The sequence below is a fragment of the Gigantopelta aegis genome, chromosome 8 (genome assembly GCF_016097555.1).
Source record: "Gigantopelta aegis isolate Gae_Host chromosome 8, Gae_host_genome, whole genome shotgun sequence".
NCBI lineage: Eukaryota > Metazoa > Mollusca > Gastropoda > Neomphalida > Peltospiridae > Gigantopelta > Gigantopelta aegis.
The window spans coordinates 48,856,212-49,000,390 of NC_054706.1; the positions used below are offsets into that span (position 1 = coordinate 48,856,212).

A 144,179-nucleotide genomic window follows, 5' to 3' on the forward strand; every position below is an offset into this window, starting at 1 on the left:
CGCGCCTCTCCATTGCTGATCTGCATGTTTTTATTACACTGAACTGACCAAACCTTAAGCTATGAAGTTTGTGCTAATCAACGTAGTACATGGCAATATTTAAAAACACAAAGTGTCATTTTGCCAGGTTTCGAAGCCACTGGACCGATTCGAATGTGATTTGACAGTTCAGTCTGCCAACGCGACTTATAGTTAAAGCTTATAGTTCAAAACTAGTGTGACAATTTTGTATACAGCAATTTTATAACTTGGAACAGCGCTAATGACGCACTCGAGGACTAATAGTCCACCAGCAGAAAGGTCGACCCACTAAATATAATATTTAGAAACATAAACAGGGTTTCTGCCAGGTTTGCGTCGTTGTTTGAATACACATCAACAATGGGCAACTGGCAATGGATTTCGATTCTCAGTCAAAGACTCGCTGTATGCATATTTGCCAGAAAAGAGGTCACCATTTAGATCCTCAGCTATTTCTGAACATAAATCCGATTCCAGTTGTGGAGGAGATCAAATTTCTGAGTGTTATTTTTGACACTAGGCTATCCTTTGTTCCCCATTTAAAATATGTTTAAAAGAAGGGCGTAAAGGTCCACAATAATTTAAAAGTTATTGGCAAGACAAAATGTGGAGCAGATCAAAAGGGAATGCTTCGTCTAGTTTGATCAAAACGTGACTATAGATGAATTGTGTACGGGTCAGCACACAAGTCGTATTTGCATATGCTACATCCTATACACAACCAGAGACTTAGCCTTTGTCTTGGTGCTTTCAGAACATCTCCTGTGGCGAGCTTGTACGTTGATGCACACGAACCTAGTTTGGGTGCTAGACGTGCAAAGCCTCCTCTGCAGTATATATTCTACTAAGGTTAAATAAATGCCAAAACATACACACATAATGCTGTATTAGATAACAAATATATGAAGTTATTTGATGTGAAGCTGAATGCCATCCAAACATTTGGTCTTCGCATTAAGACGTTTTTATCGGTTTTTGAAATGCCTTCATGTTTTGTTTAGCCACCTTGGTGTATGAAACCACCCAAAATTGTATTCGATGTTGTGCATCCGAAGAAAGATCTCACAGATGCAGTTACTGATAAACAACATTTTCATCAAACACAATGACCTCTATGAGATTGCCCAATTTAGCATCAATCTTTCCTGCAATCATTAAAGTCCTGGAACAAATTAAGGATTCACATGCATCCAAATACATTATTATTACTGACTTACTTTCGTATCTCCAAGTTTTACAGTGCATGGAATTGGAGCATCTCATAGTTGGGATGGAGATACGAACGTGTTTTTCCCCATCTATTACCAATAAAGACCTTATGTTTTGGTGGGTGCCCATTCATGTTGGCATCAGGAGCAATGAAAAGGCAAACACAGTTGCCAAGTCTGCTTTAGATATGCCCCACGTCAGAATTGGTGTGCCTTTCAACTTGGCAAGATGATTGAAACGGTGCGATTGAGAACACGCTTGAGTCTGTCAAACCAGTCATGGGATGACGACAGGCGGTGTAAGAAGGATGAAGTAATCTTATGCCGTGCCCGCATCGGTCATATATATTCATTTATTTTGAACAAGGATCCTCTGCCTCACAGTGAACATTGTCGGTGTACTCTGACAGTTTGTCACATTTGGTGGAGAACAAACATTTTAAGCAGACGAGGAAGGATATATTTGGTAAGAAAAAATTTATGAATTCATTTCGATTCCATCTTCAACTTGTGTTGATATTCTGCCGAGATGCTGATCTCTATTCTAAATTGTACCGATCTGTGATATTTGTATTTTCTGCACAGCTCTTTACACTGTTTTAATATATCAAGGAATTGTAGCAGGCGTGCGTGGGTGTGGGGTGGGGTGGGGTGGGTGGGTGTGGTGAGGTCTAGACCGTGGCGACCGAAGTGTTTATAAGGTGTCGAGCCATGCTCCTCTCGGCAGTTGGAAGAGGAGGATAAAGACAGAAAAGAGGACAGAACATCGAGAGCTTGCTGACCTTACCTCCCGTATATTACACAAATTGTAAAGGAGTCAGCCATAAGATGCCCTGCCACGATCTGAACAGATCAGGCCCTTTTAAGGGCCACTACTGGGAGACAAACAACAACAGCCATCAGTAGGATAGTTTCCAATAACGAGCTACTCTCGGCATACTAAGTTCAAAATTATACATAGCTCCCCTTTATTTTCCGGCGGACCGTTAACAAAAGCGTCCAGTTCCATCATGGAAACTGCGCAACCTTTCTTTTTGGCTTAATCCTAAGGGACTTTCAAAAATCCCATAGCACCAAAACTAATCCCCGCTCGCTACCGACCTCGGTTGGGCTGCTGGCGTCCTATTGAATTGTTATATTGATATTAACTATCATTTCATTTAGACATTTCCCATAATTTGACACCCAATAGTATGTTTTGTGCAGGAGAGTCGTTAAACATCCATTCATTATTATAACAATACTTACATGCTACACTTAAGATACAGTTTGCTATATCTATTCCCTTCTTGAAGCGAGCATCGCTGCTGCATCCTGCGTCTGATGTACACTTTACAAACGTCCTGTATTTGCTGTAAAAAAGAGAAAAAAACAAACAACAACAACAACAAAAAACCCAAACAAACAACACCCCCAGCCCCCCCCCCCCAAAAAAAATCCACCAAAACACAACCCCCCCCCTCCCCCCAACAAACAAAAACTCCTGGTATTAGAGCAAATACAAAACACATATAAGCACAAATGTGTACTCAAGCCCGCACGCAAACACTAACGTACGCAAACACTAACGCACGCTCAGAGAGAGAGAGAGAGAGAGAGAGAGAGAGAGAGAGAGAGAGAGAGAGAGAGAGAGAGAGAGAGAGAGAGAGAGAGAGAACGAGCGAGCGAGCTGGACAATAAATTACAGTACAGTCAACCTATCGTTTCAACAGTAACATTTTAACAGAAATCCGAGTTGCTTTTCACATACTGCTACTACTACTACTACTACTATTACTACTACTACTACTACTACTACTACTACTACTACTACTACTACTACTACTACTACTACTACTACTAATAATAATAGTGATTTGGATTAGCAGCAAGGGGTCCTTATGTGGCTAGTTTACTTGTTTTCCCAAAATTATCTAATATTGATTTATATTAAGAAGCCACATTTTGGTACTCCACTGGATGATGTCACGTGGCGTAATGATGCGATGTGATTAGTCGGTTCAGTTTGACGCTCAAACTTAAAACTGGGCGTCGCGTTGAGTTGTGATGCGCGCTCAGACTAACAAAAAAAAGAGTAAAGTTTGTTTTATTTAACGACGCCACTAGAGCACATTGATTTTTATCAAGGGATCTTTTATTTGCGCTTCCCACAGGCAGGATAGCACAAACCATGGCCTTTGTTGAACCAGTTATGGATCACTGGGCGGTGCAAGTGGTTTACACCTACCCATTGAGCCTTGCGGAGCACTCACTCAGGGTTTGGAGTCGGTATCTTGTTTAAAAATCCCATGCCTCGACTGGGATCCGAACTAAGTACCTACCAGCCTGTAGACCGATGGCCTAACTACGACGCCAACGAAGCCACGAATATCGGGCCAGATTCATCTTTTAAATCGGTTACGACGGCCGTCTTAGAAGTCGTATACGGCGACAGTTGAGCTGTAAGAGTGCTCAGACCAGCAACTGGACAGTCGTAGGAGTCGTGAGATCGGCGAGTTTGCCAACTCCGTCGTGACAGTTGGTAGTCTGAATCCTAGCATACGTTCAAAGACCATAACTGTGAAAAATGAGTAAATTGCCATACAAGTCAAACTTGATCTGTAACAGCACATGGTAAAGCTCTATATAAAATTTCAGCCCGATAATATCTTAAAGGGACATTCCTGAGTTTGCTGCACGTTTTAAAGAGACATTCCTGAGTTTGCTGCATTGTAAGATGTTTCCGACTAATAAAATAGTTCTACGATTAAACTTACATATTAAATATATTTTCTTGTTTAGAATATCAGTGTCTGTATATTCAATGTGTTTCTAGTCATCTTAATATTTGTAAGAAGCCCAAACTGGATTTTGTCTTCAATAATTTCGTACATACAAAAAAAAACTAATTTTAGGAAATAAAATGAAATTTAACCTAATACAAATATTAGAACGATCCGAAACACGTTTAATATACAGCCGCTAATATTCTATGCATAAAAATATATTTAGTATGTAATTACAATCGTTAAAAAGTATCTGTTAGTCGATAGAATCTAAAAAATTGCAGCAAACTAAAGAATGTCCCTTTAACGCATTGTGAAAAAAGTATGTGGGACAGACGGACGGACAGACCCACAGACAGACGGTTGAAGACGAAAGCTACTGTTCCCTCAGGTTAGATCGATAGGGGACTAATAATAGTGAAACAAGCGCGCGACCATGTTCCCCATTCAAATAAAACATACACAGCAAATCGCCGAGAGGCGTGAATTTGGGAGCAACGTGATATTACAGAAATATTCTATGACTGGCAGAGCATAAACATAAACATAACAACCAAATAAAATATACGTTTGTATACAACTTTAAACTGCAGTTTACACGTAAAACACACAAAACCTTTCATGCCTCATTTTTAGTATAACCGAGTGTTCTTAATTGTACAGGTACCCATGCATACATGATTGAAACACTAGGCTACTTGACACAGTGGTATTCGATAACGTAAAGTTAGGACTGGTAGCATTAACTGAAGTTGTGTGAGTTTTGACCCAGCCGAATGTTATTTGGTTTAGTGTTAACTAATGTTTGCACACAGATCAGTATAAGATACTAGTATATCATTTACTGAGTTATATGATTTAGTGTTAACTAATGTTTGCACACAGATCAGTATAAGATACTAGTATATCATTTACTGAGTTATATGATTTAGTGTTAACTAAATTTTGCACACAGAGCAGTATAATATATACAATTTACTGAGTTATTTGGTTTAGTGCTACCTAATATTTGCACACATAGCAGTATAATATATTCCATTTACTGAATTATTCGGTTTTGTGTTAAAGGGACATTCCTGAGTTTGCTGCAATTTTTAAGATGTTATCGACTAACAGAGACTTTCTAACGATTGTAATTAGATATCAAATATATTTTTCTGCATAAAATATTAGTGGCTGTATATTAAACGTGTTTCTGATCGTTCTAATATTTGTACTAGGTTTAAATTCATTTTATTTCCTAAATTAAAAATTTTTTGTACATACGAAATTATTTGAAGACAAAATCCAGTTTGGGCTTCTTCCAAATATTAAGACGACCAGAATCACATTGAATATACAGAAACTGCTATTCTAAACAAGAAAATATATTTAATATGTAACTTTAATCGTAGAAATATTTTATTAGTCCGAAACATCTTACAATACAGCAAACTCAGAAATGTCCCTTTAACTAATGTTTGCACACAGACTGTATAATATATACAATTTACTGACAGCATACTCACTGGCCATGCGTACTTACCGACAATGTTTTGATTTATCAAACTGAATGTCTCCCGAAGAAGTCACACGAACAGTTGACAAAAGCAAGCAAACCTAATGTACATTAAAAACAAATTCAACTTTATTCACTCAGTTAAAACTATATTTTGTTTAACGATACCACCAGAGCACAATAATTTATTAAACATCAGCTATCGGATGTCGCCCATTTGGTAATTTTGACATATCTAGTCTCAGAAAGGAAACCCGCTACATTTTTCCATCAGTATCAAGGGAAATATTTAGAAGCCAAGTCATAATCACAAACCCGGACATTTTTATTTTATCTACTTCCAAAAATCCACAAACCAGTCGATACATGGACCGATATTAACACACCACCCGGTCGTCCAATCATTTCAGGCTGTGGATCAGAATCGTACAATATTTCCGAAATTATAGACTTTCACTTAAAACCAATTGCAAATAGACATGAGATTTAAGAAAAAAACCCACTGAAGATCTTCTTTCAACATTATCAAAAACAAAAATCCCAAAATATTCATTTTTGGTTACCCTTGATATTGACTCCATGTACACCAATATAGGTATTGATGCGAGCTATTAGAATTAAGCCTATTAGGAAATGATTTTGAATTTGATAGAGAAATGTATCAGCAAGTGTGTGGTTGTCCTATGGGCAAATGTTTTAGTGCAAACTTTGCATCTATCTATGTCGCTGAAAGGGAAGAGGCTGCTTTAAAGAAATCGGGCTAAACACCTCTTTTGTACCTCGGATATCCCGACGATATACTTATCATTTGGCCACATTCCAAATAAGCATTTTGGGATTTTTTTAGCTATTAAATCAACAAAATGACAATATCAAACTTAAGGCCACAATATCAGATAAATCAGTTGACTTTTTGGATGCAACACTTTTTAAAGGTACACAGTTTGAAACATCAGGTTACCTAGACTATAAAGTGTTTTCCAAAATCAATGTGCTCTAGTGGCGTCGTTAAATAAAACAAACTTTACTTTTACAAAGTGTTTTCCAAACCCACAGACACACACACTAACTTCTCCACTTTTCACCCACGCCACACCTTTAAAGGCATTGCTATAAGTGGTATGTGCTATCCTGTCTTTGAATATAAAAGATCGCTTGCTACTAATGGAAACATTAAGCGGGTTTCCTCTTTAATACTATATGTCAAAATAATCAAAGGCTTAACTCCCAATAGCCGGTGATTAATAAATCAACGTGTTCTAGTGGTGTCGTTAAACAACAAACTTTAACTTTTGCATAGATACATAATGACCACACACACACACAGATATACACACACAAACACATAGACACAAACACACACACAAACACATACAGAGATAAACACACACACACACACACACACACACAAACACAAACACACACACACACACACACGCGCGCGCGCGCACACACAAACACATACATAGATAGACACACAAACACACACACACACATACACACACACATACAAACACATACACAGATACACACACATACAAACACACACACACAAACACACACACACGCACGCACACACACAAACACACACGCACACACAAACACATACGCACACACATATACACACACACATACACACACACACACAAACACACACACAAACACATACACACACACAAACACACACGCACACACACACGCATGCACACACAAACACAAATACACACGCACACACAAACACACACACAAACACACACACAAACACACACACGCACACAAACACACACACTCACTTGTACATGCACATGATACATATATTGTATACCGCGATCACAATTTAATGTTAGGTGCTGGGTTCCTATTCCAGCACCGACTCCCATCCATAGAGACTTTTAACAACTCATCTGTGAGGTGTGAGGTCATTAATGATGCTGCCAACTTCTAACTCACTGAACACACTAACTACTAATCGGAAGAAAAAGAAAAAAAGAAGAAAAAAAGAAGAAAAAAGAAGAAGAATGCTTCCCAAATTACTTACCAAGTAAGATAACTAACGCTAGCATTGCATTCCTCATATCTGGAGATATCTGAAAACTATGCAATTCGTGCAAAATAACCAGAAACAAACTAGAGCCACAAAGAGACCTAATGTAAAACAAAAACTTTTTATACTACCAAACTGGACTAGTCATAGTAACTGTGTACTATTAAAGGCGGAGCCTATCTGCATGGTAAATAAAATAGGTGATATAACCGCCCATTTTGTAACTGAATATATGATTTGGGAGAACATAACGGATGGTACGCCATTGCCTAACCCATTGGTCTAGCTTGCCATATATTATAAGCAACAGGGTAAACATCTTCAAAGTTGTGTGACAAATACCGTATACGGTGTGTTCAAACATCTTTACATATCTAACCACGATGCAGTGATATCATACGGAAAAGTGAGCTACTATCAATGACATAATGGATGCCATCTGATAATGCTGGTAATGTGGTATGACTTTTATGTGAGATGTATCAATCATAATTAGTCTTTGTCTGGTCGCCGTACATTTCAGAACAAATTGTCAAAATAGTTTTAAAAAATTATACTATTCACAGCAATTTAGGAAACACATATCCTTGAAAACACAACAGCACAGATATATTTTAATACTAATCAGGTTTGTATGTTATGCGTTTAAATGTGGCTCTTGTTTAGGTTAACTGTGATAACGAAAATGCTGCATCAGGTCAAGTCATGTCAGAGAGTTTAACGTGCACATTCAGAGCAAGCTGTTGTAGCGCACGCCGATCCAGGGCGTAGGTGTCGGCCTCAGCCGGTTCCTCCGTCCAGGACAGTGCTGCATCTCATTTGTTTTTGTTTAAATACATATGCAGTGATATGACATATGCCTTTAACACATTGACCTATACTAATTGAAAACACCCATATTTACATAAATACTGCGACATCTAGAAAACATAAACATTCAGTACCTTTAATTCTTTCAATTGTTGAACTGTGTAAATACAACTATTGTTTCAGGTTTGGGATAACACGCTAACTCGCATTAAATAACAAAGTGGACCATGTATTACAAGGAAACAAATATATAAACCAGTTTTGTTACGTTTCAATGTGGGTGATTATATATGAATAACATCACAATGCTGAACTGTCAACGAAAATATCAAACATGAACAATAGTAAAATACTTAACATTTCTTCTGGTACGGTAACAAATTAATGCAGTGGTAACAGCGGGTTTCCTCTCTCAATATCTGTGTGGTCCTTAACCATATGTTTGACGCCATATAACCGTCAATAAAATGTGCTGGAGTGCGTCGTAAAATGAAACATTTCCTTCCTTCCTTCACTATTTTTGACTTGTCTTTGATAAAAAATTTAACTCCAGTTTCATTTAGTGTACTCTTTTGTAACTTTGTTTTATATATGTAAGACTATACGTTAAAAATTAAACAATTTACAAAAAGTGTTTTTACTATTTATAATTCCAAATAAAACTGTGGTTCTATTCATCTGGATAAAATCACTTTTTTGTAATAAACCATTTTCTATAGTTCTGCAGAGTTCGACACCTTTAGGGCAATCATAAAATAGATGTTGAAGTGTTTCTGGCTTGTGTGAGCATAAATTACAAATATTAGAATCAATTAAGTTGATTTTGTGTAGAAAGGTATTTGTTTGTATAATGCTATGTAAAATTTGCTACTGGAACCACAACAGTGGTGGGTCTTTCAAAGAGCAAAATGGTAAACTGTAATACTTTACCAGTTCTGAAGAGGTAAAAACACATATTTATTCTGAATATTTAATCTGTGATGTACTTATACTTTATTTAGTAAATCTTATTTTGCAAACATTTATTCATCCAGTGACTGTTTAAAACACGGAGCAAACCCATCATATACCAACCTCGTCATATATATATATATATATATATATATATATATATATATATATATAAAAACCCATAGGAATAGCTACTAATATCGTGAATGTATCCCAGTTAGAAGCCGAGATAAATTGCATTTCCTATTTCGTGAAGTTCATGGTGACCATCTTGAATTTCTATGTAATATTTTAAAGAGCTAGGGTAAAAGTTATTTTCATCCAAGTAAAGAGAGATTTATGCATTTATAAATAACAATGTCACCTAGACAGCTAGAAACTGAAATAATAATTATTTGTAGAATTTCGTGACAGTTTCTTGGTTATATTGACATACATATTGAATTTATATTATATGTAACTAACTAAAACATTTCAAAGGTAACACATATCAATTCTTAGACATATACTGAGGAATAACTGTTAATATTATGAATACACCTCAGTTGGAAGTCTAGACATTACATTTAATGTTTAGGGACCGGCCTTGGTGGTGTCGTGGTTAGGCCATCGGTCAACAGGCTGGTAGATACTGGGTTCGGATCCCAGTCGAGGCATGGGATTTTTAAATCCAGATACCGACTCCAAACCCTGAGTGAATGCTCCGCAAGGCTCAATGGGTAAGTGTAAACCACTTGCACCGACCAGTGATCCATAACTGGTTCAACAAGGGCCATGGTTTGTGCTGTCCTGCCTATGGGAAGCGCAAATAAAAGATCCCTTGCTGCCTGTCGTAAACGAGTAGCTTATGTGGCGACAGCGGGTTTCCTCTAAAAACAGTGTCAGAATGACCATATGTTTGACGTCCAATAACCGTGCCACACACCTGTCATTCCCCATCAGCTTTTAGCTGTGGCCTTAGTCTGACCACTTCGGAGAGTGTTCAGTAGTTACTTCTGGCATTGTTAAGAGGCACTTAGTTAGTTAGTTAGTTAGTTTATTGTACAGCAGCTAATATTTTATGCAGCAAAATATATTTAATCTGTAATTAAATATCGATAACATCTTAAAAATTGCACCAAACTCACGAATGTCCCTTTAACAAACACAACACAACGCAGTGTGCTTAAAATGTACCGTGTTCTTGACTCTAGCTAGCACCTTTAACGAATACAGCATAATGCAGTGTGCTTAAAATGTACCGTGTTCTTGACTCTAGCTAGCACCTTTAACGAATATAACACAATGCAGTGTGCTTAAAATGTACCGTGTTCTTGACTCTAGCTAGCACTTTTAACGAACACAACACATTGCAGTGTGCTTAAAATGTACCGTGTTCTTGACTAGAATTATCACCGTTACCAAACACGACACAATGAATCAATGCAGTGTAATATGAATATAACCTTATTGCGTTCTTGACTAGAGCTAGCACATTTAACGAACACAATACATAATACAGTGTGACTAAAATTGTACCGTAGCTTGTACCTTTAACGAACACGGCAACACACAGTGTAGTGTGTCTAAAATTGTACCGTGTTCTTGACTAGAGACAGCACCTTTAGCAAACACAACACAAAATGCATTGTTTCTAAAACGACAGGCCTCGGTGGTGTCGTGGTTAAGCCATCGGACATAAGGTTGGTAGGTACAGGGTTCGTATCCCTGTACCGGCTCCCACCCAGAACGAGTTTCAACGACTCAATGGATAAGTGAAAGGCCACTAAACCCTCTTCTCTCTCACTAACCACTAACAGTTAAGAACTAACCCGCTGTCCTGGACAGACATCCCAGATAGCTGAGGTGTGTGTGTCCAGGACAGCGTGTTTGAACCTTAATTGGACATAAGCACGAAAATAAGTTGAAATAAATGTTTCTAAAATTGAATCGTGTTCTTGATTAGAGATAGCACCTTTAACAATGCAGTGTAATGACAATAAAATGTGTATCGTGAATAAAACTGTATTGTGTTCTCAACTATGGCTAGTTCCTTGATCAAACACAACAACACAATGCTATGTGACTAAAATTGCATTGTGTTCTTGACTAGACCTAGCACCTTTAACGTACAGACTCAATGCAGCGTGACTACCATTGTACAGTGTTCTTCATTAATGTTATATGGGCGGGACGTAGCCCAGTGGTAAAGCGCTCCAGGGTCGATCCCCATCGGTGGGCCCATTGTGCTATTTCTCGTTCAAGCTAGTGCACCACGACTGGTACATCGAAGGTCGTGGTATGTGCTATCCTGTTTATGCATGGGCGGGTCGTAGCCCAGTGGTAAAGCGCTCCAGGATCGATCCCCGTCGGTGGGCCCATTGGTCTATTTCTCGTTCCAGCCAGTGCACCACGACTGGTATATCAAAGGCCGAGGTATGTGCTGTCCTGTCTGTGGGATGGCGCATATAAAAAATCCATTGTTGCTAATCGAAAAGAGTAGCCCGTGAAATGCCGACAGCGGGTTTCCTCTCTCAATATCTGTGTGGTCCTTAACCATATGTCCGACGCCATATAATCGTAAATAAAATGTGTTGAGTGCGTCGTTAAATAAAACAATTGTATATGGGCGGGACGTAGCCCAGTGGTAAAGCGCTCCAGGATCGATCCCCGTCGGTGGGCCCATTGGTCTATTTCTCGTTCAAGCCAGTGCACCACGACTGGTATATCAAAGACCGTGGTATGTGCTGTCCTGTCTGTGGGATGGCACATATAAAAAAATACATTGTTGCTAATCGAAAAGAATAGCCCATGAAGTGTCGACAGCGGGTTTCCTCTCTCAATATCTGTGTGGTCCTTAACCGTATGTCCGACGCCATATAATCGTAAATAAAATGTTTTGAGTGCGTCGTTAAAATAAAAAAAATTCCTTCCTTCCTTGCATTAATTTTATCTACAAGAAAAGTGACACAGACAAATGCCAAGCAAACGAACTCTTGTCTAGGTCATACTAGGTGCGCTTTGCCATGGCTGTAACCACAGATAAGCATGTACCTATCTGATAAACTATTAATATAAATAAAAAAATCCAAAAGGAATCGATGCGACCGACAACATGATTCGTTTAGTAGTAAGGTAGAGTATGCATATACGTTTTAAGTAATAATCTTATAGCAATATACTTTACAAACTGATATTACTCAATGTGTGAGCTTGATTAAAAAGGAAAAAGAAAAGAAATACCTATGATAATATGAACAGTTTCTGCTTAGCATTTAATGTATTGGATCTAGAACAAAATATATAGTCGAACCAGTTAAATCGGTCATCTCTGTTTAGTACATGTTGTATTCTGGTCTTAAAAGCCTCCGTGTTGGTCGTTCGAGTTCTGTAATATAAAATAGTACAAATTGCATTGACCTGTACCAAGCAGTCACCTGACTTCAAGGGCCATTTATTGAGAATTCAGTGGGTGGCTGATTAACACAGGTTGTACTGTATTGCGTCAAATACGTTCACCATAACCCTGGACAATGCGGTCTTCGAGATTAAAGTATGTGTATGAGACGACATATGTTTCTGCAAAATATCAGTACATAGGAACAAACGGCCAATATGCAGTAGTGACATATCTTTCACCTTAAAACTGTATTTGAAGACCGTAATATTCACAACGACGGTTTTAGAGGTCAAAGGGGCACACTCAATGAAAAATAAATCGGTTTCAAAGTTTGCTTTTATTAACAACACATCTAGAGAACATTGATTTATTAATAATCGGCTATTGGATGTCAAATATTTTGTAATTTCGACATACAGTCTTAGAGAGGAAACCAACTAATATATATATATATATATATATATATATATATATATATATATATATATATATATATATATATATATATATATTTTTTTTTTTTTTTTTTTTTTTTTTTTTTTTTTTAAATGATTATTATTATTATTATTATTATTATTTTTTTTTTTTTGAAACCCACTATATTTTTTTTCCATTTGTAGCAAGGGATCTTTTATATGTACCATCCCACATATAGGATGGCACATGCAACGGTCTTTGATATACCACTCGTTGTACACTGGTATTGGTTTGGATTTCAATTGCATGAACATAATCCAAAGAACAGCTTGTGTTATTTTGGTGGATACCCGATAAAGATTTTCAATATAGTATATATTTGTTTATCAATATTCTTGAAACAAAAGACCCACTGTTTACACGGAGTGAAAACACATATACTAAAAAATCAATATATTGCACCCATCCATTACCTGGACATTCCATAGTTAAAATTAAAGTTTGTTTTGTTTAACGTTACCACTGGAGCACATTGATTTATTAATCATCTGGTATTGGATGTTAAACATTTGGTGATTTTCACATATAGGCATCACGTCGGTGGGCCCATTGAGCTATTTCTCGTTCCAGCCAGTGCACCACCTCTGGTATATCAAAGGCTGTGGTTTGTGATATCATGTCTATGGGTTGGCGCATATAACAGATCCCATGCTACTAATGGAAAAAATGAAGCGGGTTTTCTCTATAAGACTTTGTGTCAAAATTGCCAATTGTTTGACATCCAATAGTCGATGTGCTCTAGTGATGGCATTAAACAACACAAACTTCTACTTCTTTTGCAGCACATTATGCATATCAGCATGGCTGTGGTTTGGTGAAATCTACGTTGGAGAATCGTCTGTCGTCAACAGAGCGGGTAAGACAAATTGATAATAATCGCAATTCCTGTACCCAACAAGATAGCAATAACACACTCGTTTATTAGAACTGCACGTGTGTTCGAGGTTTGCATTAAATGATGTTTTAGTTTGTTTGTGAGCGATTGTAGCTTTAACGAATCCTTCCTTCTCTTTGAATTTTGTTTTTACTCTCTCTCTCTCTCTCTCTCTCTCTCTCTCTCTCTCTCTCTCTCTCTCTCTCTCTCTCTCTCTCTAATTGTGGGACGTACGTCAGTGATGGAGAGCTCGCTCTGTGTACGATTCGTACTGTACTAATGCCCCCTAACTAGTATATCAAATGCCGTGGTATGTGCTGTCATGTCTGTGGGAAAATGATTATAAACCATCCCTTGCTATGATTCAGTAGGAAGGAAGAACATATTTTATTTAACGACGCACTCAAATGGCGTCAAAGATATGTTTAAGGACCACACAGATATTGAGAGAGGAAACCCACTGCCACCACTTTATGGGTTACTCTTTTCGATTAGCAGCAAGGGGTCTTTTATATGCACCATCCCACAGAGAGGATAGTACATACCACGGCCTTTGTTACACTAGTTGTGGAGCGCTGGGTGGAACGAAAAATAGCCCAATGGGTCCACCCACGGGGTGATTCAGTAGGAGTAGCCTATGTGAATGAATGAATGAATGAATGAATCTTTAACGACACCCCAGCACGAAAAATACATCGGCTATTGGGTGTCAAACTATGGTAATGTAAACAAATAAAGTGATGATCAACATCAACATAAAAATTCAAGATTTAACTAAAAACAGTGTAAAGAACTGCGCAAAAATACAAATATCACAGATAGATACTGACTTTTACTCGAAATTTCAATTTGTGCTGTATTGGTCATTCTCAAAGAGAATTTTACATCCTTGCACCACGGTGAGGTTACAGCACGCGCAGGGGAGCCTATGTGAAAGCAGGACTTTCCCTTCGTACTGGTTAAAGCAAGTGTCGAAATAAACATCTATTAGACTGTATAGTCGTAGTGTGAAAGAGCTGAGCGAGCAGTCGAACAGTGTTTGAGACATTTTTTGTATAATGCATACAAAATCCCCCCCCCCCCCCCAAACCCCCAAAACTCACCACACAACAAAAACACAATAATAAAAAAGAAAGAAATGTTTTATTTAACGACGCACTCAACACATTTTATTTACGGAGATATGGCGTCAGACATATGGTTAAGGACCACACAGATTTTGAGAGGAAACCCGCTGTCGCCACTACATGGGCTACTCTTCCGATTAGCAGCAAGGGATCTTTTATTTGCGCTTCCCACAGGCAGGATAGCACAAACCATGACCTTTTTTGAACCAGTTATAGATCACTGGTCGGTGCAAGTGGTTTACACCTACCCATTGAGCCTTGCGGAGCACTCACTCAGGGTTTGGAGTCCGTATCTGGATTAAAAATCCCATGCCTCGACTGGGATCCGAACCCAGTACCTACCAGCCTGTATACCGATGGCCTGCCACGACGCCACCGAGGCCGGTCCACAATAATAAGAACTTAAACCCCCCCCCCCAAACCCCCCCCACAAAATAACAAAAAAGCCCCCATCCACCACCACCCCCTAAGCCCCTAAAAAAACAAAACGAAAACCCCCCACGAAAACCACAAGAACCCCACATATACACAAAAACAAAAGACAAAACACGAAACACACACACACACACACACACACACACACACACACACACACACACACACACACACACACACACACACACACACACACACACAACACAACAAACAAACAACAACAAACAAAAAGAAAGAAAAAAAGACTAAAAGGAACCCCCCCCCCCAAAAAAAAAAACCCACAAAAAACCCCCAAAACAACAACAAACAAACCCCAACAACAACAATAAAAAAAACTTCAAAACAACCCCGACATTGTATAAATTAAGTACCTTGGCTGCCGTGTCGGACTACGAGATGTCAAACATATATTAATATTCATTACCTTTACCTTTCTCATTTCCAGGATGGGTGTGTCAGGTACAAGACAAGATCTACCACGAGGGAGACAACTTCACCATTAGCAGGAGCGGACCGTGTCTCGTGTACCAGTGTCGCTTTGGACTGGCCAGGGTCGTCAACTATGGTGTGGTCGTATTCTTCGATATCAAATATGACCCTTTGGACTGGCAGGGCCTGATCCTGATAATTACCCTAGGGTGGTGGGGCACTACTTTTTATAAACAATGAATGACACACTAGGTAAAATTAACCCTGGGATGTGTGTGCTAATTTGAGATTCTCAAGGGGGCAACTGACCCCCCCCCCCCCGGAGGTTACGGCCTTGACTGAGAATGGGTGAGGTTGGGTGGGGAGCAGTGACGTAGGGAAAGGCGAGGACGGGGGCCCGTGCCCCTGAATCAAACGTTTTTGTCTTTCTTTTTTTGTTTTTAAAAATGTACTAAATTTTATAAAATCATTCATAAATACATATATACTTACATACATAGTGTGGGTTGCCCACCTCCAACACGCCCCCCAATCTAAAATCATGCCGGTGAGAGGTGGCGTGCGATACAATGTGTTTTTCCAATTCCAACAATTAAAATTAATTTATAACCCAAATTTCCCCAAAGGAAACAAAAATTCTAATTCAACAAGTTTGATATGGTAATATATAGAACCAACTATTCCATTGTGATAACTAACCATCATCGAGAGAGAGAGAGAGAGAGAGAGAGAGAGAGAGAGAGAGAGAGAGAGAGAGAGAGAGAGAGAGAGAGAGAGAGAGAGAGAGAGCGAGAGAGAGAGAGAGAGAGAGCGAGAGAGAGAGAGAGAGAGAGAATAAAAGAATAAGATATAGAGTTATTATCATGTGTGTTTTATGTTTCTTCTTATTATGATATGTTTTAAAGGTTGCCTTCACCAAAACAAATGCCTCAGTCTTGGAGACCAGATAGAAACCAACTGCGTGAAACAAGAATGTGTGCACGAGAATGGAGGGGTGGGATTCAAAGCTGTTAAATATGGTGTGTAAAAGTAATTTAGGCTATCATTGATATCACCTTTACAAATTAGTGTGGTTTAGAGCTCAGCCGAAATGAGAGAAATAGAAGGAAGGAAATGTTTTATTTAACGACGCACCGAACACATTTTGTTTACGGTTATATGGCGTCAGACATGATTAAGGACCACACAGATATTGAGAGAGGAAACCCGCTGTCGCTCTTTTCGATTAGCAGCAAGGGAGCTTTTATATGCACCATCCCACAGACAGGGCAGTACATACCACGGCCTTTGATATACCAGTCGAGGTGCACTTGCTGGGGCCCACCGATGGGGATCGATCCTAAACCGACCTCGCATCGAGCGAGCGCTTTACCACTGGGCTACGTCCCGCCTCTGAGAGAAAAGGATGCCATTTTTGGTTATCTTTCCCCATGCAGCCTGAAGTGACAAACCAACTGTATTTTGGACGTTTTGCTTACCAATTGTCCAGGCCTCTTTTATAATATATATAAAAGTGTAAAATAAAATGGCTGTTGGCAGCCATATTGGTTAATTGCGGCCATCTTGAAAATGAAAAAAAAAATTCATATCCAAATCGCTGCTAGTTTACATGAATGACATAGTATTAACAACAATTCCTGAAGGATATTTGTTATAGATGCCGAGAAAATCAAATGAAACTGTTAATTTTTGCACCTAAGCCACCCGCCTACCCCCGTTAGAAAACAGGCTGTCACCAAGTCCTATTACTGCTGCCACAATTCAACTCTACGTCAGGGCTAGGGATGTTCCAAAGGCATCCCCAAGCATCTTAAAGTGACAAACCAACTGTGTAGTGGGTGTTGTGTTCAACCATTGTTTTTCTTCTGGTCTTGGCTCCCAGACTAAAATAACGACCTTCAATTCTAACATCGTACCGTTTTAATTTAACAAAATAATCCAATATTTCAAGCCAGTTGAAAACATTTCTTTTGGACTACACAATGACAGATATTAATGGAAGAACCAGGATATGTAATTTTACATACTCTTAGACGCACTTCAGAACATTAATGACCTAATTCTTTCATTTGGGTATGGGGTGAATTAGAGGACAGCCCCCCATCATTCGAAGGTTTAAGAGTGTTTTGTCTTTGTCCAAGTATCTCTTGACATCGTTAGTAACTCCATGAACTGGGATTTAAAAGAAGGAAGGAAGGAAATGTTTTATATAACGGCACACTCAGCACATTTTATTTACGGTTATATGACGTCTGACATATGGTTAAGGACCACACAGATACTGAGAGAGGAAACTCGCTGTCGCCACTTCATGAGCTACTCTTTTTTGATTAACAGCAAGTGATCTTTTATATGCACCATCCCACAGACATGATAGTACATACCACGGTCTTTGTTACACCAGTTGTGGAGTACTGGCTGAAAAGAGAAATAGTCCAATAGGTCCACCGACGAGGAACTGGGATTTAAAAGAATGCACAACAATAGTAAAACTTTCAAAATGTATTTCATGTTTCTAAACTATTCTTTTTACAAACAAATCCCTAAAGTGTTTGTGTATAATATAGACGTGTTTTAGTGTGACACAATAATTTACTTTTAACAGGCTGCCCAGCTGGATCAGGGTGTATTGACGTGGGCCAGACTTACAAAGATGGCTGCTATGACTTCATCTGTGAGAAAGACGTGGTGGGCGGCAACGTGTACTACATACTGAATCGCACATCGTGGGGTAAGTCAAGGTCGCCTGCTCCAGTACCATGGCAATTGAGCAGGTGTTGGGTTCATATATCTGTCCCGATATGGGCTCAAGCCCACAACATATCTCACTACGCCAACTTTGCCCGTCCCCCATCTCTCTCCCTCTCCGTCCGTCCGTCCGTCCGTCCGTCTCTCTCTCTTTCTCTCCCTCTCTTTATGTCTGCCTCTCAGTCTGTCTATCTGTTTGTCTCTCTCCACCCTCTTAGTACTCTCTCTCTCTCTCTCTCTCTCTCTCTCTCTCTCTCTCTCTCTCTCTCTCCCCCCTACCTACTCTCTAAATCATCTGTGTCACTCCCTTCTCTCTACTTAACCCTTCCTCTTTCTCTTTCCCTCCATCTTTTCCAACATCCTCCTCCCTCCCCGTCTTGCACAACCAATGCCTAACATCTATACAGGAACTCCAAATGTAATTTGAGCTGTGTATTAGACCAGGACAGCGAGCTTGAACCTTACTTTTATGTAAACACATAGACATTGATATGATTTCTCGATATGCTAGTCAGAGCAAGGTGTTGCAAATGCATTAAGATAAATGCTACTATTGGATGACATGAACATGCCCGAATCTGAATAACATGGTTTATTCTTATTAACATTGCTACGACACAGCTATATAGGGTTGCAAACAAATCACTCTATTTACATGGATTACAGCTAATATTGTGGGTAGAATGATGAAAATGCTTGGTGAAAAGGTTTCAGGCCAGCTAATTTTGCCCGAATAGCACCATGATTTTTTTTTTTTTTTTTTTGTTTTTTTTTTTTTGATTTTTTAATGTGTGTTTTTTACCGAATTCGAGAATTTGCTCCAGGACTTGGGGGCGGGTAGCAGTCTCTACCTGCACCCTGTGTCATACGATTATTATTAATGAGCTCAGTACTATGGGCCGTTCATGATTATCACCATTTTCACATACAATACGTGTTGCTTTGTTTCCCTCCCAAAACTGTACTTTTTTTTTTACAAGATATTGTTTTATTGACCCATTTTTCGGTTTCAAAAACACCAACATAAGCTAGGATTACCTCGCATTCCTCACCCAATGGATGGTTTGGCTTATATGTTTCAACTAAAAAGTCTTATCAACTTATTTTCGTGCTTATACCCAACTGAGGTTCAAACACGCTGTGCTGGGCACACACCTCAGCTGTCTGGGCTCTCTGTCCAGGACATTGGATTAGCTGCTAGTTGTTTAGTGGCTAGTGAGAGAAAAAAGGGTGTAGTGGTCTTACACCTACCCACTGAGTCGTTAAAACTCACTCTGGATGGGAGCCGGTACAGAACTGCGAACCCAGTACCTACCAGCCACCATCGAAGCCGGTAATGCACTCTAATTTACGTTCCACTATATTGGGGAGGGACGTAGCCCAGTGGTAAAGAGTAGATGGGCCCATTGTGCTATTTCTCGTTCCAGCCAGTGCACCGCGATTGATATATCAAAGGACGTGGTATGTGCTATCCTGTCTGTGGGATGGGGCATTTATGAAAAAAAAAAAAACCTTTTTACTAATGGAAACATGTATGGGTTTCGTTTCCTCTCTAAAACTATATGTGAAAATTAGGGACGGTCCATAAATGTCAATGGTTTTCATAATCCTAACAATGTTAGGATTGGGTTTGACCCCATCCCCTAATCCTAACATATAAACATTGATATAATGTGTACGAAACATTGACCTTCGATGGACCGATGTTTTACCTGAAAAGCAATCCGAACATGGCTTTTACCCCCTCCCCCCCTTCCGAACATTGTTCGGATTGTGAAGCTCATCGATATTTATGGACCGTCCCTTACTAATAATGTTTAACATTCAATAGCCGATGATTAATAAATCAATGTGCTCTAATGGTGTTGTTAAACAAAATAAACTTTAACTTTTTTTTAACTATATTCCAGGCTGTTACTACAATAACAGGTGTTTCAAAGAAAACGAAATTGTTGTGCGTAACTGTGTGACAAAACGATGTGAAAAGAGGGGATTCATCGTCGGCATGTTTGATACCAATAAAGGTAAGCTTAATGCCATCAACTGTCACAACGGAGTTGGCCAACTGAACGGGTGCGTTGTAATTTATCCCAATCCAAAATTACGACAGGTGCACACAGATGAAAAAAGTAATCGATCTTAGGAGTTGTATACGACTAGAAGCGGTTGTAAGGGCACTCCGACTAGCAACTGGACAGTCGTAGAAGTCGAGAGAGCGTCGAGTTGCCCAACTCCGCCGTGACAGTTGGTAGTCTGATGCTATCATTACAACTAATCGGTCGTAGGAGTTGTATACGACGAGAAGCGGTTGTAAGAGCGCTCCGACTAGCAACTGGACAGTCGTAGAAGTCATGAGAGGGGCGAGCTGACCATCGTTGGAGTTGGCTAGGCTCAGACTTCCAACTGTTACGACGAAGTTGGCCAACTCGCCGGTTGAGTTGTAATTTACCCCACTCTCGACTTACTCAGATTAACAACTACAGCTGCATCCTAACCGGACGCGAGCGATGCGAGCGATGCGAGCGATTATTTTACAAATCATCGATTTCAATCGCTGTGTTCTAACCTACCGGCCTCGGTGACGTAGTGGTTAGGCCATCGGTCTACAGGCTGGTAGGTACTGGGTTCGGATCCCAGTCGAGGCATGGGATTTTTAATCCAGATACCGACTCCAAACCCTGAGTGAGTGCTCCGCAAGGCTCAATGGGTAGGTGTAAACCACTTGCACCGACCAGTGATCCATAACTGGTTCAACAAAGGCCATGGTTTATGCTATCCTGCCTGTGGGAAGTGCAAATAAAAGATCCCTTGCTGCTAATCGGAAAGAGTAGCCCATGTAGTGGCGACAGCGGGTTTCCTCTCAAAATCTGTGTGGTCCTTAACCATATGTCTGACGCCATATAACCGTAAATAAAAATGTGTTGAGTGCATCGTTAAATAAAACATTTCTTTCTTTTTCTGTATTCTAATCGCACGCGTACAGCGCGACAGATAAAAATGTCGCGTCGCACGCGTTCAGTTAGGATACGGCAATTGAAATTAATGATTTCTAAAATAATCGCTCGCGTCCGGTTAGGATACAGCTTAATGGTTTATACGACGAAAATCGAGTTGTAAGAGCGCTCAGACTAGCAATTGAACAGTCATAGAAGTCGTGAAAGTTGACTAATTTTGTACTGGCAGATGGTAGTCTGATCCTAGCTTGAAAAAAAAAAAGTACACAAGTTAGAAATTAGGGGTCAGCTACTTTAGTGACTTGTTTTTGTTTCACAGCCTGCAAGGCGGAAAATAAGTGTTATATGATCAACGAAACGTACACGAAAGACTGCACCATCTTCACGTGTCAGGAGCAGAGCATTAACGGAATCAAGTTCTATGGCGTATTTCCCACCGGCGTTTGTAAGTATATTGGTCCACATTTATATCTTTTAACACAGCGGGACCCGGGAAAAGCAAATGAAAACAGTTAAAAAGTTAAAGTATATCAAAGACCGTGGTATGTGCTATCTTGTCTTTGGAAAAGAGCACATAAAAGATCCCTTGCTGCTAATGGAAAAATGTAGCGGATTTCCTCTGATAACTACGAGTGAGAAGTACTAAATGTTTGACATCCAATAGCCAATGATTAATTAATCAGCGCGCCCTAGTGGTGTCGTTTAACAAAACAAACTTTAACTTTAACAGTATGACAGCTGGACGGGTAGCCAGAATGAACCATCTATATTGTGCATGTTGTTTATTCTATTGACAAACAGTTCCAGGGCCGTAGCTAGGATATTTTGTGGGGGAGGGGGACAGATAAATTCTTGGAACGAACGAGCATGGAAGGCGCAAGATACTTAGGGGGCTCCCCGGAAATGTTAAATCTAGAGGATCCGAAATACCATTTTTCTACCATTTCAGGGAGGTTACATACTTAAACCGTCAATATCGATAACCAGTAAGGGTTTTTTGTCCCCCCCCCTCCCCCGCACTAGTTACGGCCCTAAGTTAAGAATCAGCAAACCGAAAATAGCCGTTAGTATGTTATAAACTTCTATACACCCCTAGCTACGACATTACGAGCAACACTGGCCGTGTTTTATTTCGGTAGATGTCCGTGTAATAGCCATTCACACCTGGATGGATGTAGATATAACAGACGTTATTGCCGTGTCGTGTTTTATCTACACTCTCCTGACAGAGGTCTACAGGTACATTATAAAGACAGCTACTCGACGTTCATTCATGTACTACACAGAATGAATGAATGAATGAATGTTTAACGACACCCCAGCACGAAAAATACATCGGCTATTGGGTGCCAAACTATGGTAATGCAAATAAATAAAGTGATGATCAACATCAATATAAAAATTTAAGATTTAAACAAAAACAGTGTAAAGAACTGTGCAAAAATACAAATATCACAGATAGATACTGAATTTTACTAAAAACTTCAATTTTGTGCTGTATTGGCCATTCTCAAATGCAAAATGGCGTGGATTGTGCATCAGTTGCTACATACATACACACGCACGAGCGCGCTTACACACAGACATACACATACACAGACACACGCACACACACACACACACACACACACACACACGTGTACAAATCAGGGCTTTGGGTGACAGTTGTCACAGAGCTGTATTCGGGCTACAGTATTGAAGCTAGGTGTGTTTTCCCGAGATAAAATAATTATGCAACACATTTTGTCACGTACAGAGTAAAATCTAGGTAAATATTAATAATTCCAACATAAAAATGAAAAAAGTTAATTGTTTTACCAAAAACACACCAACTGTCGCCCAAAGCCTGTATGACAACGCGTCGCCCAAATGCTCTCACACACTCTGACTGTCACAACGGGTTTTGGACGACAGTTTCAGATCTAATAAAAACAAATAACGGGGAATGAGTTGAATTTTGTTGAATGCTTTTTGGGTGGTGGTGGTTGTGGTTTTTTTTGTTAAAATTAAAGTGTATAATAAAGTTTCCTACTTATCTTGAATGCAGAATTTTTGAACAGTAACAAACAAATATTGTTACGATTTGAACGTATTTTTTAATAAACATATTGCATGAAAAATTCACAGTCACACCAAATAAACTTTAATTTAATGAAAGAGTTATCTTTCCTTTAAATGATGGTCACGTTTAAAACGCGGATTTTGTAGGATACATGTGATAAAACGCGAATTTTAAAAGCGTGACAAAAATAGAGGTATTTGAGAGTAGCCTACAACGCAGCGAAAGCAGTGTACTGATAGAGATTATCAAAATGTAAAGAGAAAAACACTACGTTTCGGCTATTTTCATTATTCATTGTTCTACCCATTTAAAATTGCATGAAGAAAATACCCAGATAGGCCTAGCCAATTTTCAAAGAACACAATTTTCTATCGATTTGGTTTTTTTTTAAAACAAGAATATGTTTCAAATGATTATTACAATTAAATACATAAATGCCCTGTAACCCCACCACCTCTCTTTGCGCATCTGACTTTGGGGTCAATCCAAGTATTATTAATAACTCGAGTCCTTAAGGCGGATGATGGACAGAGCAGGAAATGGCGCTGGAAATTGAAGACAGGCACATGACTATTTTGTGCACGGTATTTTAATACGAGGGCTGGATTTTTTACCAGTTGTTAAATGTTAGTAGATTTAATACGTAGTTGGAAACTAATGAAGACAAGAAACATTAGTCTGAATTCCTAATAGGGGGCGGCCGTCGGTTAAAATTATTTAGGACATGGTATGGATTATTGGGGTAGTGGGAACGTATCGTAGGCTTAGCGTGGTCTGGACCCGAGGGAGTGTACTTAGCGGACGCCTATAAGAATAGCCTAATATTGCATTGAAACCAAAAATAATTATGTGGAACTAGTGTTGAGGTATAGCCCTTCCTCATTTTGTTAGCATACATTGACCCCTTTTAACAATCTCCTGGCAAAGTTTTGACAGCTTTCGAAGGAGTTATCAAACCACGGTTTTGGTTTCTTCAATAACATTGATTATTTTGAACTGAACGACAAAACCTGGATACGGTTATCATAATTATGTTGCACAAAATATATATGTTGTACATAGATCAGAAGAGCTATGCAGTGACCAATAGGCCTACAGTTAAAGATTGATTTCTAAAAGTAATGATTTTGTTGTCGGTATCTACGCGAACATATAAAATTGCTTGATAGCATTAAAAATACATTTAAAGTGACCTTTCAGACGTGAGAGGGTCATACCATCACTCCCTGTTCCACCCGGCCCTGTGTCGTGTTGTTCTTTTTGTTGTTTTGCTTCTTCTTTCTTTTTGTTTGTAAGGAATACAGATTAAGTGGACTCTCACATAAAATAAGATAATACTAGTTCATTTTAATGGTCTTTTATATATATATATTTTAAATTATGTGGTGTACACCAGTGCATTTTTCTCGCCAGTGAATATTGAAAAGTTGTTACTAGCTCTATCGATCTCGAGTATTGTATCTAAAATAACATTTTAAAAATATTGTTTCAAGCATGAGAGATACTCAACCGTTTTGGAAGTAAATAAACAACAGGTCAACTTACAGCGTCTAATATAACTACAATACTACTACTAAATAACGTCCTATTTAGAAACAAAATAGCATTATATTAATGATATATATTAATTTAACAATTAAGGTCGGCTTTTTTGTTGACACTCGAACTGACAGGTCGGTTATATTTGGCTCTAAAATAAAACGTAATAAAACACAAAACATTAATTCAAATCCATGTTTTGATCGCCTTTCAACTGTGTGTGTGTGTAGGGGGAACCTATATTCACAGAACTATGTATAGCACGCTATTGTTATTTTCCATAATTATGTTAATTGATGGGAAGAACTAGAATGTGTCTTTGTTGTCCTGTATATAAAAAATATAAACATAAAGAAAAAAAAAAAAGCCATAATTAAAGAATATTCTTTATTAAACAACGAACAGAAATAGCACTATTAATTGTAATAACAAAGTGTATATGAATATGTAAGTAAGCAGTAACAATGAGGTTTTTTTTTTTTTTAAAGTGATATGGTTACAGTACGCGAACAAACCATAATTGCGTCCAGACGGCGACTCCGACCAAGCTAGACGGCGTCTAGACTAGTCGGGGGAAAAAATCCTGTTAGACGGTTGATCGGCGGTCACTGCAAACGTGCACGAGCTACTTGATTTGCGCCTCTGACCTTTTTCTTGTTGTCAGTTACACTATGTTATGAATTAAGAAAAAAAAAATTATATATTTATTTCATGTGGAGTTTTTTTCAAAATCGCGATATACGTGTTTACAAGGCATTCGCATTACAAGGAAAATAATATGTAAATAATACATTTTTATTGACCATTAACCCTTGTAAATCGTTCAAAGGGAAACGATTACAATAAGCAAACAATAAAAAGGAGTGTATGGAGAAGGGAGAGTTCTTCGGTTTACTAACAAAATAAGTGAAATCGAGAGAAAAAGGGGGAAAAAAAAGAATACGCTTGGTTTTGCGTATGTGATATTTGGCACATCAGCGGAAAGTTCATTTCATTTGTGAGAGGAGGTCGAATCTGTTTTTACGTTTACTGTATTTCAAAAAGTAAAATAAATAATAATGAAAAAAGAAAGAGAAAACAAAATAAAAATGTTTTTAAAAGGGATGGGGGGGGGGGGGGGATACTGCGAGTTAGACGGGACATTAAAAAATATATAAATATTTAAAAATAATAATGTTTGTTTTTGCCTACGTGACGATTGTCACAGGCAGCTATGGATGTTGTCTAATTTGTCGGAGGGGAGCAGGTTCCAGGTCCGTAGGAACAATATCTGGGGGAGGGTGCATGACTTCTAGCGGGGCATTTCAGCGTCCATAGTGTGGAGATGGGACACAAGTCACATTTTTACCTTTATTCATTTTCGTCCTCGAGTACAAGCGGGGCTGGCTGTATTACCACCCGTCCACCTCCACCTCATTTCCCACGGGCCTGTGATGTCGAATCTGTTCGCTGGGTTATAATTGTTTTTTTAATTTTATTAATTTTTTTGTTTGGCCAATAAAATACGACATTACATATATGCTATTTGATCCACGCTAAGTCTATTAGTATGTTTTATGATACCTTTTCATGTGCTGCCACAAGTTTTGGGGCCAATAGTATATTGTAGTATTTACTTTATTTTTTGTGTCTTCGTTAAATTTGTCAAGTCTGCTTTGAACTTGCCCCGTGTCCATATTAGTGTCCCCTACAGTGATTTTTAAATTTCGTATTAATCAATATATTTTTCCGACTTGGCAAGATGATTGGGACGGTGTGGTTGCAAACAAACTTCATTCTGTCACAGTCCTGGGAGAGTGGCAGTCATCCTACAGGCGGTGCAGGAAGGATGAAGTAGTCTTGTGCCGTGCCCGCATCGGCGATACATATTTGACGCATTCATGTATTTTAAAGAAGGACAACCCCCCCCCCCCCCCCCTCAATGTGAACACTGTCAGTGTACACTGACTGTGCGCCACATTTTGGTGGAGTGTGATCATCTCAAGCCGACAAGAAATGATATATTTGGCAACAGAAATGTTTTAAAATAGTTTAAAACTCCATCCAGAATTCATTGTAAAGTTTTTAAAACACTTCTATACAAAGTTTAAAATATACTTACCTTGATTTATGTATTATATTGTACTTTTCCCCCCACAGCTCCTTACACAGTGGTTTTACGTAAATATATAAATGTTTTCAAATACTTACTGTTTGTGACACCCAATAGCCGATGTGTATTTTTGTGCTGGGGCGTCGTTAAACATTCATTCATTCATTCATTCATTCGTTAAATTTATCAATAATAATAATAATAATAAAATGTGCCTATTGTATGTTCATCGCCGAATCTACCAACGATCCCAACTATCGCTAATCGTTGGTCCTTTCGTCTGCGAGCTGCTTTGTTAAATAAATGTATTATAGTTAATAATACTATTAATGCCTTGCCTGTGACAAGTTCACAAACCCTTGTACATACAAATATGAATGTATATAGTGAGCCAATAGTTAATAATACTATTAATGCATTGCCTGAGACAAGTTCACAAACCCTTGTACATACAGATATGAATGTATATAGTGAGCCAATAGTTAATAATACTATTAATGCATTGCCTGAGACAAGTTCACAAAATGTTGTACATGCCGATGCATACCATAGTTTCCATCATGTTGCACAAACTATGACCCCTCATCAAGCCCAGATGACCACCCCGAATAATACAGTAACCAACAACATCGACAACCATAACAAACACACATCTAAAAACAAGTTAACTAAACAGTCCCCTGTTAACCTGAACAGTATTTTATCTGACCATATTTCACCAAACGGGCATCATGACAACCCAAACATATTTTTATCTAACCAGCCATATGTTAACAATCAAAGCAACATGATAGAAGCTAATTCTTCAGTTAATAATGAAATAGCATACACTGATATAAACAATGACTATACCAAGTTGCGAATACTTAGTTTGAATGTCTGTGGTTTAAAAAGTAAACTAGTTATACCTGATTTCTCATTATTAATATCAAAATATGACATACTGTGTTTTCAAGAAAGCAAAACTGATGAAACAGACTATAAGCCAGATCTTGTCCCAGGCTACACAACTTATTTCAACAACAGAAAAGGTATCAGACCCTCAAGCGGCATTGTCATTTGTGTTAAACATGAATTAGCTGATATTGTTAAAGTCAGTGAAAAAAATCAGTCCCAATATATCTCTTGGCTTAGTATCACAGGCACTCAAACCAAGAATGAAGATAATTGCTTAATGGTTGGCGTTGTATATATTCCACCTATTATCGAAAATTAAATATTTTAAAATGTAGAATCAGGAAAACCACTGCTCCTGCTAGGTGACTTTAATGCCAGAACTAAATGTTCTCCGGATTACACCATAGTTGATGTTTACACTGATGATGTTGATATGAATAATTTTATGAATGATATAACAAATCTTGACAACCTCAGTATTCCCAGAGATAGGGCAAGTCAGGACATAGGAAGGGTTAACCAGCATGGAGTGAAACATTTAGATCTATGCAAGTTACATAATATATATATTCTCAATGGTAGATGTGGGACTGATACATTTATTGGTAAAGTCACAAGTAAAGACTGCAGCCTGATTGATTATGCTATAGGTACTCACCATGTTTTTAAAAATGTAACTGATTTTCAAATCTGTGATTTTGACCCACTTCTTTCTGATATCCATTGTGCTCTAATACTTACATATTCGTGTAAATGTAATACTGACGCAAACAATCCTGTAACTCATAGTAACGGTGTACGAAGGGAAACAGCACGCAAATGGGTTCCTAGTAAACGTGAAGACTTTATAAATAATATCGACGACAACATAATCGAAAGCATTTCTCTAATTCTTGACGACGAGTCTACTAATACAAAAGCACGTGTCACAAAAGCTACCGATATGTTAAAAGATCTATTTTTAGACACGGCAGCCTCGACATTCGGTCACGTGCGTGTAAACAGTGACAGCAGTAACAAAAGGTCAGCGCACAACAAGCGACCCTGGTTCGGGATAAGACACACACATTTACGTACGAAGTATCTCGAGGCCAAAACAATATATGCTAGAAATAAAACTACAGATAATAAAATGAGATTAATTAACTACGAAGAAGAATCTGGTACATATTGGGCAAAATTCCATGTATTTCCATTTTTATCCAACGTTATATTACTATCAATGGAATAAATGTTAATATCCTAAAGGGTACCGACCTAATAGTCCTCATTCTCCCACTTTTCCAGTTACTCTGTTCAGAAGACCGGAAATGTGACATTTTAACACCTGAAATTCAAACTTTTCTCAGGGAAGCAGGTTCAGACCGTGAAATTCATTTATTTTCATCTCCCAGACCATTGAACCGACACCATGCCCCCACCCTCTCCACCCTTTCAAATACACTCCACGGTCATTGTTATAGGCTATATCCATCCCACCTCACCCCCCAAAAATCAAAATAAAATATCTCCACTTCAATTTTATATAAAATATAAAACTCCAGCAGTACACGATAAACCACTAATTGTTTGACGCGGTTACGGTTAAGGACCACACAGATATTGATATCTAAGAAACCCGCTGTCGCAACTTCAAAGGGCTACTCTTTTTTTATTAGCAGCAAGGGATCTTTTATATGCAACATTCCATAGACAGGATAGCACATACCACGGCCTTTGATGTACCAGTCGTAGTGCACTGGCTGGAGTGAGAAATAATTAAGGTTCAAACACGCTGTTCTGGATACACACATCAGGACAGTGGGTTAGTTGTTAGTTGGTTAGTTAGAAGTTAGTGATTGAGAAGATGATGTGGTGGCCTTACACCTACCCATTGAGACCTTAAGAACTCGCTCTGGGTTTGAGCCGATACCGGGCTGTGAACCCTGTACCTACCAGTCTGTAGTCCGATGGCTTAACCACTGCGCCACTGAGGCCAGTTGCTAACAACAATCAGTTTATCAATCTTAATTAATTGCAATGATCACAGACTTGGTATTGAGTTTGAATTTAAACAGAATCAAGAACCAGTCAAATAGTTCTTGAACGTTGGTGCTGTTCGTTGTCGCTGAACGCATCCCTATTTTACGTGGATGACAAGAACTGTATATTTTGTTGCTGTCTGTAATTTTGAGTAATAATAAGGCTCGCAGTATTAAACTTTATTGTTGATAGTTATATTGGTTTGCACATTTTAAATAACGAATAACCAATTAGTTCCTTCGTTTAGCACTTTAAAAATATTGTATGTAATTGTGTACTGTTATAATATTCCAAAGGTGTAAACGAATTAGCCAATATCACTTCAAAAACAAACCAATCAAGCCAAATATTATGTTTATTATAATTGACATAATATCTTTAAGTGAAGTTATACATTACATATTATTCACGCTTCATTGGTGTATACCTATTATACACAAACGCACTCACACACACTCACACACACACACACACAGACACACACGCACACACATTAAATGTAGTTTATTTTATCCAACTAAATATATTTAGTATACATCTTTGGAGTAAAAATAAAAATGTAACTGAATTTGATAAGAAATATTTACTGTTTCATTGAATCAATTTTTTATTTACACTAAATTGCGGTTGTATTGTTTTCTGTTTTGTTTTGTTTTGTTTTGTTTTGTGTTTGTTCAGTTTGTTTGTTTGTTTCTATTGTGTAGATTCCTATATGTCTCATGGTATGTTCTTTCGCAAAATAAACGAATGCAATAAATAGGAAGCGAAAACAACATATGTGAATTTTTGTATGTATTACATACCTTCTTTTGTGTTTTACAAAAACGGTTTTTATTTAACGTCATAACAACACTGTTAAATCTATGATCAAAACACCTTTCATGGATTCATTTATGGTTAAAAATCATACTCTGCGGCAGTCTTGTGTGATGTTTCAAATACGATATAATGTCATTTGTAAATCATATATGACGTCAGTAAATAAAAGGAGCTAACTGCAGTAAAAAGAAAAGGGAATTCCCCATTTAAAAGTTCCGGTCCAGATCGCATATATGTACGATACAACATAAATTTACCACACAGTTTCAAAATGCCTTTATCGCTATAGTAAGATTGAATAGGTATGTAATAAATATTTTTCTCACACACCCGTCGGTGATAACACCATTCGTTATTTTTCGATAACACATAATGCCAATACATATACGTGTGATAACAAGTTAATGAATGAATGAATGAATGACTTCCTGATCCTAAGTGATGACCAGGGCTCAGTTTAGTCTGACCGAGAAAAAACCCCAAAAAAAACAACAACGTCGGCTAAACTAGTTTATGCTAAACCAATTAAAATGGTCATGTCGAAAACCAGTCAAATAGTTCGCGAACGTTAGCGAAACATTTGCTGGCTGAACTTGGGGAAGGTCGCCACTACCATACCACCCAGTGAAAAAGGCGCAATGGAAATCGATTACACTGTGATGTGTTTAGGTTAATCTGAAATTGATTTCTTTATGACACACACGTTAACTAGAAGTACTAGGGCCGTAAATACGTTTTAGTTGGAAATGACGTTTAAAGTTACATTATTTTTACTCCCAATATGTGATATTGACGATACCGAAACACAGAAGGGTAATAATCTCTTTATTATATAATCTCAAAGTTAATACAACGTGGCCTTGTAAACTGCATACACAACTTTAATTCCAGTCAGCCATTACTCGATATTGGAGAAGAACTAATCCCCATTCCCTTTGCCCTACCAATTTGGTCGGGGTGATGTGAACAGGTACTAATAAAAGCCACCCACTGTTCACATTTCTCAGGTATACCCACTGTTGCAATAGCTAAGGCAAACTACGTCTGTGTCTGTAGCAGACAGCATGATCTATCTGCAGCTTAGCTGATATGCATCGAATATGGAGGGGCAAGTTGAAGCCCAAAATGTCCCAATTACCCAATTGGGACATCTTGGGCCTAGATATGCCATATTACTTTGTTACATTTGCTTAAATAATTCAAATTGTTTTTTGTTTAACGACACCTCTAGAGCATGTTAATTAATTAATAATCTGCTATTAGGTTTCAAACAACGGGTAATTATCACACGTAGTCTTGAGAGGAAACCTGTCACATTTTTCTATTAGCAGCAAAGGGTCTTTTATATGCTTTTTCACAGAAAGGACGGCACATAGAACACATTTTGATATACCAATCGTGCAATCTAATTAAAATTAGCTCCACTATTACATGTGGATCTAAAGACAGCCAGTTGGAGTTCATGTCCACCAATCAAAACCTTACTTGCAGAATCCTGCCAGTGATTTAAAAATAATTTGAAAACATTCCGAATTATCCTGAGGGTATACGACATGTTTCGTGTGAATTACGAATGCCTTAAAACATGTTTTATTTTATAAAATAAATAATTTGTAATGTAAAACTCTATACTAAACACTGTAATAACTATTGATTTACAATACAAAGAACACTGTCCTTGAGACGGATTCAAAGGCTGGTCTCCGATTCCCGGACCAACCTATTAGGACAAAGCGAAACTCTCGGTTATTATGCAAAAAAATGGGTATTACTTAAACGTTGTATGAATCAATGTGACAGCTTGGAATACCAACAACAAGGGAAGGGAAGGGAACTGTATTAATGTGCCCACATCCTTTCGGTTCAGGCACGCCCGCCATGGACTCTGGTTCTGACTTCGCCAGCCTACTATTCCATGGCGGGAGGGGGGGGGGGGGGTTGGTGGGTAATAGTATGATGGGGGACAATTTCAAAATTTAGACGGTAAGACCGGGTTCTAAATAGCCTAATACAGGGAGGCAATATTTAAAGTTAGTATATATAGCTAGATATATATACAAGTTTTAGGCGCACCGTAAAAAATGATTTATTCCAGGATATATATATTTATATATTATTTTATTTGGTGCAATCTAATTAAAATTAGCTCCACTATTACATGTGGATCTAAAGATAGCCAGTTGGAGCTCATGTCCACCAATCAAAACCTTACTTGCAGAATCCTGCCAGTGATTTAAAACTAACAACACTGCGTAGTCCCCAATGTCCAGGTAACATTTCGTCTGTAAATAATAATTTAAATATTGACCAATCACACTTCGCCTTTTATAACGTTATTTGGGAGCATACAAATTCTAAAAATATCGGGCGAGTCTATTTTAGTGGCCGCAGTACAGCGAACCATACCAATACGTACGGGGTGGGTTATCAGTCTTCAATTTTACATTCAAAATTATTTATTTATTTATAAAAAAAACCTAACTAAATCAGTCTTCAGTTTTACATTACAAATTATTTATTTTATAAAATAAAACATGTTTTAAGGCATTCGTAATTCACACGAAACATGTCGTATACCCTCATGATAATTCGGATATTATTATTTACAGGCGAAATGTTACCTGGACATTGGGGACTACGCAGTGTTGTTAGTTTTAAATCACTGGCAGGATTCTGCAAGTAAGGTTTTGATTGGTGGACATGAACTCCAACTGGCTGTCTTTAGATCCACATGTAATAGTTGAGCTAATTTTAATTAGATTGACCAATCGTGGGGCTCTGGTTACACTATTTAAAGGCACGTGAACATTTTGAAACTGTGCCTGCCGAAACGAGTGAGATTTTCGCCTTTCGTTTGAAACGGAAGGCAATGGTTTATTTAACGACGTACTCAACACATTTTATTTACGGTTATATGGCGTCGGACATATGGTTAAGGACCACACAGATATTGAGAGAGGACACCCGCTGTCGCCACTTCATGGGCTACTCTTTTCGATTAGCAGCAAGAGATCTTTTATATGCATCATCCCACAGACAGGATAGTACATACCACGGCCTATGTTACACCATTTGTGGAAGACTGGCTGGAACTCGAGAGAGAGAGAGAGAGAGAGAGAGAGAGAGAGAGAGAGAGAGAGAGAGAGAGAGAGAGAGAGAGAGAGAGAGAGAGAGAGAGAGAGGGGGAGAGAGATGAAGAAAGGCGATATCACACAAATAAACCAGTGGTCAAAATATATTTTTGCGAAAGAAGAAGTGGAGTATCTTTATGTTGGTTGTTAGATAAGTATGACATAAATATAAGAGAAAGTCAACATTATTTTATCGCCATAATTGGGACATAGCTAAATATGCACACGTAAACACGAGCCCGTCAATTGTATATATATATATATATATATATATATATATATATATATATATATATTTACTTTTTTTTCTTCTTTTTTTTTGTGCTGAGGCACTGTAGTGGGGTGAAAGATTGAAGTACCGGAAGGGGCCCGAAGTACCTATAAAAGCCATGTGGCCCGACCATGGGTTCGTGTAATTCATTACAATACCGTCCAGTTGGTATAATGGTGGGTAGCATAACGGTAAAAAATTATTGGGCGGAGTCTTTTTTTTTTTTTTTCGGGGTGAGGGTAGGAATAGAGCCTGTCAATTTGGTAAAAAAAAGAGTCCCCTCCGATTACGTGCCACATAAATGATGTGTAGACTTTCTTCTCTTTTTTTGTTAATTCAAGATGTCTGTGGGTGCATTCTGGGAGATTTAATTTCATTATTTATTATTGGGGTGGGGTTAAATTCTTTAACCATTAAATGCGTTTTTGGTTAATATATCTTGATAATTTTATTTTATTCTACATATACATAACATATATCAGACACTACTTTAACGGTCTTTCTTCTTTGTCTTCTTATTATTTGGCTTTGAACTTTATTAAACTGTATTAAGAGAAAGAAATCCAAAGACAGTCCAAATGTCATCAATTAAAAACAAAGTAAATTAAGTGTGGATGAAACCAATCATCGTCATCTCATTTATTTTTTACTTTATTGATTGACTGATTGATTTTTCTAGGAAGACAGGACAATTTGCTGCCGTCACTGCTGATAGATCGCAACAATAAATAACATCCATGCGCGGATATAAGTAGGTGTTTTTGTTTTTGTTTTTATTAAAGCGATAGGGGCAATCTAAATCCGTGCCTAGACTTTAAAAAAGCAGACTATACATCTAAAATTTCAGTTGCTATATTTAGTACAGTAGCGTCATCTTCCATGTATATATTTACCTTCGTTTGATACCGTGCGCACATGGTGTCGATTTTTATATTATTATTATTATTTCTTTTCTTTTTTTTACCAAAGATCCACAGGTTTTTTTTTTCTATCAAATTTAGATAACGTTATTCTTATCGAGTCTTACCGACCCCCCGCCACGGGCTTCGATTGCAAAATTTCCTGCGCACTCCCCTGGTGTTATTAGCTTTCACGTATTAGAATATATTGATAATTTGCACATAGATGGAATATAAAAATAAAACGAGGTTTTCAGAGTACTGGCGCTATTGGTGAACAAACAACGCCGTTATACAATTCACACACCTGTATCCCGAAGCCTGCTCTCTGACAGTTTATCGTTCACACACATTTCGGTAGAAGCCAATTTAAAGCTCGTTTCTAAAAATTATTGTTTATTTTTCGAGCAACGTTTTGTCATATTTTCAAATTATCAACGAATAACTATTAAAGAACATCAATTAATGTTAAATATATTAACAATTAACGACAATACAGTGGTAATGGCATTTGGGCGACGGCATTTACTGTCGCCCAAATGCTACTGGTTCCCAAAGCACGCTGTGTGACGGAATTTTCGTATAAACTGTAGCCCGAAGCCCGCTTTCGCACACACACACAGACAAACACACGCATACACACAGGCAAACACGCATACACACACGCACACTCACACATACATACACATATACACACACATACATACTAAAAAAAAGAGAAAGAAATGTTTTATTTAACGACGCACTCAACACATTTTATTTACGGTTATGTGGCGTCAGATATATGGTTAAGGACCACACAGATATGAGAGAGGAAACCCGCTGTCGCCACTTCATGGGCTACTCTTTTTGATTAGCAGCAAGGGATCTTTTATATGCACCATCCCACAGACAGGGTAGTACATACCACGGCCTTTGATAACCAGTTATGGTGCACTGGCTGGAACAAGAAATAGCCCAATTGGCCCACCGACGGGGATCGATCCCAAACCGACCGCGCATCAGGCGGGCGCTTAACACTGAGCTACGACCCGCCCCAACGCATACATACATACATGGACGTGATGTGGCACAAAGTGCTCGCTTGATGGGCGGTCGGTTCTAGGATCTATCAACGTCGGTGGGCCAAATGCCGTGGTATGTGCTATCCTGTCTGTTGGATGGTATATATAAAAGATCCCTTGCTACTAATGGATAAATATAGAGGGTTTCCTCTCTAAGACTATATTTCAAAATTACCAAGTGTTTCACATCCAATAGCCGATAATTAATAAACCAATATGCTCTAGTGGTGTCGTTATAACAAAACAAAGTTTAACATTTATACATATACATAGGCCTACACGCACACATACACACCTACAAATACACACACGCACGCACGCACACACACACTAAATATATGTGTGGTCCTTAACCATATGTCTGACGCCATATAACCGTAAATAAAATGTGTTGAGTGCGTCGTTAAATAAAACATTTCCTTCCTTCATGCATACAATGTTAAATGTATTCTAAAAACTGTTTTCATTTTCGCAGTGTGTCAAGATTCGGAAGGTAACTGTCACAAGAGCGGAGAGTTATTCTCTATTGGCATAAACAACCACATACGTCATAACTGCACTTGCCAGATCCATGGGCTCAAAATTAACTACGGTTGCGCTCTTCAATAAGGGAAACAAAATCATAAAATAAAAAATAAATTTTTTGAAAAAATAGCTCCATATCTTTGTGTCTTTTTTATCCTTCAACAGGCTGGTAGGTACTGGGTTCGGATCCCAGTCGAGGCATGGAATTTTTAATCCAGATACCGACTCCAAACCCTGAGTGAGTGCTCCGCAAGGCTCAATGGGTAGTGATCCATAACTGGTACAACAAAGGCCATGGTTTGTGCTATCCTGCCTGTGGGAAGCGCAAATAAAAGATCCCTTGCTGCCTGTCGTAAAAGAGTAGCCTATGTGACGACAGCAGGTTTCCTCTAAAAAAATATGTGTGGTTCTTAACCATATGTCAGACGCCATATAACCGTAAATAAAATGTGTTGAGTGCGTCGTTAAATAAAACACTTCTTTCTTTCTTTTCATCCTTCAAAATAACGTTAGTTAAGGAGAAATAGCTGTCTCGGTTGTGGCGTGGTTAAGCCATTAGACCTAAGGCTGGTAGGTAACGGGTTCGCAACTAGGTACCGGTTCCCACCCAGAGATAGTTTTAAAGACACAATGATATGTGTGTGTGTGTGTACGGCCAGTGGGGTAGTGTAGAATTCTCTCTCATTAACCACGAAAAACTCAGCACTGTGTAACAAAGCACCTACCCACTCCTGTAGACATCCAATCCAGATAACTAAGGTGTGTCGCCAGGAAAACGTGCTTGAACTGTATTTATATATAAACAGGGATCTAAAGTAAAAAAAAATTAAGGCAGAATAACATAATATATCTCAACTCTCGCTCCCTCCCTCTCCCTCTCTCTCCCTCTCTCTCTCTCTCTCTCTCTCTCTCTCTCTCTCTCTCTCTCTCTCTCTCTCTCTCTCTCTCTCTCTCTCTCTCTCTCTCTCTCATATGTATGTATGTATGTATGTATTATTATTATTTATATGTATGTACGTGTGTATTGATATATGAATATCTATATATTGTATGTATGTCGAGGTTGACTGTTACATAGATATTAACGCACTGGCACAGGGGATAATTAAATACTTTCTGGCCTCACAAATTGTCCCATGCCGTTGCTAGGACTCGAACCTGTGGCACCGAATCGCTCGCAAATTGCGAGACTAACCACAATGCGCTCTGAGCTATCGAGGCATCCATAAAAAGGATGCTCTTTAACTCAACCACATGCATGGGGCCTACAATCTACGCCGTCGATCGATGTATGTATGTATGTATGTATGTATGTATTATTATTATTATTATTTATTTATTTTACTGGTTTGACATCATCAAGTCAATTTTCATAATTTAACAAACAGACAGTAATGCTGATCGATTTCCTTTATTCAGAAGAAGGAAGAGATTAGTTGAACGGCTTACGATAAATATGTTACATATTGTAAAGGTTTATTCTTGTGACCAAACGTTTTATGCTAATTAGGCCTAACGCGAACGTCAAAGAATTACGTTTCTCTGTATCCGATGTAACAGTCGTTCCGATTGTATTGTTGAAATGGCCGACATTGATTGACACCAGTTTTCGTAGGACTTTAGACTTATGAGCGCTGACGTACGCCTAAGACCAGTTCCTTCAACATTAAACTGCTCTTATCGACTACATACTTCAATCGTGTACCTAACAACACGGCAAGAAAATACGTCCTGTCAGAGGGAATTCACTGGCAGTTAAGTACTTACCATTATGACCCGCCATCTGTAGCGATATTGTTGACTTAGTTGATGTATTTACGATATGGTGACGTGTTACTACGATAAACAAACAATATAGTTAGTTGTGTACCGCAAGTCCCTAGATTTAAATACAGTGATAAACCAATCTGGAGTTCACCCAGATTGACGTCTGCTAGACTGGTTTATTGCGCTTCACGTATGACCAGCTTCAGGAACCAGTCAAAATAGTTCGCAAACGCTAGCGAAAAACGGCTGAATGAACACAGCCCAGAGGCTTGTTTGTTAGGGCGAGAGATCCGATCGCAGGTCAGGTCAGGTCATAGGGCTTTACGTGCACATTCAGAGCAAGCTGTTGTAGCGCACGCCTATTCTGGGCACAAGAGCCGGCCAAGGCCTGCTCCTCTGTCCAGGACAGGAAAGGTGGGGATGGGAAGGAGGAGGGACTGCCTGCACTGACAGGTGCAAGGAAGCACCAGCGGCTCGACCGTGGTCAGATCCGATCACAATCTGTCGTTAGACTTTATTGAGTTTCAGATTCCTTGGCGGCCATCTTGAATATTTTAAATTGCTCAAGGGTGACAACTTTTCACCCACCTGGATATCACTACATACACCCAAAACATAAATAAACACCAATAATAATAATAATAATAATAATAATTAATTTGCCACCTATTATATATGCAAGCATCTAGTATTAGCATTACCAACCCAAGTTTAGTTTTCCCATTTTTCTTTTTTAGCACTTTCATTCACACTACAAATCTATTTTGCTTGATATTCTATATACATGTATTAACTTTGTTCTGATTATTTATTGTAGTCTTTCTTCAGGTTTCACTTTATCTGCACTGTTAAGTTGTCCTGCTTTATGTTTTGTGTATTTACTTTGTTTCAAATATTTGTAGTTATATTAGTCGCCTATTATGTTATAATATTTGTAATTAGGAGAAAGCCTCGTAAGTTGAATAACTTGTGCCCAATCCTTTTGTATATTACATGCAATAAATATGTTTCCAACCCGAGCAGCGATGATTTTTTTACTTCTTTTTTTCTTTAAATTATGTGTTGGTTTTTGTGGGGTTTTGTAATGAAAGCACATGTTGCACCGTATCCTGGTCATATGTGCGGTCAACTCCGCAACTGGATAATTATGGCAGTGAAAATTAAACATGTACACAAGTACACAAACCAAAAACACTAGTACACTTTCAAGACGAATCATTTCCATTTAGTGATGTGTTGAGCAAGTTTGCATTCTCATTTGACATTTCTTTATTATTATTATTAGTTTTTAAATCGGCATTTTGAAGAAAGAAAGGAAGGAAATTTTTTATTTAACGACGCACTCAACACGTTTTTATTTACGATTTTATGGCGTTGGACACATATATATATATAGTTAATGGCCACAGAGGAAACCCGCTGTCGCCACTTCATGGGCTACTATTTTCGATTAGCAACAAGGGATTTTTTTATATGCACCATCCCATAGACAGGGTAGTAGATACCACGGCCTTTGATATACCAGTCGTGGTGCACAGGCTGGAACGAGAAATAGCCCAATGGGCCCACCGACGGGGATCGATCCCAGACCGACCCCACATCGAGCGAGCGTTGTACCACTGGACTACGTCCCGCCCCCTATTACTGTACAGTTTCTCCGTATTTCTGACTTGTAAACCACAAATGGATGTAGAATGTTTTTGATCAAGTCAAAAATTATCAGATGATTACGGACACTACATATTTTATATGACAAACCTATAAGTTGCCTTAATTTTGTTAAGTTTTTGTAACATTAAAAAATAAATACTAATTGTTAGTGAGAAAAACCAGTGCAACATGATATAATTCACTTAATGCTTGAAGACTTAATGTCCATATAGCATGAGTATTTGAAAAATACCATAACGAACTAGTACATTTACATAAATTACAATAATGTTTGTACACGAAGATCATTTTAAAAACAAAATAACTCCTATTTTAAAGATAATTGAATTGTCTGCAAACTATTGACATTTTAACATAGCACTTGATTTTTGCAACAAAGGGATGAGTTCAGTGAAAAGTAAAATGGAAATCTATAACAACACAAAAATACCCTAATTGACTCACTAATTGACTCAAGGTGCAATTCTTGCAGAAATGGTGTGCGGGATGTAGCCGAGTCGTAAATTGTTCGTTTGGTGCGCGGTCGGTCTAGGAGTGATCCCCGTCAGTGGGCCCAATGGGCTATTTCTCGCTCCAGCCAATGCACCACGACTGGTATATCAAAGGCCGTGGTATGTGCTATCCTGTCTGTGGGATGGTGCATATAAAAGATCCCTTGCTGCTAATCGAAAAGAGTAGCCCATTAAGTGGCGACAGCGAGTTTCCTCTCTCTATGTGGTCCTTAACCATATGTCCGACGTCATATAACCATAAATAAAAATGTGTTGAGTGCGTCGTTAAATAAAGCATTTCTTTCTTTGTTGAAACGAGAGGCTTGAAATACTCTACACAGGTGTGACCTACATGCACCAACAGAAACCAAACAGGAATGTGTTGGGCGACAATATTTCATTGTAGGATAGCATACCGAATCATGATTTGGCCTGAAATGGTACATATGTTACACAAATGATATTACAAGGCGTTGTTATGGGTATATTCAATTGAGAACCAGTCTATCATGTAAGTAATTGTGGCGCTCTATTTTGTCGACTCACAAACTACGACTATCATGGGACGACCTGAGCAAAGAGAGCGAAGCAAAAAACGTGCAGCCAAGAGCTGCCAAACAATGGACGCTTTTCTTTAAAAAGAAGAGAAAAAAAGTATAATATAACTGGTCAATAAAATGAATACATTTACGAAATATCTTGATCAACTACGATCACCCGAAAAATAATAAAATGTTAGTTAAATATGACTATTGACTTTGTTGCGTTCGGCGAATTGCTTTGTATATTGCATGTTGTTTAGAGATGAATTTATTTATCAGCTGACAAAGTCAAATGCGTTCTCAAATCAAACCGTGTCTGGCATATGATTGGTACCGGTACCGTAAATATGTTTAACATGTCATACATTAGTAGTAGAGGGGCCTGTTTGGAGTCATGACCTACTGACCTACTTTCTCGTGACCTACTGACCTACTTTCTCGTGACCTACTGACCTACTTAGACAAGACCACCGAGCGTATAAAAAGTACTGTCCTTGTTCATCTACATAATATGAAGCTATTTACCTCCAAACAAGGAATTACCCTACCGTATCGTTTCGTTATGTAAATTAAATTAGAATTATTTCTACATACGTCTTGTGGTTTAATGGATAGAGCGTAGTGAAATTGTTTGTTTTTTTTGTTTTTTTTAAATAGGTTTTTCCTTCTTATATAAATCTATAGTTGTTTATTCTCTATTTGTTAGGTATACAAAACAAAATTTCATTAATATAGTAAGTAGGCCCGACTGAATGTGAATAAAAAATTGCGGTATTGAATTTCTAACAGTCACGCGTATTAAGGTGTGTGAGTGCGTGTGTGGTCCTTAACCATATGTCCGTATAACCGTAAAATAAAATATATTGAGTAAATAAAACATTTCCTTCCTCGTAAAATAAAGATTAATTGAACACAAATATTTTATTTTGTTTTAGTCATAGGAAAAGAAAAACATATTTGTCTCGAAGAAAGGAATGTTTGTTAAAAAGAAAGGCATGTGTTAAGGAGAAGAAAGGAATGTTTGTTAAAGGAAGAAAGGAATGTGTGTGTGTGTGTGTGTGTGTGTGTGTGTGTGTGTGTGTGTGAAACATCCCAGCCCATTGCTTTGAAGAAAGAACGCGTGACTGCAACTCAACGCTCCAACCTAACCTATGATCTTCTAACTGCATTTTAAACAAAAGTATTTTCCTAGAGTACAAGCCTTTATAGACAACCAGTGTATTATGTCTGGTATATCAAAGGTCGTGGTATGTTCTGTCTTGTACACACAGCTCTTGCTACTATAAAGTAGCGGTAGAAATATCCAATCACAAATCTAGTCATAGAGTACAAAACACAAAAAACAAACGCAATGGTTTGGTTTTTCATTTATTTCTAAATTACAAATCACTGACACATATATAAAATGGGCACACATTGGGTTACATCGAGAGGCCTTAGGGGCGACATGTGAATAATATTAGTGTTCATTTCTCTTCATCTTCGTCCTCATCATTAGTATCATCATCATCGGTATCGACGTCGTCTACTTCGTCCAAATATTCGCCGATCCAGGAACGATACTGATTTAATTTAGAACGAATATGTGGTCTCACATCTCTGTCTGGATTCACAGACTGTAGAATTTTTCTCGTGTTGGGGCCTTTGTCAAAGTAATGCATATAGGTCAGAAAGCGAGAGTACGTGTCTTTAAATAACTTCCATTGTAAAGTCTTCATGTTTCTTTCGATGGCATCTTGGGACATGTTTTTTTCTTCGTAGCGTTTTCTTTTGCTTTCGATATAGTCATGCTTGATGTCAATTCACGTTCCACCATGAGACGAATGCCTTTGTTTTCCAGGTCGGGCGACAGCTCTTCTTCTTTTTCATTTCCCTCCTCTCACGTTTTAAATCGCAAGTCGCTTCCGTCTTTAAAGACCAGACCACACGTATCGCAAGACTGCATCCTCTTGACTTTTTTCAGATAGGGTTCCACCTCATCTTCTTCTTCGTCGTCACTTTCGTAGGCGGGTATGCCTGGTAGTTTTCTTTTGAATGCGTTTCTTTGCATGTAGAGCTCTTTCTTCGTCGGTGGCTGCAACTCTTCTGAGACATTCGCCGTTACGTTCGTGCCATTTATACCATTCGGACGGCCCCGTCTCTAAACCATTAGGTCGAAGGCGCCAATGTTCGGGCGTGGTCGGTTTCAAGTCCAACAAGAGATATCCGTAGGGCCTGTGGGTAGCTTCCTCAAACCGCTGCATGAAATGACGAGTATTTCCAGGATACATCTGCTGTGCCAAGGTTAGGACTTGCTGCTTGTCGATGGGGTTGTTGAACAGTGCCAGGTAATGACAATTTCTTCTCTGTGTCGGGTCCTTGCTGTGATACAGGTTCTGGTTGATGGCAGTCACAGAGAGGTTTCTGTGGTGACTTCCTTCCGTGAACAGGTCGGTGATGCGAGGGTCTTTTCCAGCTGTAGACATCAGGTCGTCCAACACGATGAAATTTCTGACTCTCGAATCCAAATAACGATCCTTTTCCAAATTCTCGGGTATGCCTTGAACAAATTTCACTCGAGCAACCATTTTGATAGTATCGTAGAGGGGTTGCCATCGTTTGTAGAGCCAAATGATGCGCTGGGGAGGCGGCTGGATTTTACCATCCCTTAGCAGTTTGTACAACAAAAATGTCTTTCCACACGACGTGGGTCCCGACACGAACATGGTGAACAGATGTAACAATCTTAGGGGCTGCTGCTGCTGCTGTTGCTGCTGCTGCTGCTGATGTTAATGCTGATGCTGCTGCTGTTGTTGTTGTTGTTGTTGTTGTTGATGCTGCTGCTGCTGTTGCTGCTGCTGGGAAGACTTATTTTCAGATTCCAAGAGTCCATGTTTATTTCGTACGTGCCGAGTTAGGTCGTGGGTCCAAACATATCATTTTTCGCAAATGCGACACTGATTCATGTTGTTGACTGTTGAAGTGTTCGACGTGAACTGGCGATGTTGAAACTGCCATGCCCACTTTTATAGCCTTCTCAGAAATGCTTGTGCCGTTTTTGCCCAGTCTGCTCTGGTCGTTTCTGTTCCACGCCACTCTGTTCTCGTTTCCGTTTCAGATCGGCCATGGCTTGCTCTACCACCTGTTGCGTTGGGGAGACCATGACGATTTTGGGTGCCGGGGGCTTGTTCTGTTCCTCTTTTTCTTTTTTCCACGTGGGATCATAGAGTTCTAGACATCGATCCACACTGTACATGATCTGGCTTTTCCCACCACGTTGAATTTCGAAGTGAGGTTGAAGTTTACCTTGTGCCTGCAGTTTATAGAAACGGGTCCACTTATCCACGTCGGGTACATATAACTTGTACTGGTCTGACATGTTGCTCCTCTGAAGGTTCTACCTCAAATGACGAGTTTTGAAAACTATTTTACTAATATACCTACTTCCTGTGACTTTCTCGTGCTATTTTAACATTTGAATTTGTGTCTGTCTGTCACACAGAAGTATCAAACGTAAATGAACTTTCTCTCTCATCTGATTAATAAACTTTCCACCCAGGATCCCACTGTGCCAGCCGAGGAACACACTCAGGGACACATATTTACACTAGAGGGACACATTTTAGACTGGAGGGACACATGCAGGGACACACTTACACACTACCCTACTTTAGCTATGGATTTTGGGAAAAAAAATATACCAAGTAAAGTAAATCCATCGAGATACCGTTCCCCCCGAGACATAATTCTTAACTGGCCTACAGGTCATAAAGTCATGATATTTATAAATAACGAATTCATAAGATACAACACACAATTTTATTACTAAACAACAGATTCAAAAATGTAGAACATAAAATATATGACAAAACATACAGTTATGACAAAAACATTTGAGTGTCTCACGCGTGTTTGAAACATTTAATGTCTAAACACGTTATTCACATAGGGACATCTTGGAGAGAGTCTGTAATGTTCCATCACTGGGTCGTCCATTCTCTGCCATCGGTAGGCGCGTAGTCCACAACAGTAACAGACGACGGCATCGTGATCTCCCGTGTAGTAGAAACCGGCCTTGGCGAGCTCCCTCGGTTTCTGGCGTAACTGTATTGACCACCACCCAAATGTCTGCATCCGCGTGTAGACGTGGCGCATTTCGGGACGATGGCAGAACAAGTAAGGTCTCACTACACAGATCACTTCCGGGTGACAGTTCATTCATCACGGTCCACTATAGTTCCTAATTGTGACACATGTTATGGTTCACATATTCACTTCTAGGAAATGGTGAAGAATTAAAACAATATGTATGTTTAATGGTAAGCCTTCTGGCTGTATTTTGCCCATGTTATTTTGTAATATTGTGCATCGACCTTTTAGGACATGGGGTATATAGCGCAAGTGACAGCCGGAGTGAATCGGTTAATGAACCACCTGTTCGGACCGGTACTACAGCCAGATGCGGTCATATAGCAAAAAACTGAGACGGAAATGTTCTCAATTTTGGAGTGAAAATAAATGCTTATATAATGTATGTTCGCAATGGTGTATGTTGTTGGTGCCAACGAGAACCCGTTCTATGGGCAATCTTCGCTTGAAGTTGGGCAGTTTAACACGGGTTTCAATGGCAGATGACATCTGTGTAGTGAGACCTAACGTCTCGAACAGCAGTCTTCATCATCCCAGGCAGCGTCTGTTTTATATTCTCGAGCTGCATCTGTTTGATCCACGGTTTCTTTGATTTCACCATCTTCATTTTCATCCATATTGTCACAGGCAGCATCCGTTTGATCCGTGAAATGTTCTTCTGGTTTGGTAGCCACTCTTTTACATTTGATTGTATGTCTTTCTGAACATTTGCAGACCAAGACGTCGTCCTCGTCGCTACTGCTGCTGCTACTAACACTGCTCGAATATCCCGATGCCATCTTCTTCGTTCCAGATAGAGTGCAACAAGACACAAGAATGTTAGAATCATAAAACACGTCTGCTCCCTAGGACAGTCGTAAAAGAAATGACGTTTATATCACAAACCACTTTTTATAGCCAAACAATTTCTGTTACCACCAATGGCACTCGTTCGGGTTGCAGAAGTTACACTGTAGGAATCCCATCTGATTTTGATGGTCGTCTTGCATGGCGCAGGGCACGATCGAGTTCAGATCTTGTACAAAGTCACACATGACTGCGAAACAGTCATTGAGTTTCTCCCATTGGTCTAGGTGAAGAAAAATTCCTTTCTTCGATGGCTTGATCGCGTCATCGCACCACCACCACTGTCGAATGTCTACACCGACAATGTTGTTATCCACGCTCACGTACACGTTGGACCCAATATGACGAGACAACTTCTCCTCTTTCCTTTCCTTTAAGACTGCAATGGGGGCTCTTACTCGTACACAGGTTTACCCAGTGTTTAAGGGTTAGTGCAATACCTCGCTTCGTGGGTAAAGTGGCATTTTCGTCGTCAAATCTCCTGATGTGAATGGCAATGTCCCCTTTCCGCAGTTTGGCCACAACGTATACGTTACTTCCAAGTTCTATCTTGCATCTCGTATCGATATTGCTTCCACTTGTCGAACAGGCCATGTCAAATGAATACAGTTCTCGTTCGTACAGAGTGAATGTAGTTACTAACGAAATACCCGATGTTTATATAATCTCAGGTCTGGTCTAAGTAGGTCAGTAGGTCGGGTCAGTAGGTCAGTAGGTCAGTAGGTAGGTCTGGTCAGTAGGTCACGAGAAAGTAGGTCAGTAGGTCAGTAAGTCACGAGAAAGTAGGTCAGTAGGTCATGACTCCATACAGGCCCCTCTACTACTTACATTTCATTCCGTCTCGAATAAAGTCATTGGTAGAACTTCTATTGCAATACCCTTGTTGAATTAACAGTCAAGAGGGAGCAACTGACTTAAATATTATTCACAAAGGCGATTCCGATGCCATCAATACACCAAATAGAAAACAAAAGCTATGTCCAATACCAAAATAACGTTTATTCGCATTTGCATTAAGTACTACCAAACAGATATATAGGGTTGCAAACGAAACACTACGCATTTTACATGGATTACAATTAACGAGTATTAAAGTACAAAATAGAAATGTGTAACTAGTTCTGTTCACGTATATGCTGGTCTTAAAAAAAAGTATGCGTCTCGCCCCTTGGTTTTGCCAAATCTGTCAAGGATCGTATCCATATTTTGAGCGATGGTTATATTGGAGTACGATCGCTCTATGTTATGAGTGCGACACTGCTCAGTCGTACCTGTCCCATAGTCGAGCACAGATAGGTTTTCACAACGTGTCAAACATTTAATGTAGTTAAAGTTTTCTGCTGCTCTTGAAGTTTTATATTTAAAAAAATGTACGCACTACGACCTCAAAATACCTGAAATAAAATATTAAAACCCCATCACAAATAGCTCCAGAACGCACCTCTGAGCATCTACATTTAAACATTTTCTGGGAAACATACCCCCGAACCCCCTAGACCTCTCGAGCCCTTTGGTCGCTCGATATCAATTTCGTTCCACCCAATATCTCAACGCACTCGCCCCCCCAAAAAAAACCCCACCCAAATATGGCTGGATACGGTCATTTCTTGAAATTAATTGAAACATGTAGCGGGTTTCCTCGCTAAGACTTAGTTACTATATGTCAAAATTACCAAATGTTTGCTCTCTAAGACTATATGCCAAAATTACCAATATAATATAATAGAAAAATACATAGGCTATTGGCTGTCAAGGAAAGTATGTACTTGAGTAGCTGTCCGAATCACCTCGGTTCATTTTTTCCAAATGACGGGTTGTCTCGGGTCTCTGTTACCCTACATCCTGACCGGGGATTTTAGCCATTTTGGTTGTGGTGCATTAGTTAATCGAAAGGGGGGTGACTTGCCGTAGCATGGATCCGTAATCACCGCGTGGAAATTTTCCATTCACACTGGGACTGGGGTTTGGCTCGTTTTTTTTTAATAAAAGAGGACTTTATAAAAATGGTCAAAGTGCAGTAGTGGTGTGCGTGCATTAGGACAACTTTTAAAACATCCTAGTAGTCTAGGATCACACCTCTTTGCTATCTCTCTCTATCCTTCTCTAAGTTATCGTAAAAATCGTAACCAAAGTATTGATTTATCAATCTCCCTCACTGATCTAATTCACACATACCCCTACGTTCTCCCATCCCCCCTCCTTAGTGGAAATAAAACCAACTTGATAAACACGTCCCATCCACCTCTCCTCTCTCCTTCCTACTCCTACTTCCTCTCTCAATATATCTAGCTCTCGTCTAGCTCGACACCTCGCTCGCTCTCTTTCTCGCTCTCCTCTTCTCTCCACTCTCCCCCTCACTCTAGCCCTCATATCTCTCCACTCTCCACCCTCCATCTCTCTCTCTATCTCTCTCTCTCTCTCATATCTACTCTCTCTCTCTCTCCCTCACTTCTATCTCTCATCGCCAACGCTATCTCTTCTCACTCCCTATAGCCTCTCATCTCTTCTCCCTCACTATCCCCTATCTCCCTCACTCTCTCCGCCTCTCAACTTCTCTACCTCAAGCTCTGTCTCCTCAACTCTGCTCCTCTATCTCCCTCATCTCATATCAGTATCTAGCTCCAGCGTAACTCTCTATCTCATCTCTACGATCTCTCCTCCACTCTCGATCACTCACTCTCTCACCTCAATATCTCCTGAGTATTCTGAGCAAGACAATAGTATTAACTGCAATACGCTCACTCTATCACTCATTCATAACTCTCTAAAAAAAGATATATGCTCTATCCAGAACTCTCTCTCGCGATCTTTTATCACTATAAGCCACCTATCTCTATACACTCTCCTATCCCTCCCTATTATTCTACCCAATATATAACTCACTCTTCTGTCCTTCCTTGTTCCCTCAAATCTCTCATATCTCGATCTTACCTCGCGCCATCACTTTATCCCTTAAACGAAACATCTCTATCCCCACTCTCTCCTCAAATCTCGGGGGTCGCTCCCTACTCCTCTCTTCTGTCTCGGGGTAATTCTCTATCTATCGCTCTCTCTCTCTCTAGCTTCTCACTCTGTATCTCTCATCTCTCTCTCTCTCTCTCTTTCCTCTCCTAAGCTTTCTCTCCCTCCAACTCTCTCTCGAAGCCAAATAGTTCAATTTCTTTCATTTTCCTGAATATATTTATTTAGGATATTTACCACGGACGTGTTTTGCCAAACGTGGAGGACGTTGGAAGATTATAGATTTTCGATACGGGGTTGTTTTGTGTACGTGTGTGTACAAAGTGTCAAGTGGTACAAATAACTTAAAGGGGTCAGTCAGGAATGACAAGTTCATTAAATCTGAATGGCAACACTGTGTTAGTACTAATCATCTAAAATCATTAAACTGTCTCGCCGTACGTCTTGGTCCTCGTACCATGTCTAAAAGGTACGCCATATACACCACCAACTTTTCCATAAAACTCGGGCACTTAGGACGTACCATCCCGAAGACGTTACTGGCACGTGAGTACGTTTCGGTATTATTCTTGTGTTCATACTAGCACACGACAACAGTAAAATCATACAAAACTTATAAATAAACTATTACTTGTTTTTGTTTAACTAAAATTATCGTCTGTTTAAAAAATCGACAAATTTAACTAACATTTTATTAAAAATAACACGCATGATTGGTCCATGTTTCACAACTAAAATTATCGTCTGTAAAATTCCGACAAATTAAACAATTTATAAATAAAACTATGATTTGGATGTCCTAAAATTATCGTCTATAAAATTCGGCTATTTAAAAAACAATTTATAAATAACTATGATTGGATGTTTCAAAACGAAAATTATCCTCTAAGGCAAGGTAACAATTTATCAAAGAAAACCCCCATTTATGGTTTGTTTGTTTCAGTCTAAAAATCGTGGTCTTCAGTCTATATAAATTTTAATCAACTTTAGTATTCTTCAAATTATAAATTAGTACTACCTGCTTTCATGACTAACTAAAATTTACGTGTTTTTACATTAACTAACAATTATTTTTAGTAGTTCCAAATTAAATTTAATTTTTGTAGTTAATTTTTGCTAAATTTAAATTAAACTGATTGTTCAATTCAAAAATAAAATTTAGTAAACTAATCTGTATTATTAATAGTTTTCCTTGCATTGGCCAAAGAAAAATACCTCTATTTAAATACTAAAGACCTGATTGTTTTTCGTAAGTTAAAATCATAACGTCTTTTCCAATTACTACATGTACCCAAATTTTTTGCTTGGTCGTCAACAACCACACTCTATTGACGTTCTGTTTCCGTATATTGTTTTTAATTCTTAACTGGTTTAAAAAAGCCATTTTTTCTTTTGTTTGATATTAAAATGAAAGTTTGCATGTTTGTCAAAATATAATTTATTGGTATTATAAATTGACACGTGTATATGTTTGGCGCTCACTTGTTTCTGGGGCATGTATGAACCCACATCGGGATCTCTCCCCCCCGCTGGCTTACACGCTGTATACGGTCTCACTACGCAGATGCCCTTCTGCCACTGATAATTCATGTCAAATCGCCCAACTTCAAATGAAGATTGCCAGTAGAAACGGGTTCTTCTTTGGGGACGTATTCAAACTCAAACATTGCGAAACCATACATTTATATATAAGCATTTATTTTTCACTTCACATGAAATTGAAAAAAACATTTCAGTTATCACTTGTTCGATATATGAACCGTTTTCATCTCCCGGGTTGGTTAAAAGGAACTTCATTCCCATACCCACCCTGGCTTGAAAAGTTTCTGTTACTACAGACCATTATTTCTGTCCCCAGCAAGGTTCAATGCACACTACTTACAAAATATACATGGGGGCAAAAATTAGTATCAGCGATTTCAGAAAGGGCTACCATCTTTTGAAACCCCCCCAAAACTACAAAAAAAAACAACCCCCAACAACTCATATTATTAGAAATAAGTTATGCGAATCCAAACAACAATCGTTGGACACTAAGAACTATAGTGGGATCGTGATGAATGAACTCTAACCCGGAAGTCCCGAAACTGTGGTGTGACCACCTAAAGGGGAATATTTTAAATACATTTCAGGTATCATTTCACTCTTTTTTAATATACAACGGCTTTCTTTTTTAACCACAAAAATACTCTGGTGTCACAGTACACCAAATAAAGGAGCTAGACATTGTTCCTTTAAGAGACTCACCACTAATTAAAAATGTATTTATTTACGGTTATTTTTTTATATATTTCATTTCAGAGAAGTGATCCGACTCACAATGAAGAGGACGTCTGTTCATCATCGTTTGGCTTATACTCGCAAATGTTTGTGGTGAACAGTAGTTTGACACCCAATAGCCGATCGGTGCTAAAAGTTGCGTTTAGTAACCATTCTATGCGAAGGATGTCATTTTTACATTATGCATACCGCACGCCGGTTAAGCTCTGTGTAGAGATTAGCGAAAACATAGTTTGGACACCCTTAAGTAGAAAAGAATAAGAGAGCCCGATGGTTTTTTCGTGCTGGGGTGGCCGTGACTAAAGATTCTATTGGTTTCACAATAATTCATTCATCTCGCCCACCTATAACAGACAGCACCACTGTCATTAACAAGAAGTCCTGCCACGCATTCAGGCACGGGCGGTCCACTTCTCACAGCAAGAGCAGGTGGTGGATCGGTGGCACCTGTATGTAAGCGATCCCCCTTCCCCAAAATATCCTCCCCACTACTTGTCCCACATCGTTGTTCTTTTTTTTTTTTTTTTCACCTCTCTCACATTCTTTGGCCACTGCCACAAAGTTTACCTATTGAAGAGAGATCGGACTTAATGCTTCTGTGATCCGAGGAATGCCCCCCACCCCCAGGGCAGTAGAGAGTGGGGTTGCCCCGTCTCATATTTTTTAATTAGGAGAAAGAGAGGACAGAGAAGAGCGAGGAAGTCCGCTCGATTAGAGATAAGGATGAGAAGGCTTCCTTTTTGTGGAGATGAGAGAGGAGAGATTTTTTCCTTGGCAATGACCAGATTGTGGATAGGAGCTGGAGATACGAGGATGGGGTGGGAGTTGGGATGGGCTCGGTTTGAGATCAGCTTGTGAGAAGAGAGAGACGATATGGAGGAGAGTGAGAGAGGCGAGGGATGAGAAGACATGGAGGACCATGTTGAGAGACACTCCACTTGACCCGTCTAGCACCCCCGACGGCAAGATCGAGAGATGAGCGACCGGAGCGAAATGGAGAAGCGGAGAGGAGAGAGAAGCAGAGGAGCTCCGACCCGCCCTACCTGAGAGAAGAGTGGAGACCAGGAGAAGCTTCTGCTCCCGACCCAAGCGGAGAGAATCGAGAAGAGAACGAGGAGAGAGATGGAGAAGAGAGGGTGGAGGGAGAGGAGGAGAAGAGAGTAGAGAAGAGGGGAAAGAGAAAGAGAGAGAGAGAAAGAGACGAGCGGGTACGGAGAGGACCCAGCGAGATTATCAGAGACGAGCACGAGAGAGATGAGTAGAAAAGAGAGAGATTGAGAGAGAGATGAGAGAGAAGAGAGAGAGAGAGGAGAGAGACAGAGTACGAGGCTGAGAGAGAGAGAGATGAGAGAGAGAGAAGGGGGGAGAGACGAGAGAGAGAGGAGAGGGGAGAGAGAGGAGATCCTGAGAGAGAGGAGACAGACAGACAGACAGAGGAGGGAAAGAGACAGAGTAGTATCATAGTTAATACATGTATATATCTGCGCCCTCGATCTCAGTCAGGTGCCCCCTCCAATGTTTACTTGCTTCTGTCGTGCCTGCGATTAGAGCGGGGTCTGAGTGCGGTGCGAATTTTCTTTTTAAAATAAATGCCTGCCTTGAATAAACGTCTGCTTTACACAAAGACCTGGGTTTTTTTTCTTCTGTTGTTGCTTTGTCAGGTTAATGACCACTGGTCGGGATCTTTTTCAGTCAGTAGGGCGGTCGCCTGATGTGCCAATTACGCTGTAGAAAGGAAGGAAGGAAATGTTTTATTTAACGATGCACTCAACACATTTTATTTACGGTTATATAGCGTCAAACGGATGGTTAAGGACCACACAGATATTGAGAGAGGAAACCCGCTGTCGCCACTTCATGGGTTACTCTTTTCGATTAGCAGCAAGGGATCTTTTATATGCACCACCCCATAGACAGGATAGCACATACCAAGGCCTTTGATATACCAGTCGAGGTGAACTGGCTGGAGCGAGAAATAGCGCAATGGGCCCACTGACGGGGATCGATCCCAAACCGACCGAGCATCAAGCGAGCGCTGTACCACTTGGCTTACGCTGTAGAAAGAAAGAAATGTTTTATTTAACGACGCACTCATCACATTTTATTTACGGTTATATGGCGTCAAACGGATGGTTAAGGACCACACATATATTGAGAGAGGAAACCCGCTGTCGCCACTTCATGGGCTACTCTTTTCGATTAGCAGCAAGGGATCTTTTATATGCACCATCCTACAGACAGGGTAGTACATACCACGGCCTTTGATATACCAGTCGTGGCGCATCAGCTGGAACGAGAAATAACCCAAAGAGAGAGAGAGAGAGAGAGAGAGAGAGAGAGAGAGAGAGAGAGAGAGAGGAGAGAGAGAGAGAGAGAGAGAGAGAGAGAGAGAGAGACACACACACACACACACACACACAGACAGACAGACAGACAGAGCGAACCCGGACCGACCGCAAATCGAGCGAGCAGTGTACCACTGGGCTACGTCCCGCCCCCATTACGCTGTAGTCAACTCAGTGGACCCATTCTCTGATTGTTTGGTTTTTTCCCACGACTGGTATATCAAAGATCGTTGTATGTGCTGTCCTGTCTGTTGGAAAGTGCACATAAAAGATCCACTGTTACTAAGTTTATAATGTCAAAATTACCAAATGTTTGACATCCAATAGCTGACGACTAATAAATAAATGTGCTCTAGTGGTGGCATTAAACAAAAGAAACACCTTTTAAGGATTATCTGTTATTTCTTTTACGTTCATAGGGATATTAATAAAAAAAAATAAAAAATAAAAAATCATCCGCAAACTGATGTGAGAACGGTTTTTACCGATTCACACATTTTCTGTGAAGACTACGTTTCAAAAGTACGAGATGTTTGGCATCAAATAACTTAACTTTTAACTTAACTTTGTAGGAAAACGAGTTTAAGCTGCTACAAACTCCAACACACCCAAAAAGACCTGAGATTTACCACAATTAATAAGTTGACGTAAAGGGGTAAATAGTGTATACTTTTATAAATACCCCCCCCCCCCCCCCCCCCCCCCCCCCCCCATTACAAACCAGGCTATTTTACGCTGTCCTGATTTCTATGGCCAGTGCCTTTGATTTAAGCTTCAAAACTGCCCATCAATGAAGTCACTTAGCAATATCATTTACTCTAAATATAGACCTTTACCTGTGTATTAAATAGTTTTTGTTAATAGCAGTGTTTCTATATTAATTTTAACGCTAAATTATAAAAATAGTACCTAAAACGAAAACGAAACTACAACGGTAAGACCTTTGTTGGGCATAACCTTTTTTATCTGTTTTATTTTACAGAGAGAAGAGCAACCTGTCCCTCAGATCGTAAGTTGTATCTTAACACATTTCATACATTAAATGTGCACGTTCTCTTGTGCGCCCCCCCCCCCCCAGCAAAAAACTAAAATAAAATAAAAATCCAAGAAATCACAACAAAGAACCCCACCCATTCCCAAAACAATAATAGCTCACAATTATACCGAATAACAATATTATAATTAATGTATTTTGTCATGATAAATTTATTCGTTAAATAAACCGTCAAAAATGGACCAAAAATATTTACAAGACATTAATAAGTTTAGTACACACAAAACCTAATTGAATTAACTGATTAGTTTTACAAAACAACCCCCCAAAAACAACCCCATAAACGAAAACAAACAAACCCCAAAACATCCCGGACTTTAAGGGTTAATAACTTTGCAACGAACGACTATATAGCTATGCAACGTCAAAGTCAACAATATGATGTGTTTAGCATATCCTGAAATTTTCTAGTCCCTATGTCATATACTTTTTCTGCAGTCGGATAACTAAAAACAAAAGTCAAAAACCGCAATGTGTGAAATTTTATAACTATATAGAGGTTGTTTGCAAAGTTATTAACCCTTAAAGTTCGGGACGTTTTTTTTTTTTTTTTTTGGCCACCAGATATATAGTAAACCCTGAAACATTGTGTATTCCCACTCTGACCTATGTCCGACAACTGACTGACTTTAGTTTCATCGGTACAGCAATTACAAACTTTCAAACACAATCTGATTTTGCGAAATAACCGAAATGGCATCCTGTCATGTTCATGATGAAGATTTGTTGATAGACTTGAAGTAGTATCACAATGTTTACACGTTTTTGATTTCATGTCTTTTTCGTCTTTTTTTTCAGAATGTGAATATCCGCCATTCTGTCTAACGCAGGGCGTCCTTTACAGTATTGGTGGCAAATGCGTCAAATGCAATACTAATGGAAATGACCTGACTCTCAGTAAGACATAAACGCCCACGCACGCACGCACACACAGACACACACAACACGAACGCACGCACACAAATACACACACACATACATACACACATACACACACATACACACACACATATACATACACACACAAATACACACACACACACACACACACACTCTCTCTCTCTCTCTCTCTCTCTCTCACACACACAGATACACATACACAAATACACACACACACACACACACACATACACACACATAAACACACACACAAATACATACATACACATACACTCACACACAAATACACACACACACACACACACACACATATATACACACAAACACACACACACGCACATACACACACACGCACACACACTCACACACATAAATACACACACATAAAATACACACACGCACAAACACAAATAAATATATACATACATGAAGTTTTTATTATTATTATACATACATACGTACACACATTCATACACACACACGCACACACACACACACACACTGACACGCACACATACACACACTCACACACACACACACATCTCTCTCTCTCTCTCTCTCTCTCTCTCTCTCTCTCTCTCTCTCTCTCTCTCTCTCTCTGTGTCTCTCTCTCTCTCTCACACACACACATACCCAGAGACACTAAGACTAGATTCAATACGAGAAGTATGCATGTACCGGCCTCAATCATGTAGTCGTTAAGACATCGAACTTAATGTTGGTAGGTACTGGGTTCGCATCCCTATACCAGTCCCCAGAGCGAGTTTTAACTACTCAGTCGGTAGGTGTAAGACCACTACGCCGACTTGTATCTCATTAACCACTAACAACTTCCCACTAACCCGCTGTCCTGGACAGACAGCCCAGATATAGTTCGTATGTACCAAAAAGAAACCGATAAATTGCAATGTAACTGCAATTAATAAAGTTAAAATACGTATATAACAGCATATTATTAAGTTTTAAACTCATACCAACTGAAAAATGTTGTGTTTTGAAAAATATAAACTCTATGTTTCAAAGCAAATTGTTTTGGGGGGAACCTCCATTATTGCAAATTTGACATAACACCTTTAGACCGTGTATTGAAATTCAAATTATTTTCGTACTTATATCCAATTAAGGTTCAAGCACGCTGTCCTGGGCACACACACACACACACACACACACACACACACACACACACACACACACACACACACACCTCAGTTATATGGGCGGTATGTCCAGAACAGTGGGTTAGTTTTAGTGGTTAGTGGTTAGTAAGAGAGAAGTGGGTATACATGTAGTGGTCTTACACATACCCAATGAGTCGTCAAAAGTCGCTCTGGGTGGGAGCCGGTACCGGGCTGCGAACCAAGTACCTACCAGCGTTATGTCCGATGGTTTAGCCAAGACGCCACCGAGGCCGGTCAGTGTCAGGCCGTATAACCTTGTCACGAACAAACAAAACCGTTGTCTCGCCGCGACTGAACGTAGTCCGGTTTAAAATATGCAGATGTTGTTAATAACCTTATTTATATTTCAACTAAAGGTTGTTTGAAAGCCCCACATTGCTGGAAGCAAGGGACGTCTGTATACCAAGGAACATGCTATAAATGCAGCGCCGATCTGCAACTCACAGAAGGTAAGTGATATAAGACTCCGTCACATGTGGTTCTTGGGACAAGGCTTGCCGAATTTAAGATTTGTCAACGCGCAACGTGTGAGAGGCGCGTGTCTCACGGACGTATTGCGTATATGTACATGTGGTTAAAGGGACTGTCCTGAGTTTGCAGCCATTGTAAGATGTTTGCGATAACAGAACCTTGTTGGAGACTACTATTTCATACTAAATACATTTTCTTGTTTAGAATACCAGTGTCTGTATATCAAATGTGTTTGCAGTCGTATACTACTGTTTGTAGCACTCAGTTTCTACTTTAATTCGTGATATATATTTTTTCGTACGTACGAAATTATTTGGAGGTAAAATCCGGTTTGTGCTACTACAAGCATTAGGACAACAATAAACACCTTGTAAATACAGACACTGATATTTTAAATAAGAAAATGTATTTAATTTGTATGTTACGTCATCGAAAAGGCTCTATTGGTCGTAAACATTTTACGATGGTTGCAAACTCATGACTATCCCTTTAACAAAAAACAGTTTTAAGATTTTTTTTTACCTCACGTTGACGTGTGGTGTTGCAAACGCACACAAAACATTTGTAAGTACGGTATTCTTAAATATGTGTTCATTTCTTTTAATTTAACAGTGTTATTAGGAAAATATTGGACTATTTGATTCACGAAACACTCTATATCTGTTGTATAAAACCAAGGTAGATTTTGGACTTTACAATGGAAATGATTTTTTTTGGTTTCATGATGTTTTGTAACACATGAACTTAATGTATATTGCTTCGTTGTTAATTAAATGTATATGTAATACATGGAATTTGATGAAGGAATAAATGTATCAACAAACACATGCATCACCAATGACAGGACACATGGCATTAACTGCCCTATTAAAATTTGGGTGCACTGCGAATTTTGACCCAGCCGCATGTTATTTGGTTTAGTACTACCTGTAATCCGTGTGACTGTGCCTTTAAAATAAATGTTGAATGCATTATAATCCATGCGAGTGTGCCTTTAAAACAAGTGCTCAGTGCATTATACTAGTCGCACTGTGCCTTTAAAGTGATCAGTGCATTATAATCCCTGTTACTGTGCCTTTAAAAAGTGTTGAATGCATTATAATCATTGTGACTGTGCCTTTAAAACAAGTGTTCATTACATTATAATCTTTGTGACTGTGCCTTTAAAACAAGTGTTCATTACATTATAATCTTTGTGACTGTGCCTTTAAAACAAGTGTTCATTACATTATAATCTTTGTGAATGTACCTTTAAATAAGTGTTCAATGCATTATAATCTTTGTGAATGTACCTTTAAAAAAGTGTTCAATGCATTATAATCTTTTTGACTGTACCTTTAAAAAAGTGTTCAATGCATTATAATCCGTGAGACTGCGACTTTTAAACGAGTTCAATGCATTATTATCAGTGTTCAGTATTGTGTAATCCGCGTGACTGTGTTTTTCAAAATAAGTACTCAATGCATTATAATCTGTGCGACTGTGCCTTTGAAAAAAAAACGTGTTCGTATTGTTTTGTAGAATGTCACGTCTGCGGCACCGACACATGTCTGCCCAAGGACGGAAGCAATATGACGGTAGGCGACATGACATACATATGTGGATCGGGTGAGTACGAAGTCTTTATGGGCGGTATTTACAGGGGCGATCCCGGGGTTTTTCTAGGGAGTGGGTGCAATGTAAAAAAAAAATAAAAAAAAATATATATATATATATATATATATATATATATATACATAAAGAAAATCTACACACCGAAACACCCAGCCCAGCTAGATGTTACCCACACACAAGAAAAAAAATCCCCCTCAAGAAAAATAAACAAACAAATAACAATTAGATAATTTAATAGATAAATAAATAAATAAATAAATAAATAATACCTAGATATAATGATTTAACTTACACTTCCTTGATTGAGAACTCTTTTGGTTATTTATGATAACACACGGCAATATTGATTTACGTACATACGCTTGGCTACTCCTAGATGATAACCCGGTCGTCACAGCCATACTGTCCATTGAAATAAGCACAATCGGAAATTATTGCTCTGTGACGCATTAGTTAATCGCCAACGCAAACGCCGTAAATAGGTTTGAGTTGGACAACAGGTTTAGATGTAATACAAATTTGGATTTTATGGATGTGTGAGTAGTAAATTATTATATGCGTGTCCGTTAGATACCATTTATCTTACAACTTGATATTTAAAAACTTATCAAACTCGCTATCGCTCGTTAGATACGATTTGAAACAATCCATTTAGTTCTCTATATACGGATGCATGGATGGATTAATGGATGTAGACACACTCTCTGTCTCTGTCTGTCTGTCTGTATCTCTCTCTCTCTCTCTCTCTCTCTCTCTCTCTCTCTCTCTCTCTCTCTCTCTCTCTCTCTCTCTCTCTCTCTCTCTCTCTCTCTCTCTCTCACACACACACACACACTACATCACACATATACACACGTGCGTACGTATGTACGTATGTATGTATGTATGTATGTATGGATGGATGGATGAAAGTGTATGGATGGATGGATGGATGGATGTGAATGGATGAATGGTTGGATGGATGGATGGATGGATGGATGGATGGTTGGATGTATATTGATGGGTGGATGGATAGATGGATGGATGGATGTGTATGGATGAATGGGTGGATGGATATGTATGGATGGATGGATGTGTATGAATGGATGAATGTGTATGAATGTATGGATGAATGCATGGATGTGTATGAATGGATGGATGGATGAATGGATGGATGTGTATGAATGGATGGATAGATGAATGGATGGATGGATGTGTATGGATGGATGGTTGGATGGATGGATGGATGTGTATGGATGGATGGATGTGAATGGATGAATGGTTGGATGTATATTGATGGGTGGATGGATGGATGGATGGATGGTTGGATGTATAATGATGGGTGGATGGATGGATGGATGGATGGATGTGTATGGATGAATGGGTGGATGAATGTGTATGGATGGATGGGTGAATGGATGGATGGATGTGTATGGATGGATGAATGTGTATGGATGTATGGATGAATGGATGGATGTGTATGAATGGATGGATGGATGAATGGATGGATGTGTATGCATGGATGAATGTATATGGATGGATGGATGCGTATGGATGGATGGTTGGATGGATGGATGGATGTGTATGGATGGATGGATGAATGGATTTGTATGGATGGATGGATGGATGTGTATGGATGTGTGGATGGATGGATGTGTATAGATGGATGAATGTGTATCGATGGATGGATGAATGGATGGATGTGTATGAATGGATGAATGTGTATGGATGGATGGATGTGTATGGATGTATGGATGTGTATAAATGGATGAATGTGTATGGATGTATGGATAGATGGATGATGTGTATGGATGGATGAATGGATGGATGTGTATGGATGGATGGATGAATGTGTATAGATGGCTGGATGGCTGGATGGCTGGATGGATGTGTATGGATAGATGGATGGATGGATGTGTATGGATGGATGGATGTGTATGGATGGATGTGTATGGATGGATGTGTACAGATGGATGAAAGTGTATGGATGGATGGATGAATGTGTATGGATGGATGGATGAATGTGTATGGATGGATGGATGAATGTGTATGGATGTATGGATGGATGAATGGATTGATGAATGTGTATGGATGAATGGATGTGTATGGATGAATGGATGGATGGATGAATGTGTATGGATGGATGGATGGATGGATGGATGAATGTGTATGGATGTATGGATGGATGAATGGATGGTTGAATGTGTATGGATGGATGGATGTGTATGGATGGATGGATGGATGGATGAATGTGTATGGATGGATGGATGGATGGATGAATGTGTATGGATGTATGGATGGATGAATGGATGGTTGAATGTGTATGGATGGATGGATGTGTATGGATGGATGGATGAATGTGTATGGATGGATGGATGGATGGATGAATGTGTATGGATGTATGGATGGATGAATGGATGGTTGAATGTGTATGGATGGATGGATGTGTATGGATGGATGGATGGATGGATGAATGTGTATGGATGGATGAATGGATGGATGGATGAATGTGTATGGATGGATGGATGAATGGATTTGTATGGATGGATGGATGGATGTGTATGGATGTGTGGATGGATGGATGTGTATAGATGGATGAATGTGTATCGATGGATGGATGAATGGATGGATGTGTATGAATGGATGAATGTGTATGGATGGATGGATGTGTATGGATGTATGGATGTGTATAGATGGATGAATGTGTATGGATGTATGGATAGATGGATGATGTGTATGGATGGATGAATGGATGGATGTGTATGGATGGATGAATGAATGTGTATAGATGGCTGGATGGCTGGATGGCTGGATGGATGTGTATGGATAGATGGATGGATGGATGTGTATGGATGGATGGATGTGTATGGATGGATGTGTATGGATGGATGTGTACAGATGGATGAAAGTGTATGGATGGATGGATGAAAGTGTATGGATGGATGGATGAATGTGTATGGATGGATGGATGAATGTGTATGGATGTATGGATGGATGAATGGATTGATGAATGTGTATGGATGAATGGATGTGTATGGATGAATGGATGGATGGATGAATGTGTATGGATGGATGGATGGATGGATGAATGTGTATGGATGTATGGCTGGATGAATGGATGGTTGAATGTGTATGGATGGATGGATGTGTATGGATGGATGGATGGATGGATGAATGTGTATGGATGTATGGATGGATGAATGGATGGTTGAATGTGTATGGATGGATGGATGTGTATGGATGGATGGATGGATGGATGAATGTGTATGGATGGATGAATGGATGGATGGATGAATGTGTATGGATGGATGGATGGATGGATGAATGTGTATGGATGGATGGATGAATGGATGGATGGATGTGTATAGATGGATGGGTGGTTGGATGTGTACAAATGGATGGATGAATTGATGGATGTGTATGGATGTATGGATGAATGTGTATGGATGGATGGATGGATGTGTATGGATGGATGGATGGATGGATGAATGTGTATAGATGGATGAATTGATTGATGTATGTGTATGGATGTATGGATGGATCGATGGATTGATGAATGTGTATGGATGTATGGATGAATTCACGTATGTGTGTATACAGTGTACAGTATTCGTCAATTTATGCTGGTGATAGGTATTATTATAAAACGTACATGTATCGAAGTCATGTTGGAAGATGGAAGATGGTGAATAAAATGTTGTTTTCTTTCAATTAATTGTTTATTTAAACTTAAATAAAATTAAAAATATGAAATTAGAATCTAAATTAAATTTACACACAAGCAAGTAATATACCAACATTAAAACATATACCAACAACAAAATGTCTGTAATCAATATCGTACGAAACAGGGGAATGGGGATGGAGTGGGGGCAACTGCACACACCCCCCCCCCCCCCCCCCCCCCCCCCCCCCAGCTGGAGCAAAACCTGAATTCGAGCAAAAATTATACGGATATTCGGACAAAATGTGCTAACCTGAGACCTTTTTACCATGTATTTCCATCAGTCTACCCTCAAAATTAGTTGTAATTCATGTAAAAATGCGTAGTGATTCGTTTGCAACCCTATATAGCTGTTTGGTAGTAATGCTAATATGAACAATCGTTGTTGTGCAGATTAGGGGATTTTCGTTTAATTCCAGCAAAAGCCAACTGCCTACAACAATGGGAGCCCGAACGCGAACGCCTATGTCTGTCATACTACTACTACTACTTCTATTACAACAACAACAACAACAACAACAACAACAACAACAACAACTACTACTACAACTACAACAACAACAACAACAACAACAACTACTACTACTACTACTACTACTACTACTACTACTACTACTACTACTACTACTACTACTACTACTACTACTACAACTACAACAACAACAACAACAACAACTACTACTACTACTACTACTACTACTTCTATTACAACAACAACAACAACTACTACTACTACTACTACAACTACAACAACAACAACAACAACAACTACTACTTCTTACTACTACTACTACTACTACTACTACTACTACTTCTACTACTACTACTACTTCTTATAATAATACTAATAATTATTATTATCATTATATTTCAGCTGCGCAACCTGGAGCACCACCTACCACAGTCCCCATCCCCACTACACCCCTCCCCAGCTCTGGGTGCTGTAAGTATTATTACTTTTGGTCTTTATAAGTTATTATTTGGGTTATTCCAAATATGTTCATAGGGGTTGTTTGAAGTGAAATGCTTTACGTCGAGACAATTGTTGTACGAACTGTAAATTTAATCTGTTTCTATAATGTACATACAAGTAATGTCAAGTAGTCTGTTTAACTTTATATTAAAAAGCTGATTTTAAAACATGCCTTTAAAAATTGCACGCCTATCATAAGGTTCTAATATACCATATCAATTCCTATTGCCGATAATATTAACGCTTACTAATAGAACCGATAAAAGCAGCGTATCAACACACCCAGGAAAAGAAAGAAAGGAATGTTTTATTTAACGACGCACTCAACACATTTTATTTACGGTTATATGGCGTCAGACATATGGTTAAGGACCACACATATTTTGAGAGGAAACCCGCTGTCGCCACTACATGGGCTACTCTTCCGATTAGCAGCAAGGAATCTTTTATTTGCGCTTCCCATAGGCAGGATAGCACAAACCATGGCCTTTGTTGAACCAGTTATGGATCACTGGTCGGTGCAAGTGGTTTACACCTACCCATTGAGCCTTGCGGAGCACTCACTCAGGGTTTGGAGTCGGTATCTGGATTAAAAATCCCATGCTTCGACTGGGATCCGAACCCAGTACCTACCAACCTGTAGAATTATATTATATATTTTGTAGTCCTCATCATAATTATTATATTAATAATTATCTTATCATTTCATAATTGTTAAAATTTATAATTAACATTACATGAAAATTGCATCAACAAAAATTATATTCTGCCCAACCTGCCCTGTCCCCTCGACATTCAAAGTACACAGAAACACATCGGTACTAAATATAGATTATACTAATTCAGATTCCCGTTGTTCGTTTCTCTTATATGGCAACCCAAGCTGTTATAATAAACATAAGACGTATTGCAACTATGTGTTAGCTACAGAAAATAAATGACAATATGTAAGGCATGTCAAAAGTTAAAGGGACATTCCTGAGTTTGCTGCATTGTAAGATGTTTCCGACTAATAAAGTATTTCTACGATTAAACTCACATATTAAATATATTTTCTTGTTTAGAATATCAGCGTCTATATATTCAATATGTTTCTGGTCGTCTTAATATTTGTAAGAAGCCCAAACTGGATATTGTCTTCAAATAATTTCGTACGTACGAAAAAATATATTTTAGGAAATAAAATGAAAATGAACCTAGTACAAATATTAGAACGATCAGAAACACGTTTAATATACAGCCACTAATATTCTAAACAAGAAAATATATTTAATATGTAAGTTTAATCGTAGAAATATTTTATTAGTCGATAACATCTTAAAACATTGCAGCAAACTCGGGAATGTCCCTTTAATATGATAACTTTATTCTATGTAAACCAGTAATCACTAAGGCTTTGCTTCACCCCCAAAGACCCGGATGATCGGTAACTAGGCCGTGTGACGTCACGCCGGTTCCGAGAATAGTTAATGTAGCTGGAGTTACGTCAGTGTTAACTCTAGGTAATGCTTTGGAAATCGTTGACAACCAAATGGTCGCAAGCTACTGAGTCTGAAAACCCCCATTGTTTTTCCTAAATCTGATGATGATGATGATAACTAGTTTAACGTGCCCATATACCACTAGGGTTTCGAACACGCCCATCCCGAGTCCGACCTCCGATAAGATCGGTGGCCTGACTCGGGATGGAGGGATGGGGGGTTGAAAATGGGCAGAATTTTGAAAATAGCAATTAGTAAAAAAGTTAATAGAATAAATAAAATTTAAAAAAAGGTTACAAGCCAAAAATAAAAAGAATTGACTGCTCGGCCGAATATTTATATAATTTGGAGCATTTTAGGACAGTCCAAAATTAAATAAGAGAAAGAAGAGAGGATCGGACTATTTAATAATATTTAAAAAAAAGAAGTAATTTCGACATAAAATTTTGAACGCAGATCTAAAAGTTTAAAGTCCGATCGATATGTCTACGCGAGTGGCCTCGTTAAGGCCGTTTGGGTGCACAGCTTAAAGGGACGAGATGGGTTGCATCCCGTCAAGAAAACCCCTAGATTGACAGTCAATAGACGTTCGGACATGCAGAGACTAAACGCGAACAACCGTGGCGTTCTGCAGAATGGCCGTCATACAAGTCACGAAAAATACAAGTCGACAGTCAGACGGAGAAATGACGCGGAGGCAAGGAATCTCGCTAAAAAAGAATCCAACCTGGTGGTGCAGACTGTCGAAACAGAAGCGTTCCAACGTTCAGTCAGTTCCAATGGCCGCATACATCCCAGTAGAAAACTTCATTTCGCTGATAAAAACAACGAAATGAAGGACCCCCAAGTCGAGCACACGAAAGCACGTGGTGTGCACAAGCGAAATAAACACGTCTTAACGCGTGGAGCTCCAGACTGGGAATGCTAAATCTGATGCCATAGAGTTCTAGCCGACACCAACATTTGCCGTGTCGTTACTTGCTGTAGCAGCTTACTGTAGTCCGGTTTAGGAAATAGTTCCTCATAAAAAAAACACCTACAAACTACAAAAAAAAAAAAAAAACCCAACAAAATTCTGATATGCCATTGCTTTTTGAAATCTTTCACGTAGGTTGACCTCTGTAGTCTTTAAATAACCCATTGGTTTTGAAGTAACCTGTTATATTAGTACTAACTGATAACAACTGTGTAAGTGGCATTGTGCCATTAATTGAAACATTTCGTGATCGACCTATGTTGCTTTTTGTACACGGTGCATGCCAGTTGAGAGCACTCCCTAAAATTAATACTAGTAGTCACATGATCCTCTCGACAGTGTTGTATTTATTACAGAATATATTCTGACATAGAAATTGTATTGAACTGCACATGGAGTAATTAATGTGTAACCTTTAGTTTAATTATTCTCGAGTCCAGTCATAGCATTAAACTTACATGTTGTTGACCAGTACCAACGCTACACGAAGAAACACGACGCCTGCGTTGAACCTTCTTATGGTGATGTATCAATACCAATAAGGGGAAGTGACTCGACCTAAAGATGATGGTTCAGATTGGTTCCAATCAATTTGTTCACGATTGTTCGGATTCTTGGACACGCCACTGGTTTTGCCTAACCAATTTTTGAAGATTGAATAGTTAAAGTTTGTTTTGTTTAACGACATCACTAGAGCCTCATTGATTTATTAATCATCAGCTAATGAATATCAAACATTTGGTAATTTTGACATATAGTCTTGAAAAGGAAACCAGCTGCATTTTTCCCTTAGTAGCAAGGGAGCTTTTTTTATATAGTCGCGGTGCTTTGGCTCTATTCAACTGATTGTTTTTTTTCTCGTTCCAACCAGTGCACCACACCTGGTCAATTGTCGTGGTATGTGCTTTCCTGTCTGTGGGAAAGTGCATATAAAATATTCCTTACTGCATTAAGAAAACTGTGGCGAGTTTCCTCTGATGACTAAATGTTTGACACCCAATAGCCCTTCAGCCAGTGCACCACAACTGGTACCACAACTTGTATATACTATCCTGTATGTGGGATGGTGCATATAAAAGATCCCTTGCTGCTAACTGAAAAGTGTAGCCCATGAAGTGGCGACAGCGAGTTTCCTCCCTCAACATCTGTGTGGTCCTTAAAGGGACATTCCCGAGTTTGTTACATTGTAAGATGTTTCCGACTAATAAAATATTTCTACGATTAAACTTACATATTAAATATATTTTCTTGTTTAGAATATCAGTGTCTGTATATTCAATGTGTTTCTGGTCCTCTCAATATTTATAAGAAGCCCAAACTGGAGTCTGTCTTCAAATAATTTCGTACGTACGAAAAAATCTTTTTTAGGAAATCAAATGAAATTTAACCTAGTACAAATATTAAAACGATAGAAACACGTTTATTATACAGCCACTAATATTCTATGCAGAAAAATATATTTGATATGTAATTACAATCGTTAAAAAGTCTTTGTTAGTCAATAACAATTTAAAAATTGCAGCAAACTCAGGAATGTCCCTTTAACCATATGTCCGACGTCATATAACTGTAAATAAAATGTGTTAAGTGCGTCGTTAAATAAAACATTGCATTCCTGCCTACCCGATAGACGCTGATCATAATTAATCAATGTGCTCTTGTGATGTCGTTAAAGAAAACAAACTCCTTTTTTTCTGCGTATTTTGTTTACGATCACATACATCCATGTTTGCCTTTTAGCCTGCATCCTGACTATTAACAACGTGAACTACACCATCACGAACGGCGAGACCAAGAAGATAGAATGTGACACATGGAAGTGTGAACCTGACGCCTCCGGAACGTGCGCCCCGTCGGTAGATCACGCAGGTGAGACCCATACAAGATCAAGCTGAAGTTCTTCATTGCTTTACGTTTCTTTTTTTTCCTTTTCTTTTTTTTACAATTTATCAGCATAATACAATGTACAACCAAATAATAAATATATACAGGATATATACTGGATTATGGTGGAGAGTGATTTAGAAAACAAAACAAAAAAAACAACAAAAAAACAAAACAAAACAACAACAAAAAACCCCAACAATAACAAAAACCCAATAATATTAATATTAATAATAATAATAATAATAATAATAATAATAATAAAATAAATTAGGGTTCTATTGACTTATATTATTCAATGCATATAAGTCATTATTAAGTATACTGAGGGAGACATGTATTATTGCTTTTCTGTGCAATCTATACTTTGAAAAAAACAGAAGAAGAAAAAGCCGCAACGTCGCATCAGTTCTGAAATTTTGGTTTGACCAGAGACCGACTTTTATCTCGGCCTCAACGGCATTAAAGAGACATTCCCGAGTTTGCTGCATTGTAAGATGTTTCCGAAAAAATAAAATATTTCTACGATTAAACTTACATATTAAATATATTTTCTTGTTTAGAATACCAGTGTCTGTATATTCAATGTGTTTCTGGCCGTCTTAATATTTGTAAGAAGCCCAAACTGGATTTTGTCTTCAAATAATTTCGTACGTACCAAAAAATGTATTTTAGGAAATAAAATGAAACTTAACCTAGTACAAATATTAGAACGATCAGAAACACGTTTAATATACAGCCACTAATATTTTATGCAGAAAAATATATTTGATATGTAATTACAATCGTTAAAAAATCTCTGTTAGTCAATAGCTTTTTTTAAAGTGCTATTTCAAATTGTCCATTGCCCGCCATAAACAGTGCCCATCTCACTCTCATACCCCCTTAACTGACCATGTAAAATACAGCGTGGAGTTGCACGACATAGTTTTGCCGGAGCCATTTTGTTAATTACCAGAGTTGTACAGTTAACGAAGTTTGATTTGATTACTCATTGCAGGATGCAAGAGGGACAACGGAAGTTGTGCGGCCGTTGGAATCTATGATGCATGTAACAAGGAATGCCAAACGGGGAGTTATGGAATGGGGAAATGGGCATACACCAGTAAGTGTTCATTCAAACAAAATCACCCTCCCTTTGTTTTGAAAATTCACGGATAGATATGTATTTTGTTTTTAAATATTTAAAGGGCTTTTTCTTATAAATGGTTTTTTTTTTTTTTTTTTTTTTTTTTTTTTTAACAACAACACCAACACTAGAGCACATTGATTTATTAATCATCGGCTATTGGATGTCAAACATATAGTAATTTTTTGACATGTAGTCTTAAAGAGGATTCCTGCTACATTTTCTTAATACAGAATGGGGTCTTTTATATGCACTTTCCCCTCAGACAGGAAAGCACATACCACGGCCTTTGACCAGTTGTGGTGCACTGGTTGGAACGTGAAACAAACCCAATCAGTTTAATGGATCCACCGAGGTAGTTTTCCTTCCAAATAATTTGTGCACAATATTTCTGTAAAATAATTACAGTTCCTCGCTAGAGAACCCAATTATTTTTATGGGAGTCGCAGAGTGATTTTTGGTATCTAATGCTATGTTCAGACTACCAACTGTCACGACGGAGTTGGCCAACTCGACGTTTGCATTGTAATTTCTCCCACTCCCAACTTACGACGGTCGTAGAAGTTGCATTACGACGATAATCGAGTTGTAAGAGTGTTCAGACAAGCAACTCGGCAGTCGTAGAAGTCAAGCGATCAGCGATTTAGCCAACTTCGTCGTGGCAGTTGGTAGGCTGATCCTGGCATAACTGACACGCCCTATAATAATGGCAGTCCTATAGACGGAGTTGGAGCCATATACTTCATTAGTTTATTAATTTGAAGGATTATGTTTTTTTTGTTTTTGTTGTTTGTTTTTTAAAATGATTTTATTTGGTTTCCGTAGTGTGTGTTTGTTTCTTGCAATTGTAATTACTCTGATATGGGAATCTTGAGTAGAACACTCCGCTGAATAACAATCACATCTTTAGGTATAACCTCACCAACCTCACCAACACCAGAGGAATCGTCAACTTTGCATTGAATCATATTATTCAGGGGAAACAACTCTAAAATATCATCTTACAACTAATTGATCAGATTTACGTCTCTTGAAACATTAAGTAAATTGAGCTCTATATATCTACATTGATGTTATGAAAGAGTGTGTTTGAAAATGGAAGGTGGTTTTTTTTTTTTTTTTTATTATTTTTTTTGTTTGTTTAACAACACCACTAGAGCACATTGATTAATTAATCATCGGCTATTAGATGTCAAACATTTGGTAATTCTGACACATAGCCAGAGGAAAACCGCTACATTTTTCTTAATGCAGCACGCGATCCTTTACAGACACTTTTCCACAGACAGGAAAACACATACAACGGTCTTCGACCAATTGTGGTGCACTGGTTGGAAGGAACAAAAATTGTAAAATGGAGTATCTTGGTTAAAGTTATGTTATTTTAATACCTAAAAATTCCAAAGCTCGTTGTAAGGAATATTGTCGATTTGTTTTTAATTACATAATAATATATACATGTATGTATAATATTTAATATTCAAATAAAGAAGAAACGTCTCTGAAATACTATTGTAAAGAATTTGAACAAACTAATTTTTGATATTTTAGTAAAGGTGGCGATATCAGTAGTCACCTAATGGTCGTTTTGGGATCGATCCCATTTGGTGAGCCCATTGGGCTATTTCTCGTTCCAGCCACATCAAAGGCCGTGGTATATGCTACCCTGTCTGTGGGATGATGCATATAAAAGAACCCTTGCTGCTAACTGGAAAGATAAGCCCATTGCGTGGCGGTAGCGGGTTTCCCCTTTCATTGTCTGAGTTGTCCTTAACCATATGTCTGACGTCATATAGCCGTAATTAAAACGTGTTGAGTGCGTCGTTAAATAAAACATTCCTTCCTTCCTCTTGTAACGTTATTCAAATCTGTTACAGTTTTGTAACTTAACCAAATTTAGTGTCGCCTTTTGTCCGGATTGAAACTAGGACCTGCGCCTTTAATGTTCCATAGTGTCGAAGTTGTCGTTAAAAGCAATGCGCGGAGATGGTGTTATTGTTAAACAGACAGGGCCGAAATTTCGAAGCCTGATTTCTTTCGACGCAGGTGTTTATGCATTTTAAATGTGTGTAGTCACACGCTTGTAAGAAGGTTTTAGTTTTTTGTTCAACGACACCACTAGAACAAATTGATTATTAATCATCGGCTATTGGATGTCAAACATTTGGTAATTTTGACATATAGTCCAAGAGAGGAAACCTGCTACATTTTTTCATTAATAGCAAGGGATCATTTATATGCACCATCCCACAAACAGGATAGCACATGCCACGGCCTTTGATATACCAGTCGTGGTACACTGGCTGGAACGAGAAATAGCCTAATGGACCCACTGACGGGGATCGATCCCAAAGCGACTGTACATCAAGCGAGCGCTCTACCACTAGGCTACGTCCCGCCCACACGCGTGTAAAAGACATAAACAAGCTTTATAATTCGGCCCACATTATTGTGGTTTTTTTTCTTCTGCAGAGTGCAAATTTGCCGACGGGACGTGTGTTGACGTCGGTAGTTCTCTACACTGCTACACCTGCCAACCTGATCACAATCTTAAGAAAACTGGTACGTACAATGAAGGCCTGTAGGAACCGGTGTGCGTGCGTGCGTGCGTGCGTGTGTGTGTCTGTGTCGTGTATGTGTGTGTGTGTGTGTGTGTGTGCCGTCTGTCTGTCTGTCTGTCTGTCTGTCTGTCTCTCTCTCTCTCTCTCTCTCTCTCTGTGTGTGCGTGCGTGTGTGTGTGTCGTGTATGTGTGGCGTCTCTCTCTCTCTCTCTCTCTCTCTCTGTGCGTGCGTGCGTGTGTGTGTGTGTCGTGTATGTGTGTGTGGCGTCTCTCTCTCTCTCTCTCTCTCTCTCTCTCTCTCTCTCTCTCTCTCTCTCTCTCTCTCTGTGTGTGTATGTGTGCGTGCGTATTTGTGTGTCCTGTGTCCGCCATGTGTTCTACTCTACATAAATAAAAATAAAATATGAGTGGTATCCCCACCCTCTCTTCACACACACACGCACGCACGCACGCACGCACACACACACTCATACTGGAGGTTATAACTCCCATCACTAGAGATTGTGCCCCCCATCTCAGATATCGTTCCTATGGGTCTGCAATGTAGGCCTACACGTGTACGAACATTATGTTTTTCTGCTGGGCGTATTTCATACATGTTATCAAGTCTTAGCAACCGGGGGTAGGGGTTGGGGTTGGGGTGGGGATGGATGAACAGGCTCAGCACTTGAGGACGAAACATGTACGCTTTTGTTTCGTTTTTCTTTTCTATATAAATAAATATAAATATCTGGTTTTTGTCTCCCCCCTCCCTCTAAAGAGTGTGCCCCTCCAACTTAAGATAGCGTTCCAACGGGCCTGGTTATGAAGGCACAACAAGATGGCAAGTAAATAAGTATATAATATATACCAGGAATGGAAAATGGACATGCGACAAATAGAAACATGAGTACTATAAACTGATACACTATTAAAACACTCACTGCTTCACTTACTATGTCTTCTAGTTCGTTATTCTTTAACTGAGTATTCTATCCACTGATTCACCGACTCACTGAATACTTAATTTTACTCACTGACTCATGTACCTACTCGGTGACTCAATCATTCACTCAATGACTCAGTTACCGAGGCCCTTACTCATTGACTTTCTTAGGTGAATCATTAGGCAACTGACTTAGTGTGCCAACTAACTGCTGATGTTGATTCACTTACATACTGAGTCGCTCATTAACAGTTATTCTCTTAGACTTTTACTTCGTGATTCACGTACTGAACAATTTATACTCATGGACTCACTTAGTCGTGTTGTACGTACTATTTAGTCATTGACTCACTTGGTTCTTTTTACTCGTTGATTCACTTAATTAAATGTCTGAATCACAAATCATCCGAATCACTCACCCATTGCTTGCTTGCTCTCTCTCTCTCTCTCTCTCTCTCTCTCTCTCTCTCTCTCTCTCTCTCTCTCTCTCTCTGTGTGTCTGTCTCGCTCGCTCGCTCGCTCGCTCTCTCTCTCTCTCTCTCTCTCTCTCTCTCTCTCTCTCTCTCTCTCTCTCTCTCTCTCTCTCTCTCTCTCTGTGTCTGTCTCTCTCTCTCTCTCTCTCTCTCTCTCTCTCTCTCTCTCTCTCTCTCTCTCTCTCTCTCTCTCTCTCTCTCTCTCTCTCTCTATCTCTCTATCTCTCTCTGACTAACATAGTCACTGACGCATAAAGCTTCTACCATGGAGTGACAAGAAAGATGAGTTGTATTATTTCATTTCCTCAAAGGTTGTAAGTCGGCAAGCGGAGAGTGTTTCGACGTGAATGAACAAGATGGCTGTAACATCTGTAAAGCGGATTTTAGCTGGAATCTCCGTGAGTAAAACATGTGACGATTAATTTTGTTTACATAGAGAATATTGCAATTCATACATGCCATTGTATTGAACAGTAATCTGTGTACATAGAGAATATTGCATTTCACAAACGCCATTGTATTTAACAGAAGTCTGTTTACATAGAGAATATTGCATTTCATAAACGACATTGTATTGAACAATAATATCTTTACATAGAGAATACTGCATTTCATAAACGTCAGTCGTAGAGAACAGTAATCTGTCAACATAGAGAATACTGCATTTCATAAATGTCATTTGTAGAGAACATTAATCTGTCGACATAGAGAATACTGCATTTCATAAACGTCAATTGTAGAGAACATTAATCTGTCGACATAGAGAATACTGAATTTCTTGTGCAGTATCACACGTGTTGGTATGTCTATTTAAAGACATCTGATTGGCTGCTCCATGGTAATGACTCGGACGTCAAGGCCACACTGACCAATGAAATGAATTGATGAAACCGGTTACTCAGTGACGTCATAGTATTAACTCTACAAGCGCGAATGTAAAGTTATGGATGGAAAGCACTCTGAAGTTCCTTTTAAACCTGGTTTCTGAGGATATGTAAAACAATTTTTAGTATACTGTACTAAATGTCCATTAGATACCATTTATCGTTGTTTAAAAACGAACCCATTTGTGTCTACATGGTTGTTGCACTGAATTGACTAGCTCGGTTTTAACAAACTGCGACCACAATGGTAACTATCTGGACACATTTTATCTGCCTGCTTGCCTGCCTGTCTGCCTATCCTGCCTCCCTGCCTGCCTGTCCTACCTGCCTGCCTGTCTGTCTGTATCTCTGTCTGTCTGTCTGCCTGCCTGTCCTGCCCTGCCTGCCTGCCTGCCTTCCTGTCTGTCTGTCTGTTTGTTTCTCTGCCTGCCTGCCTGCCTGCCAGTCTGCCTGCCTGCCTGCCTGCCTGCCTGCCTGCCTGCCTGCCTGTCTGTTTGTCTATATATCTATGGCACCCATACTAACTAAAACACAAACATACATACCACATGCACGGATACATTTGTTTGTTCATGCACTGAATTGCCGAGTTCTGTTTTCACAGGCTGTGACCACGATGATAGCTGTCTGGACATTGGTGCGACTGCGACGACGAACTGTGTGACCTATGAATGTCAGTCCAACACCGTTGGTCAAACCACCTCATACGGCATGGTGGAAACCAGTCGAAGTAAGTAGTCATAGTTCTGTGTGTGGTTTTTTTTATATTTATTTTATTTTTTTATTATCATATACACCTTGCTTTGTTAAAATCGTCAAGACATACCAAATGGTTGCCATCCAATAGCCGAGGAACGGGACGTGGCCCAGTGGTAAAACACTCGCCCGATGCGCTGTCGGTCTGGGATCGATCCTCGTAGGTGGACCCATTTGGGTTATTTCTCGTTCCACGTGTACCACGACTGGTATATCAAAAGCCGTGGTATATGCTATCCTGTCTGTGGGATGGTGCATATAAAGTACATGTAGCTCTTGCTACTAATGAAAAAAAAAATGTTGCGGGTTTCTTCTCTAAAACAATATGTCAAACATACCAATTGGTTGGCATGCAATAGCCGATGATTATCCAATCAATGTGCCCTGGAGGTGTTTAAAAAATCCATCTGTCCAACTTCGTGCCTGTCTGCATGTCTGTCTGTCTCAATATATGTGTCTTTGTATGTTTCACTCCTTCTGTCTTGGCCTCTCTATATCTCCCAACCTGGCTATTTTCCTCCGTTCAAACTAGTGTTCCGCGACTGTTATATCAAAGGCCGTGGTACGTGCTGTCATGTCCGTGTGAAAGTGCATATAAAAGTCCCTTGCTACTAATGAAACAAATGAAGCGTGTTTCCTCAAAGATTATATATCAGAATTACTAAATGTTTGACATCCAATAGCCGATGATTAATAAATAAATAAATATGCACTTCTCTCACTTTTCTCTTTCGCACCCTCCCCATCGTTCTCTCTCTCTCTCTCTCTCTCTCTCTCTCTCTCTCTCTCTCTCTCTCTCTCTCTCTCGCTCTCTCTCTCTCTCTCTCTGTCTCTGTCTCTGTCTCTGTCTGTCTCTTTCTCTCTCTCTCTCTCTCTCTCCTCTCTCTCTCTCTCTCTCTCTCTCTCTCTCTCTCTCTCTCTCTCTCTCTCTCTCTCTCTCTCTCTCTCTCTCTCTCTCTCTCTCTCTCTCTGTCCTGCATGTCTGTCTCTGTCTGTATGTCTGTGTCTGTCTGTCTCTGTCTCTCTCTGTTTCTCTGTCTGTCTCTCTGTCTCTGTCTCTCTCTCTCCACGTGTGTGTTTGTGTGCATTGTTTCTGTTTGCACATTTGTCTTATGTTTGTTCTTAAAATACACCTTAACCATCCAGAATGTTCAGGGCACGGGTTGATGGTTAGAAGTCTCCGTAGAGGCCTTTCAAACATTCCCAATGAGTCGCTAAAACCCACTCGGGGTGACATCCGGTACTGGGACGCGAACCCAACACCCATCAACCATAGGATCGATTATGCTGCTGTTGGCTACTTATATATATATATATATATATATATATATATATATATATATATATATTATATATATATATATATATCTATATATATATATATATATATATATATATTGCTAATTAATTTCAGAATGCAGATCTTCAGCTGGAGCCTGTTTGAACACTGGGGATGTGGATGGGTGCAGCGTTTGCAAAGCTAACGGAACGTTTGACATCAGTACGTATTGATAGACTGTTTTGCCTTTTTGTTTGTTGTTGTTGTTGGGAGTTTTTGTTTGTTTGTTCTTTTTTGGTAGGGATGGGTGGTGTGGGGGTATTTTTGTTTCAATTATAAAATTCGAGCATAGGGTTGTTCTAGAATTGGTCATGTTAGGTTATTACCATATATACTGTAGGTTCGTATTTCGTATTATATAAACTGAGAGGTATAAATAACGCAAATGGGTATTTCACTGGTGTGTGTGTGTGTGTGTGTGTGTGTGTGTGTGTGTGTGTGTGTGTGTGTGTGTGTGTATATATATATATATATCAGTGAAATACCCATTTGCCTTATGTATACCTCCCAGTAGGGCTAGTGGATTTTTAATCTATAATTAACCTATTTAATTACTGATGCCATGGCTAGTGGATTTTTAATCTATAATTAACCTATTTAATTACTGATGCCATGGCTAGTGGATTTTAGCAATTATAAAAGCCCTGATATATATATACCACTATCTCTCTGTCTGTCTCTCTCTCTCCCCCCTCTCTTTCTTTGTCTCTCTGTCTCTGTCTCTGTCTCTGTCTCTCTCTCTGTCTGTCTCTCTCTCTTCCCCCTCCTCTCTCTTTTCTTTTCCCTCTCGCTCTCTCTCTCTCTTGTCTCTTTCTTTCTGTCTTCCCCCCTTGTTCTGTCTCGTTCTGCCCCCTCTCTTCTGTTGTGTCTCTCTGTCTCTGTTCTCTGTCTCTCTCTCTGTCCCCTGTCTCTCTCTCTCCCCCCTTTTCTTTTTTTGTCTCTCTGTCTCTGTCTCTGTCTCTCTCTGTCTATTCTCTTCTCTCTCTCCTCTCTCCCTCCCCTCTCTTTCTTTGTCTCCTTTCTGTGTCCTGTTCTCTGTCTCTCTCTCTGTCTGTCTCTCTCTCCCCCCTCTCTGTTCTTTCTCTTTCTTTCTCTCTGTCTCTGTCTCTTTCTGTCCCCTTGTCTCTCTCTGTCTGTCTGTCTCTCTCACTCCACTCTCTTTCTTGTCTCTCTGTCTCTGTCTCTGTCTCTGTCTTCTCTCTGTCTGTCTGTCTCTTTTCTCTCCCCCTCTCTTTCTTTGTCTCCCTGTCTCTGTGTCTCTCTCTCTGTCTGTCTCTCTCTCTCTCTCCTCTCGTTCCCCTCTCTTTCTTTGTCTCTCTGTCTCTGTCTCTGTCTCTGTCTGTCTCTCTCTCTCTCTCCCCCTCTCTTTCTTTGTCTCTCTGTCTCTGTCTCTGTCTCTCTCTCTCCTGTCTGTCTCTCTCTCCCCCTCTCTTTCTTTGTCTCTCTGTCTCTGTCTCTGTCTCTCTCTCTGTCTGTCTCTCTCTCTCCCCTCTCTTTCTTTGTCTCTCTGTCTCTGTCTCTGTCTCTGTCTCTCTCTCTGTCTGTCCCTCTCTCTCTTTTCCCCTCTCTTCTTTCTTGTCTCTCGTCTCTGTCTCTGTCTCTCCTTCTTGTCTCCCCTCTCTCTCTCTCCCCCCCTCTCTTTCTTTGTCTCTCTGTCTCTGTCTCTGTCTGTCTCTGTCTCTCTCTCTGTCTGTCTCTCTCTGTCTGTCTCTCTCTCTCCCCCTCTCTTTCTTTGTCTCTCTGTCTCTGTCTCTGTCTCTGTCTCTCTCTCTGTCTGTCTCTCTCTCTTCCCCCTCTCTTTCTTTGTCTCTCTGTCTCTGTCTCTGTCTCTGTCTCTCTCTCTGTCTGTCTCTCTCTCCCCCTCTCTTTCTTTGTCTCTCTCTCTCTGTCTCTGTCTCTCTCTGTCCCTTGTCTCTTTCTCTTCTCCCCTCCCCCCTCTCTTTTCTTTGTCTTCTGTCTCTGTCTCTGTCTCTCTCTCTGTCGGCTACCCCTTTTCTCTAAAATCCCCCTCTCTTTCTTTGTCTCTCTGTCTCTGTCTCTGTCTCTCTCTGTCTGTCTGTCTCTCTCCCCCCTCTCTTTCTTTGTCTCTCTGTCTCTGTCTCTGTCTCTCTCTCTGTCTGTCTCTCTCTCTCCCCCTCTCTTTCTTTGTCTCTCTGTCTCTGTCTCTGTCTCTCTCTCTCTGTCTGTCTCTCTCTCTCTCCCCGCTCTCTTTCTCTGTCTCTGTCTCTCTCTGTCTCTGTCTCTGTCTCTGTCTCTCTCTCCTCGTCTCTCTCTCTCTCTCTCTCTCTCTCTCTCTCTCTCTCTCTCTCTTTGTGTGTGTGTGTGTGTGTGTGTGTGTGTGTGTGTGTGTGTGTGTGTTTGTATATACACAAATGTATATATCAGGATTCTATAATTATTATAAAATCCACTAGCCATGGGATCGGTAATTAAAAAGGTTTACTAGCCACGATTAAAAATCCACTAGCCCTACTTTACTAATACAATTATACTAATAGTAATAATCGAATAGGTCACCTAAAGAGGGAATGGAGCTTTAAAACTCTAAGACTGGGCGTGGTGGTGGGAGTGGGGTCAGGATATTCATATGTACAATAGACGAAAATGTATGTGTGTGTGTGTGTGTGTGTGTGTGTGTGTGTGTGTGTGTGTGTGTACGTACGTGTATATCTAAGCCAAAGTATCGGCGATTTAACACATTTGCTTAGTAAGACTTTTTACAACAACCCATACATAAATTAGCATAACTATATACGAGTATGGCAACTGTATAGTATTCATGCCCATGTTATATATGGCTTCTCTCAACAAATCATTATCTGGATAAATATGCATTAAACGCAATTAATCGTCGCATAGCCACTGAATTAATGAACATGCTATACGTTTTCCCAATTTGGAGTTTTGATACAGTACATATACAGTGCTACTTTCCTTCTAATTTTTTTTCCCCCCAGAGTGTGAGGATTCATCGGGCGGCTGTTACAACGAAAACGAATCTAAAACAACGGACTGTATCACATACACTTGTACTGTATCCGGGAATTCGTACGCACTAAGCGTCACTAAGAAAGGTAATTCTACAGTCACATATCCACCGGGCCCCACACGAAGTATACTCGTACGATAATCTTGGAAATTGTACGGCATCCGTACGAATGTTCCGGGGGACGTACTGCGATGCTGTCTACGACGTGTCTACGGGCTTACGGCCAGTAAAAATTGGTACGACACATCGGGAACTTTTAACCCCGCGCTAAAAGCTTCCGATGCGCCCTACGGCGAGGAAAGGCCACGCCCTGAGATTTTATAAATTTTCCCCGAAATTTGGGCCCGTGTCGGTGGATATGTGACTCAGTCATATAACATGTCATGTTCAAGTTGTTTAACGAGCACATTTATAGCAAGCTGCTGTAGAATACGCCTGTCATGGGCGCACGTTCTGACTACTTCTAGCTTTTCCGTCCAGGGTCCCGGTTTACGAATCGATCTTAAAGGGATATTCCTGAGTTTGCTGCAATGTTTTAAGATGTTATTGACTAATAAAATATTTCTACGATTAAACTTACATATTAAATATATTTTCTTGTTTAGAATATTAGTGGCTGTATATTAAACGTGTTTCTGATCGTTCTAATATTTGTACTAGGTTAATTTTCATTATATTTCCTAAAAAAATATTTTTTCTTACGTACGAAATTATTTGAAAACAAAATCCAGTTTGGGTTTTTTACAAATATTAAGACGACCAGAAACACATTGAATATACAGACACTAATATTCTAAACAAGAAAATATATTTAATATGTATCTTTAATCGTAGAAATATTTTATTAGTCGAAAACATCTTACAATGCAGCAAACTCGGGAATGTCCCTTTAACGCTAAGATAACCTTACGTGTATTACAAGGTAGTTAGGTACTTAAGGTGATTTTCGTAACACTGGGCGCAGGAAAAGAAATGATGATAGTGTCAAATTCTTCTTTTTATCTTAGTTGGGACGGGAGCTAGGATATCAATGGTACGTACTGTCCTGTTAATGGGGGTGTAGGGGTTTAAGGCTGTTAGCATCCTGGTACCATCTCCAAACCAAAGTGAGTTCAATAATGCCTAGGTCACAAATGGCCTGCGGCGTGTTGGCGGCGGCCGTAAGTCCCCAAAATTGCCATAACCGTGCTGAAGGCCGCATGGTAGAATACGATAGCCGTGAGGCGATCTCAAGGTTTTTTGCTTGTCGCAGGGGCTTACGATTTTTTAAATTTGACATTAAACTTTTTTTCGGAAATCGCAAGGCCGTAGGCCACAACCACGCCGCATGTAGTATCGCAAGGTCACTGTACGGTGGCCGTGAGGTGACCTCAAGGTTTTACCCTGTCTGGTGTACCTAGAAAATCGTACGGCATCCCCAATAACCGTGAGGCCTCCGTGAGATGGCCGTACAATGTTCTAAATAACCGTGAGGGCACCTTGTGATTGCCTTGCGGTCGCCGTGAGGGCGCCTCGCGGTTTGTTAACTAGCGCCTTGCGGTCTCCTCGCGCATTTTGATTTCATGACTTTTACGATTGCCGTGCGGACCCCGTAACATTTGTGAACACTGCTTCCGCAGCCCACAAAGCCGTACGATTTGTAAAAATCCCATCTACAAACCACAGACCGCAAAACCGTGCGGCGGCAGCATCATATGTGACCTAGGCATAACTCGGCGAGTAGGTGAAAGGCTGGCTCGAGTCACATACAGCCCTTCCCTTATTGATATTGATAGGGGAAGGATAGAGGAAGAAACCCTATGTAATGCTTTAGCAATCGCTGACAACTTTTTAAAACCTTTTTTTTTTTTGCTTGGCCCCAATACTCTTCCGTAGAGGACGGTTTCGCCGATTCACACATTTCCTCGGAAAACTACGCGTCAGAAGTACCAGACGTTTGGAATCAAATAAACCAAACGTTTTCACTTTGAATAGTAAATTGAAATATAACAGCCCATCGAACGTTAAGCACCCCGACCCTTCCGCAATTGTTGGGATCTTCCAAACAACGGATACTATTGATAACCTTTGTGTTGTAGAGTGCCTGAATGGAGGTGAATGCTTTCCAGAAGGACACACCTTTGAGTTTGGGTGCAAGCAAAAGATCTGTTCAACAACAGGCACAAGTGTCGGCTTCATCGACGACCCGAACGGGCCAGTCAGTGAGTATCCTTTAAGTTGTTTACATTATTATTATTAATATTATTATTATTATTTGTTTGTTTTTTAAATTAAAAATACAAAAATTGTTATTTTTTTTTGTTATTTATTTATTTATTTATTTATTATTATTATTATTTTTAATTTCTTTCGTTTCTCTCCATTGACGTCCTTCTCATTGCTTCCCGACCTGGCAGCTCCTGCTATCTTTTAACTTCTTTCACTGTCCACCTCCACATCCCAATCCTTGTCTCTCCAACCGCGACAGGTGCTTGTTTCTTGTAGCTATCTATGCCACACGCGTTAAGGGGCGGGACGTAGCCCAGTGGTAAAGCGCTCGCTTGGTGCACAGTTGGTCTAGGATCGATCTCAGTCGGTGGACCCATTGGGCTATTTCTCGTTCCAGCCAGTGCTCCACAACTGGTGTAACAAAGGCCGTGGTATGTACTATCCTATGTACTAATCATGTTCGTGATAATTGAATAGTATTTCACGAGGGACATAAACATGATATAAAATGGTAGAGAGTTTAATATCCTATGTATTACCCATAATCGATCTTAATTTGTTTTATTACATACCTATTCATTCTTACTACAGTGATAAAGACATTTTGAAACCTTGTGATACATTTATTTTGTATCACATAATATTATGATATGTGATATTTGATCCGGAACTTTTTAAATGAAGAATTCCCTTTTTATTTTTACTGCAGTTAGAGCCTTTTATTTACTAACGTCATATTATGATTTACAAATTCCGTCACATCATATTTGAAACATTACACAAGGCTGTCACAGAGTAAGATTCTTAACGTTAAGTAAATCCATGAAAGGAGTTTTGATCATAGATTTAAAGGGACATTCCTGAGTTTGCTGCATTGTAAGATGTTTCTGACTAAAAAAATATTTCTACGATTCAACTTACATATTAAATATATTTTCTTGTTTAGAATATCAGTGTCTATATATTCAATGTGTTTCTGGTCGTCTTAATATTTGTAAGAAGCCGAAAGTGGAATTTATCTTCAAATAATATTTTAGAAAATAAAATGAAAGTTAACCTAGTAGAAATATTACAACGATTCTAAACTCATTTAATATACAGCCAATAATATTTGATGCAGAAAAATATATTTGATATGTAATTACAATCCTTAAAAAGTCTCTGTTAGTCGATAGCATCTTAAAAATTGCAGCAAACTCGGGAATGTGCCTTTAACACATTATTGTTATGGCATTAAATTAAAAACCGTTTTTGTAAAACATAAAAGGTATGTAATAAAATTCAGAACTTCACATACGTTGTTTTCGCTTCCTATTTATTGCACTCGTTTATTTTTGGAAAGAACATACTACTCGACCGCTACGCGGTCTCGTGGTATATATTCTTGCGCAAATTAAACTTGTGCAATTAATAGGAAGCAAAGACAAGTTATGTGAAGTTCTGTATTTATATCAGTCGGCTCGTTTAGTTGACGTTTCTGTAAGGTTGTAGTGCGCCAATCGATGACATCATCGTGTGACGTCGGAAGTGTTACGTCTCACTTGGAATGAATGAATGAATGCATGTTTAACGACACCCCAGCACGAAAAATACATCGGCTATTGGGTGTCAAACTATGGTAAATGCAACAACAATGTGATGATCAACATCAATATAAAAATTCAACAGTTAAAATCAAAACACAGTGTAAAGAACTATGCAAAAATACAAATATCACAGATAGATACTGACTTTTATTCAAAATTTCAATTCTGTGCTGTATTGGCCATTCTCAAAGACAATGTTACATCCCTGCACCACGGTGAGGTTACAGCACGCGCAGGGGCCCACTTGGTGTTCTAGTGGGACGTAACACTTTGATATGTTCATGATATTTTTTTAAAGGGACATTCCTGAGTTTGCTGCATTGTAAGATGTTTCGGACTATTAAAATATTTCTACGATTAAACTTACATATTAAATATATTTTCTTGTTTAGAATATCAGTGTCTGTATATTCAATGTGTTTCTGGTTGTCTTAATATTTGTAAGAAGCCCAAACTGGATTTTGTCTTCAAATAATTTCGTACGTACGAAAAAATATGTTTTCGGAAATAAAATGAAAATTAACCTAGTACAAATATTAGAACGATCAGAAACACGTTTGATATATAGCCACTAATATTCTAAACAAGAAAATATATTTAATATGTAAGTTTAATCGTAGAAATATTTTATTAGTCGATAACATCTTAAAACATTGCAGCAAACTCAGGAATGTCCCTTTACCCATATGGGTAATAATATTGTTATTTGTTTATTTTCCAGAATGTAACTTTGCGGGGACCTGCTTGACCCCAGGCCAGACTAAGGACTGTCATCTGTGTAAAGCGGACGGTCACATGGATTGGAGTAAGTAAAAAACCAAAACAAACCCCCAAAAAACAAACCCCCGCTTCATATCAGCTAAAGGCACGATTTCACGATACGACTTTCTGTAACGATTTGTAACAAATTATTCAGCTGCACTGTAACACAGCGTACATTTTAACTGGCTTATGTACACTCTAAACACGCTGTACAGAGAGGATCCCTGAACTGTAAACGTTTTAAGTTCTGTACTAAATATGTACACACCATGTTTCATGCAGGGATTTAATCAGGATGTTTTGTCAGGGTCCCATGACTGATTGGATTGGGAAAATTCGCGCTAGCAAATCATACTTGGGATGTTGATTAGGCCACTGAACGATGCAGTACATACACAATTTTATATATATATATATATATATATATATATGGGAACGTTTTGCATTAAAAAAATGGGAATTTTCAGTGCCACCTTCTTTTGGCAATGGGCCTATGTTCAAACCACAGAACGCCTGAATAAATCCCTAGTATGTGTAAAAACAAAAATCCCTGAATTGTGCCTGTTTTATTTTATTTTGTTTAACGACACCATTAGAGCACAATTAATCATCGAATATTGGGGGTTAAACATTTTAAAGAAAATTCTGACACGTAGTCATCAAAGGACATCCGCTACATTTTTTCTAGTGCAGCAAGGAGTCTTTTATATGCACTTTCCCACAGACAGGACAGCACATACCACGGCCTTTGGCCAGTCGTTGTTGTGTCTGTTTTAGCTGCATATTATAACTTGTTCATATAAAGAGAGATCACTACTTACACATGCTTAAATATTGTTTTGTTTAACGACACCACTAGAGAACATTTATTTTTTAATCATTGACTACTGGATGACAAACATTTGGTAATTTGTCATACAGTAGTTGAGAGGAAACCCGCTAAATGTTTTCATTAGTTTCAAGAGATCTTTTATATGCACCTTCCCACAGACAGGATAGCAAATACCACGGCCTTTTGTCATCTTTTTTTTTTATATATCATCATGTTGGTGAATTAAAAATAGACCAATGGGCCAACCGACGGAGATGGATCTTAGGTCAGGCGAGTGCACTATTTACACGTTCCCACTGAGTTGTTAAAACCTGATTCTGGCTTAAAGCCGGTACTGTGATTCGAACCCAGAACCTGTCAGCTCTCAGACTTATCTAGAAGTCTCTCCTTTCTTTTAGAGGCTTGAGTCTAATGCGCTGTAGATCTAGGATCGATTTCTGTCTGTGAGCCCATTGTTGTAACAAAGGTCGTGGTATGTATATCCTGTCTGTGGGATAGTGCATATAACATACACCTAGCATCGAATCGAAAAGAAGAGTAGACCACAGCGTGCCACAAGGTTTCTTATCTCTGTATTGAGGAGGGCGGGACGTAGCCCAGTGGTAAAACGATCGCTTGATGCGTGGTCGGTCTAGGATCGATCCCCGTCGGTGGGCCTATCGGGCTATTTCTCGCTCTAGCCAGTACACCACAACTGGTATATCAAAGGCCGTGGTATGTGCTATCTTGTCTGTGGGATAGTGCATATAAACGATCCCATGCTACTAATGTAGCGGGTTTCATCTCTATACCTGTGTCAAAATTGACATCCAATAGCCAATGATTAATAAATCAATGTGCTCTAGTGGTGTCGTTAAACAAAACAAACGTCTTCTCTCATTATGTATGTGGTCCTTAACCATATGCCTGACTCCATATAACAGTAATTAAAGAGACATTCCTGAGTTTGCTGCATTGTAAGACTGACTAAAAAAAAATTTCTACGATTAAACTTACATATTAAATATATTTTCTTATTTAGAATATCAGTGTCTATATATTCAATGTGTTTCTGGTCGTCTTAATATTTGTAAGAAGCCCAAAGTGAAATTTGTCTTCAAATAATTTCGGACGTACTAAAAAACAATATTTGAGGAAACAAAATGAAATTTAACCTAATACAAATATTACAACGATTCTAAACACATTTAATATACAGCCAATAATATTTGATGCAGAAAAATATATTTGATATGTAATTACAATCGTTAAAAAGTCTGTGTTAGTCGATAACATCTTAAAAATTGCAGCAAACTCGGGAATGTCCCTTTAGAAAAGTGTTTAGTACGTCTTTAAATGGACGATTTCTTCCTTCTGTCTTTCAGAGTGTAAGGACAGCAACGGCAACTGTCACAACAACGGAGACACGTGGGACACGTGCTCGTGCACCATCAGTGGCAACAGCGCCAACATCACCTGCACCTAGATAGGTGCATAATCGATTCACAGATCTTAGAAAATACAATAGTTAAAACGGACACACACAGACTATCACGCAACCGTAATGCAAGCATAAAATACACATGAATATACACACATATACACACAAAAATGAAGAAAAAAACCCCAGACAAAAAACCAACAAAAAACACACACACCAAATTAGGCAGTGTACACACAAATTTGGACAGACACTATCCCACACATTCATAAAACACATATAAGCATTCACAATCAAAGACGAACATGGAAACACAATAGAGGTGAACAATCAGACGCAGATCGCACATGGAAATACATTTTATTTACATACAAACAAACGAGAAAATAGGCCTTCACCTTCGAAAAAACACAGGCTCGGAGATTTGGAAAGAAATAATAATAATAATAATGTATACACACGCGTGTTATAGTTGTCAATCACATATTACATGTACCGTTACAATATAACTACAGACACGACATCTTCATTTCACACACGCACATACACACACCGGCAAGTGCTTTTCATTTCAAGTTGTGTCACAATTGTAATACAAAACTAAAAAACACGATGTCCAGGAACAAATATATATATATATATATATATATATATAGTCATTAAAGATAATGTAGGGCGGAGAAAAGATCGGCAGCCACAGATGATGATAAGAATGAAACAATTCATGATACCAATGGTTGGCGTATTATCACATGGAACTTCGGACAAATAAAGACCAACAACCCCCCCCCCCCCAAAAAAAAAAAAAAAAAAAAAAAAAAAAAAAAAAAAAAAAAAAAAAAAAAAAGGGACAGACCCTAGTTTCAACCCATGAAAATTAACACTAAGTTTAGTTAATCTACAAACCTGTAACACATTTGGATAAAGTTACAGTTGAGTGAAACAGGAGTCTGTGTCTTTGAAATGGTGAAATACCCTCTTAAAAATAGATTAAAACTCGACTCCATAACTGTTACTTCTCAGACGCAAAAATATGAGAAATGCATTTTGTGATATTAAAAACATCAGGATGACCAAAAACACTTCTAATGTATGGAAATTGATAATCTAAACCATAAAATCTAAGTAAAGTATGATTTCAGTTATCAAAAACGGCTCTAATAGTGAAAAAAATGCCTTAGTGTTTAAAAACTAGGGTATGTCCCTTTAAACATGGGCCATATGAATCACTGCACTGCACCCACTGCTTCTCTAAGTGACCTCTATCTCATTGGAGTTCTAAATTGTTTTGTTTTTTAGAAACACGTCGTAAATTAACTATTTCTCTGTACCCATTTTACCCGTGGAAGCACTTGCCAATAAAACAAATAATTAGCACTTTTCGTTTTTTTTTTTGTCTTTGTCAGTTACAACATTGTTACGTCGAATATTGTATACTATTTCCGAGTACAGAAGAATGGAATCGTTGATCACGACAATACAGCATGTTTTAAACTACAGCTATTGCATATATATGTAATATATAGTAGTCATGACAACTGGTATACCAATACAAAGAGGAACCTATTACTGATTAGACCCACCTGAATCCGATTTCACAAGCGGCATTTTTTTTTATAGTGCATGCCAAGCGATGCAAACCGGATGCATGTGAATGGTTGTACTGAATATCATTCGATGGAAAGAAAGAAATGTTTTATTTAACGACGCACTCAACACATTTCATTTACGGTTATATGGCGTCAGACATATGGTTAAGGACCACACAGATTTTGAGAGGAAACCCGCTGTCGCCACATAGGCTACTCTTTTACGACAGGCAGCAAGGAATCTTTTATTTGCGCTTCCCACAGGCAGGATAGCACAAACCATGGCCTTTGTTGAACCAGTTATGGATCACTGGTCGGTGCAAGCGGTTTACACCTACCCACTGAGCCTTGCGGAGCACTCACTCAGGGTTTGGAGTCGGTATCTGGATTAAAAAACCCATGCCTCGATTGGGATCCGAACCCAGTACCTACCAGCCTGTAGACCGATGGCTAACCACGACGCCACCGAAGCCGGTATCATTCGATGGATTTCAAGAAAACACCAAAAGCATATATTATACGTGTAAGCTGCATTATGAAGTCTTTTTGTATGCATTTCTTTCCACAGACAGGGTAACACATACCACTGCCTGATATAACAGTCATAAACAGTTAAATCAGAAAAAAACTGGAATCGCCCTACAAGACTGAATCCAAAGATTAATTACATGTAATACATATACTCTACCAGATATAGGCGAGAAAACGTATTTAAAGCGAGATTCGTTTTATTACCTATGACAAATATGTCTCAAAACATTGGCTCCTACGGTCCTGCAACCCTCATGACCGTTCTTTAGACCCGCCAGATGTGGTGGAACGTGTTTAATAATATATCGAGAGTAGACAACAAAAAATGGTTATGTCCTCTCTTTACAAAAATAATGGCAGTTCAAAATTTAGCTTTTTTTTCCATTTTATAATGTATTTTTTTTTTGGAATATACATGCAGTAGGTGTGATGTAAATCTATATAATTTGAATAGATAATTAAATAAACAACGTGTTCTTTTTTTTTTTCTTAAATCCAAATAATTTAAACACAAAATCTTGAGTTTCTGGAAAATCATGACTTTGGGCATAACTTTGGGGATCCGAACCCAGTACCTACCAGCCTGTAGACCGACCATATTGGATACGAGTCAGCAGTCTAAACCAATAGGTCACAGAAACAAGAAGAGAATGCGTCAAATGGAACAGAAGTTCTAACTGCAGTCGCATCAAGTATTAAAGCTAAAATGTGTTTTCGTTTAACGATACCACTAGAGCACATTAATTTATTAATCAACAGCTATTGAATGCAAAACATTTTGGACACAATGTTATATAGAGGAAATCCGCTACATTTTTAGTATCAAAGGGTCTTTTATATGGACGTCCTAACAGACAGGACAGCACATACCATGGTCTTTGATATATATCATGCTCACAATCTTTCCATAAATAACTGGGGAATATACAAATTGTAATGTACTTGTATGCCGTGTGAACAGAGCTTCGTTAGTTACGACTATATTTCTGTGTTGTCGACAAATCCACAAAATCTGGTGAAGTTTATTATCGACAGCTAGAAGAGGACGCCAGAAATAGATGCGTTAATTGCACAAGAATACTATTTTTGTTTAACGACACCACTAGAGTATATCGATTTATTAATCATCGGCTATTGGATGACAAACATTTGGTAAATTTGACATATAGTCTTAGAGAGGAAAACCGCTACATTTTGTTTTCATTAGCGGCAAAGGGATCTTTTATATGCACCATCCCACAGACAGGATAGCACATACCACGGTCTTTGATATACCAGTCATGGTGCACTGGCTAGAACGAAGAACAAATAAAGACATAGTTAAGTATCAATTTTAGCTGTAAAGAGTTGACTGAGGACAATCTAGTGCGTGTAAAATCGCTTTCATGTCACCACTGAAATCGTAAATCTAATAGCTACACTCCTAATCCGTCATAGAATAGAAATCTCTGAAGCAAATAATTTTTACAATGGCTATTATGATGGCCCTCGTTCTTTCTTATCCCTATATACATGTAGGAATATCACACTGCTTTCGATCAAGTAAAAAAAAAAACTCCACAAAAAAACCCCTGGATGTGTATTCAAACAAATCCTGCTCCCTCGTCAATGGTACGCCAGTGTCTCGGTATGTTGGATTGAAAAGTCGACTGGTTTCAATCCCAGTTCAAAGGCGTGTCCGATTGTTGTATGACAGGTCATTAGAACAGTGTATGGCCCCTGAACAAACATCGCTCGCCTGGAGTCACCCGCTATTGCCTGACCTTCGAATCGGGGTGCAGGCATGCGGCGTTACGAGACGTGAGCGTATAAATAGAAAGTGGTTATAACGCGTGTGAGGTGTAGATAGTATAGAGCACACACGATGTAGGTATGTCCCCACCATGCAGGGCAAACCAACCTAACAGTCATTCGGTTAAAAGTCAAGGAAGTTCACGTTTTAGTTACCGTCTTGTTGGTAAACAATTAATAAGTGAAATACATGGTGCATTGCGACAGTTGTCGAAAGGTGTTAGTGTTGCATTCCTACGGAACTCCACTACAAAAGGATACGGATTTGGTGATATGTTCTAGCAACAAAAAATATTCGGATGATGATATATTGTCAGCTGGTATTGTAAGTATAAATTTGGATCTACAGGCAAAGTCTGTTTATCCTTTGAGACAAACGGTTGGACGAACGGAACAGTAAATATCTTTATTAATAATTTTGGATTGTATGCTGAAGTTACTGTTTAACCCTATAGAAGTGTTTCGCATATTGGAGAGTTCTTCTTTCTTACAGACGAACTGAAGAATTGAAGGATAGAAAGAAGACATATTTGTTTAATCATACTGAATAGCATTTTAATATCACTGTTTATCACTGCTATTGTTTAACAGACACTGTTGTGTTTTAACAAATGTATTACAAACAAACATCTGAACAGACGTAACAAGTGAACTTTTGTACTGGTCACATAGAATTGTATACCACAACCACTGTCATAAGCCCTGTATAGACAAAAGGACGAACGGAATAATCGAACAGTGATATTTTGTGTAAGCGATCATTGGAATTTCAGCTGATAAGCAATAAAAGTCAAACGATACAAGTGACACAAAAACAACAGCAGTAGCAGCAGCAACAGTAGCAGCATTAGCAGCAGAAGTAGCAGTAGAAACAGCAGAAGTAGCAGCAACAGCAGTAGCAGTTGCAACAGCAGCAGAAGTATAAGCAGTAGAAGCAGCAACAGTAGCATCATCATCATCATCAGCAGCAGCAGCAGCAACAACAGCAGCAGCAATAACAACAGCAACAAAACCGCCGTATACCACGATGTCAACATTCAACGTGCTCAAGGCCGTGTCCGTCCGTCTGTGCCTCCTGCTCCACAGCCTGCTGACGACCTGGCGAGTGACCGTCAACTGGAGTAACGACCAGTTCTGGTTGCTCGTCGTGGCCAACGTGCCGTTTATCGTCGAGGGTCTTTACACAGTCATCAGGCGGAAAGGCATCGAGTGGAAATGGTAAGTTAATCACTATAAGGCAGTTTTGATGGTGACTCATGAGAGTCTGTAACTCAACTCTGTAATGTCCAGTGAGCTCTGTCTTGTGCAAGTTTAGATTTGTCAAAACAAATCTTGGAGTGGCAGTCGGTTGTAATGTAATAAAGTAGAATGTATCATCCTAGGAAATGCGCTAACCCCACCAGCACCCCAGCCAGTTGCGTGGACGGGGGCACTTAAAAAAACCCTGTGTTAAATTTTATAAAATCATACATACATACATACGTACATACATATACTACATATACATATACATAATATGTTGTGTCGTCCCCAACATATAAAATCCTGTCTACGCCCAATCCACCCGGTTCCGACCGGCTTGTATACATTCGGTTTTGAAAAAAAAGAAGGAGAAATGTAATTGAGGGAGGGGGAGGGGTGGATTACCATTCTCCAGTCTACACCAGTGTTTACATCACCCAATTGACTCGAGAGTTAAAAATACTAAGTACTACGCAGGCGTTGAGTGATGATAGCAGTAGCAAATTGAGAGTTGGGGACAGCTATATAATAATCGATTTTCAACTTGGTGAGGCACTGTCTTCAAAGTTGGGGCAGTGCCCTCTTCCTCTCCACCCCTACGTCGCCAAAGTACGAGGTTTCGCAAGTTGTATCTACCAGACACCAGAGTTTGAGCCACAAGGACTAGACATACAATGATTAATTTAATTTATCATAAAATCATACACGGGTGCTTTTTCATATGCGTTTGCTCCGCAAGGCTCAATGGGTAGGTGTAAACCACTTGCACCGACCAGTGATCCATAACTGGTTCAACAAAGGCCATGGTTTGTGCTATCCTGTCTGTGAGAAGTGCAAATAAAAGATCCCTTGCTGCTAATCGGAAAGAGTAGCCCTTGTAGTGGCGACAGCGGGTTTCCTCTCAAATCTGTGTGGTCCTTAACCATATGTCTGACGCCATATAACCGTAAATAAAATGTGTTGAGTGCGTCGTTAAATAAAACATTTCTTTCTTTCATATGCGTTTTGAGGCGACAGCAGAAATTTCATTAGGAATCGTTTCACTCGCCTACCTCGAAGTCACGGTTATAAAGCCTCAATAACTGTATAGTCACGTGCGTGAATACGAAATCCTATGACTGACGCGGTGATCATACAAATGAATGAATGAATGGTTCATGCTGGTCGTGGAATGCGGTAAATTGAAATCCATTATACTAGAAATAGCCTTTAATATTGCTCTTTAATGTGGATACCATTCAATGTTTGTGAGACAATTATATTAAGATAACACTGAATATAGTATACGAACCAGTAATGTTATAAGAACCATAGGGATTGGAACTAATTATAATAGAACTAGTCCAGGTTTTTCTGAAGATTGTGTAATGTTTGTATATATATGTTATTATTGTATGAATGGTGTTTTCTTTATTATTCTATTTGTCGCCATGAGCTGTAAATTAGCCTGTAGCTAAAGGTGAAGATGTGATTACTGATATATCAATACTAATACATGTCAATAGCCCAGCACCATATTCATGTACATGTAAATACACACATAGCCTATACAGGAATTGATATTTTGCAGCCTTGATTCTCAAATACCAGTACTCAAATATACAGACTTATACCCCTTATACCCCCCACACACACCACACACACACACACACACTCTCTCTCACACACACACACACACACACACACACACACTCTCTCTCTCTCTCTCTCACACACACATATACATAGACACATACAGATACACACACACACTCTCTCTCTCTCTCTCTCTCTCTCTCTCTCTCTCTCTCTCTCTCTCTCTCTCTCTCTCTCTCTCTCTCTCTCTCTCACACACACACAAACACACACTCTTTCAGACAGACACACATACATACACACACACGCACACAAACAAACAAACAAACAAACGAACAAACAACCACAAGAGCAAGCACACACACGTATACGTGTATATGCATATAAACCCACATACATATGCACTCTTGCACATATATATTTAAATGCATAATAAATCAAAATAAGGATTGACAATGATTTCGTTTCAAAAAAAAAAAAAAAACATCAATAAAAAGTAAAGACATAAAACTATGATATCAAGATAAAATATTCAAATAGCGAAATAGAAAATGCACAAGATTTTTCAGGCTTAACTTCAAAGGGCCGATGCTTTAAAGTATATCAGAACGATCTCAATACGATGTTTGTTTCCGGCTATCATAAGTTTTAGCTCCAGGGCCTCTCTGTATTTGAAAGTAATTTCACGTTTTATGATTACATATAAATATGAGCGAACGTGTAGTAGTATGACGACGGACTGACAAACAAGAACACTTAAATCATGATATATGCAATTTGTACATTTACGTGCACATTTTATGTTAGTTTTCTTAATTTCTCTCTTCTTCTTTTTTGAGATGTAAACGTTTTCATATTGCATAAACATTCATAATAAAGAAAATCATGAACGCTATGGAAAGATAATTATTACAATGCAGTTTAAAAAAAAAAAAAATCGATATCTCGTTTTGAATCAAGAATAGATTCAGTGCGTCATTAATGTGCGTATGGATGCATAATCATGTTTACGAGTATGCTGCATGTATGGATGTACACACACACACACACACACACACACACACACACACACACACACACACACACACACACACACACACAGGGGTTGAGGGGTGGTAGTATTTATATCCGTGGCGTTTATGTCGATTGATACGCTGCAGGTAGGAGTTTTAGCCATACGTTACCATTGTCGTCTATGGGATTTGATTTGGTAGTTTACACCCTACAATACATACACTTCTACACACAGTGCTAGTGATTAAACGATATATCAACATGTTGTTTAAATAGGGACTATTAAGTCATATTTATTACCACAGAATGAGCTCCGAAGTTAAAAATAAAACCACCTTAAGTATATATATATATATATATATATATATATATATATATATATATATATATATATATATATATATATATATATATATATATACTATTAGCATCTTCATTATTGTAACAGCAGATGCATAGGGCGGCATTTAATTCAGGAGTAGATAATATGCTAATTTTGTTGAAGAAAAATATGTACTAAATGAATTAGCATGTCATCTGTAATTAAGAATGTATTCCTTCTGTTTCCATTTGACAAAAAAACCCATACATATTAAATAATATCAACTATACTGCAATGCGCTGCCGTATCGCAGTATATCGCAATACTGCTTGACCCTTACTAAGTATGCCCGCAAAAGACTTGCAATATAAGATCTGTGTATACCTTCAAAACGAATAACATGTATCCGTTTTAAACAATGTCTTAGAAATCAATATGGCTGTTATAATGCTGCCTAATCCTGACCGTAATCTGATCGTACTGTGCCTAGCCCTAGTGCAGAGTAGTACTGTGACGGTACATGCTCTTAATTTGTTTTCGCCTGTGCGATATTAATTGTTTTAGACGGCCGTGTGCAGTTCCAAATTGCCAGGATCGGCAACTTGTTACGTAATACCTGTGCGCGACGGTCATCGAGCTTTTCTAATACACACCCAGCCCAGATGCGGAGGCCATGTGGCTAGTAGTTACGTAATATCTCCGGTAGTGCTGTTTATGGCCAGGGGATTGCTCGCGGTATGGCGATAGCCAGTCTGACGATCAGAGAAAAATATGCCGGCATGGTGGTTGTGGAAAATTCACATGATACGTGAGGTACCGCCTTGTACCCCCAGGCGATATTCGCTGTCTCTGAGAGTTTTGAATAAATAGCTAGGGTTTAGAGATATATATTAGAGAACCATAGGATGGTATCCCGGGGGAACGTTGTCCGTCCGGACTTTGGTAAATATATTATTTCTGCTCTGTTGTATAACCTTGATGTGATTGATGTGACTTTAAATATTTTAATACTGTATTATACCAATATTCTTTAGACAGTGTCTTCGGTCATCTGACGAAGTAAATCGTAGAGTATTTGGTAATATAAAGCTTAGCCAGTTATCCTAGAAGACCTAGGTAAACTGTAGGTTATTGTCTTTATTGTGATAGGTACCAGTATTAATTCTGTGTTACAAGGTTACTGAATGAGTAGTTAGGGTTAATTAAAAATTAACCAGTTAGGAATAGAGCTGTAATTCCTTTATTAATTAAGTTCCCCTGGAAGCGTTTCTCAATTATCACACGTGTGGGTGTTATGTCACGGTGAAGTGATTCGCATATTGTGTAAACTAGACACCTAGAGATTAATTAATTAAGTGATCAGTTCTGGCTTGTTATTATTGTTGTTATTAATTAACTACTGCGGCAGTACATTTGTCAGCGTAGGTTAATACAGATTCCAAAGTGTATTGTGTTTTTGTTGTGTTTTCTAGTGAAATAAACGTGCTATAATAATATATACTTTATATAAGATCTTATCTCTGATCATACCTAGAGACGAGCCACAGCGGGTATAACTGCCTGTTACAGAGAGATCTAATAGATATACAGTTAGGAGAGATATTTGGACAATCGTGTTTTATTCAGTTACGGGTATTATAGAAACCCCGTGACAGGAGTAGACACTATTCCACCCCAACACAGAAGCATTCGGAATGCCAACCAGGGGTCGAAATACCGCCTTCCCGACCAATTCTTGCTGGTCAATATCATCATAGGACGGGCCGGACGTAGTCCAGTGGTAAAGCGTTCGCTTGATGCGCGGTCGGTCTGGGATCGATCCCCGTCGGTGGGCCCATTCGGCTATTTCTCGCTCCAGCCAGTGCACCACGACTGGTATATCAAAGGCCGTGATATGTGGGATGGTGCATATAAAAGAACCCTTACTGCTAATCGAAAACAGTAGCCCATGAAGTGGCGACAGCGGGTTTCTGTCTCAATATCTGATTGGTCCTTAACCATATGTCCGACGCCAAATAACCGTAAATAAAATGTGTTGAGTGCGTTGTTAAATAAAACATTTCCTTCTTTCTTCACAGGACGGGATCGGCAATTATTTTGCGTTCACACTTTATGATCTAGTTTGGTCCAGCAGGTTTTAATTCCATCCGGTAGAATTTGTAGCATTCCGGACCCAATATTCGACAGGAATTTCAGACAATTTCAACCCCTGTTGACAACCTTCCCCACAAACCTGTCATGCTAAAATTAAAATTGATTTAGCACATCCATTGGACATAAACAAATCCCTCCCCCTTTCAACACCAAAATTTTATCCTTTTCCGGGATGGACCAAAGCTTTAACTTAACTCATATCGGCTTAGACAAGAATACTACATTTGTTTAATGCGATGTGAGTTGCCTGATCAAACAGCGATGTTCCACGGTTAATTCACTTGTCCGACAGCGAAGTACAAAACGATGTCTGTCGGACATGTTTGCAATGTCCCCCGTAATGGGCTTGGAGTATTTGATCAGCGCTGGCCAGCTCTTACACTTAACGGCGTAAGAGAGGTCGTGTGTTGAAGTCGGTGCTATTATATTATATACTGTAGCTGAGACACACAAACAGGTCATACAATATATACAAACACACCATTCATCAGCATCTCTCGGAAGTATTTGCTCAACACTTATTATTATGTTTTCGAGCTGGCGAAGTGAAAACTTTTAAAGACCCCATACGCCTCTCTACGCTCCGCTTGCGTTCAGGGGCGCGTTGTTCAACTCAGTGCTCATCTATCCTTAGTGAGCAGTCCCTTAACAACGCCCAACCGTTGCGAACAGCGACCTTACATTATTAAATTAGTAGCCAGGGATCTTACATATGTGTGTTTTACCACAAACAGGAGAAAACATACTAGTATATATCGGGTTTCGTCAACAACATGTCATAAGGACCAAATGTTTGACATACATTTTTTAATGATGATGATTAATGAATCAATGTGCTCTGGTGTTAACGGTAAACAAAAGGACATAATAAGGATAATTGAGAGAAAAAATACTACTACTACTACTACTACTACTACTACTACTACTACTAATACTGCTACTGCTAGTACTACAACATCAACAACAACAACAACTACTACTACTACTACTACTCACACTAATACTAGTACTACTTTACTACTACTATTACATACAACCACCACCACCACTACTAGTAATAGTAGCACTACTATTACTAGCACTAATATGAAAGATAAATAGATGATATTTCATATTTTTTGTCAAATATGATTTATATATCATCGAATGAAGTTTGCAAGCGCCGCTCGTGAGATATGATTGCACACTTCACGAGATGAGATATAAATCATATTTGACAAAAACATGAAATGTTCTATTTATTATATAACTTTTGGCCATTTACCTTTATTTTTAAACTGCCAGCAGCAAAATAGTTCCGACTTTCTTACAGTGAAGATAACACTTTCTACAGTGACGATAACACATTTTAGAGTGAAATAGTGAAAGTTGCACTCTAAATTGTGTTATTGTCACTGATAACATTTTTATTTCACTGATATTTTAAGATATTTCACTAAATGTTATATAATAAATGATAATAAAGAATAACAAATACTAGTATCAAACAGCAATTCACCATATTGACAGTAAAACTCCTCAAGTGGGATTGTATCGAACGCAGACGTGCATTGTTATGTAAGGATGTCATAAACCTCGGTTCAGACATCTCGAACGACTTAACATCTGAAGTGAGAATATATCACACCACTCTAGACATTCTTCAGTACGCCTACCAACACCTTCCCTGTAGTCATGTCACATCGTCCTAGATAACTGGAACTCCCTGTGATGGACAGAACTCTCTGGCGAAGTCAGAGGTTGTGCCCACGACAAGCGTGCTTGAACAGTTCTCTGATGGAAGCATGCCAAAAATGACCCACACCCACACAGAACTGGAACGACCATGTGTTTGAAATGTCAAAATAATACGCTGTTCTGTAGGGGGCGGGACGTAACCCAGTGGTAGAGCGCTCCCTTGATGCGCGGTCGGTTTGGGATCAATCCCCGTCGGTGGGCCCATTGGGCGATTTCTCGTTCCAGCCAGCGCACTACGACTGATATATCAAAGGCCGTGGTTTGTACTATCCTGTTTGTGGGATGGTGCATATAAAAGATCCCTTGCTACTAATGGAAAAATGTAGCGGGTTTCCTCTCTAAAACTATATGTCAAAATTACCAAATGTTTGAACTCCAATAGCCGATGATTAACAAATCAATGTGCTCTAGTGGTGTCGTTAAACAAAACAAACTTCTTTTAAGGAACTAGTCTTGTCCTGCTAAAAATATCACATTAGGGCCGAGTTTAGCCAGACGGAGCAGGAAAAGGTCTACTAGACTGGTTTATACGCTTCACGATACACCAAATGGTCACACCAGGAATCGGTCAAACATTTCATTTACGTTAGCGAAACGTTTGCTGGCTGAACTTGAGGCCTATGTTCTAGAAAACAGGGTTGACAACGAGGTTGTGATGCTGGCGGATGGGGAAGGGTGGGTGGTGGTGATATTGCACTTAAAAACATATATTGTCACAACAGGCACGGGCGATTGCAGTTTTTTTTCTATCTAGGGAGGGGTTGCAACGCTTAAACAAGGGCATCTACACTATTCAGTAGTACACAAAGATGTATTACCTGTATGGTAATTTTCCACAGAAATGTTAAGCTGGCCACTGTAAACATGTTCCCCACTAAAAACCAATAATGATTGAATGAATGTTTAAAGGGACAGACCCTAGTTTGAACCCGTGAAAATTAACCCTAAATTTTGTTAATCTACAAACCTGTAACACATTTGGATAAAGTTACAATTGAGTAAACATGAGTCTGTGACTTTGAAATGGTGGAATACCCTATAAAAATAGACTAAAACTCGACTCCATAACTGTTACTTCTCAGACGCACGTGCGTTTTTAAAAATATGAGAAATGCATTTTGTGCTATTAAAAACACCAGGGTGACCAAAAACACTTCGAATGTACGGAAATGGACAATCTAAACCATAAAATCTAAGTAAAGTATGATTTCAGTTATTAAAGAAAGAAAGAAAGAATGTTTTATTTAACGACGCACTCAACACATTTTATTTACGGTTATATAGCGTCAGACATATGGTTAAGGACCACACAGATCTTGAGAGGAAACCTACCAGCCTGTAGACCGATGGCTTACCACGACGCCACCGAGGCCGGTTTCAGTTATCAACAACAAGCATTATGTTCATCTTCTAAACACTGGATTTTCGGTGCCCTTCGAATTTTGGATGCGGTGTGCACCTCCAACACCCTCGAGGGAAACTGAGTTAACTTCACGAACATTTTTTATACATACTTATTAATATGCATTAGTGTAGCGAGGGGTGAGGCATGACGAGGGGTCATGTCCCTCCTCAGTCACATACTGTACCTCTCAGTGTGGGTGGCCCTCAATATAAAATATTAGCTTCGCCAGTACCTATGCATCCTTACATCCGACAGGCCTCGGTGGCGTCGTGGTTAGGCCATCGGTCTACAGGCTGGTAGGTACTGGGTTCGGATCCCAGTCGAGGCATGGAATTTTTAATCCAGATACCGACTCCAAACCCTGAGTGGGTAGGTGTAAACCACTTGCACCGACCAGTGATCCATAACTGGTTCAACAAAGGCCACGGTTTCTGCTATCCTGCCTGTGGGAAGCACAAATAAAAGATCCCTTGCTGCCAATCGGAAAGAGTAGCCCATATAGTGGCTACAGCGGGTTTCCTCTCAAAATATGTGTGGTCCTTAACCATATGTCTGACGCCATATAACCGTAAAATAAAATGTGTTGAGTGTGTCGTTAAATAAAACATTATTATTATTTTGTTTCCCTTACATCTGACGTAAACGGTCCTGAAAAGCAAACAATCAATTTGAATCAAAGAAATAAATAATAAAACACTTACTTCTTTTAGTATAATATATCCGCTCAACATTTGTAGAAAACCTTTCAACAGAACATCACGGTAGTTAGCTGTCGCCACTAGGTAAAATTAGATCCATACATGTTTTATATTAATAAATTTATACACATTTAAAATAAATATGATTATTAAATGTCAAACAGCGATTTCTGAAGTTAAACTATATTTCGAAGAATGTGCGTAGCATCGCTTTGACATCAATAATAATATTAAAACGACAAAGCATTGTTGACGTCACGTAGGATTGTAGACGTCTGCTTGGTAACGTTTCCGGTCATTTACGTAACTTAACGGAAAATGTCAAAATACCATTCAAATGTGCATCTCAATCACCTTCCCCCTGGATCCGCGCCTGATAAGACTATGTAGAGTAATAAGCCATAGTTCATCAACTGCGTAATTGATGATGTAAAGAATATAAACTGCATACACATATCCATGCATTAAACTAACATTAAGTGTTTTGTCAAATTGAAAACGTAGCGTTACATCTTAACCTGCCTGTCATCACGTAGGCCCTATTGTTATTTCAATAACATGCTTAAAAAACTAATAATATTTAAAATTAAATTATTTGGATTTTGTTTCTTTTTGCTTGTGTGTGTGGGTTGTTTTTTTTGTGTTTTTATTTAGCGTTTTTTTTTATATAAGGTATACTCTTTAAAATGTATATTGTGGTTATTACGTAATTTTAATATTGTGGTTATTACGTAATTTTAATATTGTGGTTATTACGTAATTTTAATATTGTGGTTATTACGTAATTTTAATATTGTGGTTATTACGTAATTTTAATATTGTGGTTATTACGTAATTTTAATATTGTGGTTATTACGTAATTTTAACACCGTCGCTTTAAAGGGACATACCCTAGTTTTCAAACACTAAGGCATATTTTTAACTATTAGAGTCGTTTTTGATAATCAAAATCATACTTTACTTATATTTTATTGTTTAGATTATACATTTCTGTACATTCGAAGTGTTTTTGGTCATCCTGGTGGTTTTAATATCACAAAAAGCATTTCTGATATTTTTAAAAACGTACGTGCGTCTGAGAAGTAACAGTTATGGAGTCGATTGTTAATCTATTTTTATAGGGTATTTCGCCATTTCAAAGTCACAGACTCATGTTTCACTCAGTTGTAACATTATCCAAACGTGTTACAGATTTGTAGATTAAAAACTAAACTTGGTGTTAATTTTCACGGGTTGAAACTAGGGTTTGTCCCTTTAAGAGAAAGTGTCTTAAAGTTGCAATCTCGAGCTTTAATTGAGTTGTTTAACGATTTAGTATAGATCATGAATATTCATTTTCTTACTGCTTAACGCAATTATTCGATATATGTTAGATATACTCGGTACACCTCATCCACACAAACAAACAAAAATTTAAAATTTAAAATATTTAGGGGTCACAGCAAGTTTGTGACCCTTAATGATTTTCCTATGACCCTCAATGGATCCGTACCTCAGAGAACCACCAGGACCCCAACACGTGCTCTACAAAAAAATGTTATAAAATCGTACAAAATATCGTCACGGTTTCAGCATCCTTCACTTTTGATGAAATGTAATATTATTGTATACTAGATGTATCCCCTGCTACGCACGTGGAAGTCTAAATAGGGAGTGGTTTTCTTACACTGGGCTATCCACCAACTTATGAGCGCCGTGTAGATAGCAAGCCGGCATTAGCCGATACCATATACACGGTAGCCGTGCACATAGTCAAAAGATTGCAGCCTCCATTACGGTTGTATTTATAGAATTCATATTTGTACGCAATATTTAGCAAGATGTCTGTACGGTAGTCGACTGGACTTGAGCGCAAAAAGGACCTTGCACAATAATTCGACATCGTGGGGGGAAAAAAAGAAAGAAAAAAGAAAAGAAAAGAAGGTAGTCGGCAGTGTAGATGAAACGAGAAGCTATCAGAACTATAGGAAGGAAGGAAATGTTTTATTTAACAACGCACTCAACACATTTTAATTACAGTTATATGGCGTCGGACATACGGTTAAGGACCACACAGATATATAGAGACGAAACCCGCTGTCGCCACTTCATGGGCTACTCTTTTTGATTAGCAGCAACGGATCTTTTATATGCACCAACCCACAGACAGGATAACACATACCACGGCCTTTGATATACCAGTCGTGGTGCACTGGCTGGAGCGAGAAATAGCCCAATCGGCCCACCGACGCGGATCGATCCCAAACCGACCGCGCATCAAGCGAACGCTTTACCACTGTAAGACGTTGCGTATTATACTATAGATACAACGCTGTTGAGCATTTCCTTCATCTACATTATCTATAATATAATAGTAGTATAATTAGCATCATCATCCAGCTGAGTTTCTTATTATCTAACACAAATGATGCGCCTCTCTACCATTACAAGATGTCTGCCGATGGTAGTAGTAGTAGTAGTAGTAGTAGTAGTAGCAGTAGTAGTAGTAGTAGTAGTAGTAATATGTATTTGCGTGCATATATCCTTTAAACATTCAGGCACGTCGCAATGACAAACGTATATTATAATAGATTTCACAGCGTTGTGACCTCTTTCATTTCGTTTCAACTTATTTCCGTGCTTATATCTAATTAAGGTTCAAACACGCTGTCCTGGGCACATACCTCAGCTATCTGGGCTATCTGTCCAGGACAGTCAGTTAGTTGTTAGTGGTTAGTGACAGAGAAGAGGGTGTAGTGGCCTTTCACCTACCCACTGAGCCGTTAAAACTCGTTATGTTTGTTCCTACTAGCCTTATGTCCGATTGATTAAACACGACGCCACCGAGGCTGGTGTTGTGACCTCTAATACATTGACAAAAAAATAAAAATAAACCAGCCATATCATAATAATCACAGCGGGTTGCGATCTTTGTATTCAAATGAATTACAACATTTAAGGGGACGGGACATAGCCCAGTGGTAAAGCGCTTCGCTTAATGCGCGGTCGGTCTAGGATCGATCCCTGTCGGTGAGCCCATTAGACAATTTCTCTTTCCAGCTAGTGCACCACGACTGGTACATCAAAGGCCGTGGTATGTGCTATCCTGTCTGTGGGATGGTGCATATAAAAGATCTCTTGCTGCTAATCGAAAAGAGTAGCCCATGAAGTGGCGACAGCGGGCTTCCTCCCTCAATATCTGTGTGGTCCTTAACCATATGTCCGACGCCATATAACCATAAATAAAATATGTTGATGGCGTCGTTAAATAAAACATTTCCTTCCTTCCAATAGCCGATGATTAGTAAATCAATGTGCTCTAGTGGTGTCGTTAAACAAAACAAACTTTAACTTTATGAAATTTAAAGGCAATTCACTTTCTTCTTATTATTATTACTATTTATATTTAAGATAAAGCATAAATGTTTTAGTGCGACTTCCAATCATTTAGCAACGTGATAAGGCACATGCACACTCATCTAACACAATAACCACTTATCCCCCTCTGGGCCCGCCCACGGTGTGTACACTGAATGTATAGAGTACATAATAAGTGGGTGTTCTCCTTCCCCCTCACTAATCAAACTCGATCCCACAATCGACTTCGTTGTTTACTTTACTCTTAGAATGATTTCTAAATGGTTTAACCTTCTTCTTTTCAAAGCAAACAGTAAGCTCAAAGATCACTTTGTCAGGCATTTGAACCTAACGTACCTTTTATTCGAGAGAAGTAAATGACTTTATTTCAAACTCCACCTAACTCATTATTATACACTGTATTGTAATTAGATATGTGTGTTCAAACGAAATATAATGCAAGGGGTAAATTCGATTTGACTGATACTAGTATGTAGGTAAATACTATTTTGATGTCTCTTTGTTATCTACCTGAGATTTTAGATTACAGGTAGACAGTGCACCTGGTGGATCGGAGGCAAGTGGAAAAGAAATATAAGATTGCTGAGGAAAGTGCTACTACTATTCATAGGCGTACGGGCACACTTTTAACGGCAAGGGTTGGGACGGAGGTGATAGGCTGATTTTTGCCCATAATAAAAAAGGCCGTACAAATGTACAAAATGGAGAGAGAGAGAGAGAGAGAGAGAGAGAGAGAGAGAGAGAGAGAGAGAGAGAGAGAGAGAGAGAGAGAGAGAGAGAGAGAGAGAGATCATTTGCCAGTATTTTATTAATAGGTTTTTCACGTGGACGTACGCATGTATGTGTAACGAGAAGAGTTTTTAGCACACTATTATAAAAATATCTTCACCTCGTGTCTGTTGTTTGCCACCATAAGAAAAACAAATGTTCTAACTACATCAACTGACCGTTGTATTAGTTATTGTTATTGATTAGCTCTCAAAGTATCCTGTATATGCACTTTCCATGTTAATATATATTACATGCAACGGACTTTCATATATCAGTCGTGAAGCAATGATTCTGACGAGGGGAATTTCTGTGGGTTTCTCTCTTCTGGGTCTGGGAGCAGTTGCCCTCCCCCCAAAATAAAAAATAAAAAATAAAAATAAAATAATAATAATGAAAAATCAAAATACTTTAAATTACCATTTTAATTTATGACTCTTTTGTCTAGTCGGTTGAGTGCTCGCTTGAGGTACTTGCGTCGCGGGATCGAACCGCCTCGGCGGATCCATTCACCTGAGTGCGAGTGCGAATAATGTTTACATGCTCATATACCACTAGTTTCGAGCATGTCCGTCCCAGGGCCTGTCTCTGAATAGCCAGGGGCTTGTCCCGGGACAGAAAAAAATTAAGCTGACAATTTTGAAATTTACATCCAAAAATTAAATAGTGGACCTTTAAAATTTTGATGCGCATCTCTAATTAATATAATTAATAAAGAAAATTCTACTCATTAAATTTGGTCGCTAGATTAGATCGGATGGTCAAAAAGAAATTAGATAAGATCGGTGGCCTTGAAAATGGGCCGAATTTTGAAAATAGCAAGTAGTAAAAAAGTTAATAGAATTTAAAAAAAAAGAAAAAAAGTTACAAGCCAAAATTAAAAAGAATTGGCTGCTCGGTCGAATATTTATATAATTTGGAGCATTTTAGAAGGACAGTCCAGAAATAAATAAGAGAAAGAAGAGAGGATCGGACTATTTAATAATATTAAAAAAAAGAAGAAGTAATTTCGACATAAACATTTGGACCAAGGTCTAACAGTTTAAAGTCCGATCTATATGTACACGTGAGTGGCCTCGTTAAGGCCGTTAGGGTGCATAGCTTGTAGGGACGAGATGGATTGCATCCCGTCAAGCAAACCCCTAGATTGACAGTCAATAGACGTTGAATTAAAAAAGAAAATAATAATAATATATATTTTTAAAAAATCACCAGATTTGTTTTTCTCTCGTTACTACCAGTGCACCACAACTGGTCAAAGGCCGTGGTATATGCTTTCCTATCTGTGAGAAAGTGCATATAAAAGATCCCTTGCTGCATAAGGAAAAATGTAGCGGGTCTCCTCTGATGACTATGAGTCAGAATTACCAAATGTTTGACATCCAATAGCAGATGTTTAATCAATCAATGTGCTCTAGTGTGTCGTTAAACTAAACAAACTTTAACTTTTGTGTAGCTAAAAACAACCCTGATCTCCTGATTTTGTTTTTGTTAATTGTCTCTACTATAGCAAACCATAACATATCAGACGCGAACTCGAACTCAAGTTAAAAATATTGCTTTGTTTAACAACACCACTAGAGCACATTGATTTTCTTAATAATCATCTATTGAATGTGAAACATTTGGTAATTATACGTTTTCCATTAGTAGCAAGGGATCATTTATATGCACCATCCCACGAACAGGATGACACATACCACGGATTTTGATATACCAGTCGAGATGCACTGGCTGGAACGCTAAATAGCCCAATGGACCCACGGACGGGGATCGTTCCTAGACCGACCGCGCATCAGGCGAGCGATTTCCCACAGGATTACGTCCCGCCACCTCACCATTGAACTAAATTTCTAAACCGTGTCCCTGACTAGATAGTTAAAGCTCGTCAAGTACTTGGTAAACGTCTATCGTATCCACCCTCTGAGATCTAGACACAAAGCAGACAACGAGTCGGCCCAATCTAAAACTAAACAAACTGTGATTATTTAAAGAAATTCCACTCATAAAAAATGTCATGCTGTTCGACTGATCTAAAGTCAACTTCAAATAGCCAAATAAAAGTAATAAATAAGCACGTCTTTGACATATCGAAATTGTCGCTTTAATTCATATAGATACATACCTGTACGAATTGAGAGATTAGGCCTAGGAGAGATATATGGCTAAAAACGTATTTGGTAAGGACATGACAAAGTGCAGCCAATGTCAATGTACATATATCCTATGTAAAATTTCGTGTCTATCTTAACATGGTGATTAAAGAAGTGTCGACGAGACATTTATTATTTGTAAGGCAGCTTAAAGATCAGGCCTGGTGCTTATATAGAGACTAACTAGTTAATGACATCGGATATCTGCTTTATCCTGTGAAGGTAAGAATGGGAAATTCCGCAAGGCTTTACCGAGCGCAATTTTTCATTTGGCATGAACAGGATAAAGCAGATATCCGACGTCATTAACTAGTTATTATCTTTATCCTGCAAACCATAAAAATGGAGGGGAAAGCTATTATTTCTGTTATTTCAGCAACATTGTGCGATGATCTAGAAGTCAAATGAGCGATTTTGTAATATAGCAATGTGTGACGTCAAAAGTCATATCCTGCTAGTAGTAGGATATGACTTTGCTTTATCCGTCATCATATTCTGTCAATAGAAACAGTGGATGCAGGACAAAAAGACGTTTAGAGTCTAGAATTGAGACTCTAACTGAGTCTGAGACACTACTGCCATGACAATGCAATACAAATTGTATGAGTATGACGTCATTAGAGATTGAGTCTGGACTCTTGAAAGTTTTACAAGCACGGCCCCAGAACTACATGGTGCTTGCTTCTTGTTATATATGTTGGGATGAGCACTGCTTACAGACGTTTATTTAAACCATTTTAACATTATCACCAATAGGAATATGTATGGTGCAAGGCAACCTTTAAAACTATATCACATACTAGACCCGGTATATTGTTTCTGTGTGGGTGTATCGCAGAGACCTACTTAGTTAATTTTATTTTCCGAAGACTCCTAGGAAGACCCATAGTAATTGCAAGGCGTAGAACTTTTTGTTTTGAGTCTACTGGTAGGAAACCGGCCTCGGTGGCGCAGTGGATAAGCCATCAGACTACAGGTTGGTAGGGATAGGGTTCGCAGCCCGGTACCGGCTCCAACCCAAAGCGAGTTCTTAAGGGCTCAATGGATATGTGTGTAAGGCCACCACACCCTCTTCTCTCTCAGTAACCACTAACAACTAACCAACTAACAACTAACCCACTGTCCTGGACAGACAGCCCAGATAGCTGAGGTGTGTGCCCAGGACAGCGTGCTTGAACCTTAATTGGATATAAGCACGAAAATAAGTTAAAATGAAACTGGTAGGAAATATTCAATGTATACAGAGGATATTATTCTAAATGTTCTCCTAATAAACTGAAGCTTCACGCTAGCTTGTGTTTAATCTTTGAATGACCTCATACGCGACTTCTTTACATCTGAAAAAACAAAATAGCAATGTTTCATACGAACATTTACGGCTAGGTTAAAAACATCTTTCTTATATTATGTAGACTGAAATAACAATACATCTGTTGATCCTCCAGTGACGTGAACACAACACTCCTTATTCACACGGGCCTGCTTGGCGAATTTAAAGTGACAGACAGTAGCTTTTAAACACTGCGACGTATGTTTTGTTACTATTACTATCAGAGCAATTTTTTATAATTTAAATGAGACGTTATTTACATGTTATTGTTTAGAATATCCATTTTTGTACATCTGAAGTATTTCTGGTCATCCTGGTGTTTTTAATACATTTATTTTTCATAATTCTAAAAAATAGAACCAAGCGTTAGTCTATTTTTAGAGATTATTTCCACGTTTCAACCTCACTGACACTCATTTAAATCATTGTAACTTTATCCACATGTGTTACAGGTTTGTAGATTCATTAAACTCAACTAAGCGTCCATTTTCGCAAGTTGAATAGGGCCTGCCACTTAAAAAAATATTTAAAAATTCAAGTACGATAGCACACGGAGCAATATCCATCAAATTCTGAAATCCTCCGGCAACAAAACAACGTTGCTTTTTTTGAATTGAGGAGAAAGAGAAAAAAAGAAAGAAAGAAATGTTTTATTTAACGACGCACTCAACACATTGTATTTACGGTTATATGGCGTCCGACATATGGTTAAAGACCACACAGATATTGAAAGAGGAAACCCGCTGTCGCCACTTCATGGGCTACTCTTTTCGATTAGCAGTGTGACGGTACATGCTCTTAATTTGTTTTCGCCTGTGGCGATATTAATTGTTTTAGAAGGCCGTGTGCAGTTCCAAATGCACTTAGCCCAGATGGGCAACTTGTTACGTGTTACCTTTGCGCGGCGGTCGTCGAGCTGTACTTCTAAAACACACCCAGCCCAGGTGCGGAGCCATGTGGCCAGTAGTTACGTAATACCTCCGCGAGTGAGGTTTTTACAACCGTGATTTGGCGACTTGGCGTCATTGAGTCTGGCGATCTAAGAGAAAGATATGCCATCTTGGTCGCTGTGGAAATTCAGATGATACGTGAGGTACCGCCTTGTGCCCCTAGGCGATATTCGCTGTCTCTGAGAGTTTTGAATAAATAGCTAGGGTTTTAGAGATATCGGGGAGAAACATATTGGAAGGCACCAGGGAACGTTAGTCCGTTTGGACTTGGTAAATATCATTTCTGCTCTGTTGTATAACCTTGATGTGATTGATGTAACTTTAAATATTTTAATACTGTATTATACCAATATTATTTAGACGGTGCTGCCGGTCATCTGACGCAGTAATCTGTAGGCTCACTGTCCTAAATAATTATAAAAAGCTTAACCAGTCATCCTAGAGGACCTAGGTAAACTGTAGGTTATTGTCTTTATTGTGATAGGTACCAGTATTAATTCTGTGTTACAAGGTTACTGAATGAGTAGTTAAGGGTTAATTAAAAATTAACCAGTTAGGAATAGAGTTGTAATTCCTTTATTAATTAAGTTCCCCTGGAATCGTTTCTCAATTATCACACGTTACTGAACGAGTAGTAAGGGTTAATTAAAAATTAACCAGTTAGGAATAGAGTTGTAATTCCTTTATTAATTAAGTTCTCCTGGAAGCGTTTCTCAATTATCACACGTGTGGGTGTTGTGTCACGGTGAAGTGATTAGTATATTGTGTAAACTAGACACCTAGAGATTAACTAATTAAGTGATCAGTTCTGGGTTGTTATTATTTGTTGTTGTTAATTAACTACTGCGGCAGTACATTTGTCAGCGTAGGTTAATACAGATTCCAAAGTGTATTGTGTTTTTGTTGTGTTTTCTAGTGAACTAAACGTGCTATATTATATATACTTTATATAAGATCTTATCTCTGATCATACCTAGACGAGCCACTCGGGTAAATACTGCTCGATACAGAGATCTAATAGATATACAGTTAGGAGAGATATTTGGACAATCGTGTTTCATTCAGTTACGGGTATTATAGGATCCCCGTGACAAGCAGCAAGGGATCTTTTATATGCACCATCTCACAGACAGGGTAGTACATACCACGGCCTTTGATATACCAGTCGTGATGCATTGGCTGGAATGAGAAATAGCCTAATGGGCCCACCGACGAGGATCGACCCCACACCGACCGCGCATCGAGCGAGCGCTGTACCCCTGGGCTACGTCTCGCCCCTGAGGAGAAACAGAATACTAGTCATATCTAGGCCAAGGTCATTCATTTAGACCAGTAATTTAACCAGATTCTAGCCCACGTGATGTCTTGTATCTGAAGTTATTTTTCATTGACATCGATCCTCATTGTTTAAAGAGACAGCTCTGAATTTGCTGCCAGTGTTAAGCTTTCCCAGGACTAAGAAAGCCTTCGAGTTCTCAACGACTAGAATTACATATTAAACCCATTTTCTTTCGTCAAATATCGGTATTTTTATATTCAATGTGTGTTGGATCGTCTTAATGTTTGTAATAGGTAACATTTCATTTAATTTCCGAATATATAGTTGTTTTGGTATGTTCGATTGTTATTTTTGGTAAGTAAAGAAAAATTTGTTTTGTTTACCGACACCACTAGAGCACATTGATTATTAATCAGCGGCTATTGGATGTGAAACATTTGGCAATTTTGACATATAGTCTTAGAGAGGAAACCCGCTATATTTTTCCATTAGTAGCAAGGGGTCTTTTATAAGCACTACCCCAAAGACGGGATAACACATACCACGGCCTGTGATATACTAGTCGTGGTTCACTGGCTAGAACGATAAATAGCCCAATGGGCCCACCGACAGGAATCGATCCCAAACCGACCGCGCATCCAGCGAGCGCCTTACCACCGGGCTACGTCCCGTCCCTTGTTTTGCTACGAATGATATTATAGGAAGGTAAAATGAAGTCGGGGCTATTATAAATATTAGTGTAACCAGGAATACATTTAATGTACTCGGTACATACTGATATTCTAAAGTAGAAAATGTGTTTAATATACGTTTTTGTCGTTATAAAGGCTTCATTAATCGGAAATGGTTTACCATGGTAGCAAATATATGATAGTATGTTTAACGATATTTAGCAGGCCCCGGGAGAGTGGGGGGGGGGGGGGGGGGGGGAGAATCGACCCCCCCCCCCCCCCCCCCCCCCCCCCCCCCCCCCGTGTCCCCAATGGCTACGGGCCTGTTTAGATGAAAGCGATTTTTCAAAGAATAGTTCTATACTGACTATAGCACAGGCGCTTAGAGGTTCTAATATACCAAATCAATTCCTATTGCCGATAATGTTAACGTTTACTAATAAAAGTGATATAAGCAGCATATCAACACACCCAGGAAGTACAGCAATAGAAAGTGTAGCACCTCACATCTAATCTACCTGCAAAAAAATGAGGGGTCACGTATCATTTAAGAGATTTAATTAATGTTTTTAATAGCAACCGTCATTTTTGCTGAAAATTGCAGTTCCATTTTTGAGGGTGCCCCGCATTAGTTTCAACCTCTGGTATATACTGCATAACAAATGTATAACAAATAAAAGTGTATTTATTTATTGTCAGTGGATAATAGTATTTGCACAAATAATCAATGTCACATATTACTACCAATCACACACACATCAGCTTTTACTCCGTAAATATTTCGGTGCACCTCGAACTTTGACACGGAACTCTTTTCTTTGGTACTATGCAACCTTGAGTAAACTGATCGAGAATCGGACACCCTTGGTGTTTTAGATGACAGCTAATGTCTGTGTATTTACTTTGATATACTTGTATTACTTGGACTTCTTTTTGCGTATTTTGTTTTCTTACACACACGTTCGTCATCATTTTTGTTCTTTTTGATAGCACATACTTGTCTACACACGTATGTGTGTTAACAATTTTAAGACATACGACTGGCTGCTCCTAGGTGAAGACCAGGTCACCAGTGCCATACATCCAATAAAAAAGCAGCACGATCGAAATCGATTACACTGTATAGTTAACCTGCCAAGTTAACAAGTGCAAAGGCTGTAAATAACTTTTAGTGGACAAAAATTTGCTTAAAACATTTTTTTTTTTAGGATATATAAGAAATAGAATAATACATGCGTGTCCGTTAGATATCATTTATCTTACAACTCGTTGTTTAAAAACGTATCAAACTCGCTTTCGCTCGTTAGATACATTTTAAAAGAACCAGTTGTAAGATAATAGTATCTAACTGCCACTTATGTATTATTATCTATGTAAACAAACATTTTATTAACAGAAATATGGTGTAAATTATAAAAATTATAACATTTTTAAAAATCGATCATGACTCGGACACGTTCGCCTTTTTTTTCTCTTAAGTTTGGTGATGTGTAGGACATACCTATCTATACAGATCTTATTCCCATTTAGAGTAATAATACCCATATAATTAATCGAATTTGGCAGTGTGTAGGCCATACCTATTTTTACAGATCTTGTTCACATTTAGAGTAAAAATACCCACATAAGTAATCGAATTTGGGCTAAGTTAATATGTGACATTTAAGTGCACAGGCAAGTATTTAAGTAGATAATTTAATCAACTGCATTATAATACCCGTAGGAACGATATCTCGAGTGGGGAGGTCACAATGACTAGTGGAGCGGGGTTGAGAGTGGGCTGGGGAGGGGCGCAATCTCTATGGTACAAGGATGGGGGTTTGGGGGCACAAGCCAGATTTTTGTCTTTACATATATGGAGTGTCTGTGTGTGCGTGTCTGTCTATCTGTCTCTATGTGTGTGTGTCTGTCTCTGTGTGTGTGTCTGCCTCTGTATGTGTGTGTGTCTCTGTGTGTATGTGTCTCTGTCTCTGTCTCTGTCTCTCTCTCTCTCTCTCTCTCTCTCTCTCTCTCTCTCTGTGTGTGTGTGTGTGTGTCTATCTATCTGTCTCTGTGTGTGTGTGTGTCTGTCTATCTGTCTCTCTGTGTGTGTGTCTGTCTCTGTGTGTGTGCGTCTTTCTCTCTCTGTGTGTGTGTCTGTCTCTGTCTCTCTCTCTCTCTCTCTCTCTCTCTCTCTCTCTCTCTCTCTCTCTCTCTCCTCTCTTCTCTCTCTCTCTCTCTCTCTCTCTCCTCTCTCCCTCTCTCTTGTGTCTCTCTCTCTCTCTCTCTCTCTCTCTCTCTCTCTCTCTGGTGTCTCTCTCTGTCCTCTCTCTCTCCTCTCTCTCTCTCTCCTCTCTCTCTCTCTCTCTCTCTCTCTCTCTCTCTCTCTCTCTCTCTCTCTCTCTCTGTGTGTGTGTGTGTGTGTGTGTGTGTTCCTACGGGCGTGATAATGGTTTTTATATCACTGGGGGCGGAACGTAGCCCAGTAGTAAAGCATTCGCTTGATGCGCGGTCATTCTGAGATCGATCCCAGTCGGTGGGCCCATTGGGCAATTTCTCGCCCCCAGCCAGTGCACCACGACTGGTATATCAAATGCCGTGGTATGTGTTATCCTATCTGTGGGATGATGCATATAAAAAACCCCAACTTTGCTGCTAATCGAAAAGAGTAGCCCATTAAGTGGCGACAGCGGGTTTCCTCTGTCAATATCTGTGTGGTCCTTAACAATATGTCCGACGCCATATAACCGTAAATAAAATGTGTTGAGTGCGTCGTTAATGGTGAGTGGTGGTTGTACTGCACGTATGAGTTTTACCCACATATGTTACTATTGTCGTCCATGGGATTTGATTTGGTAGTATACACCCCGTAGAGACGTCTACGATATTTGGAGAACCCACAAAGAAGAACTTCTTGTATCAGGGTGTCCTATCGCGATCATAACTGTTCGTAGACACATGTGATAAAATTCTTTCAAGACGGTGTAACGCGAAGACGTCTTGTCAGAAATGTTGACACAGTCGAAGTGGGTCTTTCGTAAGAACGGATCCCATCAATGTGGGTGTCACGTTCGTTCTGACGACGCCACCTCCGACACTGACCGAGATTCATTGATCTACATGACACAAGTTGGTCAATTGGGGGAGAGCGTTTATATATTGGACGTTATGCTCAAGCCATGTCGACTTATTTAAGTGATGGCGTGTCCTATCCATTAACGTCGCCGAAAGAAACCAATTGAATCCGTGATCATTTGGATTATCAGAATGTTATTTGGCAAGTTGATGGACAGTAGGTGCTGCCCTCTCCAGAAAAAGAAAGAAAGAAAGAAAATTGTATTTTTTATTTTAAACGTTACAAGGGCGGAATTTAGCACAGTCCAATTTAGCTCCAACATCATTGACAGCCAATGTGTGTGTGTGTGTGTGTGTGTGTGTGTGTGCGCGCGTGTGTGTGTGTATGTGTGTGTGTGCGTGTGTGTGTGTGTGTGTATTTATCCGTACTAACCTACGGTTTCATTGTATATAAAAAAACCGTGGTATGTTCTCTTTTGTCTGTGGGAAAATGCATATAAGATATCTCTTGCAACTAATAGACAAAATTAGCGTGTTTTCATCTGAAGACTGTGTCAGGATTACCATAATTTAATAATTGACATCCAATAGTGATTAATTGATTATGTGTCATTTTCGTCCGGTTGGAGAAACCTTATAACATGTCTGTGTCCCGATTATTTGTGTACCGTCCTCCTAAAGTACTAATCAAAATTATACCCAGCTGATTTTCCAGTCTTTTGTATTATTTGTAAAAATCCCTGGAATAAAAACCATAAAAATGTATCAGTATTATCATGACCTGTTACGGTATTTAAACAACCGGTACAAAAAATGACAATAAATGACCTTTTATAGACAGAAATATGAGATGTATTTACAATTTTACTGCAAAACATATGTAATTTGAAACAGACTATAACACCCAGGTTGATATTGATTATACCTGACAGGTGAAATCATAAGTACTAAGTGTAAGAATACATAGCAGTCCAGAGAATTTAATCAAATAACTAAAATAATTTTATAAATTTGCTAACAACAAAATTACTTCTGTTGTATTCATATAATCAATGTGCTAATAAAAAACCCAAAAAACCCCATCTTAATCTGACAAAGCAGTTTATTGAACTTCATTGTATTGGAATGGAAAGGTGTATTATTTATGGTATCAATATGGTATGAGGACCTGCAGTCTCAGATACAGTTAGTAAACTTGTGAAAGCTTTTTATTCTTTTTTCCACCTGGAGAATAAGAGAGGGAAATTGCTTATAAGTTTAAATATAGTTGTTGAGAGAACAGCTAGGGCAGCGGAAAACATGTAGCGGATTTCCTCTGATGACTACGAGTCATAATTGACAATTGTTTGATATCCAAAGGTGCTCTAGTGGTGTCGTTAAACAAAACTAACTTTTACCTTTTAGCTACTAAGTATATATTTACAAGGTGGTTGAGCAAGCGTTGTATTGACAACGTTTTACGACTAACAATTAAGGGTCTTTAATATATATGCAAAATTCTTCTTAGTATGAGCATTGCTTTTAGAAACCGGCCTCGGTGGCGTCGTGGCAGGCCATCGGTCTACAGGCTGGTAGGTACTGGGTTCGGATCCCAGTCGAGGCATGGGATTTTTAATCCAGATACCGACTCCAAACCCTGAGTGAGTGCTACGCAAGGCTCAATGGGTAGGTGTAAACCACTTGCACCGACCAGTGATCCATAACTGGTTCAACAAAGGCCATGGTTTGTGCTATCCTGCCTGTGGGAAGCGCAAATAAAAGATCCCTTGCTGCCTGTCGTAAAGAAGAGTAGCCTATGTGGCGACAGCGGGTTTCCTCTAAAAACAGTGTCAGAATGACCATATGTTTGACGTCCAATAGCCGATGATAAGATTAAAAATCACTGTGCTCTAGTGGCGTCGTTAAATAAAACAAACTTTTTACTTTTGCTTTTAGAAACAAAAGCGTCAGGCCAAATGGAGGGGTTGTGTTTTTCCTATAATCTATTATTTATCATGTCAGACGAACACTCTCTCAGCACTGTGGGCAGAATATAGTCCAGTGGTAAACGTTTACATGATGCGTGGTCGGTTTAGGATCGATCCCCATCGGTGGACCCATTGGGCTATTTCACGTTCCAACTAGTATATCAAAGGCCGTGGTATGTGATATCCTGTCTGTGGGGTGGTACATATAAAAGATCGCTTGTTCTTTAAGAATTACTAAATGCTTGACATCCAATAGCCGATGGTTAATAAATCAATATGCTCTAGTGGTGTCGTTAAACAAAACAAACTTTATTTAATATGCAAAATTCCTTAGTGTGATCATTTTCTTTAGAAACCAATGCCGAAAGGAGGGTTGGGTAGAGAGGGGTGGAGAGGGGTGAGGTTATGTTTGGTGGGGTGGGTGTGTTTATCCTATAACCTATATTATCTGAGTCGAACACCCATGAAATGAACTTGAATCTATGACTGTAACATATTCTGGACGACAGCTTATAACCGAGTTAAACCCATAACCAGGCATGCTGATGGTTAAATTATATTATGGACATAAACCGGCTGGTTGGTACAGGGTTCGCAGCTCGGTACCGGCTCCCACCCATGGCGAGTTTTAATGACTCAGTGGGTAGGTGTAAGACCACTACACCCTCTTCTTTCTCACTAACCACTAACAACTAACTGACTGTCCTGGACAGACAACCCAGACAGCTGAGGTGTGTGCCCAGGACAGTGTGCTTGAACCTTAACTTAGCAGGAAAATAAGTTGAAATGAAATATGGACATAATAACATGCATTCGAAAACATCTGAAACCAATGATCTAAGTCAAATACAAGAGCACTAACATGCAACAATATTTCCACAATAAACAATTCTTTCATCAAATATATTTCCTAAATCCCCCCCCCCACCCCACCCCACCCCCCCCCACCCCCCCCCACCCCCCACCCCCCGACCTAACCCATATAACAACTTTGTTGATCACGCAGTCAGTGAAAGAAGTAATGTTTTAATATGGCTTCCAACTCATAAGACAGCTTTGTTGACCGTTTATCTCGGTTTCATTGACAAACACGCTGCGATAACACCATGGCGACAGATTCATAACAAAACATTTCAGTTTTCACATGAGAAAAAAATATATATTACAAAGATTATATTGATGGCGGTGCTTCCAAGCGTAGAACGCCAATGTTCGTCATCGTGCGCGGTGTTATTATGGTATCAATGAACTCACTCACATGACTTTCTTATTGTATTTACCGTGTGAAGTAACACGAGGAATGGACCATTGTAAAGGTGCGTTGTAGTGAGGTAACCTCTAGACAGAATGATATCTGCAGCATGAAATTCCATTCGGCTTAAAGGCATACTGTCACAGATTTAATGACCTTATTTCTCTATCAATGGATAATAAATAAAAATTACATTAAATAGGTCAGTGGTCTGTGACAATATGCCTTTAATAACCTAGATATCCATATTTTCCACCAGACTCGATATCTGGGCTACCGCACGAAGTCAGAACCCACCCACTCCTTCCCCCGACTATTCCTGACGTCATATAACCGTACATAAAATGTGTTGAGTGCGTCGTTAAATGAAACATTTCCTTCCTTCCCACGACTATGTGTTTGTAACACGTTTTCGGTCGACAGAGCATTTTTGATGAGAAACATTACATATTGGATGTATTTTCTTGTTCAGTGTCTGTAAAAACAAGGTTTTTCTGGTCGCTTGATGAGTGTTTTTAGTAGCCTAGTATACTCATAGACTAGATTTTTAACTCTTCAAAAAAAGTAGGGGAACCTGAAATATTAAAATTAATATCAACTATTAGACCGAACATACGTTTTGACCACAGACATCCTAGTAAAGAACGTCCAGGTCTGTTTATCAACACACCGAAACACATTACATAGTTTGCATGTGCACCACGTAATTGCCTGAACTGAACTTTATTTACACTCAGGCCGTATTCTACGGCATATGAGGACATGTTTACATAGAACAATTAATACATCGTGACAAGATGGTGAAAGTACAATAACATATATACATAAATACAAAAACACACAGAACATCAGCCAGAGGGTTTGAAAGTATCCATAACTAAGTTACAAAATGTAGAAAGTTTTCTAAGGACACCAGCTTTTTTTGAGTTAAATAATTTATAAAAACTATATATATTTTATTTTGATTGACAGAAAGCGGGTAAATAGCGATTTCTTTCATTCTTAAAAAACATGCATACCCGTACACGTGCGTGGGGTGTCATTCTCGATTTTGACAATTTCCAGGAAGGTCGATTAATCACTGTGGAACATTATTTCTGTCAATCTTTTTCATTCTGTTGATCATACAGTTGTTATTGTTTTGTTTTTAGTCATTTTTATTGTTTGAATTTGCGATTTACTTATAAAAAATCCCGTCAACTTTCAAATTTCACTTCTTACCCCAATCGTTCCTCAAGATCTTTGGTGGTCATAAAACCTACTGTAAAACTGAACTACCGGTTGTAACGTTTGCCCAATTAATTCACTATTATCATATAACCATTCCCCACAGCTAATATATCTTACAAGTTTGACAATAATTGTAAATTCTTATTAGAGTTCCCCTACTTTTTTTGAAGAGTATACATTAGCTATTACAAACATTAGGACGACCAGAAATACATTGGATATAAAGACACTGATATTCGAAACAAAAAAGTTAGTTTGTTTTGTTTAACGACTTCACTAGAGCACATTGGTTTATTAATCGTCTGTATATGTCAAATGTATTTTGCTATCTAACCTTTAAATCATTTAACCAGACTGTGCCTCTTGTTATACACCAGCACTTGACCAATCCCACGACTGGTATTTCAAAGGCCGTGGTATGTACTATCCTGTCTGTGGGATGGTGCATATAAAAGATCCCTTTCTACTAATGCAAAAATGTAGCGGGTTTCGTCTCTAAGACTATATGTCAAAATTACCAATAGCCGATGATTAATAAATCAATGTGCTCTAGTGGTGCCGTTAAACAAACGAAACTTTTTTTTTTTTTTTTTTTTTTTTTTTTTTTTTTTTACCAATCCTGATATTGACTTTGAAGTTATTTATGACAGGTAGATGAGTTTGTAGCCAGGTACTAAAGGCTCAATACAGTATACACATATAAATCTCCTGTCAACATCTGGGTCAGTGAAACAGTGCGCAATATACATGTAGCGGGGGCGGGGCGTAGCCCAGTGTTAAAGCGCTCGCTTGATGCACGGTCAGTCTACGATCGATCCCCGTCGGTGGGTCCATTTAGCTATTTCTCGTTCCAGGCAGTGCTCCACAACTGGTGTAACAAAGGCCGTGGGATGGTGCATATACAAGATCCCTTGCTGCTAATCGAAAAGAGTAGCCCATGAAGTGGCGACATCGGGTTTCCTCTCTCAATATCTGTGTGTTGTCCTTAACCATGTGTCTGACGCCATATATCCGTAAATACAATGTGTTATGGTATGCGTCGTTAAATAAAACATTTACTTCCTCCCTTTCTGATAATATAAAGTTTACGATTATTAATACAACGTATATTTAACGACACCATTTGAGGACATTAATTAATTAATCGTCGACCTTAGATTTAAAAAAACAAACAAACAACAACAAAAAAACCCTCCAAAACCAACAAAACCAACAAATAAAAAACAAATAATGGGTTTTCAAACTGAATATTTAAAAAAAAAAAATTAAATATAACTAAATTAATATTTGCTCTTCTTTTGTATAACATTTAATTAATTCGTCTTCATCCGTCATGGCATATGTTTGTATTATTAGTTATGTAATTATATGGCATGCATAAGCGTACGACACAGGTGGGGTGAGGGGGGGGGGGGGGGGGCAGGAGCGGATCGTCAAGTGATATTCAAGCAAAATGTGTTAACCTGAGACCGGGCATTTTCATCATTCTACCATCAAAATGTGATGTAATCCATGTAAAAATGCATAATTGATTCTTTTGCAACCCTATATAACTGTTTAATAGTAATGCTAATATGAATAATTATTGTTATGCAGATTCAGGCGTTATCGTTTAAGGTTCCGTGGGACCTGTAGCACAAATGACAGCGGGGGGCCCTTCCAAGAATATATATTTTGCAACCTCCTCAGGGAGAAAGAAAGAAAGAAATGTTTTATTTAACAACGCACTCAACACATTTTATTTACGGTTATATGGCGTCAGACATATGGTTATGGACCACACAGATTTTGAGAGGAAGCCCGCTGTCGCCACTTCATGGGCTACTCTTTCCGATTAGCAGCAAGGGATCTTTTATTTGCGCTTCTCCTCAGGGAGAGGGGAAAACTGACCTGGGGAAAATAAATGTACACATCACCGCGGGGCCCCCTGAAGCGCGGGAACTATAACACGTGCTACATGTGCTACTAGGATAAACCGGCTCTGCAAATGAGTGCTCGTGCACCTATGGTAGCGCATGCTCATATTATGTATGAATGTATTATTTACTTTCTAACTGTTGAAGAATTATCCGGTAACAGACGCGCTGTCGAATTATAGTCTCATAAATCTTGACAGAGAAGAGTCGTGTTCAAGACACCTTGACATTGTCAACAGAATTAAATGAACCGCCTCTAAGCTCTTTTTAAAACGACGTAAATCTCGAAGTGATATTTGGATTCTCGTTTCCTTTTAAACGCAGTGGTATACATACAGTGAACTACATTGAAAACGTAACACCCAATTTTCAGTTGTTAATGCTATCGAATGGGATAGTGCATATAAAAGATCCCTTATTGTAAATCGAAAAGAGTAGCTCATGAAGTAACGACAGCGGGTTTCCTCTCTCAATATCTGCGTGGTCCTTAACCATATGTCCGACGCCATATAACCGTAAATAAAATGTGTTGAGTGCGTCGTTAAATAAAACATGTCTTTCTTTTGCTATCGAATGTGTCAGGTTGCTATGCAACATGTACAATAACCCTAAAGCCTTGTATACAATCTGTTTTTTTTGCCTACTTGAATACATCCAGTGATACACAATCAGTCATATTTATTATTTCTTCTTCTCATATTATTTTTTTATTACTACAAATCTTACTGGTGCGTTTTAACTGGAGTTCAGTATATAAATTATTGAAGATGCACGCCACTGACTTCACTCTATGAAGGATATATTGCATGTGTCACGATATCAAATTACGAGCATTATTTACACATGATCTATGTGGTTACACCACCAAGAAACGCCGCTCCTTTTTTACTTCTTTTTTTTTGAAGTGAGGCCTGAGTAGCTGAGTCGGTAAGAAGCTTATAAGAGATGCTAGTGTAGTTAATTATGGAAATGATCGTGACTTGCTGGCTCAAAGCACCACATTTGTCACAGTTGTACTTTAGCAATGTTTTTGTTAGAGGTCAAGGTCACCGTCAAGGTCAAGGTCTTAGAATCCACACACTCGACTGATTCATCGAGTTCTTTTCCATCTCAATCAGTGTCCCACGACTGGCATATCATGAACCGTTGTATGTCGTTCTGTCCTCTCTGTGGGAGAGAAAGGGGCGGGACGTAGCCCAGTTGTAAAGCTTGCCTGATGCGCGATCGGTCTGTGATCGATCGTCGTCGGTGGGCCCATTGGGTTATTCCGTATCTACAGAACTGGTTCCAGTGATATATCAAAGGCCGTCTCATTTGTTATCCTGTCTGTGAGATGGTGGATATAAAAACATCCATTGCTACTAACGGGAAAATGTAGCGGGTTTCCTGTCTAAGACTGTTTCGAAATTACCAAATGTTTGACATCCAATAGCCGATGGTTAATGTGCTCTAGTGTCGTTTCTTTCTTTTACTGGGGATTGAATATCTCAGTCAGTAGAACGCTTATTAGATATGCTTGTGTCTTAGAACGTCCACCCTCGACAGACCCACTGAGTTATTTCCCATTCCAGCCAGTGTCCTACGAAGGTAGGACATATTTTATTTAACGACACACTCTACACATTTTATTTACGGTTATATGGCGTCAGACATATGGTTAAGGACCACACAGATAGAGAGAGACAGACAGAGAGAGCGAGAGAGAGAGAGAGAGAGAGAGAGAGAGAGAGAGAGAGAGAGAGAGAGAGAGAGAGAGAGAGAGAGAGAGAGAGAGAGAGAGAGAGAGAGAGAGAGAGAGATGGAAGAGAGGAGAGAGAGAGGAGAGAGAGGAGGTGGGGTGGGGTGGGGGGTGGGGGATGAACCCGCTGTCACCACTTCATGGGCTACTCTTTTTCGATTAGCAGCAAGGGATATTTTAGATGCATCATCATGCATGCATCAATGGGGCCACCGACGGGGATCGATCCTAAACCGATCGCGCATCAATCGAGCGCTTTACCACTGGGCTACGTCCCGCCCAGTGTCCCACGAAGGCATTTAATCGGCCGTTGTATATTATATCCTGTCTTCTCTGTGGGGAACTACATATACAAGATCACTTGCTGTTAATAGAAAAATATACAGGGCTTCCTTCTTGTGAATATAATTAGAAGTCATAGTTGTCAAATGTTTCACATCTAAAAGAAAGAAATGTTTTATTTAATGACGCACTCAACACATTTTATTTACGGTAATATTGCGTCAGACATATGGTTAAGGACCACACAGATTTTGAGAGGAAACCCGCTGTCGCCACTACATGGGCTACTCTTCCGATTAGCAGCACTGGATCTTTTATTTGCACTTCCCACAGGCAGGATAGCACAAGCCATGGCCTTTGTTGAACCAGTTATGGATCACTGGTCGGTGCAAGTGGTTTACACCTACCCATTGAGCCTTGCGGAGCACTCACTCAGGGTTTAGAGTCGGTATCTGGATTAAAAATCCCATGCCTCGACTGGGATCTGAACCCAGTACCTACCAGCCTGTAGACCGATGGCCTACCACGACGCCATCGAGGCCGGTTGTTTCACATCTAAGGACCGACAATTAATTATTCAATGTCCTCTAATGGCAGGGCTCGAAATACTGCTGTCCCATTTTGTTTTGCTGGTCAACATCACCACGCACCGGGATATGTTTTGTCTATCGTCCCGTCGGACCGGCAATTATTTTACATTTATATTCAGACATTTGAATCAATCATGCTTGGTCCGGCAGATTTTGATCCAGGCTGGCACAATTTGTAGCTTGTTGGACCGAAATATATGATAATATCCGGCAGAAATGTCAGCTAATTTCGACCCCTAAATGGTGTCGTTAAATATAAGGTGAATTAATAATCGTAAGACATAAATCATCAGTGTTCCACTATATTGCGCACTGTTTCAATGGCCCACACTTTCACGGGATATTTATGTTTGTATACTGTATTGAGCCTCTAATACCTGGTTACAAATTCATCTACCTGTAATAAATAACGTAAAAGTCAACAGCAGAATTGGTCAAGTGCAGGAATGTAACAATAGACACACGGTGTGTTAAATTGTTTAAAGCCCAGGGGCCTAATTCACTAAACTCTCGCAACTTTGCGATCTCGCAGTACAATGCTAAAATACTTGTAAGGAGGATGTTTTGTTGTCTAGCAGAGCCTAAGAGTGCGAGTGCGAATAATGTTTACATGCTCATATATCACTAGAGTTTCGAGCATGTCTGTCCCGGGGCCTGTCTCTGGAGAGCCTAAGAGACCTTTGTGACAAAAGCTTAAAGTGTGTTTTGTTTAACGACACCACTAGAGCACATTGATTTATTAATCATCGACTATTGGATGTCAATCATTTCGTAATTTTCACATACAGTGTTAGAGAGGAAACCTGTAACACTTTTCCATTAGTAGCAAAATATCTTTTATATGCACCGTCCCACGGACAGGATAGCACATGCCACGGTCTTTGAAATACCAGTCGTGGCGCACTGGCTGGAACCAAATAGCCAAATAGGCCCACCGACGGGGATCAATCCTATACTGACCGCGCATCGACCGAGCGCTTTACCATTGGAGCGCAACTCTAGATAAGAAAATGCATTAATATTATAACTTAAAATGTGTATATACATTTTATATTTACATATGTATACATTTCTATTATATTGTAATTGTGTAGCTGTCGCCATTAGTTTTATATTGTATGTATATAGGAGGGAGGGCGGGATTTAGCTCAGTCCTCGCCTGAGGTGCTTGCGTCGCAGGATCGAACCATCTTAGTGGATCCATTCAACATCTTTTTTTCTCATTCCAACCAGTGCACCACAACTGGTCAAAGGCCGTGGAATGTACTTTCCTGTCTGTGGGAAAGTGCATATAAAAGATCCCTTGCTGCATTAGGAAAAATGTAGCGAGTTTCCTCTGATGACTACTAGTCAGAATTACCAAATGTTTGACATCTAATAGCCGATGATTAATTAATCCTTGTGCTCCAGTGGTGTCGTCAAACAACACACATTTTATATAGGAGGGGGTCTAGTAAGTTGACAGAATTGTGCCTATTCCTATTGTTGTTTAAAAAGAAAAATATATCAATGATTTTAAGTTCCAATATTTTTGTTTCATTTTTTACAATGAGACTAAACGCATTGGATCTTTCTTTAATGACACCCGAGACGGGACGCAACCCAGTGATAAAACGTCCGCTTCATGCGCTGTCGGTCTGGGATTGGTCCCCATTGGGCTATTTCTCGTGGGTGGATCCATTGGACTATTTCTCGTGGGTGGATCCATTGGGCTATTTCTCGTGGGTGGATCCATTGGGCTATTTCTCGTGGGTGGATCCATTGGGCTATTTCTCGTGGGTGGATCCATTGGGCTATTTCTCGTGGGTGGATCCATTGGGCTATTTCTCGTGGGTGGATCCATTGGGCTATTTCTCGTGGGTGGACCCATTGGGCTATTTCTCGTGGGTGGATCCATTGGGCTATTTCTCGTGGGTGGATCCATTGGGCTATTTCTCGTGGGTGGACCCATTGGGCTATACCAATTCTATTTTCGTGGGTGGACCATTGGGCTATTCTCGTGGGTGGATCCATTGGGCTATTTCTCGTGGGTGGATCCATTGGGCTATTTCTCGTGGGTGGATCCATTGGACTATTTCTCGTGGGTGGATCCATTGGGCTATTTCTCGTGGGTGGATCCATTGGACTATTTCTCGTGGGTGGATCCATTGGGCTATTTCTCGTGGGTGGATCCATTGGACTATTTCTCGTGGGTGGATCCATTGGGCTATTTCTCGTGGGTGGATCCATTGGGCTATTTCTCGTGGGTGGATCCATTGGGCTATTTCTCGTGGGTGGATCCATTGGGCTATTTCTCGTCGGTGGATCCATTGGGCTATTTCTCGTCGGTGGATCCATTGGGCTATTTCTCGTGGGTGGATCCATTGGGCTATTTCTCGTGGGTGGATCCATTGGGCTATTTCTCGTCGGTGGGCCCATTGGGCTATTTCTCGTTCCAGCCAGTGCACCACGACTGGTATATCAAAGACCATGTTATGTGCTATCCCTTGCTACTAATGGAAAAACACAGAAAACATAGCGGGTTTCCTCTCTAAGACTGTGTGTCTAAATTACCAAATGTTTGACATCCAATTATAGCGATGATTAATAAATCAATGTGCTCTAGTGGTGTTGTTAAACAAAACAAACTTTATTGACACCTACGCCTAATATAAACTTCAGCTATTTGAAGAGAGGAAGGAAGGAAGGAAACGTTTTATTTAACGACGCACTCAACACATTTTATTTACGGTTATATGGTGTCGGACATATGGTTAAGGACCACACAGGTATTGAGAAAAAAAAACCGCTGTCGCCACTTCATGTGCTACTCTTTTCGATTAGCAGCAAGTGATCTTTTATATGCACCATCCCACAGACAGGGTAGCACATACCACGGCCTTTGTTACACCAGTTGTGGAAGAGAGGAAGGAAGACATGTTTTGTTTGACGACGAATTCAGCACATTTGTATTTACGGTTATGAAACAAATAAACAAACTAAAACATAAACCAACAAAAAACAAAAACCCACACACCTACGAAAACCAAAAGAAACAAACAGAAATCAACAATGACAACAACAACAACAACAACAACAACAACAACAAAACAAAAAACGAACCCTCCTGTCACAACACAACACAATACAAATAAACAGCAAATAACAACAACAACAAGAAGAAAAATACAGCAAAACCTTCACTACAATTTGAAAGTAAATATATGTAAAAATAAAAACAAAAATCTCCAATGAATCTTACGGAAATTAGTCTAGTCATGGCCCATGCACATTTTAAAACAGTTTCACGTTATTTATATTTTCATTTTGATCAACAAATTCTTATTTATGTTTGTATATAACTTTCTCACATTACAGGATGTGTCCTTGCTTCTTCTTCTACCTGCTGAGCACAATACCTGGGATCTGGCTGCTAGAAATCAACAGCTTGAATGCGTATGGTAACATCAATTCCACAGCCGTCCAGGATATCACGATCAGCGGGGTAGGTAGATTCGTCTTCTAAATCAAGGAAAACAACACATATTTAAATACACTTCGGGATAGTTCTTTATTTTATAAACTGCTTGTACATGCTATTGGATTGATTATCAACATTTAAATATTACGACACAAGGTCCACACACACACACACACGCACGCACACACGCACACGGACAGAGAGAGAGAGAGAGACGGAGAGGAAGGGGAGAGGGGGAGAGAGACGAGAGAGAGAGAGAGAGGAGAGGAGAGAGGAGAGAGGGAGAGAAAGAAGAGGAGAGAGAGAGGGAGAGAAGAGGAGAGAGATGAGAGAGAGAGGGAGAGAGAGAGAGGAGGAAAGATTCAGAGAGATAGAAGAGACAGAGAGAGAAAATACAGAGACAAAGACAGAGACGAGAGACAAAGACAGAAGAGAGGACAGAGGAGAGACATAGAGAGAGAGAGAGAGAGAGAGAGAGAACCTAGAAGAGAGATATTAATCAGAGAGAGACACAGACAAGAGAGAGAGACAGACAGAGATACAGAGGGAGAAGACAGACAGGACACACACAGAGAGAGAGACAGAGAGCGGAGAGAGAGAGAGAGAGAGAGGAGAGAGAGAGAGAGAGAGAGAGAGAGAGAGAGAGAGAGACAGAGAGATAGAGACAGAGAGAAATACAGAGACAAAGACAGAGAGACAAAGACAGAAAGAGAGAGACATAGAGAGAGAGAGAGAGAGAGAGAGAGAGAGAGAGAGAGAGAGAGAGAGAGAGAGAGAGAGAGAGAGAGAGAGAGAGAGAGAGAGAGAGAGAGACATAAAGAGAGATATATAATCAGAGAGAGAGACATAAAGAGAGATATATAATCAGAGAGAAACACAGAAAGAGAGAGACAGACAGAGATACAGAGGGAGAGACAGACACAGAGAGAGAGAGAGAGAGAGAGAGAGAGAGAGAGAGAGAGAGAGAGAGAGAGAGAGAGAGAGAGAGAGAGAGAGAGAGAGAGAGAGAGAGAGAGAGAGAGAGAGAGAGAGAGAGAGAGAGAGAGAGAGAGAGAGAGAGACAGACAGAGATACAGAGGGAGAGACAGACAGACACAGAGAGAGAGAGAGAGAGAGAGGTGGAGGGAATCCGCTGCCCTCACGTAAGCTACTCATAGGCGGATCTATTGTGGGTTTCCGTCTCAAACAGTGCTCAACGACTGATATATCAAAACTGTGGTATGTGCTGTCGTGTCTGTGGTAAAGTTCATAAAAATAAATATCTTGCTACCAATGGGAAATGTACCGTGTTTCATTCGAAGACTACATCTCAGAATGACCATGATTAATTAACCAGCTTTCTGTGGTGATGTTATTAAAGGGACAGACCCTAGTTTTTAAACACTACAACATATTTTTTACTATTAAAGCCGTTTATGATCACTGAAATCAATCATTACTCATTTTTTACTCTCAAGATTATCCATTTTCGTAAAACCGAAGTATTTCTAGTCATCCTGGTGATTGTAGTACCAAAAATAAAACAACGTTTTTCATATTTTTTAAAAACGCACGTGCGTCTACGAAGTAGCTATTTATTGATTTGAGTTCTAGTCTGTTTTTAAGCATATTTCCTGTTTTAAAGCCACATACTCTTCTTTCACTCTATTGTAACTTTATCCAAATGAGTTACAGGTTTGTAACTTAGTGTCCATTTTATTTACGGGCTAAAACTAGGGTCTGCGCCTTTAAACGAAATAATTGTTTGTGTTTAAGTCAACAAATCGGCAGGAATCGTTGTCCAACAACAGATTAGTCGAATTTCAGATCACCTTCGCCGTGTCATCTAAGTGCTGTAGCTTGTTCTACAATCCATTCGAAACAGAATAAAAGAGTTTCTAATGGTGATATAAATTGTGGTTGACAAACGTAACTTTGATTGAACCCATTACGTGCATGCGTTTATTAACCCCATTATGTGCATGCGTTTGTTAACCCCCATGGTTATTGATCAGCGAATAAATGTTAAAGCCCTATCCTAACCGGTCTCGAGCGATGCGAGCGATGCGAGCGATTATTTTAGAAATCACTGATTTCAATTACCGTATCCTAACCGCACGCGTGCGACGCGACATATAAATATGTCGCGTTGCGCGCGTGCAGTTTTACAGCTTGTTCTGAATGTGCACGTAAAACCCTATGCCATGACATGCGTGCAGTTAGTATGCGGCAATGGAAATCAATGATTTCTATAATAATCGCTCGCATCGCTCGCGGCCGGTTAGGATGGGGCTTAACAGCCTTGATATTTATTTCTCGTTCACAGCATATCATAATATAATATATATATATATATATATATATATATATATATATATATATACTCTTCAAAAGAAGAAACGCAAAACCACATTGTCGTAACATTTGGAGAATTGATTTAATTATTGAATGGTGAGTCCGATAATTACCAAATGTTGCAGGATTGTTCACAATTCACTCTAGTCCATTGTGAGTAAGTGATAGGACACACCACCAAGGTCAAGGTCATCTGGAGTCAATACCGGGTGTGGCCTCCGCGTGTGTTGACAACTGCCTGGCACCGCCTGCCCATTGAAGCAACCAGAGTACGGATGACGTCCCGGGGGATGGTGGCCCACTCGGCCTGCAAGGCTGCTGCCAGCTCGGGCAGGGTCTGGGGCTGTGGTTGTCGCTGTCGGAGGCGTCGGTCCAACTCATCCCATAGATGCTCAATTGGGTTCAAATCCGGTGATATCGATGGCCAAGGAAGGACATTAATGTGTTGTTCTGTAGGAAAGCCGTTGTGAGACGTGCTGTGTGAGGCCTGGCGTTGTCATGTTGGAACACTGCGTTGGCGTTGGCCATAACTGGAACGATGTGTGGCCGGAGGATCTGGTCAATGTAGCCCTGTGCATTCAGGTTGCCCTGCACGTGGACCAGGTCAGTTCTGCCAGTGTGTGAGATGGCTGCCCACACCCATGACACTACCCCCCGCCGAATCTGTCCACTTCCTGCACGCAGTTTGCCGCATAACGTTCACCACGACGCCTATACACGCGACATCTTCCATCATGACGTCGGAGCAGAAATCGGGACTCGTCACTGAACCACACCTGTCTCCATCGCAGTTGAGGCCATTGTCGATGAATCTGGCACCACTGCAGTCGGAGTCGACGGTGTTGTGGTGTTAAGATGACACCTCGAACTGGACGTCTGGCACGAATTCCTACCTCACGTAGGCGGTTCCGTACGGTCTGGTCGGATATCCTGCGCAAACCTGGTATTGCTGCGGCTGTGGAGGTGGCAGTAGTCAATCGTTCCCGAAGGTGGCGTACCCGGATGTAGCTGTCCTGCCCGGGGGTAGTGACCCGTGGTCGACCGGATCTAGGGAGGTCACGTGTTGATCCATGTTGCTGGTAACGGTCCCACAGTCTGGAGATGGTGCTTGGGGACACATGGAATGCCCTGGCAACGGCCGTTCTGGATTCGCCTGCGTCTAGTCGGCCAATGGCATTGTTTCTCTGCGGTTCACTGAGACGTGTGTTGAGGCCCATTTTGTAATAAACGACCCATTTTGTAATATGTACCCATTTTGTAATAAAAAACGACCCATTTTGTAATATGTACCCATTTTGTAATAAAAAACGACCCATTCTGTAATAAACGTAGGTACCCATTTTGTAATAAAATCGGACCCATTTTGTAATAATAAATAGGTGCCCATTTTGTAATAAAAAAAATGCCCATTCTGTAATAAAGGCTTAAAACGTCAGATTACAACATAGGTGTAGGCCTTTGTTTAATATATACAAAGTGAAATAATATTAAACTTTGTGTTTAGATTTATTTCGATGGTCGATGGTTCGCCTGGATACGAAATTTCTAACGCTAACCCTATAAATATACATTGTTTTCTTGTTCCAACCAGTGCTATTCGGTTGGGGTATGAAGAACCAAGTATGTTCTACAGCTGTGTATCAAAAATAGTAGCTTGTGTGGGTAGTCTGTATCATAATTATCGGAACAGCAACAGCTGATTAAAATACTTTGTGATGTTAAAGAAGCATACATTAAAGATTTAATTAATATTGATAAGTGTATTAGTTTGGCATACAAATTATAAGTTTAGGCACTCTCTTGTCTAAAAGCATACTAGTTGTCACTTTTCTTTTATACTGTTTGTGAATGTAATACTTTTATGCATGTAGGTATTTTTTATTTTTATTATTTCATTGTATTATTACCTAACATGAAAAACAAAGCGTGTAATTGATGAATATAATAATTGAATTCTCTTGTGCGTTTATACATACTGTGTATATATGCTGTGCTGATAAGCTTACTAATATGGAGAATAGTGGTACTTTCGGTGATCATATCACCCTGCAGCGAGCTGCGCAATTGTTCTTTGTGAACATTTTAATATTTTCTAGTCTCGGACCTCATGCAACAACCTTACTATCTCCCTCAACTCATTTTAATCCAGCATTGCCAACACTCGTTCTTGGTCATATTGCTGAAGGTCACGGGGAACATTACGTCAGTTTAAGTAATTCAACCGAAATAGTTCATGACACTATACATCGTTTACAGTCTGACGATGATTCTATATTAGATGATGATCACGAGTATCCTTCTCTTGTAACACATTCCACACCAGTAACTGACAGTGATACGGAATGTCTAATTAGCAACACCGGTATAATTAATGCATCTAACAAAGGGGAGTGCGGTGACGGACAGGCTTTACCAAACGAGATTTTTAAGGAAATCATTAGATGGTGTATGTATGATGACTGTCACATGCTCGGAACGTTTAATAGGGTATCCACTGGGCTTAGAAAACTGACAGAATCTTTCTTACCAGAAATACATATTGACGATTTCTCAGCTGAACGACTGCATTTATGTGGCGCACTTGAAAAAGTTATAAGTGTTCAGAAATTAATTAGAATTGCGGGTAAAAACAGTGGGCTTGGCCTGAGAATACGACAGTTATTCTCACAAAACCGAAGATGGTACAGTGCCTGGTTGGTTGTTTCCGCGTTATATTTTGGGAAATTTATCATAAACGATATATTTTGGAAATGATCGAATTTCTTACATTTTTAAATTCATATTATTCATCATATGATGGTTACGATCACTAATCATTATTCTATTTCGGCAGTCCTCTAACGACATCCTGCTTCTGCATAATAATAATGTTAGAATAAGTTGTATTGGGAAAAGAAAATTATAAATGTTACGCAACCAAACGGACGCTCTCTCTCTCTCTCTCTCTCTCTCTCTCTCTCTCTCTCTCTCTCTCTCTCTCTCTCTCTCTCTCTCTCTCTCTCTCTCTCTCTCTCTGTGTTTTGTGTGGCTGTTCCTCTCCTTGTTTTGTCTATCCGTGTTGTGTCTCTGTGAATATATATTTTTGAAAACAGGTTTTTTTTCCCATGAAAAGTTTCATTATTCAAGGAGAACTTTTCTTTGTTAGAAACGATGACAGTTTGGTTTTCTTTTCGCAACACAAGTATGTCTGTTTCTCTCTCTCCCTCACTGGTTCTCTGTATGTCTCATTCTATCTGTATCTCTGTCTATATTGCTTTCTCTGCATATATGTCTGCCTGCCTGCCTGTGTCTGTCTGTCTGTCTGTCTGTCAGTCTCTCTCTCTCTCTCTCTCTGTGTGTGTGTGTGTGTCTGTGTGTCCATCTTTGTATTTATCTGTGTGTGTCTCTGTGAATATATAGTTTGGATAACGTTTTTTTTTTCATGAAAATTTTCATTATTCAAGGAGAACTTTCCTTTGTTAGAAACGATGACGGTTTGGCCAACAACTTTCAGTTCTTTTTGCAATACAGGTCTGTCTGTCTGTTTCTCTCTCTCCCTCACTGTTTCTCTGTATGTCTCATTATATCTGTATCTCTGTCTCTGTTTCTCTCTGCTTATCTGTCTGTTTTTCTCTCTGCTTGTCTGTCTGTCTGTCTGTCAGTCTGTCTGTCTGTCTCTCTCTCTCTCTGTGTGTGTCTGTGTGTCCATTTTTTTTTGTATTTATCTGTGTGTGTCTCTGTGAATATATAGTTTTTTTTGAAAACAAGGGTTTTTTTTTTCCAGTTCTTTTCAAAATATACGTTTTATTTTACAGTGAATTCATACATTTATAATAATATTTTTGTGTTTGACTTCAGGAGGAAGTACCTGTACATGCTTATAATTTATGTAAAAAATAAACCGGTTTTGATACACAATGTTCCTTATCGAAATATTATTAGCACATTTATGAATTACTTAAATAGTTCCTATTGTCATGCATAAGGGATAGTTTTATGTTCAGTTACTACGATTTAACATTTCCTGACACTTCTAGTGTCTCACATGGTATATTTTTTAATCTATGGGATCGTTCAATTAGTTTGTGCAGCAATTTATTCAAATACATCAAATCTTATTCAAAATTCTGTAATATTATTACAGTGTATATATTTAAAATGTTCATATTTATGGGATTATTAGAAATGTATATAGAAGTTTAGAAAGAAATATATATATATATACCTAATATTGCCGGTAACCATAACAAAAGAAGAATAAGAATAAGAAAGGCAAGTGTGGGTAGTTATATATATATATATATATATATATATATATATATATATATATATATATATATATATATATGCATTCAAGAACGCATATTGAGCACATAGTCAGGCGGCAAACTAAAGTACAGTGTAAGCGGTAAATCGGTTAATGGACAGTACCTGTACACAATAATTGTAGAATTGACTTCCACAACCATCGGCTGAATGATCACATGTGTTTTATGTGTATTGTTCACTTTCTCGTGGTGGGTGGGGGATGGGGTAGGGCGGCTGGGGGGTGTGCGGAGGGAGTGTCAGTGGGAAATCACTTTTGACGGATACTAGTTTGAGTGTATTTCAGCTTAAGTAGTTGTTGATTAAACCCACTGTTTTTAATCAGCTGCTACGGCTTTTACAACACATTCATGTAGGTTACTTTCTCTTACACATATCTACACTTAGATTATAATGTAACAGTCGTGGCGTAATGGGGGGGGGGGGGGGGGGGGGGGGGGGGGGGGGGGGGGGGGGGGGGGGGGGGGGGGGGAAGAAGGAACTGGTTGGAACGGCAAAAAGCCCAATTGATGTGTTCACCGAGGAGGTTCTATCCTGTTACCCAAGTCCCCCAGGCGAACGTTCAACCGATTAAGCTAGATCCCGCCCCGATCATGATAGATAATACCACACGATGGGTTACGAAAAAAAACAGCAAGGATATTTTATATGCACTTTTCCATAGTCAGGATAGTACATACCAGGGCTTTTAGTATACCAGTTTTAGGGTACTGGTTGGAACAGACAAAAACCCCAATTTGTGTGTCCACAGAAGTTCGATCCTGCGACACAAGCACCTCAAGCGAGCGGTCTGGAGTAATGGATGAACGGAAAAACTGAATAGATTCACTTACAGAATCAACCTTAAGACATATTCGTATCCCTGACGAACTCCCAACCACTGAATAAAATCTAAACACAAAGTTTAAAATTATTTCAATTTGTATATATTTAACATCTATGTCGTATTCTGACGTTTTAAGCCTTTATTACAGAATGGGCATTTTTTTTATTACAAAATGGGTACCTATTTTTATTACAAAATGGGTCCGATTTTATTACAAAATGGGTACCTACGTTTATTACAGAATGGGTCGTTTTTTATTACAAAATGGGTACTTATTACAAAATGGGTCGTTTTTTATTACAAAATGGGTACATATTACAAAATTGGTCGTTTATTACAAAATGGGCCTCAACAGACGTGGCATGTCCTGGATTGTCAACTGTCGGCCAGATACAGAGGCCAGGCAAGCGAACACCCTGCACTTTTATACTGTCGGTGTTCATGTTGCACGTGCAGACAACGCACGTGCAGTGGTGACATAGTTTGCACGTGGCTGCGTTTTTGCGAATATTCACATTTTGGAACTTTATTGTACAGTAGCTGCGTTTTATCGAATGTAACCGTGGGAATGTGTTTGGGACATGCAATGACCTTATATTCACAAAGCATGAACCGGTAGGAAACATAAAATCGGAGTTATAACCCATTTGTACCCTTTTGCGTTTCTTTTTTTGAAGAGTATATATACTATTCTGTCATGTATTTCGCGATCAGTTATTCTCATACTGATTCAGTGATAAATAATAACATGTGAAAGGATTATTGAATTATTAAATACTGTTCACTAAACTACCTGATTAGCCTTTATTACACATATGGTTAAAATATCTTGGTGCATATCAAAGTGATACGTCCCACTGGAAATGTTTTTTTAACGACGCACTCAACACATTTTATTTACGGTTATATGGCGTCAGGCATATGGTTAAGGACCACACATATATTGAGAGAGGAAACCCGCTGTCGCCACTTCTTGGGTTACACGTTTTGATTAGCAGCAAGGGATCTTTTTTATGCACCATCCCACAGACAGGGCAATACATACCACGGCCTTTGATATACCAGTCGTGGTGCACTGGCTGGAACGAGAAATAGCCGAATGGGCCCACCGACGGGATCGATCCCAGACCGACCGCGCATCGAGCGAGCGCTTTACAACTGGGCTACGTTCCGGCCCCGTCCTACTGGAAGGTCAAGTGAGACGTAACACTCCTTGATGTCATCGATTTGACGCACTACACCCTTGCACCGGTCTCGGTGGCGTCGTGGTTAGGCCATCGGTCTACAGGCTGGTAGGTACTGGGTTCGGATCCCAGTCGAGGCATGGGATTTTTAATCCAGATACCGACTCCAAACCCTGAGTGAGTGCCTCGCAAGGCTCAATGGGTAGGTGTAAACCACTTGCACCGACCACTGATCCATAACTGGTTCAACAAAGGCCATGGTTTGTGCTATCCTGCCTGTGGGAAGCGGAAATAAAAGATCCCTTACTGCTAATCGGAAAGAGTAGTCCATGTAGTGGCGACAGCGGGTTTCCTCTCAAAATATATGTGGTCCTTAACTATATGTCTGACGCCATATAGCCGAAAATCAAATGTGTTGAGTGCGTCGTTAAATGAAACATTTCTTTCTTTCTTTTTACACCCTTGCAGGAACGTCAGCCAAACGAGTTGAGAGTTATAAATTAAGATCAATTATGGATAATAAATAGAATATTAAAAGGTCGCTACCATTTCGTACCATGTTTATGTCCCTCGATTATTATTCTATAACTCACACCAAAACGAAAATGCAGGCCCGTAGGAGCCGGAGGGGGTGGGGGGTGGGTGGGGGTGGGGTGGTGTGTGTGTGTGTGTGTGTGTGTGTGTGTGTGTGTTGTGTGTGCACTCAGCCCCCCCCCCCTTTTTCGCCAGTTTTTATTTCGGGACTTTAAAATGTCTTATAATGCTAATACGGAAACCTGACGATAGAACAACCATAAAAATGAGCCCCCCACTTTGAAAATCCGTCCTACGGGCCTGATATTTAATGGAAATACTAATATCAAAGACACATACACAAATGTACAACATATAAAAGTAAAACATGCTTCAAATGAACAGACAATAACTTAATGCATTCTAATGTGGCAGACTCTTACATGATCAAAGTCAAGTAAAACGCAGTTCCGTCCATTAGATGATCAAAAACCCTATACAAATAAGATGAGAGACGAGCCATTCCGATAGACATCTAGCCCACGGCTGCAATTTATTAATAAGTTTACCCTTCCATTCTCTCTCGCCTCCTCTCTCTCTCTCTCTCTGATCCTCTCTCTCCTCTCTCTCTCTCTTATATTAATTAAATACCCTACTTCTCTCTCTCTCCTCTCTCTCCTCAAAGAATTATCTTCTCTCTTTCTCCCCTACCCCCTCACCTCTCTCTCTCTCTCTCCTCTCTCTCCCTCTCTCAAATGTCTCTCCTCTCTCTCCCTCTCTCTCTCTCTCTCGTCTCTCTCTCTCTCTCTCTCCCCTCCTCTCTCCCTCTCTCTCTCTCCTCCTCTCCCGCTCTCTCCCTCTCTCTCTCCCTCTCCCCCCCTCCTCAGGCCCCTCTCTCTCTCTGGCCCCCCTCTCTCTCAAAAGTTCTCACCTCCCTCCCCTTCTCCCTCTCTCTCTCTCTCTCTCTCTCTCTCTCTCTCTCTCTCTCTCTCTCTCTCTCCCTCTCTTCTCTCTCTCTCCCCCTCTCCTCCCTCTCTCCTCTCTCTCTCTATCTCTCTCTCTCTGCTCTCTCCCCTGTGTGTGTGCAGATAGAGATAGAGGCTGGAGTTACTTAAATTTACTTAACACACACACACACATACCTTACCGTGTACACACACATACACACAAACACAACACACTACAGTACACACTCACACACACACACAAACACACGTCACCAACAGGACGACACATCACCGCCAACCAACCACAAACAAAATTACCCCCCCCAAACAAAACCACCCCCCCCCCCCCCACACACACAAACCCACCCCACAACATATACACACACCTATGTGATGTTGCTGTTTTCATTATTACCTATAGTCTTTCCCACAAGGAACGCCTCTTTTCATACTATGGAATTTACTACAAGTTATTTATTTCTAAGCAGATTGTCTTCTAAACTGCACACACAAACATAGAGGGCCGAATTTACGAAAGGTGTTTATCCCTTAACCGCGTGTAACTATCTGAAACAGAAGTGTGTATTTTAGTAACCAAATTACGAAGCACGTTTATGTTACGCGCGTACAATGAAAACCACCATGTTATACACCTGCGTTTAAAATGCATTGAAATACGTAAAGGCACGAAAGGGTTGTTTAAGTCAAAGTAATCGACACTTTTCATCAACAAAACGAACTGAACCGTGCTAATGGATGCAATACGAGTGCTCGAAATTGCTCAGGAAAATGTCAAAGAGCATAGAAATTATGTCTAAAGACGAGCACGTAAACGTACAAGAGAAGGCGGTGTGTGTATGTGTGTGTATGTGTATGTGTGTGTGTGTGTATGTGTCTGTGTGTGTGTATGTGTGTGTGTGTATGTGTGTGTGTGTGTGTGTGTGTGTGTATGTGTGTGTGTATGTGTGTGTGTGTGTATGTGTGTGTGTGTATGTGTGTGTGTGCCTCTGTGTGTGTGTATGTGTGTGTGTATGTGTGTGTGTGTGTGTGTGTGTGTGTGTGAGTGTGTGTGTGTGCGTACATGTGTGTATGTGTGTATGTGTGTATATGTTTGTGTGTGTGTATGTGTTTGTGTGTGTGAGTGGTCGAATAAACACAGTTTTTATTAAATAACGAATGGGTATCACTCAGACAGGCTGCCGTGCACCCTTTCATCATGAGAACCCATTCAGAACTCAGTATATATGAGGTTAAAACCTCAGTAAAAGTCCGCACTGTAGTGGTGAAAACATTGATATTTGTGTTCTGTGTATGTGTGTGTGTGTGTGTGTGTATGTGTGTGTATGTGTGTGTGTGCGTGCATGTGTGTGTGTGTGCGTGTGTTGGGGGGTGGGGGTGGGGGGATGGGGGGTGAAACTGCCCCACCGCCAGCGCTGGAGCAAATCATTAAATTTGGGCAAAACTTATAGAAATATTCGAGCAAGATGTGGTAAACAGAGGCATGTTTACCATCTATTTAGATGAATCTACCCACAAAGTTAGTTTCAAGAATGTGTAATGATTCGTTTGCAGTCCTATATAGCCGTTTGGCAGCATAGACGTATGGGCTCCCATTTTTGTTAAGGGCAGGCTGGCTTTTGCCCGAATTAAACAAAAATGCCGGAATCTGGATATCATTTTTGTTTCATATTAGCATTACTGTCAAACAGCTATATAGGGTTGAAAATGACCATAACACATTTTTACATGGAATACAACTAATTTTGAGGGTAGAATGATTAAAATACATGGTCAAAAGGTCTCAGGTTACACATTTTGCTCGAATATCTATAATTTTTTTTACCGAATTTGAGGTTTTGCTCCAGCACTGGGGGGTGGTAGTGGTGTATGTGTGTGTGTGTGTGGGGGGGGGGGGGTGCAGTTGTCCCCCTGCCTCCTGTCTCGTACGCTTAAAATTAAAAGCAAATATTTTTGTCCAAAATCGAGCACTTTCGTTTAAATCAGCCAAAAACCAGCCTGCCTCCCCCCCCCCCACACACACACAAATGGGAGCCCGTACGCCTATGCAATTTTCAAGAGAGGTGTAATCCACTGAAAGAAATTTAAAGACGTCGAGTTCGTTAAACGATATTAAATTATAGCCGAGTTAATGGTTAAAGCTATAAACAATTGCAGTGATGATTTCATTCCACTAAAATCTGTTACTATTAGAGAAAACAATGCTCCCTAAATGACTGGTATATTTCGACTTTAATAGACGTCATACAAAGGCAAACAATAAAAATACACAACGATATTAGGAGTTACAAAGTTATTTCAAGTATCCGCAAAGCTAAAAGTGATTATAATGTGAAACTAGATATAATATATTAAACAATGAGCACGGAAGTAAAACCTGGCGGCAGGTTCTTAAATAATATATAAAACAAAACGATAATTCCAAATCAACATATCCACCTATTGAAAAGAATGGTGTTCTTTAAGAGGGTTATGACCATATTGCAAACGTAATGAATAACTGTCACGGGGATCCTATAATACCCGTAACTGAATAAAACACGATTATCCAAATATCTCTCCTAACTGTATATCTATTAGATATCTCTGTATCGGGCAGTCTAATACCCGAGTGGCTCGACTCTAGGTATAATCAGAGATAAGATCTTATATAAATATATATATATATAGCACGTTTAGTTCACTAGAAACACAACAAAACACAATACACTTTGGAATCTGTATTAACACTACGCTGACAAATGTACTTACCGCAGTAGTTAATTAACAACAGCAATATAATAACAACCCAGAACTAATAACTTAGTTGGTTAATCACTAGGTGTCTAGTTTACACAATATTCTAATCACTTCACCGTGATACAACACACACACGTGTGATAATTGAGAAACGCTGCCAGGGGAACTTAATTAATAAAGGAATTACAACTCTATTCCTAACTGGTTAATTTTCAATTAACCCTTAACTACTCATTCAGTAACCTTGTAATACAGAATTAATACTGGTACATATCCCAATAAAGACAATAACCTACAGTTTATCTAGGTCCTCTAGGATGACTGACTAAGCTTTAATATTTTAGAACAGTGAAGCCTACAATTTACTTCGTCAGATTACCGTAGACACTGTCTAAATAATATTGGTATAATACAGTATTAAAATATCAATCACGTCAAGGTTATACAACAGAGCAGAAAAATATATTTACCAAGTCCGGACTGAACTTATATAGATCGTTCAGTGGACGACGTCCGTTCCCCTGGATACTTCCAATGTTTCTCCCCGATATATCTAAATTCCTATCTATTTATTCAAAAATCTCAGAGACAGCGAATATCGCCTGGGGGCACAACGCGGTACCTCACCTATCATGTGATATTTCCACAACTCCCAGGGACGGTATATTTTCTTAGATGGCCAGACTTACTGTCGCCAGTTCGCTAGAAATACCCCGGTCGTAAACCGCACTACCGGAGTTATTACGTAACTACTGGCCACATGGCCTCCACAACTGGTCTAAGTGCATATTGGGACGTAGCTCTACCACCGTCGCGCGGGGGTATTACGTAACCAAGCTGCACACGGCCCTCTAAAACAATTAACATCGCCACAGGCGAAAAGATAAGAGCATGTTCCGTCACAATAACTATTTTGTAAACCAAGCTACAGTCGATAAACCAGATGTACCAATGCATAAAGAATGGAGGTAGAAGATATCTTATTATCTGAAAATGTAAGAAAAGCCAGCGGTCCTGATCTAATAACTAATAAAATTGTTCATAAATTGGAATATATTTAGTCAAACCGTTGATGAAATTATTATTTAATTTGTCTATTTTATTCTACATATCCCACTATTTTGAAACAGTTCCTGAGTATGATCATATTCGCTCAACATCTTGTTTTTAATACTATATAGCGGTTTTGATATTAAAACAGTGCTATTTGGAAACGTCCATCCGAATGGAACATAAAGATAGTATAATTTGTTTTCAATTTCATAATGATATTAGAGCGATTTACTTTATAAATTATATAGGCTCCACTATGCTGTTGCATGTTTCGCTTCAAAATTCTAATTATGTATTATATATATATATATATATATATATATATCTGTGTGTGTGCGTGTGTGTGTATGTGTGTGTAAAAGAGTAATTGCAAGTTTAATACTGCACAAAATGACATTTCAGTAAATGTCATTACCATTAATGACACACCCAAAATGTGACGGTACTGATGCGTGATGGCAATGATATTTATTGAATTTTACATAATAATAAAGCTGTTTTGAAAGTCTATAAATGTGTTATTACCGACACACTATTTTAGCAAAATATCTCAAAATTAGTTTGCAAATGCATTTATTTATTTAAAAATAGCGTTTGATAATGACAGACAATAAACATACTCATGACAATTAGGTTGTCCAACTGGCGAAACATTTTATTTTAGAAAAAAACCCTCATACTTAAACATTGTCTTTCAGTGTTGCCAACATGTTATCGTGCTAAATAGTGATTTTTTTTATTGGGAGTTATCCATCTTTCTAAAATGATTACAATATTTAGAGAGGTTGTAACGGTAATGACAGTTATATTTGGGAAATATTTATTTGTTTTTTGTCAAATATAAAGATACAAAATAATTATTTCCAATAACAAATACATTGCTTATTAAATTTGCATTACTTCAAATGTATGTAATTAACATAAAATCGTTTATTAAAGTTTTAAGAGGCATTGAAATTTATTAAACTGGAATTCGGACACATAGAAACAGTTTAACTATGTTTTTGATGTTTAAAGAGTAGATAGTTAGTATAAACAATGATACAACAACAACAATTTTTTTTTAAATTATTTAATTTTTTTTTTATCATTTTATACCAATCAAAATTTTCGGATGGCATTTGTACCTCCAATTAAAGAATGACCCGTACAAGTCACACGCGGATAGCAAACTACACGTCGTCTTAGTTTTATAATATACGATAAACGCAGGTGTTTAGCCACACGCGTACAATAATGATTTTAGCCGCATTTAAGACTTACACGCATCTAAGATAAACGAGCGATGATAACTTTTCGTAAATTCGGACCAGTATATTTTTGTTATTTCCAAAACACTTTTACTTTTCTGCTTACGTCAAACCAAACTGAAAGTACAGGGTATTTACACCCCCACCCCCCCCCCCCCAAAAAAAAAAAAAAAAAAAAAAAAAACCCTATAATTAATATTGTCCTATAACTTACCCATAATATCCATGTCATGAACCCATTTGATATTTACCATTAATAATTTGGTTAATAATGTTTTGCTGTCAATGGGTCATTGGTTTACAGCCAACAAGACTTGTATGATTAAACTAACGTTTTGGTGAGATTTAGTTAAAGTGCGTGACGTCATATTACCGCGGACCCCTGCGCGTGCTGTAACCTCACTGTGGTGCAGGGGTGTAACATTTTCTTTGAGAATGGCCAATGCAGCACAAAATTGAAGTTTTGAGTAAAATTCAGTATCCGTAAAATTCTGTGATATTTGTGTTTTTGCACAGTTCTTTACACTATTCTTTACACTGTTTTTGTTTAAACCTTGAATTTTTATATTGATGTTGATCATCACTTTATTTATTTGCATTACCATAGTTTGACACCCAATAGCCGATGTATTTTTCGTGCTGGTGTGTCGTTAAACATTCATTCATTCATTCATATTACCGGTGAGGCGACATCAGAACTTTGAAGTTTTAAAATGCTATTTTAGAAGTGTTAAGGATAAATAGAATTCGCTACTATAGTAGTGTCGGAAATAGAATAAAACTGATTTTCGTCGATTTTGTCTTTCATATTAAACAGGTGATTTGTGCTTTTTATTGGAACAGACTATAAAAAAAGATCGACATGTGTCAATTTCATTGCTGTTGCAATATGCGAGGGACTGTCTCTGATGATGGTTTACCCTATCCCTCTCCAAAACAAAATATTTGTAGACATTTCTAAGTAACTTTTGAGCAAAACTGTCCAGAACCATTCTGAGTGTTTGATCTATTATACTGGTATTAAAGATGCTATGTACATGTATTAAAGGTGCTATCTCCAGGTTGCATAATCACGGCTATTGCAAATACATTTTTAAAAATTAAATTTTGCTTTAAAATTTAAAGACTACACCTTCAACTATATGCCCATAAATGATTCTAACAATACAGTTTTATCTACTAGTAGAAAATATATTTTTATTGGAGAATCTTTATCACAAATAGATGCTCACATATAACTATGATATTGCACCTTTAAAGGGACATTCCCGAGTTTCCTACACTTTTTAAGATGATATCGACTAACTGAGACTTTTTAACGACTGTAATTACATACCAAACATATTTTTTCTGCATACAATATTAGTGGGTGTATATTAAACGTATTTCTGATCGTTCTAGTATTTGTACTACGTCAAATTTCATTTTATTTCCTAAAAATTTAATATACTTTTTTCGTACGTACGAAATTATATGAAGAAAAAAATCCAGTTTGAGCTTTTTACAAATATTAAGATGACCAGAAACACATTGAATATATAGACACTGCTATTCTAAACAAGAAAATATATTTAATATGCAATTTTAATCGTAGAAATATATTAATAGTCGGAAACATCTTACAATGCAGCAAAGTCAGGAATGTCCCTTTAAGTGGTTGCAAGACTGGGTAAATTTCTAATGTACTTATATTGAATTTATATTCTCTAAATATGCTGACCATAATTAATAAATTATGCTGCAATTAAAAATACTCAGTTAACTTGCAGTTTTAAATTAAAAGTTTGTTTAAGGGTAAATGAAATTGACACATGTCGATCAAAATTTGTTATAGTCTGTTCCAATAAAGTACACAAATCACCTGTTTACTGACATCTTTCTTTTAATTTCAAGAGTAAACACCACATTGTACATCAATGAAAACCCAAACAAGTAAATACTAAATTAGGTAGAGTATCATTAAATAGGTATTTACAAAATATTTACTTGTCAGTTTAATATGAAAGAAATAATCGACGAAAATCAGTTTTATTCTATTTCCGACAGTACTTTAGTGTTTTTAATTTGTAAAATATCAACTTCGTCTCGTTAATCGGTATTTGTCTTGCTAGAGCCTCAACAGATATCGACTAACATAGACACGGTTAACATTTTCCTTATTAACTGTTTGTTTTTTAAACCCACTCGTGACTGTTCTGCACATTCAGAACAGGCTGTTGTAGCGCACGCCTGTCATGGGCACAAGTGTCGGCCCAAGCCAGATACTCTGTTCAGGACAGGAACTCTTGACGAATCCTCCATGTGACATTTCATTTCAACTTATGTTCGTGCTTATATCCAATTAAAGTTCAAGCATACTGTCCTGGTCACCGCAGCTATCTGAGCTGTCTGTCCAGGACAGTGAGTTAGTTGTTAAAGAGACATTCCTGAGTTTGCTGCAATGTTTGTAGATGTTATCGACAAATGAAATATTTCTACGACTAAACTTACATATTAAATATATTTTCTTGTTTAGAATATTACTGGCTGTATATTAAACGTGTTTCTGATCGTTCTAATATTTGTACTACGATAATTTTCATTTTATTTCCTAAAAAAAATTTTTTCCTACGTACGAAATTATTTGAAGACAAAATCCAGTTTGGGATTCTTACAAATATTAAGACGATCAGAAACACATTGAATATACAGAAACTGACATTCTAAACAAAAATATATATTTAATATTTAAGTTTGATCGTAGCAGTATTTTATTAGTCGGAAACATGTTACAATGCAGCAAACT

The 144,179-nt window shown here is 39.0% G+C and overlaps 3 protein-coding genes and 1 long non-coding RNA gene across 4 annotated transcripts in view; 3 read left to right on the forward strand and 1 right to left on the reverse strand.

The window, feature by feature from the left end:
* The window catches only part of LOC121378307, a 13,262-nt gene extending 5,613 nt beyond the window's left edge, over positions 1–7,649 (reverse strand). The window contains exons 1-3 of the long non-coding RNA XR_005958703.1: positions 7,531–7,649; positions 5,520–5,593; positions 2,478–2,581 (exon numbers count right to left, since the gene is read on the reverse strand). This is a non-coding gene — a long non-coding RNA (uncharacterized LOC121378307). The remainder of the gene's footprint in view (positions 1–2,477; positions 2,582–5,519; positions 5,594–7,530) is intronic.
* A 4,673-nt stretch (positions 7,650–12,322) lies between these two features.
* LOC121378330 lies at positions 12,323–37,170 on the forward strand. The gene is made up of 8 exons (XM_041506447.1): positions 12,323–12,411; positions 13,936–14,009; positions 16,035–16,154; positions 16,924–17,037; positions 18,624–18,749; positions 20,677–20,790; positions 22,040–22,165; positions 36,992–37,170. Exons 1-8 carry the CDS (start codon positions 12,392–12,394, stop codon positions 37,123–37,125), a joined length of 828 nt encoding a protein of 275 aa, XP_041362381.1. The 5' UTR covers positions 12,323–12,391; the 3' UTR covers positions 37,126–37,170.
* A 12,735-nt stretch (positions 37,171–49,905) lies between these two features.
* Positions 49,906–86,626, forward strand: LOC121379696. The gene is made up of 17 exons (XM_041508347.1): positions 49,906–49,993; positions 52,679–52,887; positions 54,979–55,081; positions 55,925–56,023; positions 57,561–57,653; positions 59,197–59,283; positions 63,867–63,935; positions 68,163–68,291; positions 69,307–69,411; positions 71,908–71,997; positions 73,706–73,792; positions 74,883–75,008; positions 76,449–76,535; positions 79,331–79,447; positions 81,441–81,563; positions 83,878–83,961; positions 86,115–86,626. Exons 1-17 carry the CDS (start codon positions 49,906–49,908, stop codon positions 86,213–86,215), a joined length of 1,797 nt encoding a protein of 598 aa, XP_041364281.1. The 3' UTR covers positions 86,216–86,626.
* Positions 86,627–89,877: 3,251 nt separating this feature from the next.
* Positions 89,878–144,179, forward strand: part of LOC121378593 (transmembrane protein 26-like) — a 60,539-nt gene continuing 6,237 nt past the window's right edge. The window contains exons 1-2 of the mRNA XM_041506845.1: positions 89,878–91,299; positions 126,123–126,249. Coding sequence (XP_041362779.1) covers positions 91,109–91,299; positions 126,123–126,249 — 318 coding nt within the window. The 5' untranslated portion in view covers positions 89,878–91,108. The remainder of the gene's footprint in view (positions 91,300–126,122; positions 126,250–144,179) is intronic.

Coding starts and splice junctions, on each gene's coding strand:
- LOC121378330 (XM_041506447.1), top strand. CDS start 12,392: ATGATTCGTTTAGTAGTAAG. Junction 14,010..16,034: donor GTCTGTCGTCAACAGAGCGG/GTAAGACAAATT, acceptor TCTCATTTCCAG/GATGGGTGTGTCAGGTACAA. Junction 17,038..18,623: donor ATTCAAAGCTGTTAAATATG/GTGTGTAAAAGT, acceptor TACTTTTAACAG/GCTGCCCAGCTGGATCAGGG.
- LOC121379696 (XM_041508347.1), top strand. CDS start 49,906: ATGTCTAAAAGGTACGCCATATACACCACCAACTTTTCCATAAAACTC. Junction 63,936..68,162: donor CCTCCCCAGCTCTGGGTGCT/GTAAGTATTATT, acceptor TTTGCCTTTTAG/CCTGCATCCTGACTATTAAC. Junction 68,292..69,306: donor CCCGTCGGTAGATCACGCAG/GTGAGACCCATA, acceptor TACTCATTGCAG/GATGCAAGAGGGACAACGGA.